The sequence below is a fragment of the Euprymna scolopes genome, chromosome 24, assembly GCF_053919585.1.
Source record: "Euprymna scolopes isolate OS-2025 chromosome 24, ASM5391958v1, whole genome shotgun sequence".
Lineage (NCBI taxonomy): Eukaryota > Metazoa > Mollusca > Cephalopoda > Sepiida > Sepiolidae > Euprymna > Euprymna scolopes.
Window position 1 is genome coordinate 9631099 of NC_136505.1, and position 144179 is coordinate 9775277.

General features: G+C 35.5%; 2 protein-coding genes across 3 annotated transcripts in view; both read left to right on the forward strand.

Annotated features, from left to right (window-relative positions):
- Positions 1-21688: 21688 nt before the first annotated feature.
- On the forward strand, positions 21689-102182 carry LOC145246582 (peroxisomal multifunctional enzyme type 2-like). Its single transcript, XM_080108196.1, has 23 exons — positions 21689-21803; positions 30081-30134; positions 34445-34552; positions 38614-38673; positions 41548-41616; positions 44723-44807; positions 49966-50030; positions 51685-51807; positions 53323-53439; positions 64651-64716; positions 68492-68554; positions 71220-71326; positions 72415-72493; positions 77113-77270; positions 80044-80167; positions 81170-81342; positions 83741-83810; positions 89115-89221; positions 92310-92396; positions 93312-93401; positions 94572-94713; positions 97617-97747; positions 102023-102182. The coding sequence occupies exons 1-23, from the start codon at positions 21743-21745 to the stop codon at positions 102110-102112; spliced, it is 2229 nt and encodes a 742-aa protein (XP_079964322.1). The 5' UTR covers positions 21689-21742; the 3' UTR covers positions 102113-102182.
- A 32053-nt stretch (positions 102183-134235) lies between these two features.
- The window catches only part of LOC145246583 (protein VAC14 homolog), a 470245-nt gene continuing 460301 nt past the window's right edge, over positions 134236-144179 (forward strand). For both annotated transcript variants that reach the window (XM_080108197.1, XM_080108198.1), the window contains exon 1: positions 134236-134481. In XM_080108197.1, coding sequence (XP_079964323.1) covers positions 134381-134481 — 101 coding nt within the window. In that variant the 5' untranslated portion in view covers positions 134236-134380. The remainder of the gene's footprint in view (positions 134482-144179) is intronic.

Consider the following 144179-nt stretch of genomic DNA (forward strand, 5'->3'; position numbering starts at 1 on the left):
CTCTTGAAAATGGGGGTTGCCCCCCATAATATTTGAGGAATATACCATCTACGGTCAGGTAAATAAATAATTATTGGGAACTATTGAACCCTTTGAATTATTTATCATTATTTATTTATTTATTACTAAGCCACATCTAACACAGTGCATGAGTTTACTGTTATTTCGATTCTTGTTAAAAAAAAAAATGATGTGTTACTTCAAAATTAATGTTGAAAATAAATATCACCACAACAGAGTTAACTCCCTTTGACTACTAGAACATTTGGATTCTTCTTTAAAAATTGAAACATTGAAATTCAAATAAAACTAACAGTATCTACTCAATTGTTATGTCACAGTAATGAACATATCCAAAAATAGCAAAAAAAAAATCGATAAAATAGAAAATTAATTATTAATAAAAAGTTTTCAACGATAATTAGCGAAAATTAAGTTTTGCAAAAAAAGAAACCGACGAGTTCTAATTGTAAGAAAAGGGAGGTAAATATTTTCTGAAAACTGAAAATCTTTGACCTGTTTGTTAGCCAGACTTAATTTTTGCTAATTGTCATTGAAAACTGTTTTCATTGATAATTAATTTTTTATCTTATTGTTTTTCATAATTTTTTGATATGTTCATTACTGTGACCTGACAATTCAGTAGATACTATTGATTTTACTTGAAATTCAATATTTCATTTTTTTTTTAAATTTCACTACAATAACGAAGAACCGTTATTTCCACATATAGAATGATTATGTGCATTGTTTTATCGATGTATAGATAAACACTATTCCTGTGATATAGTTACATGATCACAGGTAAAATAAACTTGGGTCTGATGATGTCACACATTAAGAAAGTCATGACAGAATAACAACACTAAGCAAATATAAAAGTTGTGAGGCTCAGAAGAAAGATTTGAGCATTGTTTACTTTCGGTTAAATTATAAACAAAACGTCTAGAATTTTTTCTTTTACAAAATGCTTTGTTTTATAAACTTAGTAATTTATAAAAAGAATGAATTTTTAATTCAAAAAAATATAGTTACAAACTTTTTGGTCTTCCTACAAAGGTGGGATTGGACCTAGTAATTCACTTCCATTTGTTTCTTTGCACTTTTCTCAATAACCATGCCTTGGTTATTCGTATTATTTGGATTCATCGGACTACTGTTCTCATCTTGAGTTTGAGTTTTACAACGTTCGGTGTCTTTAAAAATCACACTGAAGATGAAAACAGTAATTGATAAATCCAAGTAATACTAATAACCAATTCTCATCTCAGAAATTCAGAAACGTCATGTCTTGGATTTTTTTTTTTTTTAATTTTGCACAAACATTAGTCATGGTGAAAGTAAATTTTTGCCAGAACGGATTTTCCAAGATATCTCTGGTTGTCTTACTTGGAGGCATTATAGAGGTAAAATTGCCCCCAAAATAGTATACCCGTTCATTTGTTCACTCTTTTCTCAATAACCATGCCTTTAATTTTTAAAAAATTTTGAACAAACATTAGTCATGATGAAAGTAAATTTCTCTCTCTTAGATGCTTGGTTTGTTTTCTTTTAATTGAACAAAATGTATAAATGAAACAAATCTAAACAAAAATCAACATTTAAATAAGTTTTTTTTTTGTTCGTTTTTTTTTGACAAATCTTTTTTGTTTTGTAAACTTTTTTTGATAATTATTAAAAAAGGGGATTATATTAAATATCTATTTTAAAAGCATAATAAAATTTCAAAGATAATTTGTTTTCAAAATCTTTAAACAAATATTGTAACAGAACATTACATCTGTTCCTAATTGTCTCCTCGTAAGAGTCGAGTTCGACACAAGGTCAGTTTTTTTTGATGATGGGGAAAAATCCAGCAATCCAAAAAGAGTTACTCTTGATTGAAATGAAAAGTAAAAGTCGAAACATTTCGCCTTCGCTAAGCGAGGACAGGAAAGAAAAAGTGTAATATCTCCTAACCCAATGGACATTTTGAAAAAGATATTTTCTGTGTGCCTTTTTAATACGATCCAATATTTAAATATTTCTTTAAAACATTAAATTTAACAATGATAGATTAATATTTTATATGAAAATGACCTTGTATGTATTGCAGAATGTCTCTACCAAATTACTCAGTCAATTTTTTTTTTTTACAGACTTGAAACTTGATGTACAGGGGATTCGAATCTAGAACAAATTTGATTTGTTTTTTAGCTGGTAAAAGAGACCAAAATTGAAAATGCACAAATATACATTTATACATTAAACTGCATTAATTTTCAAAATTTTCATGTCCATCCGTCCGTAGATCCTATGGTAACAAGTACAGCTAGAGAGCTAAATATTTTGGTTTTGATTCTAGGCGATGCAACTCGAGTTATATTTTAACTTTTGAAATCATAACTATATATATTGGGTACAAGATAATAATCAATAGAAAATTGGGTCTATAATAATAAATACGAAATCTGCATCAATTAAAATATCATATTTAACATATTTTATAACCAGTTAAGAAATAAATCCACGCAACATTTCAAGTTTGTTTAAATTCATTTTATTTATTGATACATTTTGTTTAATAAGTTTTTTAGCTTTTTTTTTTTTTTTTTTTTTTTTTCAAGTTATTTTTTTATGAATCATTAAAGTTTATAAAACAAAACATGTATTTATAATTCACCCCAGAAGAAAAAGAAACCAGCATCCTTTTGATTGCTTATGATTTGGAGGTACTTCAAGTATAATTGATCTAAAGATTCTCAGTCAAATATGTGTGTGTGTGTGTATATATATATATATATATATATATATATATATATATATAAAACTGTGTGTGTACGTATATATATATATATATATATATATATATATATATATATATATATAATTGATGTAATCATGTGGTTTTCCTGCAATTAGAAAAAATTTTAGGATAAAATATCTCCGTCATCAAATTTCTTTAAATTTTAGGATAACTAGAAGGATGAAACTTTGATATTTTCAGCAAACACTGTAATATATATATATATATATATATATATATATATATATATATATATATATATATAAAATAAAATACGTATTATATACATTTGAAGCCAAAACAACGCATTATTACAAAATAAACAGACATTTATTTTGTTTGAAAATTATGTTGAAATATAAATTTCAAAGCAAAATAAATGTCTGTTTATTTTGTAATAATGCGTTGCTTTGGCTCCAAATGTATATATGTATTTTATTTTATTCAAACTCAACCAGCGCTTCTAAGGAACAAAAATCTTAATATATGTTTATATATATATATATATATAGAGAGAGAGAGAGAGATAACTCAGATTATGTCTGTCTGGTCGTTCTAGAATTAGAGAAAATTTGATGACTATGGTATCATATCCTGAAAATTTGTTTCTAATTCCAGGATGATCAGATTTATGAAACGTGGGTATCTGCAACAGACACAGTAATATATAAGCAGAGATCAGTTTCTGTATATGTGAAAAGACTTCCATTCAGTCTGAAAAGAATATCTATTATCATTATTATTGTGAAACACAAGTTAAGCAATCACTAGCCACATATCTATTCAATTGGCTTTGTTTAAAATCAGTAGCAAGAAAAAATCTAGGCGATTGTAAAGAATGCCAGAATGAGCATAGGAAAGCTGAAATTTTCCTTTTGTTGAATTGTACAACCAACCTAATCCACTCAAGTTGGAACGAGGATTAATACAGTAGTTCAGACACTTGCATATGAGGAGAAGATTTGATATAAAAAAAAACAAGACATCAAAGGAGATGCCAATTTCGAAAAGAATCAACAATTTTTAGCATAAATTTTTTGTTACAATGCTTCATTTTTTTGTGTCTTTTTTTCAACAAAGCAATAACTAAAACCACAAAAATAAACAAAACGAAATGATAAATGTTTAATTTTATTAACGTTTGTGTCTGCTGCTTTTCTAAATGAGAACAACGATGTTTTTTTTTCATTTTGTTTTGCTTTCACATGAATGAATTTTTCAAAGAAAATTGTTTTTATTGAATAAACAAAGAAAATCAGAGCCAGAAAATCTTAAATCACTTTTGTTTTAGGCATTTTTATTTTTTTTTTAGCAGAAATAATTTGAACAATATTGGAAAACATTATTTTTATCTTATATTTTTGTTTTTCTTTTTTGTTGTTCTTTCTTTTCTTTTTCATTCCTTTCATTTTTCTTTTTTCTTTGTTTTTTTTTCTTTCAATAATGAGATCTTAATTGTCAGATTTAATGGCATTATTTGTGTAATACCAAATTGTCAGATTTAATGCCATTATTTGTGTAATACCAAATTGTCACATTTAATGGCATTATTTGTGTAATACCAAAGGAAACAATGGAAAATGGTTTTTAATCTATTATCTTTTTTTGTTTTCAGAATCTAAAAAAATTGAAAACAAAAAAAAACGTTTGACTTTTTTTTTAATATTAAATAAACTAACAAAAATATATTTGCAGTAAAAAAGCAAAAATACAGACTTTTTTTTTTTTTCACTTGTGCATATTTGGAAATGGTAATTTTTTTTTAATCAAATCTTAGCCATTTATTAAAACAAATTTTTGTTTAAAAAAAAATGTGAACCAAAATTCTATTTTATGTCAATGTTTGGCTGCGTGGAATGTTTACTAACGTAATCCTCTTGTTGACTTTTTATAATTTTTAACCTTTGGTTGAAGAGGGGGATGATAGATCTCCCTATAGATATTATTCTATTAACAAAAAAATTTTTTTTTTTTTTGGTGGGGGGTACTCATTCACCCCAAACAAAAGATAGTGTTATTATTTGGGGATCATATCTATAGGGACACTATGTACAGAATTAAGCAGTCTGTCCACATTCTACTGGAACTTCTGCATGTCAGTACAGCCACAGAAGCACGAGAGCAGGAGGGGATTCTAAAATCTAGCAGTTCAAGGAAAAAACTATTAGAGTTGTTGCGGTATGCGTTGCATGCATTCACCGACATAAATTAATAAAAATAGAGACCGAGGTAATTTATTTACAATCATAGACTATATTTAAAACAAGGAATATTTATGCATTTTTTTATACAAACAATAGCTTTTGGTGAAAATGCATAAGACCATGTGCATACGTGCGCACTATTGATCTTTGCAGTCATGTGTGAACTGAGAATAACATTTTTTGCTTAATATATCGTTACGAGTTAATTCAGTGATTGCACAGTTCGTTGTTCATGATTTTTGCATGGTTTAGCTTATCTCTGTAAGGCTGTTCAATATGCAGAGATCGTTCCAATACTGAGTCGGTTTGTGTGTGTAACCAAACTCTGAGTGCATGAGTGCCCTCTGTTCTTGTCTGTGCCATGGGAAAAAGAGAAGAGAGAGAGAGAGAGAGACGGATGGAAGAGGAAGTTGATATTGCCACCTATTGGCTGAAACATGCAACTGCTGGAAATAAAGGGCAATAACCATATATGTCTCAATTGAAAGTGTTGTGCATTGTGTCTGTGTGTTCGCTATGCACAAAACTACTGTCTATTCATAGTAGAATGCTTTCCGGTATTTGGTGATCTCTACAGTAAAGTAATTTTGCTGCTTGTCGGGTTAGTTTTGGATATTTACATCAAAGAGGCACAAGTATTATGAGTCAAGCAGAACATTAAAGTATTTGTAAAACAGGCACAGAAATGCAACATTGTGGTGATGGGACAGAGGTTAAAGCTTGGCCAATAGTGTGAGACATTAGATTCGAGACACTTTTTTCAACCATATCTAAGAGGGAGAGGCAAGTGGTTGGACCACCAGCCCAGATGTGGCAACAGTATTCCATGCATGGAAGAATGGTGGCTTTATAGAGATATGAGGTGCCTTCAATAAGTTTCCATACTTTTTTCATACGGGCACTTTTATTAATAGTACATGAAAATCTAGTGCCTTTGTGACCCTCATCACAGTTTCTTTTATCTCCTCGGTTGTCTCATAACGAAAGCCTCTAAGGTTTTCCTTGAGCTTTGAGAATAACCAAAAGTCACAGTGAGCAAGGTTTGAATTTGGGGAGTGTGAGGAACTGTCTTGATGCCCATCTTTGTCAAATAGTTTGTGATCTTCTCTGAGCACCATTGTGACAGACTTTGTGCAAATCTTCCACATCTTCAGTTCCTTGTGAATAATTGTGTACAGTTCCCACACTGACATCAGACTGTGCACTTATGGACTCACAATGGTCTTTATCTATGAAATTCTTTATTTGGCCAGTCAAGTCTGGTGTTCTGACTTCTTTACTCTTTTCACATATCTCATCATCTCTCACGGGCTCTCTGCCTTCCTTGAATCTCTTATGCCACTCAAAAACTGATGCTCGATGGCCCAAAAGCAGTCTGAAGCACTCCATACGTTTCTGTGGCATTTTTCCCAAGTTTAAAACATAATTTTATTGCATATCGTTCTTCTAAAATGTCCTCACGTCCAGATTGCATTTTTGAAATTCATCAGTTTTGACAATCAGGCTTTAGTTGGGTGTATTCCAATTCCTGCTGTAGCTGTTCATTTGAACATGAAATCATAAAATTTTGTCAGTTATCTCATTAGATGTATAGCAATAACGTACTGAATTTTCAAGTGTTTACACCAATTTTAAATGCTTGTACAAAAAAAGTCTGGAAAAGTATTGAAGGCACCTCATATAAGATGCTGCCTCATGTGAGTAATTCTCTAACACAATAGAGAGAGCTTGCCTTCTTCACAGCAACCTTGGCAATGTCTTCCATGTATTTATTCCAATTCCTATGGCTCCTGAATGTGAAACTGAGGAATTTGAACAAAGAGTTCTTAATATTATTAGTCATATCAATCAGTGGCTGAGAAGATTTCTTGTAATTGTTAAAGGAAAGAAGTTTAGTCTTTGTAGCATTAAATGTTACCATCCATTCGTGTCTCCATTCCACTACAGATGAGACGTCATTCTCTAAAGTGTCAGTCATTGCCTTAGATATGTGTACATTCGTTTTTCCCTTATGACTATTATAGAGCGTGGTGTCATCAACAAATATACCCATCCAGTTATACCATATGATTTAATTTTCACAAGACCTTTGTACCAAACTATAAGAAAGACTTTAGTTATATCAATCACTACTATGCTAGCCTCCTCTGTCTTCTCCAGTGCATGGTATATATGTTCAGAGATTACTGTTAAGTTATCCACAGTAGAATGAGCTTGCTTAAATCCGTACTTCTGGTCAGAAAGAAGTTTATTATCTTTGGGGTAGTGGACTAGCGCTTGATTAATGACTCTGAGATTTTGTTGAAGAGAGGGAGAATGTTATTGGGCCGATAATTAAGCAGGTTCTTTCATTTCAGAATTCTTGCATACTGGTACCACAGAAGCAATTTTCCAAAAGTCAGGGAAGGAAGATTCAGTAAGGCATGTGAGTTTGGAGAGAACTGGGTCAATCTTAGTGGAGCATTTTTTTTAATTGTATAGCAGGGATGAAATCAGACCCACACACTTTTGAAATGTCTAGGTTTTATACATCACGAACATGAGATGGGTTGATTTTCAGATCGAGTGTAGCTTCCATTCACAAAGGAAAATTTGTGAGAAAGTGATGTGCTGGGTGTAAGTAGAAGACAAACCGCCAAGCAAGTAGGTCAGCCTTTTCAGTTGCTGTGCAGACAATCTCATGGTTGCAGGAATTGCTGACCATTATACACCATACTGCTTTAAACTTTTCAGAAATTTGGAGTTCCTAATTTCTACATTTTCTGGTGATTTCGGTACGCCTTCTCTTGACTGTGTCAATTTCACTCTTACAATTATTTTTAGCATCCATAAATCTTTGCCTGTTCGTGCTTGATTTATAGCAAAGGAATCTGCAGAATGCTTCCTGCTTTTGCCCAATGGCTGCTACACAAGTTGAAGTGAACCACTGAGGAGAGTGAAGCTTGCTGTAGAACTTCCGTGTGGGAACGTGCGCTCAATTGCTGCTTTGAACAATTCAGTAACCTCATTTGGACACTGTTCAGCAGGAAGAGAAAAGATAATCCGTCGTGGGGCATCTTTAATGTGAACTCTGATGGTTTCTTGACATACCTTGTCATTTTGAGTAACAGCTCTTCAACTTGGGATCAAGAGTTTAGGGTAATGTTTATCAGCATCACAAGGTGATCAGCATTCCCGAATGGTCTATGAACATTTGTCACACAATCCTTGGGAATTGTGATCAGGAATTGGTCAGGACATGAGGCTTGCTGATCCTAACAATCTGAGAGACAGGTCAGGGACGTGACAGTCTGTTTAAAGAAATGAGATAAAGAAAAACTGTGTTGCTCTCAGCTGCATGTGTGTAGCTTGAGAAACCGAGCCAGTTACTGTGGTGAACATAGAAATGACCAAATGCACGTAATTGGGTACAAGTATCTATTTAATAAAAAAACAAAACATAACATGTGGCTGCAGCCGAGATTGAACTCACTACACAAGTTTGTAATTTAAATATTGTGCATAGCTGAATACTTGATGCTTCGTTAGGGCTATCAAGGGTATTTTTTTATTGTGACACTATCACTAGATAGGTTGCTTACCACGGCTTAAGAGAGAAGGATAGACCATGCCAGTTTCTCCAACCTGGTATTTTACCTCGCCTTCTCAAATAGTCACCCATTTGGTACTTTCTTTTTTTTTTTTTTTCTTATTACATTTTCACCCCAAACAAGGCACATTGCCACTTTAATGTAGGGAGCTACTATCAGGGGAAACATCTACTGGGGTACTATGTAGGGATTAGGGCAGCGAGATGTTGGTTCACGTTGCACTTGAACTTATGCATGTCAGTACAGTTGGGGAAGCAGTGACCTGGAATGGAATTCCAAAGTCTAGCAGTTCTGGGGAAGAAACTACTGGAGTAGAAAGATCTTTTACATCTAGGGATCTCTACAGTGTGGGGGTGGGATTTTGTAGCTTGTCGGGTCTGTCGAGGGTGTTCACGTCGTGGGGGCACAAGTGCTTGCAGTTCTTCAGAGCATTCACCATTATAATACTTGTAGAACAGGCAGAGGGATGCAACGTTTCGACGATGGGACAGAGGCTGAAGTTTTGATGCCAGTTTAGGGCCTATCAGATTTGTGACTCTCTTTTGAACCCTGTCAAGGAGCGAGAGACTAGTAGCCGGTGCACCGGCCCAAATGTGACAGCAATACTCCATACATGGGCGAATAGTGGCCTTATAGAGGTACAGGATACTTTCGGGTGTTAGAAGTTTTCTAGCACGGTAGAGAGAGCCCACCTTCCTCGCAGCGGCCCTGGCAATGCCCTCGATGTAATTGTTCCAGCTCATGTTTCCTGTGAACGTTAGGCCAAGGAGCTTGAAAGACGTACTCTCAGCTAAAGAGTTGTTGGCCATTGCTATAGGTGGTAGAGAAGGTTTCTTGTAATTATTGAATGAAACCAGTTTTGTCTTGGTGGCATTGAACGTTACCATCCATTTTTGTCCCCATTCCACTACTGATTTGAGGTCATCCTCTAGTGTTTCTGCCATTACTTTAGATATATGTTCATTTGTTTTCCTGTCGTGCCTGCTATAGAGTGTGGTGTCATCAGCATATATACCCATCTCAGAGGCAATTTTGTCGGAGAGGTCATTTATGAATATCAGGAACAGCAGAGGACCAAGGATAGATCCCTGGGGCACTCCCGCATTTATATTATATTGTTTAGACATACGACCGTCGAGGACAACCTGGATTTTTCTCTTATCTAAGAAGGATTTAATTATGTTAAGTATTCTACCAGTGATACCGTAAGATCTAATCTTCCTGAGGAGACCCTCATGCCATACCCTGTCAAAAGCCTTAGATATATCTAGAGCTACCGCTCTGCCCTCTCCCGCTTTGTCCAGTGAATGGTATATGCGTTCAAAGATTACAGTGAGGATGTCTGCCGTGGAACGGGCTTGTCTAAATCCATATTGGTGGTCGGTCAGAAGTTTAGCATCTGTAAGGTGCTGGACTAGAGCATGGTTAATTAAGGTCTCAAATATTTTGGCAAAAAGTGGGAGGAGGCTAATAGGGCGATAATTTAATGGGTCAGTTCTTTCGCCAGAATTCTTGAATACTGGTACCACAGAAGCAGTTTTCCAACAGCTCGGAAAGCAAGATTCATTAAGGCATTTGTTGTAGAATTTGGAGAGAACTGGAGCTACTTCGGCTGAGCACTTTTTTAATAGCACAGCTGGGATGAGGTCGGGTCCACATGCTTTGGAAGTGTCAAGGTTTTTTATGATAGCATGCACCTGAGCAGGGGTGATTTCCAGATCGTCTAGCGATCGTCTAGGTACTGGCCAGGCTCAACATTGCTTAACTTCGGTGATCTGGTGTGCCAACATGTGCTGTATATAATATCTAAAGAGAGTGCTGCATCTCTGGTTGATCAGGGTATAATTCTGGGTTGAGGAAGAACAGCATAGAAAATATAAGTAACAAATGCTATAATGCAACGTGACTAAAACATATGAAGGCTTGGTCATCTGATTTTTTCTCTTACAAACACAGAATCTCCATTATAACATGTTTGTGAGCAAAACTCTTATTCTTTTTAAGGGATTTCATGTTAAATAACAGCATTTTTCTTGTCTCGTGTTGAGATTAAACTTCCAATTTTTTTTGTTGCTATTTCACTTGCCTGTCACGTGCAAATGAGTCTGCATTAGTTGATTGCATCATTCATGGTGCAGAGTTAATTGTCAAGACCGGTGGTGCATTATGGTCGAAGTCAGTTGCACAAGGTTTGCAAGTGAGTCTTTAATGATGTTATAGTGTGTTGTTTGAATTGATGGGTCCCGTGTCTTAAGTGAATCATTGAACGAACACTTGTCAAGTTTTTCATTGTGTGCGTGTTGCAGCTAAACTTGAATGGGTGCAACTTCTTCCATAACTGGAATCTGGATCATAGACAGCATGGATAGGTGTAACACTGGGATTGATGTGGACGTCCTTGAATTGTAATGAGATGCTGCTGGTACGTCCGGTTAGTGTGGACGTGGCCAAGGGCTGGATTGACAGGAACAGAGGTTGCATGAGAGGGTATATCCTGGAACCAAGCATTGACGGTCATTGGAACAGAAGGTCAGACATTGACAGTCACTGATGCAGGGAGCCGAGTCTCAATGGGTACTGGAACAGGGAGTTAAAGGCTATAGGCAAAAACCGCTAGATGGAGCTCGAGCAGGTGTTCCTGGAAGGAGTTGCTGAAACTTGTTGGAGCATGAGGAGCTGAAGAAGTAGGAGATAGCTGGAGAAGTGAGCTGGAACTGTAGAGGAGAGCTTGAGTCCGGTGGATGAAACAGGCAGCAAGAGAAATGGTATTTTTGTCATTTGTGAGCTGCCCTGAAAAGGTCAATTTGATTTGCTGCTGCTAGTGTCTTCTTTTACTCCCTGGGCTTGACAACTGGCTAAGCGACACATGCATGATGAGAATTCAAGTCTGATTTAAGAACTAAGTGGAGAGGTGAAACAGATGGACTTTCAGCAAGAAACAGACGTTAGGTGATCCCGTGCTTCTTATAGTGTGTGTCTTATTGTATCGTTCATATCAAACTAGCCTGGGTGACCAGCGTTGCCCGGGTGTTTGGAGGTGTGTGTTGAGTTAAAAAAAAAAAAAGTGGTAGAAGGTAGGCAGGCTCAAACCCGTACCGTGAAGGAGGAAAAGTATGTGAAAAAAAAACTTTACGTCTTTGCCGTTGCATCCATCGCCAAACCGGAAGTGGCAAAGGTTTAAATTAAGGTTAGTCAATCAAAAAGAGGGGATGATTTTAAAAATTATCGGCGAAAAAAGCAACCCGTCCTTGTAGAAAAGTGCCTAGTTGGGGGTGAAGGAATTAATGTTTTTAGCCAATTTTTCGATATTTGTCGTCCAAAGGGTCGAGCTTCAAAACGATACCGATCACTTGAAAATCCATCGCCTCTATCGAAAGTTTTAGGCAGACATACATACATACATACATTTAAACAGACAGGTGAGATTTATATTATAGACTAGCGAGGGGTACCCGGCGTTGCCCGGGTGTTTGGAGGTGTGTGTGGAAACTCCGGGGATCGGGGGTTTAAAAAAAAAAAAAAAGTAAGTATGAGGATCGAACCCGAACCGTTGAGGCAAAGTTGAAAATAAAAGTATGAAAAAAAACATGCGACGTTAACCATTGCCCCACCACGAGATGCTAATGGAAACACGTTTGAATTTATTTAATTACTTGGATTTGGCAGGTGCCCGTTTTAATAAGTTAATGAGGTCAAGTTTGACTGCGGGATAGTATTTACTGCTGAACGCTTTTTTTCCCCCAAGATGTTATAGGAAAAAGACTAACCCACATGCGGCGAGTGACAAATGTTGAATATTTATCTTCCCGAAATCGAGCAAATTAAATAGACAGGCGAGCTTCGTTGTTAACTGTGAGATATTACGATTTATATGTGATATAAAAAGTTTTAAAAAGTTGTGAACCGACCGACCACTTCTCTGAAAAAAGCCTTTTGTAGACATACAGAAAAAGCGAACACACATACATACATACATACATTTTCGCTTTCATATTTATAGATGGTTTGGTGATGTCTAGATATTGGTTCAGGATGTTGACATATTGTTTTTCATGGTGAGTTGCTGTATAAATGTGTTCTGTATGCATTCAATATACAAGCCATGCTAGTCCGCTGCTCCCAAGTTGTTGCAACGGAAGAGTTCTCCAGTCAAATAAAATCGCAATTCCCGTCTAAAATAACAAAGTTTTTTCCTTTTTGGAGGTTACAAGGATGCTCGTTTTCTTCTCTTGAATAACATACACAGGAGAAATTTTAGCCTGATCAAATCAAGACACAAGTCCAAGGCCTATTTTGCTTGGAAGAGACCATGAACCCAACTACCTGTCAGACCCCAGAAAACAAACTGATAGTGTAATACTCAAAGAAACAACTTATATCTCCCTTCTATCTTCATCTCCTGGAATACATGTAGAAATGTTGGGACCACCAGAAAGAACACTTGAGATATTGACCAACACACAAAAATTTACTGCCCATGGGTTCCGTATCTGGATGTCCTTGAAAGAGTCATAACTACAACAGGGAAATTTTTATCTCTGCAAACATTATTTTTTTCAGAGGCTTTATTTCTTAGCATAAATCACCAATCAAGAAGACACTTGTTTTCAAAAAGAAAGATAATTCTTATTATTTGGATTCATCAAACTACTGTTCTCATCTGGAATGTGATTTTCACAAAGTTTCAGTCGATTTAACCTCCGACTTTCTTTATGTGTACCTTGTTGAACTCGGAAATATTTCCATTGAACTCGGGAAGTTGGACAGAATTTTGAACAGAACACTTTATTTACTTCACAAGAAGGTCGAAGGTCACATCGACTGAAACGTTGTGAAAATAACACTCAAGATGAGAACAGTAGTCTGATGAATTTAAATAATATGAATAACAAGTCCTTATCTCAAAAAAAAAAATTCAAGAGAATTTGTGGTGACTGAATCACAGAGCGATTCCAACGAAAGATAAAAACAAATGGCTCCAGTTGCTACACTCTTTCGTTCTCTGCATTGTTTGGATTCGCTCTTTTTGTCTCTTCAAGTAACTTTTCACAGGAACGTATTAACTGCAAGCATTTCCAACCAATGAAAATCGTTTCAAGCCACAAAAGTAACAAGTCGATGTGAACTCAGAAACTTCTATAAAACGAGGAAACAAACAAAAAGAAACAGACTTCTTCCACCAGCTGCACCTTGACCAGGACTCCAAGAACGTTTGTTCAGCAACCTCTCGTGTCTTTGATCACGGGGGGGGGGGGGGGGGAGAAGTTGCAAAGGACTCAATGACTCACATATCGACGATTTTCACTTGCACATTCTTAGACACTAATAAGAGGCGAACAGAAATGAACTACTATTGCACACACACACACACACACACACACACACACACAAACTTACACACACACACACACAAATACACACACACACAAACTTACACACACACACAAACTTACACACACACACACACACACAAACTTACACACACACACACACACACAAACTTACACACACACACACACACAAACTTACACACACACACACACAAACTTACACACACACACACACAAACTTACACATGCACTCATATACATACAAACTTACACACACACACACAAACTTACACACACACACACACACACAAACTTACACACACACACACACACAAACTTACACACACACACGCACACACAAACACACACACACACACAAACTTACACACACGCACACACACACAAACTTACACAGGCACTCATATACATACATACAATGGAACTTTGAAACAAACTTTTTGATGCTTTTGTCTACTTCTTATTTAAGAACTTTAAAACTTTTCAACAAACTTTGGTCTTTCCAAGTATATTTACATTTCTGTAAAATTGTTGATATATAAATATGTTTTGTTCAATAGTTTAATATATTATTTGTTATTGGAATCCTTTGAGTTGAGTAATTTGTATATTTATTTGCCACTTGTTATCCTCATCTTTATAGTTGTCATGGTTTCATTTCGGCCAACTGTTCCTCTGAAACATCTGAAGAAGGCCAGAGGAATAGTTGGCCGAAACATAAAGATGAGTCCACAAAAAAAATAAATAATTCATATATTCTTGAATTCGATTCCAAAATGATTGTTGTTGATCCATTCATAAAATTCATATTTTTATTCATCTTTTTAATTTCTAAATTTAGAAGTGTAAGCCATGTTTAGTTTCAGAACAGTTTCTGATGGTTGGTTGTTCTACACAAGTCCTGGGAGACGACTGGTTTGCAGTAGACAGAACAGTTCTCGAGTTAGAATCCACAGAGCAAAAGATTCTTTCCATGTTGACACGAAGAAGTAAACATATGCAAAATTGCTACAGAAAAGTTTAATATTTATGGAGCAATTCTGGTTTCTGATTGGTTGGTAGCAGAACGTGAATTAATTCGATTTATCAGTTCCTAGCAGCATCGTTTATAAATAGAATCTCCTGACTGTGCAAGATCATACACCATTATAATAAAAAATATTGTAACAGTCAATTTAACTACATCTATATTAATTGTTAGCGTTGTCCTTGGCACTTTTTCAAAGACGTTACTACCGCTACTTGTTGGCAAGAATATCCCGAACCAGGCAGGAATGAACTGACTTCCTTCGAGTGGACACACTTGTATGTTTATTCTTGTCAGGAGAGATAAAGCCGTGTGGCTTTTGCAGGGAGATGTCGACATCCTCCTACATACAGCACCTGGAATTCCCAAAAGGTCACCCATCTAGTACTGACCAGGTTCAATGTTGCTTAACTTTGGTGATCTAATGAGAAGCGGTGTGTCAATGTGATTGTGGCATATGAGTGGCACTAGAAATTAAAATTATATTCACATAAATTCATGCAAATCAAGTTTGTCGACAAAGGAAATTATTTACATATGTGGCGACAGAAATAATCAACTCGAATGTTATAGCATAAATTGACAAAATGTCGAGACTTGGACGAAAGTTGAGTGTACGATAAATCTGGGCCACACAAATCGAGTGATTCGTCACTGGCTTACTTTCCATGTCAATCAGATTGATTGCTGGTTGAGGTAAGTAATATTTACCCAGACGTTGCTGGGTGACCTTGCCTCGATATATATATGGAGTAAGAGTACAGAGTAAGTCGGGAGGACTACCTTATTTATATTCCCTTCTGCAAACAAATGACTTTTCAAAAGCCCAGAAAAGAAAAGTCTTTCAAACTTTCTGCAAAGTTGAAGTCGAAAATCGCTAAGCAACAATCATAACCAAAGACAATTTTTTTTTAAGGGAAATAGCTTCAGACAAAGCACAAAACTACCTGATGTACTTTTAAAAAAACAAGAAGAAAAGTAAAAAACTAGTCAATGATAAATGTTAGTTGGATAGATTCCGAATACAGAAAACAGCAATTCTTCTCCGTTGTCAGAAAGATCACTTATGGAATGTGAGGACTAAAGGACAAAAACAAGGGAAGTGAAATTAAAAAAAGCTGCTAAAAGTAAACCCAAGTTTCAATTTCTACTCTACCCCTCTCTATCTACAAGAAACATTGAGTTCCTGTACATATCAGTTTTCAGGAAAAATACATATTCTTATCTTTAAACTAGCAGGGTGACCCGACGTTGCCTGGGATTGAATGATGATCAACGAATGTTTCAAACTTCCATCGAAATTGATGAAATACCCATTTTTCAATCAAATCGATTGATTGCCTGCTCTAATTGGAAGCTTCACATGCCTTTTGCAGTGACTAAATTCACAATATATTGTCTACATTGCACTGTAGAGAACCTACTGTTGATTTTATAAAATTATTTTTATATATAATGGCTTGAATTAAAGTTAAAAATGCAAACGTATCACGCTTCAATTGTGTTCTAAACAGAAACAGTCATTTCGAATGCGCCCCTGTCATATCAAAGAACCAATTGTTGATTTCATATGCCTGGTTGTGCGCGCTAATAATAATGGCTTTAATTGAAGTTTAAAATAAAAAAGTCAAGTATCATTATGAAATTGTGCTTTAAACAGAAACAGGGTTTGTATTACTGTACACATAGATTCGAAAAAGTTGTCAAAAAAACAAGTATATATATAACAAATAAATGTTATCAAAAGCAAGTTAAGTTACTTTTCTACCAAACTGGATATATTTTTCGTGTTTTTATTCAATGTAATATGTTTATTCAGCTCGAAAAACATACATTGTTTACCGATGTATTGGAAAATTCAAAATGGCGCCCGACTCTCTCTTCAACACTGTAAGTTCGGGAAAAGGTGTTATAAATAATAAACTAGACAAAATACTATTAAAAACCGATCGAATATATGTCAACCTATGTCACGGTAATATATATTGAGCGAGTTTCTAACAGTATTTTGTCTAGTTTTATATTTATAGCAACTTTTTCCAAACTTACCATGTTAAAGAGAGAGTCGGGCGCTATTTTGAATTTTCCAATACATCGGTAAACACAGTGTTTTTCGAGCTGAATAAACATGTTACATTAAATAAAAAACACTGAAAACATATCCAGTTAGGTAGAAAAGTAACTTATCTAGCTTTTGATAACATTTATTTGTTATATATTTGTTTTTTGACAACTTTTTCGAATGTATGTGTACAGTAATACAAACCCCAGAAACATTTATTTCAAACACGCCCCAGTCATATCAAAGAACCTATTGTTGATTTTATGTGTTACGCCTTTCGGCTTGTGTGGTATTAAAACTTATCAAATGCACTTGAGATGTTAGGCTGTGTAAGGTGTTAACTTTGGTCAAAATCGCATGTTTCTTCTTTCATCAGATTATTTCGATTATCGATTATTCCTACTTATCGAAGACATTTTGACACAAAATATATCTAAGAACACTGCCAGGCACATGAAGTACCTTTGTGTGAACTTTCATAAAAATCGACCCAACCGTTTTCGAATCCATAGGGAACGAACACATAGACAAAATTCCTTTTATATAATAGTAGAGAAGAAATTAAACTCAAGAATATTGTCCTGTTTTGAATATCCAGGCTGTTTGATTTACCGTTTATTTTGTTTTTGATGGTGCTGCCTAGTCGACGAAGATGTTTCAACGCCACTGGAATTTTTCAAGAAGACAGACTTCATCGACACTAGTGATCTGTAAGTACAGCAAAAAAAAAAAAAAAAGCAAAAAAAAAAAAAAAAAAAAAAATGGCAATGCTACGTAAACCTATGTCAGAAATATCAACCTGGGATACTGTTGTGGTTTAATGTTGAAAGAAAAACAAGACGGCTTGGAAACAGTGAAATGAAAAATATATTAACAGAAAATACAGAAACGTATATTGGTTGAGTGTGACTCTAGTCAAATGGAAGGACAAAGTAAGGTTACGACATATTCTCTCTGAGTCTCAGCTTTAGACTACTCAATAGCAGAAACTGGTTACCGGAAGTGACATCAGGAATTTTTTTTTTTTTTTTTTTTTTTACACAGTGATCACCACTTATCAAGGCCCGGACGCCACTCAGGTATAAGGGTTATTGCAAGTACATTACGTTAGTGTGGAGACTTGATGAAGTGTTTACTTAAGGGGGCGGTTCATTAGGAATTTGTTAACATTGGACTTGAAGACATCCAAGTTGTAGTCCGGTGGGAAGCAGGCAGACAGAACAGAGTTCCACAGGTGTGCAGTTCTAAGAAAGAAGCTTTGTTCATGGAATCTGCGTTTTGATTTAGGCACAGATATAGAGTGGGAGAAATTTTTCACAGTGGATTCAGCTAGACGGGTGTTTTTCGTGAAAGATTGGCGAGGGGGTACCAGAGATTGGAGTTCAGACGAGCACCTGCCATGGAAATAACGATAAAACAAGTATAGGCTCGCAACGTCTCTTCTGTAGGAGAGAGGTTGCAGGGTAGAGAAAAGGGCATCCCCCACTAAGCCACGAAGTCTATTTTGTACTCTGTCAAGGCAGGATAGGCTGTTTTTAGCAGCTCCTGCCCAGATATGGCAACAGTATTCCATCCTTGGACGTACTTGGCTTTTACATAGATAGAGAATTGCATCAGTAGTGAGATATCTTCTGGAGCGGTAGAAGGATCCCACCATCTTTCCAGCGACCTTGGCAACAGACTTGATGTACATGTTCCATTTCAGATCAGGAGTAAAGGTCAAACCCAGAAGTTGTCAAAACACGGGGCCTCACCCAGACGAGAGCCATCCATCACAATTGATGCCAGATGGGGATCAGAGCGTTAATGATGTAAGGATAGGAGTTTGGTTTTGGATGCATTAAAGGTAACCAGCCACATCTTCCCCCACTGAACCACGCGCTCGAGATCAGAGGAGAGAGAATCCGAGAGAACTTTGTCATTTACAGCCTTTGGTGTGTTTCCGTAGATGGTCGTGTCATCAGCATAGATGTCAACGAATGATTTAAGTATGTGTTTAGGGAGGTCATTGATGTAGATCAGGAAGAGAGTTGAGCCCAGGATTGAGGGACTCCAGCATTTATATTGCAGGCCTCCGATTTTTGTCCATCTACCACTACTCTTATGAGCCTATCGGAGAGAAATGATTTAATGGGATATAACCGTCAGCACATCTGCTGTAGATCTTGCAGAGCGGAAACCATATTGTGTGTCACTAAGAAGGTTATATTATTTTTTTTACATAGGCATCACCACATTATCAAGGCCAAGAGGCCACTCAAGGATAAGGGTTAAAGAGTGTACAGTAGAAATTGGACAATATAGTAATCATTAGTAATGAAAATTTGGTAAATTTGATAACTTATATGGAACGGCTCATCAAGAACTTATTTACGTTAGACTTGAAGACAACCATATTGTAGTCAGCCGGAAAGCAGGAAAACGGAAGACAATTCCACAGGCGTGCAGTTCTAAGAAAGAAGCTTTGTTCATGGAATCTACGTTTAGGTTTAGGCACAGATAAAGAGTGGGGGGAATTATTGATAGTGTTTACAGCTAGACGAGTGTTTCTTGTGAAAGTTTGGCGAGGGGGGACCATAGATTGAAGCTCAGTCGAATACTTTCCATGAAAATAACGATACATCAGAGACAAACTCGCAACATCTCTTCTGTGAGATAGAGGTTGCAAGGAAAAGAAAAGGACATCTCCTACGAGGCTACGAATCTATTTTGAACTCTATCAAGGCAGGACAAGTCCTTTCTAGCAGCTCCTGCCTAGATGTGGCAACAGTATTCCATCCTTGGACGTACCTGGCTCTTATATAGATAGAGAATAGCATCAGCAGTGAGATATCTACTGGATCGATAGAAAGAGCCCACCATTTTTCCAGCGGCCTTGGCAACAGATTTGATGTACGTGTTCCATTTAAGATCAGGAGTAATGGTCAAGCCAAGAAGCTTGTCAAAACTTGAGGCCTCCTGAAGACGAGAGCCATTCATTTCAATTGATGCCAGATGTGGATCAGAATGTTGATGATGTAAAGAGAGAAGCTTGGTTTTAGATGCATTAAAAGTAACCAGCCACTCCTTACCCCATTGTACTACGTGCTCAAGATCAGAGGAGAGAGAATTGGAGAGAACTTGGTCGTTTACTGTCTTAGATGTGCTACCATAAATGGTAGTGTCGTCAGCATAGATGTCTACAAATGATGTAAGGATGTGATTTGGAAGATCATTAATATAGATCAGGAAAAGAGTTGGGCCCAGGATGGATCCCTGAGGGACACCGGCATTAATACTGAGAGCTTCTGATTTTTGCCCATCAACTACTACTCTTATGAACCTATCAGAAAGAAATGATTTAATAATTTAGAAGACATTTCCAGCAATACCATAGCTAGAGATCCTATGAAGTAAACCTTTATGCCATACCCTATCAAAGGCCTTAGATATGTCAAGAGCAATTGCCCTAGAAAGGTTGCCTCCGTCGAGAGATTTGCTAATCCTATGAGATATAACTGTAAGCACATCTGCTGTAGATCTAGCAGAACGGAAACCATATTGAGTGTCACTAAGAAGGTTATTTTTGTTGAGATGGTTGATTACTTCTGTATTTAACACAGATTCCAGCAACTTACTCATGACGCACAGGAGACTTATTGGCCTGTACTGAGAGGGGGATGAGCGATCACCTGAATTCTTAAATACAGGGCATACTGATGAAATTTTCCAGGGAGATGGGAAACTATTCTCCTTAAGACAACGTTTAAACAGTTTTGTAAGTATGGGCGCTAGTTCAGGTTGAAGTTTTTTGAGTACTATAATTGGAATACCGTCAGGGCCAGTTGCTTTACTGGAATCAAGGTTTTTGATTAGCTTGGCAACATCACGTACAGATATACGTATATCACATAGCGTGTTTTCTGATACAGGAAGAAATATTGGGGGTTGGCAGCCTTGATCGCAAAGGGTAGAATTAGCTGCAAAGTTCTTGACAAAGAGTTTGGCTTTGTCTGATGCTGACGAGATTACTTCAGGTCCATTGATAATAGTTGGGATGGAGCACACGCTTCTGTTCAGGATTCTGTTTGCTATTTGCCATTTCGACGTGTGTGATTGAGATGATGGTCCAAAGATTAGTTCACTAGACAAAACACGCTAGAAGCAGGTGGTGATGATATTAGAAAGGAATCGAAAATCATATAGTGTTTATCGGTATATTTGAAAAAGCAAAATGGCGGTGTGCTCGCTGTTGAATACGGCAAGTTTGGGAAAATGAGTTCAAACTAAATAATTATACAAAATACTGTTAGAAACTCACTCAATATATGTTACCGTGACATACACGGACATATATTCGGTGGGCTTCTAACAGTATTTTGTGTAATTGTTTAGTTTGAACTCATTTTCCCAAACTTACGGTATTTAACAGTGAGCACACCGCCATTTTGCTTTTTCAAATATACCGATAAAACACTATGATTTTCGAACCGATTACACGTTTTAAAGCGAGTAAAACCACTAAAAACTTTTGCATATAGGTAGAAGAGTAACTTATGTTGCCTTTGATAACATTTATTTGTTATATATTTGATTTTTGGCCACTTTTTCGAATCTATGTGTATAGTAACACAAAGACGGTTTCTTTATTTCAACAGTCAGAACACAGTTAAGTTTCACGGGAAATTAAGCCATGAGAGTGATGTCCCCTTGATTTCTAAAGCCAAAGTTCAATTTCATAACAAACATGGCTTCTACTGCAATGCGTTTTGACGGTCGTGTGGTTTTAATAACAGGAGCTGGAGGAGGTAACGTCTTATAATGTATATCCATTCTTCAAAATTGTATTATTGGATAGAAAGTCATTCATGACATTATGTAGTTATGATATTCAATGCATGTATTATTGTATTCAAGTCGATTGTTATTGTTGACGCGAACCCTCCCCCAAACAACTGTCCTATTTCTTCCTTTTCTAATATTTTGTAAATTTAACGAATTCCAATTTATCAACATCCATCTTCCATTTTCTTTAAAAAAAAAAAAAATTAAAAAACATGATTTTCTTTTGATCAATAGAAATGTCCAAATTTTTGTGCAAATTTTACGGACTTATCATTGCGTGTCTAATTGTGTGTACTTTTTACGGAAGCCGCTGATCACTTTAATTAAATCAGGGAAGCAGCGATTTTTTTTTTTTCTCCCATTTTTTGAAAACAGGTGCTAAAATCAAGTTGACCCCCTTAGAAACAAGCATCTTTTAACAATTGAAATAATTTCAAGTTGTAGATTAATTGGCTATTTTATAATTGCCAGTAGTCATGTTTTTAATATTATATGAAATTTTTTTTTTTAATTGAAAAACCGGGTTTGTATTACTGTACACATAGATTCGAAAAAGTGGTAAAAAGAAAAACAAATATATAACAAATAAATGTTATCAAAGGCAAGATAAGTTACTTTTCTACCTAACTGGATATATTTTTTGTGTTTTTATTCAGTGTAACATGTTTATTCAGTTCGAAAAGCATACAGTGTTTACCGATGTATTGGAAAATTCAAAATAGCGCCCGAGTCTCTCTTTAATACGGTAAGTTCAGGAAAAGATGTTATAAATAATAAACTAGACAAAATACTGTTAGAAATTCGCTCAATATATGTTACCGTGACATAAGTTGACATATATTCGGTGTTTTTTAAATAGTATTTTGTCTAGTTTATTATTTATAACACCTTTTCCCAAACTTACCATGTTAAAGAGAGTGTCGGGCGCCATTTTGTAATTTTCCAATACATCGGTAAACACTGTATGTTTTTCGAGCTGAATATTCATGTTACATTGAATAAAAACACAAAAAATGTATCCAGTTTGGTAGAAAAGTAACTTATCTTGCCTTTGATAACATTTATTTGTTATATATTTGTTTTTTGACAACTTTTTCGAATCTATGTGTACAGTAATACAAACCCATTTTAGGTACTAGTGCACTTATTGATCCGTGCTGAAATAATAACGTTATTATTTAAAAAGCCATTCTTAACATGGGAGGGTGTTTTGTACATATTTTGTACTTTAACCTTACAATTGAATAAAAAAACATATCATAAAACTTTAATTAAACTTGGAAATACGATTTAAAAAATAGCGTTGTGTATCACTCTCTGCATTTGCACCTTATTTTATATCCATTTTTTATTTACAATTTCAAGGTAAGTGAAAAATATATATATATATATATATATATATATATAGTCATCCACATACAGTACTGTTTCGCTGTTTCACAGCTCATCAGTGCGGCTAGACAGGCAACTACCTCAAGCCAGGATTGAAACCCGACCGTTTGTACGGCAGTCAAGGCTCCTAACCATTACGCTATTGGTGGCTGCTTGAACGAGTAGTGAGTTTAACGATGTTTTGATATCGTCCGAAATACCTCCGCTCAATTTGTTTACACAAAGAGCGTCGCTTATATGCTAATGGTAATTCGTTTTTCACTTCTCAATATGCTCAACTCAATGTGAGGAGCACTATAGTCATCCACATACAGTACTGTTTCGCTGTTTCACAGCTCATCAGTGCGGCTAGACAGGCAACTACCTCAAGCCAGGATTGAAACCCGACCGTTTGTACGGCAGTCAAGGCTCCTAACCATTACGCTATTGGTGGCTGCTTGAACGAGTAGTGAGTTTAACGATGTTTTGATATCGTCCGAAATACCTCCGCTCGATTTGTTTACACAAAGAGCGTCGCTTATATGCTAATGGTAATTCGTTTTTCACTTCTCAATATGCTCAACTCAATGTGAGGAGCACTATAGTCATCCACATACAGTACTGTTTCGCTGTTTCACAGCTCATCAGTGCGGCTAGACAGGCAACTACCTCAAGCCAGGATTGAAACCCGACCGTTTGTACGGCAGTCAAGGCTCCTAACCATTACGCTATTGGTGGCTGCTTGAACGAGTAGTGAGTTTAACGATGTTTTGATATCGTCCGAAATACCTCCGCTCAATTTGTTTACACAAAGAGCGTCGCTTATATGCTAATGGTAATTCGTTTTTCACTTCTCAATATGCTCAACTCAATGTGAGGAGCACTATAGTCATCCACATACAGTACTGTTTCGCTGTTTCACAGCTCATCAGTGCGGCTAGACAGGCAACTACCTCAAGCCAGGATTGAAACCCGACCGTTTGTACGGCAGTCAAGGCTCCTAACCATTACGCTATTGGTGGCTGCTTGAACGAGTAGTGAGTTTAACGATGTTTTGATATCGTCCGAAATACCTCCGCTCTATAACTATTTTATAATGATTTAAACTTTTTGGCTTTATAAAATGTTACAATTTTTATGGACATAAATTTATCTTTAGTTTTCCTGACATGAAATATGGGAGGGGGGAAACACCTAAAAAAATATAAAAATATTTCCCCTCACATATTTAACAAAAATTACTCTTAAAATTGAATACGTATCAAAGATTTCATGAAAATCTGACCATTAGTTGATTTTTGCTAGATTTTTGAAACACGGGTGTTTACGGCTTCAAAAGGAACGATGTTTTAAGGCGTCGATCATGTAAACACGATTTCGGTTTCGCATTTTCCTTATTTTTGGATGCTGTAAAAAATTGGTGCAAATGCAGAGAGTGATCCGTGCTATTTTTTAAATCGTATTTCCAAGTTTAATTAAAGTTTTATGTTTTTTTATTCAATTGTAAGGTTGAGCTTCAGTCTATGGTCCCCCCCTCGCCAAACTTTCACAAGAAACACTCGTCTAGCTGAAAACACTATCAATAATTCCCAACACTCTTTATCTGTGCCTAAACCTAAACGTAAATTCCATGAACAAAGCTTCTTTCTTAGAACTGCACGCCTGTTGAATTGTCTTCCGTTTTCCTGCTTTCCGGCTGACTACAATATGGTTGTCTTCAAGTCTAACGTAAACAAGTTCTTGATGAGCCGTTCCACATAAGTTAACAAATTTACCGAATTTCCATTACTAATGATTACTATATTGTCCAATTTCTACTGTACACTCTTTAACCCTTATCCTCGAGTGGCCTCTTGGCCTTGATAATGTGGTGATGCCTGTGTAAAAAAAAAGGGGTACAAAACACTCTCCCCTCTCCATGTTAAGAATAGCTTTTTAAATAATAACGTTATTATTTACGTCCGGATCACTCTCTGCACTAGTACCAAAAATATTACTAGTTTATTTGAAACTTCTTTTTTTGAATGGTATAAAAGTTATGATGATAATATTAAATGGTACTAGTGCACTTATTGATCCGTGCTAAAATAATAACGTTATTATTTAAAAAGCCATTCTTAACATGGGGAGGGTGTTTTGTACCTATTCTATACTTTAACCTTACAATTGAATAAAAAAACATATAAAACTTTAATTAAACTTGGAAATACGATTTAAAAAATAGTGCAGATCAGTAAGTGCACTAGCACCTATTAAATTACAATTACATCGTGTTACATATGGGGGTGCTAAATCTGTGTCTCACGTTGGAGGTATATAATATTTATCACTATTGATAAACAAAGAAAAAAATGGGCACTTGTGCATTAGTCACAGAACAACTTTTTTTGTTTTCAATTTGAAATTTGCGGAACAGCAGGTAGTTTGAGAATCGGGAGAAACAACCGGAAAGCTGCAACTATTTTTTATTTTCAAACAAAAAAATAATGACTTATCATATTTATTTATTTTTTTTTACATAGGAATCATCACTTATCAGGGCCCGGAGGCCACTCGAGGATAAAGGTTAATGAGTGTACGGTAGTCAATGGGATAATATCATAGTAATTGTTAGTAGTGAAAATTTGGTAAATTGGATTACTTAAGGGGAACGGCTCATCAAGAACTTGTTTATGTTAGACTTGAAGACGACCAAATTGTAGTCAGCTGGAAAGCAGGAAAACGGAACAGAGTTCCACAGGTGTGCAGTTCTAAGAAAGAAGCTTTGTTCATGGAATCTATGTTTAGGTTTAGGCACAGATAAAGAGTGGGAGAAATTATTGATAGTGGTTTAAGTTAGATGAGTGTTTTTCGTGAAAGTTTGGCGAGAGGGGGGCATAGATTGGAGCTCAGCCGAGCACTTGCCATGAAAATAACGATTTATAAAATGGCCTAAATTTTGTTGACTTGATGCTGAGGAAAGAACGATTAAAATTAGCGTTTCTGTTTAGGGACACAACTCAACATCAAATTTAAATCCAAACCAGAAACAATCATCTTCTAATGGACAGTTTAAAGTTTTCAAAGTCACTTTCTAATTTTGCACGATCTCAAAAGTAAAAACTGCACTGGCCTTTTTGATACATAAGTAACTATTAGACAATTGTCCAGAATAGGATCCTAAACTTGTATTTCATAAACTTTCGCAGACATTTTGCAATATAGATAACAAAACGAAAAAAGTGGTATCTCTCTCTCTCTCTCTCTCTCTATATATATATATATATATATATATATATATATATAAACTACTTCATTTGCTCCCATAAAATTAATATACGAAAGTATAAATTTATGCGTAAACGTTAAGTATTTACTTCAAAAGTGCTCAATACGTAGGTAGAGCTAGTTAGTAAGTTATAAAATATATATGGCGATGAAGCTACACTGAACATTCCGCATTTCATCCACTAGGACTCTTCAGGCTTATGCACATAAGTAGTGTAGCTTAATCACCATATATATTTTATAACTTATATATATATATATATATATATATATATATATATATAAACCAATTATATGTTACCAAAAGCAAGATGACCGTTTCATATCAGTCATTTATTTTCTTGTTTTAACGTAAAACTCAGCACTAGTGATAAAGTAAATAATCGAATCAAAATAAGTTAAAACGCACAAAAAAATTTATCCAAATGAGTAACGGGTTTGTTTTACAATCCACAGAGGTACGAAAAAGTTGTCACAAATAAAAAATATAACAAATAAATGTTATCAAAGGCAAGATAAGTTACTCTTAAACCTAATTGGATAAGTTTTTAGTGTTTTTATTTAATGTAAAATGTTTATTTGGTTTGAAAAATACGTTGTGTTAAGAGCTATCAACGAACAAGAAAAAATGGCCACAACAGCTTTGAAATTTTGACAAAGACTTAAAAATAAAACAGATTGGTGGTAGAAACGCAATAAATGTAATGGTAACATTTAGTGTGTGCTTTCTACCATCAATTTGTTTTATTTTTTTATTTTTAAATTTTGTCAAAACTTCAACACAATGTATTTTTCGAACCAAATAAAAATTTTACATTAAATAGAAGCACTAAAAACTTAACCAGTTAGGTAGAAAAGTAACTTTGATAACATTTGTTTTCTGACAATTTTTTTGTACTATACAGGGTGGAACGATAAAATTGTCGCCCTAGCAAAGGCGACATGATTCCATTTCCGTTTGATGAAAACCTGTTTTCTTTGTTTGTTGCAGACCATCTACTAGTTGGCCAGTTGTGTACAAATCCCAAGAGTGATAGGAGCCTTATATCATGTCTGAAAGTGACACAATGTTCAACGAGCAAAATCAGAGATACGTCACTGTACAACTCATGCTCTCTACCTATCCAAGTTATGACGGCAGGACCGTTGCCAGCACCCTCAAAATCGATTGCTGAATTGCCATGAATAACAGGGATGTGTTCCCAGAGTGATGAAAACAAAGTTTCCCGCCAAGGTTATGGTCTTTGATATGGTTTCAAGTGAAGGCAACATTATGCTACATCACGTCTTTGAAGTCGGTTTGAAAGTCAACACCTAAGTGTACCTGGATGTGCTGAAGAGTGTGGTAATCCCCTGATGCAATCAGGTGGCCACTTGCAGACCACGGGTGTGGCAGCAAGACTCTGTGCCAGCTCACAAGTCCAAAGAGACCCAGGCTTGGCTTCAGAAGGAGTGCTATGACTTTGTATCCTTATTTCACTGCCCCCCCCTCCTTCCTCGACTTGATCCTGCTGGACTACTTTGTTTGGTCATACATCAAGAACATTATCAATATGATTTTCCACAACACCAAAGCCAGCCTGATCACTGCCATCTGCCGAGTATTCACCGAGCTCCCACTGATGCTTGTGGAAAAGGCATGCTCCCAGTTCCGGACTTGTATTGAGGCAGAGATAGAGGCTGAAGGCAGCTTCATTGAATAGATGTTAGCTCTATTACATAGTCAAGTTACCTGAATTGATTTTTTCAATAAAAGTTATAAAATAAATCTTTAATGTTGTTTTCTTTAGGGCGGCAAATTTATTGTTCCACTCTGCATTATACTAATCTGTGTATATTTACAGCTCAAAGAAGTTGTGTGTATCAGTTTAGGAAGACCCCCCCACACACACACATATACACACTGTATCATCTGACATTCAACATTTCATACAATGATAATAATGATAAATGAACAATTAGATAAAAATTGTTTTGTAAACTTTTTTTTTTTTGTGATAAAAATGCAATTATGAACTTTTTCTCTTATCAGAAGTGAGAGCACCCCAGTTTAATTTCAGGTTAAAAACTCGTCTCCGTCGTTAAGGAAATTTAGATAAAAAAGATTTTACATATGTAAAAGACAATAAAATATAAACAAAGCAAAAAAAAACACTATAGTATTAAAAACCAAACATGTAAAAACAATAAAACAAAAGTAAAATGTAAAAAAAACAATAAAAAGTAAAAACAAAATAAAAATTAAACAATAAGACTTAAAAACAATTAGATTTAATAATAAAACATAAAAAAGCAATGTAAAAAAACAAACAAGGCATAAAAACAATGAAATATAAAAAAGCAATAACACAAGTATAAAAAAAACGTAAAACAATCATTAAAAGATAAAAATAAAACATGCAAAAAAAACAATAAAATATACAAAAGCAACAAAACATGAAACAAAGTTTAGAATTTGTTTCATATTTAGGTTTCATAAATGAATATGGATTTTATTAGTGCATCAGAAATGATTTTTTTAAAACTCATTATTAAAAAATATTTACTCTGATATTTACTGCATGAACAAAATGAGAAAGATAGGATATATAATTTTTTTTATAAGGGGTTCCATGAGACGTCATTTATTTCAAGTTCTGTAAGGGTACAATCGCTGAGAAACATTCCTCTGGACAGCCATCATCATCACTACTATTATAATTAGTCTCTCTAAAAGAAGAGTTACACCAGTTAAACCTGGTTGAGCTATTCTGAATAAGGCACAATCACGTTGGTACACCGGTTCTCGCCAGATCACCAATGTTAAGCAATGTTGAGCCTGGCTAGTACCAGATGGGTGACCATTTGGGAAGGCTAGGTGCTGTATGTACCTTCTGGGAGTGTTGGACGTGGGGCCAGCACCCTGATCCTGAAAAAAGAACTCCTTGCTACAAAAGCATTTACAAAGTTGTAGATAGCTTATGCACTTCCAGGGGCATAGGCTATGGATGGATGAAGCTACTCTGGCTTCTTCTCAAGGAGGAAGTTTACAGGGAATATCAATCCCTAGCTGCATGTATAAGCCAATTATGCGAAGATAGTGTACAGCACCTAGCATTCCTAAAATGGTTACTCATCTGGTACTAACCAGTCTCAACGTTGCTTAACTTTGGTGTTCTAATAAGAACTGTCGGGTTAATACAAAAAATTCTGCAGGCCTATCTGATAAAATGGTATAAACTCCACTTCATAAACATTTTTATTATAAAAGTTTAAATAAAAACTTTTTTTATTTTTATTTTCTTTAATTTCAAGGAATCGTTTCTTAGTCTGACAGACCCGCAGCAAAAGTCGGGGGATTTTTTTAAAAAATTTAATTATTTTTAGTGCGCAATCATTTATATTAGTGAGAAACAGTCCACCAATGACGTTCTTCACACACAAATTCGGAATAGTGGCGTCGGCAACTGTCGGGGGATTTTTCTTGAAGAAAGCTCTTCTAACATGACACTATGCTATTATTTGCTTATGTGTAATGCACTGATATACTTTACTTTTCTGCTCAACTAAATATTTTCTTGTGTATTTAGTTAATATTTTACCGTACTCTCTGTTTCTTTTAGGTTTGGGCAAGCAATATGCATTGGCTTTTGCTGAGCGAGGAGCCAGTGTGGTGGGTGAGTTTTTTATGAACTAATTTTTATTATTATTTAAATTCTGAGAGCAATCAAATAACCTTCTTCGTCCCCTCTTAAATGTATTTAATATTAATGTATGTACATTTGTATGTGTAACAGAGCATGAATGTGTGTATGACAGCAGCAGTAGCAGCTGTATGCAAATGACTGAGCCATGTGCGAGGTGACGTCACAGCAAGGAAGAAGTAAAAGAAAAAGATTATAAAAAAAGAGAAACATGGCCCAAGAAAGACAGAAATAGAGAGCCACAAGGAAAAACATGACAAAGATTAGAGTACTACGTGTTTGACACAGCAAAGTCTTGTTAAGCACATTAGAGTACGAGAAGACTTTTGAACAAGTGACAAGGTGTTATTCTGGAAGTACCCGTAAATAAATGTCTGTTGTTTTAACTGAAAAAAATGAGAAAAATTCTTTCCTTGTCTTTGTTTCCTTGCGACTAGGTCCTGGATATGACCTTAAACTATATCCAATGGTGCAGGCTTTGGGGAGTGTGGAGCCACCCCTTAATTGGTATTGCTCCCAGGTCCACTCTGACCCAGAGTGGTAGTACCTGTTAGGGTTCCAACTATGGGTTAAATAGAAACCGACACTTGAAAACAACATATATTCTATTAAAAATTTTTTCTTCAAAATCTTTGGATTCACCATTAAATAACCCGAAATAATGCCGTAAAACCCGAACTAATGCCGTAAAACAACTAACCAACCAACGAACCTTGCGACTATCTGCACACAGTGTGGGTCCCAAGTGTTGACATGTAACAACTATGTTCCATGTGTATGCGTGGGTATTTTTGTATATTATTTTATTTTTCTATTGGAATTCTTTGAGACGAGTAATTTATTTATTTATTTGTTTATTTGTTTATTTATTTATTTATTTGTTTATTTATTTATTTGTTTATTTATTTATTTGTTTATTTATTTATTTGTTTGTTTGTTTGTTTGTTTGTTTGTGGACTATTATTCTCATCTTCATAGTTGTTGTTTCACCATGTTTCGGCCAACTATTTATCTGGTCTTCCTCAGGTGGTTAACTGTGATAAGATAGGAATGCTGAGTCTCTTAACTGTATTGTCATTAATTACTGCTTTCCATGGTCATTGTTGCCTCACCACGTTTTGGCCAAATAATCCTCTGGCCTGCTTTGGGTAGGACTGAAACCGCTATCTTCAGACAATGCTCACCCGGAACTGTAGGGATTCAACTCCTCTATCCAGCGGCCCCGAAGTTGATTGGCCAAAAATATAGTGAAACGACAACAACTATGGAAGGCAGTAATTACTGAAGATACAGTTAAGACTCAGCTTTCCTATCCTATTGCAGTTAACCACCTGACAAAGAATTATGAAGATGAGGATAACAGTCTGCAAATAAATGTATTTTTGTACTCGATGAGGAGTACACAATTTCCGCATGTTGTAATGTTTATTATTGTTTTTTTTTTCTTTTTCTTCTTTGCTTCTTATTGTTATCTATATATAAATTCGTATTCTTCTCTGTTTGTTTATTTGCTTGTTTGTTCACAATTTGATTAATATATATAAAAGGTCCATTACTTTAATGTTGCATTCATTCCTATATATAATATGATTCTTGCAAAATATACGATTAAGAGGTGATGTCATTTGCATATTACATTAAGGAAAATGGATTTTATTAAATAGCGGTGTATTAGTTATTGTTTATAGTGAGAGAGTTGTTTTAAGTGATCTATTTAAGTTTATTATTTAAATTTGATTTATATTGATAACATATTTAATTTAATTTATTTTTATCAACATCGATTTTTTTTTTTATAAATCGGTTGAAGTTATTTCCCCTGTGCGCGAACTTTGTTCTTTTTGTTTTTGTTTTCTTTTTCGGCAAATATTAAAACTAAAAACTTTCAAGCATTATTTTTGGAATTAGCAATGGCCAACGACTCTTTATCTGAGAGTACATCTTTCAAACTCCTTGGCCTAACGTTCACAGGAAACATGAGTTGGAACAATTACATTGAAGGCATTGCCAGGGCTGCTGCAAGAAAGGTGGGCTCTCTCTACCGTGCTAGAAAACTACTAACACCCGAAAGTATCCTGTACCTCTATAAGGCCACCATTCGCCCATGTATGGAGTATTGCTGCCACATCTAGGCTGATGCCTCTGCTACTAGTCTCTCGCTCCTTGACAAGGTTCAAAAGAGAGTCGCAAACCTGATAGGCTCTGAACTGGCATCTAAGCTTCAGCCTCTGTCCCATCGACGAAATCTTGCATCCCTCTGCCTTTTCTACAAGTATTTTAGTGGTGAATGCTCTGACGAACTGCAATCACTTGTGCCCCCACGACAATGTAGAGATCCCTAGATGTAAAAGATCTTTTTACTCCAATAGTTTCTCCCCCAGAACCGCTAGACTCTGGAATTCCATTCCAGATCCCTGCTTCCCCAACAGTACTGCCGTTCAGAAGTTCAAGTTTAACGTGAACCGACATCTCGCTGCCCAAATCCCTACATAGTACCCCAGTAGTTGTTGCCCCTGTTAGTAGCCCCCTACACCAAAGTGGCAATTTGCCTTGTTTGGGGTGAAAATGTAATAAAAAAATAAAAAAATTAGTTTAAATAAAATAATTTCCGTGATTTCGCAATTAACGTTGTGGTCCAGTGGATTTTTTATTTTGAAATAAACAAACAATCCAATTCAACTACGATTCTTTATTTAAAACAAAAACAAAAAAAGCTTTCATTTACGTTTTTTTTTTCCTCACATTTTTTTGAGATCGTAACTATTTTTTTTTTTCTTTTAATAACGCAATAAGTCATAACTCATCATTTTTATAACATAAAAACGTGTATTTTGGTAACACAAATTCTACATAAACATTCGGTTAACACAAATTCTACTTTGGTATTTTTGAAACTGAATTATTTACAGTTTGTTTTTGTTGCAACAAACCATAATAAAAAATCTTTCTAGACTGAGGTAGCCTAAAAGAAATTCACATAAACTGGAATATAGTCATAAAAAGGTGCTCAATATCTGGAGAATAGCTTCTCTTTATATCCTTTCTGCTGAAATATCTGGTAGAGAGTTTGTCACATACTTCTTTTTTCGGGGGAAGTGGGGGGGGTTACATTTTCATATTTTTATTCATTCTTTCATTTTTGGAAATTTTTGTTGGGGTAACGATGGAGTTGACATATATTAATGGAAAACTGCTCAATATTCTTAGTATAGCAGGTGTGGCTAAATCGAACTTCTTGTTGACCCTGGCAACACTGGGTATCCATGCTAGTGAAGAATAAATAAGTTGAGCAGAAGAGTGTTGAGAGATCGTGGACAGCATCGGTGTAATGCTTCAGCAGCACCACTACTCCCAGTCACAGGTTAGGGGGAAGGGTAATCAGTCTTCCAGCAAAGAAAGTAGACTCGACCAAAAAGAATAGAGGACAACCTCAGATGAAGAATTATAAAATAATTGTATTTAAATAGAAGAGGAAATCATGAAGCAGATTCGATTGAGCGGAACAGCAGGAAATGATGTACCTAGTCAGCAGTAGATTATTTTGGATGGACAAGAATAAGGGAACTAGAACCTGTACACAGCAGGAAGAACGTTTTCCGCACCTGTACAGCGGAAAAAGGGTTGAATTGAGAGGAACAGAGGTAAACTGGACCCTGGATAGCATAGGACGACGTTACATGGAGATTGCAGTGGATGCCTTGGGTAGGTTTGGTCTGTGTGACTGTAGACAAGAGTTGAATCAACAGAAACAAGAATTGCTGGAATAAGGAACACGAGTTAGAGCAATGATTGCAGATAAGGAGCTGGAGTTGGAGCTACCAGAAAGAACTAGGAGTTGAGGCAGTGGTTGCAGGAAGGGGCAGGAGCTACTGGAAAGAACTGATGCGGTAAGGAGCTGGAGCAATGATTGCAGGAAGGAGCTAGAACTGCAGGAAGAAGAGATATGTCTCGGCAAACAGCAGAAGTTAGATCGCATTAAGTAGTTTGAGAAGTTTTCCCTGAAAAGTGTGATTGTTGTTGTTAATGCTGAATTCTTCTGCTTCTGGGTTTCATCATTAGATCAGAATGAGTTTTGTTTTGGAGTCTCCTCACTTCCATGGCTGAGATAAATTCTTGGTCAAAAACCTGTTGAATATATTTCTGAGCCAGCATATTATATTTAGTGATTCATGTTCTTAACACTAAAAATGTGTAATTTGCTTGAATTTATTTATACAAATAATTATTCCAACAAAGAGGATTTTTCATTTTCTCTGTTTTTCTTTCATGTGTTTATCCTTTAGTGAATGACTTGGGAGGCAGTTCTGATGGGAAAGGACAAAGCCTTCTCGCCGCTGACACAGTTGTTAATGAAATTCAGGCCAAAGGAGGAAAAGCAGTTGCCGATTATCGTAAGTTTGGTTTTGAAATTTACTCCATCTAAATTATTTCTAAATGTTTTCTTCTGTTTGTTCATCTTATATAGAGATAGAGTAGAGCCAGCCAAAGTGTAAATCCTATGTTAATGCTTAATAAGTTTTCTTATACATTTTATGTATTTAATTCTGTTTTGCCAGTTATTTATGGCAAATGTCCATCCATGTTGTTAAAAATAAAAAAAATTGTATTTTCTAATCCTATGCACGTTCTCATTTTGATTAGTGATATTTCTGTAGAGGGATAAGAACCTCCCACAATCATTCATTAATAATTGTATTTTATCAAAGTTCGCACAGACTTGAAAAGCCTTGAGTTTTGTTTTGAAAAAGCCTTATTTCTATTATTATTCTGAAAATATGGAAAATGTCTTGAAAAGGGCTTGAAAATTGTATTCTCCATTTCCAATAAAAACTTGTCAGAAAATTAAAAATAAAATTTAAATATTAAAATATTTTTTAAATATTGATTAAAATATTGATTAAAATATTTTTTATATATTAAAAATAAAATCAAAATAAACACATTCTTCTGAAGTTGCATCATCTTACGTCTGGTATTGTCAATACAAGAGTTATTTCCCTTTATCACAAAACTACCTGATGTTATCCATATACTTTACAGATGTAGCAAAACTGAAATTTAAAATTCAAAAGTAAAACAAACGCAGTGTATACCAATTCACAATATGGAAAACAGCAATATTTAATCGTGCTTGGTTGACCATATGTAAGTAGATCATGGAATTTAAATATGAACTGCAAACGATTCAAAATCACTGAATGACGAATACCGAAGAGTTTTATTGCATTTCTCTCTTTTGATTTATTTTACTTCAAAGTTCTCATAAATCAAGGGCGACAACTTGGGACTAACACTTGAACTCAATATAAAATACATAGATATTCGAATGTTCCATGAAAGTTCTTTATCTTTCAAACACTGAGTTAGTAAAGAAATTGAGAACATAATTTTCCTCTCCCCTGTTAACCATTTTCACATGTTGTAGTATACTTTTCGTTTTGGTTTCTTGGTTTTACTGGATTCCAGGACAAGAATTCATCTAGTCTGGTGGAGTATTCAGCTTTGTGCTATTACTTGAGATAACATCACTTGGAGAAGGCGCACCATTCCTCGGAAAAGCTAATGTATGTTAGCCATAGTGAGGAGATCTTATTTGGGCAGCGAATACAAGATGTGAGTTTGAATATTTGGTCAGGGTTTACTTCTAAGGAGAAGTATCCTCATGCCAGGTTGTTTTGACAAACCCCTGTACAGAGAGACTTTAGAGACTCGAGGATAGTGTCTAGTAGACATTTGTGTAAATAACTGACCTTAAAAACAGATAAATGAAAGTGATTTTTCCTGTTGTCAATTACTAGGTTTTTTGGTTTATTATATCATTGTTTATATATCAAATTTTGTTTTTCAACTGGAATTTTGTCTGAAGAAAACTTTGAAAATCTGTTTGAATCCTGCTTATTTAATAAGAGACATATTTTTCCTATGCACCGATACTCTCTTGGGTTTTCTGTCAGATGTATTTTGATGTAAGTATGATGTAAGATGTATTTTGATTGGTTAATCTAAATAATCTGTTATAGTTTTGTCCAATTGCTGTGTTTGTTCCAAATGAATGGACGTCTTAAAACTGAAAATGCATTTAAATTATTGCAGATAATTCAGCTTCATTTACTAAAATTAAAGAATTTTTTAAAATTGACTTCAAATTTTTTTGTTTATTTATACATCCATTCGAAATATACATTTTTGTTTATTTATACGTCCATTCGAAATATACATTTTTGTTTATTTATACGTCCATTCGAAATATACATTTTTGTTTATTTATACGTCTCTTCGAAATATACATTTTGTTTATTTATACGTCCATTCGAAATATACATTTTTGTTTATTTATACGTCCATTCGAAATATACATTTTTGTTTATTTATACGTCCATTCGAAATATACATAATCTTTGAGTTTTAAAAGACTGAAATGAATTAAATTTCTTATTGCTTTTTATGAAAGGTAAGGTTCAAGTCAGCTAACGTACTTCCTAATTTCTGGCATAGTGCTACCGGAAGCAATGACAAGGCAAATCAGTTCCTTCACTTTTATTGGTCTTCAGTATTTTTATTGTGAAGCGATTTATTGAAATAAAATATAAGAAGAGGACATTATTGGACATAAAAATAAAATTATTGAAAAATATGCAATAAAAATTAACAAAATTTAAAAAAATAACACAATTGGTCTTTATTTGTACTTTTAATAAAAAAATTTAAAAAATTAGTTTATATTTTATTTTAAATTTTATAAGAAATATATGTTTATGAAATTTAAAATATAAAAGTTATTTGAATTTATATAATAATATATGTTTATGAAATGTAAAATATAAAAGTTATTTGAATTTATATAATAATATATGTTTGTGAAAGTATAAAAATAAATTGAAATCAAAATAACAAATAATTTATAAAGCAAAGGAACTTGCCTTGTGACCACTTGGAAACTTTTGTGGTTGGGTCGTCCACAATTATAGCAGATAATTTTATTCTTTTTCTTGGGAAGATTACTTTTGGGGAAAACACTGTAGTGAGATATGTAATTTGGTTTTGTCTGTTTTTCAGAAGCATTTTTGAACTTCATGATATTGCTGGAATTATTATTGTCCATGAGCATCTGATTCATCTCTTCATAACTGTGCAATGCCACTTTAAATTCACTGAAATTTCTGGGTGTGTCTTTTTGCATTATAACAGTTGTAAATGGTTTAAAATCGGCTGGAAGTCCCTTGAGGGTCATTGATATCAACAGGCTATTGCTTATTATTTCACCTGAGAGTTTTAAGGCATTGGCGGTTGTTTCTGCCCTTATAATGTAGTCGGTAATAGTTTCATCCTCATTACATTTTAGAGACGTTAGTTCTGTATATAGGGATATTATTTTCGGTTTCCCTTTTGATAAATAATATTCTCTTAATATGTTCAATGCTTTCCGTCCATCATCCAAGGCATCTCTTATAATCAGAGACGGACTTTATCATTTAAGCATTGAATTAATTCTGCAAAAACAGTTGCATTCTTTTTGAGAAATTCGGGGTTGTTTGGATTCTCTGTTAGAGATTGTATAACTTTGTGTAGTTTCCGAATCGTTAGATACCCCAGAAATTTTACCTGCCACAATTTGAATTTAGATTCCAAACCATCAAAGAAAAGACGATGGCTGGCGTATAACCTGTTAAGTGTTAAGACATTATGTTGAACAAAGATGGTGGTGAAGAATCAGTGCAGTTCCGATCTTGAGTGTTAAGAAATTCCTAGTAACAAAGATGGCGGCGAACTGATTGAATCCAAAATTCGACAATTTTTATAGTAACTTTGGAAGCTTCTAATTGGTTGATTATAAAAGTGATCGTCAAAATCATCGATGTCATACCCTAATTAGGAGTCAAAAACATTTTAACAGCTTCATACCTAGATGAACTGGGAATGTTTTACCTAAATAACATTAAAAATAAAAACGTGAAAGACTTAAAAATATTGAAAAAGAGTTAGGCGTGTGTCTCTCACATTCGCCCACATATTGCAGCAGAAGTTCAAAAAACACCAGGCACAACTGTCTCATTGACATTCACCATTATTATTCTATACCAGATATTGAATACAGGATTTATGTGAAAAAAAAAAATCTCATTATCTTTTGTTTTATTTTTGATTTTATTGCAAAAAGGTTTTCTGAGTAGAAAATACCAATTTTTATGAAAAGTGCGCTGTGAAAATTTAAATGAACTCAATAGTGTGCCACCATGTACAAAAGGTTGGGGACCACTGATCAAATTTCTTTCTTTTCTTTTCATCATAAAAAAATGCGGACATATTTTGTTTAATGTATACAACAATGATTATTTAAAACTTTTGTTTCACGTATTTTAAGCAGCAAACTTTGCAAATGATAACAAACTGGAAAAGTCACAATTCAAGTAAATGCATCAAGTTTTTAATAATTTCATCGTTTTGATTTTAGATTCTGTTGAAGAGGGTGAAAAACTAGTGGCGACTGCTATAAACGCTTTTGGAAGAATTGGTAAGTATTCTTTGGAAGAATTGGTAAGTATTCTTTGGCGCCTGTCAAACACAAAAAAATAAAGAATAAACCTGTGTGGTGTATATACTCATGACAAAAAGAAAACATTGTATTTCAAAAATCAAGTAAATTGATTAAGTAGTTTTATTTTTATAAAGAAAATAATTTTCAACCGAATTTGAGTTTTTCCAATGCTTCCTTCCACATGTTAAGAATGGCTTTCTAAAATCTTGCAAAAGTTTTCATTATTTTAATTATTTGCAATTATCTCTCTTGTCCTGCAAAAATTTGTATGGAGAGATCGACGCTCGGCATTTAGTCATAAAATTTTATTTTTGTATTTTTACTTTTGTTTTACAAAGGGGTTACCACATATTTGACTTTTAATTGAAATATCCTAGTGTTCTGGTCAATTTAAAAAATGAGCTTCAAATCGAGAAGGCAAAAAGAAACTCCGCAGCAACAAATGAGCTTAAAACCAGCTTAAAATATCCACCTTTTAGCATTTCTAATCATAATTAATGTTGTTCCTAGGTTATACAATGTAACATTTAGTCCATATACCTTGTTCCTAGGTTATACAATGTAACATTTAGTCCATATACCTTGTTCCTAAGTTATACAATCTAACATTTAGTCCATATACCTTGTTCCTAGGTTATACAATGTAACATTTCGTCCATATACCTTGTTTCAAGTGTCATTAATCTCCACCTTTCCTGTTTATCCAATTGAGAAATCGGTTGCAGATCGCAATGTGAAAAAAACGATACAAATTACTGTTTAAAAGCATTAAAACACCAGCAGTGTTCATGATGCCTCTAAATCTGGTCGTTCTAGAGTTACTTCTTACAAGGAAGACAATGCTATCAAGATCCGCAGCCTCAGAAACAGATTTGAAATGGCTCTCCAAATCCAACAACAGTGTAATCTTTTTAAAAAGTGCTCTCTTTCTACATTAAAGAACAGATTGAAGGAATTTAATTTGCGAGGCTGTGTTCCAAGATGTAAGCCGATGATTTCTGTAAAGAACAGAAACCTCCGTCAGAACTTTGTTAGATACAATGAAGATCATGACTCTATATTGGTTGAAAGAGATTTTTAGCGACAAAAGCAAGTTTAATAGGCTAGGCAGTGATGGTATGCAGTACGTCCAGAATGCAATGTAGTTTTATACATATACGTACATATTTTCGATTTGCCCTTAAAAGTGAGGGCGAAACTGGTCAGCTTTTATTTCTTTCTCCTCTTCTTTGCCCCTTTTTCTTTATTCTAAAATGCGTTTTATTTTTAATCATGAATTATAAAAGTCTTCCCTCTATGATAGCAATATATATATATATATATATATATATATATATATATATACATCAATAGAAAAATAGAAATTGAGATTTATATATTTATTTTTTTTAGATTTTTTGCATGACCACTTCTCAATATCATAGAAATATAGAACCCCGGACAGAAATATAAATTTTTGAGCCGTAAATTGATCTAAGGTTTTCCTTGAGCTTAGGGAATAACCAAAAGTCATAGCAGTAGATCCAACTTTCATCGCAGGTCACCAGAGCATCAAGAACTGTGGTATCTGAATTGATCAGCTCAGCCATCTGTTTGCTATCATGACTACATCTTTCTTTCTGATCTTCTCTGATCTTCTCTGAACACCTTGGAACAAACTTTGTACAAATCTTTTGTATATTCAGTTCCTCATGAATAATTGTTCACACAGTTCCCACACTGACATCAAACTGTGCACTTCTTTATTTGGCCAATCAACTCTGGTGTTCTGACTTCTTTACTCCTTCCACACCTCTCATCATCCCTCACAGACTCCCTGCCTTCATTGAATCTCTTATACCACTCAAAAACTGATACTCGGTTCATGCAAGATGGTCCAAAAGCAATCTGAAACATTCCATACGTTTCTGTGGAATTTTTTCCAAGTTTGAAACAGAATTTTATTGCATATCGTTCTTCTAACGTGTCCTCACATCCAGATTGCATTTTTGAAATTCCAATTTCTGCTGTAGCTGTTCTTTTGAACCTGAAATCATAAAAATTGGTCCGTCATTTCATAAGATGTATAGCAATAACATACTGAATTTTCAAGAGTTTGCAACAATTTTAAACTTATTTAAGGCACCTCAGATATTTTTAATAAGTTTTTTGCGGTTATGTATTTCAAACCTTGTACATCATACAGATGTTGTTTTGTTTTTTTTTCAAAGGTTGGATTGCCAAATGTAAACAACATCGAAAGTCTGATCACTATCCTCCGCCTATAAAGTCTCACAAAAAAAAAATTTGCAAACAAATTAGTGATAGAATTAGTGGAGTCGAGTAAACTTTTAATTTTATCACCTCTCTATTGATACTTTTATGATAGGTGTTCGAGGCTGAGCTCCAATCTATGGTCCCTCACTGGAAAACATTCACAACAAATACTCACCTAGCTGAAAACAATTGCCAACAACTTTCCTCATTTGTGCCCAAAACTAAACAAAAATTTCATGAACCAAGCTTCTTCCCTAGAACCGTCTATCTGTGAAACACAATACCATTAGTCTGCTTCCTGGCTGACTATAACCTGATCGTTTTCAAGTCTAATGTGAATAAATTCCTACTGCGTCGCCCACCCAGATAATCTTTCTCTACCAAAGTTTCCATCATGACTGATATTGTCTCACCATCAACCTAACACTTAACCCTTATCCTTGAGTGACCTCTGGGCATTGATAAGTCATGACCACCTAAGTAAAAAAAAAAGAAAAATTTTTTTTAATCCCATTTTTTTTATTTCCGTTTCATGAAAATGTGATTTATAAAATTCTATTTGTCCTAATAAACTTCAAATTTTTCTCCTTGCAGATATCGTTGTCAACAATGCAGGCATTTTACGTGATCGGTCATTTTCTCGGATCACTGATGAAGATTGGGGTAAGGAATTTTCGTTTCCTAATTCGTAGACAGATTTTCTTTTACTTTGAAAAGTCAAAAAACGTTTTGGTGTTTATTAAGATACAGTCGACAAATCGGTTTAAAAAAAAAAATGTTGTTTCAATCAAAAACAATATCACATACTTAATTGTCATGTCGAAAATAGTAATATATCCAAAACTTACAAAAAATCATCAAGTAGAAATTTATTTATATTTAAGTCATTTTTATGGAAAATTAGATAAAATCACATTTTTCTTAGACATTATAAAGTAGGCCATCCATCCATCCAGCGCGGCTGCAGCCGAGATTTAACTTATCACACGAGTTTGTAGTATAATTCAAACCTTGTCAGTAGCTGATACTTAATGCTTCGCCAGGGCTATCAAGGGTATTTTTTATTGTAACACCATCACTACCACGGCTTAAGAGAGTCCCATCTACCCTCGAGAGGAGGACAGACTGCGCCAGTTTCTCAACCTGCTATTTTGCCTCGCAGTACATACAGTGCCTCGCCTTCCCAAATGGTCATCCATCTGGTACTGGCCAGGCTCAACGTTACTTAACTTTAGTGATCTGGTGAGAACCGGCGTGTCAACGTGATTGTGCCGGTTAAAGTAGACAGTAGGAGGCAATACACAGGGGACATAACTCTGAAAGGAATATTTGTCACATGGCTGCAATATTTGTACATTTTTTTTTACTAAAAACAATCGCAGTTGTTCAACTCAATAAATTTTCGTCATTTTTTGATATATTACTATTTTCGACATGACACTTAAAAACGTAATTATATTTTTTGCTTAGAACTATATATTTAAAACATCGATTTTTCGATTATAGTTTAACAAGTACTGACATATATCAAATTCTGAATGGAACTTGGGAATTGTTTTTTCCATTTCTGTAGATCTGTTCCGGTCTTCTGAGATGATAGCAATTGCAAATTTTCTATTGGATGAGAAGTGAGCTGTGGATGATTCTTTTTGGTGGCCTTTGTTGCATAGCGTCATTTCATCAAATTCTGCTCCATTTTATTTCATGCTAGCAAGACACGTGTCCCGGCGCTGCCTGGGAGAAATCAAAAAGAATTATTTACCTCTAATAAGTAAATATTAGGCTATCAAACAACCAATCTGATTCAATTTTATGTTTTTCAATGCTCAGTTGGTTCAAATCAAAGTGTACTTGTTCTCTGCTTAAGTATGGTGCACGCGGTTCTCGATTTTTTTTTCGGTTTCTAGTCCTTCAAGTAAGTTTGGCATCATTACTTTTGAAGTAGATGAGTAAAACCCGCCTCTCTGATGATAGTAATCCTCCCCACTTGTTTCTTCTCAACCTCATCCAAATTTCAGTTATCTTGAAAAGACACCACCCATTCTCCAAACTCCATCATCTGTTTCATTTTTTCCTTCTATTTTGATCCCACTCCCATTTAGAGATTGATATGCTTGTTTTAGAATCGGAACAGACTGGAAAACAGTGGACAGTTTATTATTTTTTTTAAATTGTGAAGCTCTTACTAACCACTTTTTTTTTTTTTGGTTTATTTTCCCCAGTGTTATCCCAATGAATTTTTATGAAATCCTTTTTCCCCACACTTTCATGGCCTTGTGCCTGATTTGTTTTAAATGTAAATTCATTTATATTTTTTTGCAAATAGATATTTCAAAGTGTAGCATCTGTGCTCTACATAACAGTGACATCAGACATTTTGCTGTAAGTTTAAATCTGATAGGAAGAAGAAAGACAAAGAGATAAGGAGAGAGAAAGAGAGAGGTGGAATATGGCAATCATAGCATAGTGTATATCATAAAAATATGGCAAGTCAGCTACACAGAAATCCGTGTATGTGCAGGTGGGGAATGTATTCGCTTAACAAAAATAAACTTTTACTGAAATTCTAAAATGTCATTAAGGAAAATAAAGTTTTCGTGCAATAATTTAATTCTTCAACATTTATCGTCATACTGCAGCAGTCTTACGAAATTTTTCAAATTTGCTTTTGAATGTGGAATTAAATTTATTTTGGAGTTCCAGATTAATTAATCAACTTGGAATTCCCAAATAAATTTTATTCTACAGTTTTTCTCTTTGATTAATTAATGAGATACTTAATTTCTGTAAATGTTCTGTACAAGGTGGAACGATAAAATTGTCACCCTAGAAAAGATGACATGATTTCATTTCCATTGATATTTTTATTGCAGGTCATCTACTAGTCATCTACTAGTTGGCCAGTTGTGTACAAATCCCAAGAGTAATAGGAGCCTTCTATCATGTCTGAAAGTGACACAATGTTCAACGAGCAAGATTGGAGATGCACCCCTGTACAACTCATGCTCTCTGCCAATCCAATTTATGACAACAGAACCATTGCCAGCACCTTCAAAATCCATTGCTGGATTGCCATGAATAACAGGGGCATGCCCAGGGTGATGAAAACAAAGTTTCCGGTCACGGTTATGGTCTTTGGTGTGGTTTCAAGTAAGGACTACATCATGCCACTTCACATCTTCGAAGTCGGCTTGAAATTCAACACCAAAGTGTACCTGGATGTGCTGAAGAGTGTGGTGATCCCCTGGTGTAATCAGATGGCAGCTGGCAGACCCTGGGTGTGGCAGCAGGACTCTGTGCTGGCTTACAAGTCCAAAGAGACCCAGGCTTGGCTTCAGAAGAAGTGCTACAACTTTGTACCCTTCTCTCACTGCCCCACCTCCTTCCCTGACCTGAACCCACTGGACTACTTCATTTGGTCATATGGTGAGAACATCACCAACATGACCCCCCCCCAAAGCTAGCTTGATTGCTGCCATCTGCTGAGTATTTGCCAAGCTCTTGCTGGCACTTGTGGAAAAGGCATGCTCTCAGTTCTGGACCCGTATCAAGGCAGTGATTGAGGCTGAAAGCGGCTACATTGAACAGATATCAGATCTACTACATAATCAAGTTACCTGAATTGATTTTTTCCAATAAAGCTGTAGTGTTGTTTTCTTTAGGGCGACAAATTTATTGTTCCAACCTGTATTCTATTAAATTTTGTAAAGGCTTCTTCTTTTTAAAATGTGTTACAATAAAACGTTTAAAACTAATTCCTATTTTCCAGACCTTATTAACCGTGTTCATTTGCGAGGTTCTTTCCTTGTCACACGAGCAGCTTGGCCTTATATGAGGAAACAGAAATTTGGAAGGTTAGATTTATTTTTGCACTTGAAATGGGTTTGTGCTGTTGTAGTTTACCGCAGGGGCAAATTAAAGTGAAATTAGGTCAAATTAAAATTAAAAAAAAAATGCTTATTGTGACTCTTAAAAATTGACCCTTTTTTTCGTTTTGAGTTTCAGAGAAAATATCATTAAACACAACATACTGAAGAAACAATAATGACACAGAAGATTGTATAAAATATCTCTACTATTTTATAAAAGTCACTTTGTGTGTGTGAATTCCTTCCTCGTAGGTTCCAAAACGCCTGAGCCTATCTTTTGCAAATTTCACACAAATTTAATTTATATGTCTGACAGTGTTCTTAGATATGTCTTGTACAGAAATTCATCTGATAACTATCGAAAATCAAAAAAATCTGATCTTAAAAATAGTCTTTCTTCTCTTAAAGATAAAAAAGAATTTGTACAGGGGAATATTTTATGTTACACCGGTGTAACCTTGGCCGATGTAACGTAAAATACTCCTCTGTAAAAATTCTTTTATTTGTTTTTGTGAATTAGTCCACCAGGCAAATTATTCCTGGTAATATATAATATTCAATAGAGGATTGATTCTATAATAATACATACGCAATATGCATGAATTAAAATATCATGTTTAAGCGTATTGTATGACTGGGCAACGGCAGGCGGCCAGCTAGTGTAAAAGATATTAATAAAACATATGATAAGAACTGGAGAGAATAAACAAGATAATTGTCGAGTGAAAAGCTTTGAGAAAAAAGCTTTTTGGTACAAAACAAATTCCAAATGTTGAGACGTGAAAAGAGAGAATGAACAAAGTCTCTGTGAACGAAAAATGTAAAAAAATGTAAAAAAATTATCTTCCAGGAGAGGATAGGTTCCAGTTAAGACATTGGCATGAAAATGGGTAATATTGGTCCCTATGGCCGAGACTTTGGTTCCCGTGACTTTTGCTTATTCCCTCTGCTCAAGGAAAACTTTAGACGCTTTGTTATGAGACAATTGAGGACATGAAAGAGGGTGTGGTGAGGCTCATAGACATGCTCACACGAGAGGATTTCCATGGACCTTCGAGAAGTTGTTGGAATAGTACAACAAGTGCATTGCAGCCGGAGGAGATTACTTTGTAGGGGACTAGTGTTTCATGTGTGTACTGTCAATGAAAGTGCTCATACGAAAAAGTAGGGAAACTTATTGAAGGCAACTTGCGTATTTTAGGAATTTAAAAAATACTCCATACTCGTAGCTGATACGCATAAGATTTCCAACATGAAATGGTCCCTCTGCAAAATGTTGAATGAAAGATTTCTCTGGGTTCTCACATCTTTGATGTCTTTTACAAAGGCTAATTTCAATTCTGAGCTTAGACGACCTTCAGCACATCTGGATTAATGGTAGTGAGAATAGATGGAAAATTTTAGGCATTTATTACTATTTACTATGACAACAATTCAAAAATGTATTAAAGAAACAAATACATAACAAATAAATGTTACCAAGATTCAAGATTAGTTACTCTTCTACCTACCTGGATAAGTTTTTTGTGTTTTAACTTATTTTAAAGTGTGATTTTAAATTTGAAACACAAATAGTATCAAGTTGCTAAATTAAAATGAGAAGAAGATGACTGATATGAGACAGCTATCTAGGAATACTCAATAATCGCTCAAAACTTGAAAATGAAACAAAATCCGAAAAGTATTTTAGTATAACCTTGCAATGAACTCTCACATCTGATGACAGGATGAAAACTGAAAATGTTTCGACCAAGACTTGTATATATGAGAAAAGTGTCCGATGTATTTCTGATAGGCTGTTGACGTTGGAGTTAATGATGTAACAAGATAGTTTGAGAGACACGTAGAAATGGGTCAAGAGTTGGCAATCAGTTGAGAGTGGACAGCCAGTAGTCAGATAGAAGAGAGAGAAGGCCAACACACTTCTGCCATCGCAGCCAACCCCCATACTGACTGAAACTCTTTCGCTTGTCATATAATCACTGTAATGTAAATAAAACTTTGTTGATTCAACAAATTGTTATTTGATTACAAAAACCATGGTTGTCAGAGTGAATAGACTTTGGCATACATTTCGTAAAAGTGCGAACCATAAATTATAGACGACAATATAACAATGTGATATTTAACATTCCTCATTTTGGGTTTTCTAAACTAGAATTTGATTCCAGTATGCAATTAGGAAGGATGTATTTTGGAAAAGGATTGCATTTTCCTTTGAAGCTTAGCTATGACAAAATATTTTTGGCCTTTCCCTCCCATATAGTTGTTGACAATGGAACTGATATCAGTTTTGAGTCCTGGGTAACACAGGACTTAGCATGTCTGTAATAAGGCACAAGTGACATTAACTTTTGCTTTGAAAAAAAAAAAAAATGGATATATTTTTTTTGTTTAATGAGATAGGAAAATGATTTTATCTTTTGATAAAAATAGATATTTGTCTGGAATGGAGAAAGTTTAATAAAAACTAACAAAAAGGAATCTTATTTTTATAAAATTTACCCCACATTAAGAAAGAGTCTCTTAACCCTCTGGGGGCACTGTATTATTCTGTTCAGCATGTCTTGGGCAAGAATAGCCTCATGGCGCCCACCCTTCTCCAGGCTTCAGAGCACATACAACACCTAGTCTTACTAAGTAATGATCACCCAATTTTAGCACTAGTCAGGCTCAACGTCACTTATTTTTGGTGATCTAACGGAATGTCAATGTGATTATAACCCACATTACAATCATCATCGCCAGCGCCCCTGCTGTTTTAACAGCATCAACAACCACGGCTCTCCGAATTGTAGAGCCATGGTAATCTTGGGAAGACAAGTAAAGACGGTAGATTCCCGTTGCTTTCCATCTTGATTCAAAGATGCATCTCCTCCACTGAGTCAAACACGGCCACAGATACCAACATGGAAATCTTTACAACTTGGCACAGTACATACAACACCTAACCTTCCCAAATGGTCACCCATCTGGTACTGGTCAGGGTCATCATTGCTTAACTTTGGTGGTCTAGCAAGAACCAGTGTGTCAACATGATTGTGCCATTTTAATATACATATTGTATAAATGCAATATGTATATTAAAAAAATATGTATATTAAAAAATGTATATTAAAAAATATATATATATTAAAAAAAATGTATATTAAAAAATATATATATATTAAAAAAAATGTATATTAAAAATATATATATATATTAATAAAAATGTATATTAAAAATATATATATATTAAAAAATATGTATATTAAAAAATATGTATATTAAAAATATATATATATTAAAAAATATGTATATTAAAAATATATATATATTAAAAAATATGTATATTAAAAATATATATATATTAAAAAATATGTATATTAAAAATATATATATATTAAAAAATATGTATATTAAAAATATATATATATTAAAAAATATGTATATTAAAAAATATGTATATTAAATATATATATATATTAAAAAAATGTACATTAAAAAAATGTATTAAATATTTAGATTGTAATTCTTATTTCTATTTCCTATTTTCATACGGCAATAGATCACATGACTGATAACTTTTAATAGCTAGAAATCCGTTAACATTCGCTGTTGGTTCAGGTTGTGTAGTACATCCTGCTCATATCAGATCAGCATGATGGTAACTTCAGAGTACAAATTAAAACCAAGTTTTGTACAAATATTCTTTGTAAAGTTTATGAGTTTCCAAATTGTTAACTGATTTAGATTTTGTCAAAGAAAATCTTACATCTTTTTGCTGCTTACCATTCCTTTCCCCTTGGAATTTACCATTTTGTGTCCATTCATGTTTCTTTGAAAAACGTTTATTTTTTACTTTTAACCCCCAAAAAGGCACTTTGCTATTGAGATATAAGGGGTTACTGTGGTTAGAGGTCAGATTTATAAGAGGCATCCTAAATGAGGATTTGTGCATCAAGGTATTTCTTTATATTACATTGTAATTTCTGCATGTGGGTATAGTCAGGAAAGCAGGGGAGAAATTCCTAAAGCAAGCGGTCTTAGGAAAGAAGCTATGAAGATAGAAAATTTTTTCAGCATCTGAAGATCTCCACAGTGACTGTATGGGATTGGTTTAAGGTATTTACATCAGGAGCGGAGGTATGAGTGGAGTAAGTTCATTGGAGCACATTCCATTGAAATACTTGCAAAACAAGCACAAAAATGCAACATTGCAGTGATGGGACAGAGGTTGGAGCTTTGTTAATAGTGTGAGCCCTATTAGGTTAGAGACTTCTTTTTTCATTTGATCCTATCAAAGACAAAAAGACTAATGACTGGTGTATCAGCCCAGATGTGGCAATAATATTCCATGCAATAGTTGTTGCATAGTCTTTCTTTCTGTAACCGTTTATCTATTTATTGTTCTCACGTATGCATAATCATGTTTGTTGCACTTTTATGAAGATGCGTGATGTTAAATGAATGCAGTAGAACCCCAGGATACGGCATTAAAAATTAGTAATAAACTACAGTACAGTATATAATATACATGTATATAATCAAATAACATTATAACACTGTAAGGTGGAGCAAATACCGTGAACAGGGGCCATAAAAATATTGTATTCCACATCTTCAAAAAATCGTATCCTAGGGCCACCATATCCTAGAGTTCTACTGTATATACACTCTAGCTTGTTCCAGCCGTTTGACAATCAAACACAGACGGTTTGATAAGAAAACTGTTTTTTATTTGATTATTATTTTGCCTGTCAATGGTAGTCGGACGTATCAAGTAAGCATGAAAGGTGAGTTAATGATGTAACAATCGTGTGTCTCTCTCCGTCTCTCACTCTTTGTGTCTTTGTTTTTATTGACAAATTCTTTTTTTTTTCATCAGAGGTCAATATATGTGTCAAAGTCCAACATGGTATTTTTTTTTGTTTTTTTGCTAACCTGGAATTTGTGTGTCTGCATAATCTCCAAATACTTTAATCCAACATAGTGGCTTCATAGAGATATAAGATGTGGGAGTTTTTCTAGGTCAGTAAAGGAAACCCACCTTCTTTGCAGCAATATATAATTGAATAATTAGAACAATTCCCCCAAACTAAATTTTGGATATTTTGTTGGAGCAATGTAATCATGACATTTATTTTTTATTTATTTTTATTAGGATAATAATGACTTCTTCTGCGGCTGGCTTGTATGGTAACTTTGGGCAATCAAATTACAGTGCAGGTAAATTGTTTATGTCTTTCTACATATTTTTCATTTGTTATTCATGAATCTACTTTCCACCTAACTACTACACGGTCGTCTGCAAGTCCAATGTAAACAAATGCTTGTTGGGCCATCCTCTTAATCAAATTCTATCCAATTTCCACCACAAGTGATCATTATGCTGTTGTCTCACTGACCACTTTACACTCATTAACCCTTGTCCTCGAGTGGTTTTTGGGCCTTGATAAGTGATGACTCCCTTGTAAAAGAAAAAAAAATGTACTAGAACACCTGTTCCACCAAAAATGACAAAAATGATTAAAACAGATCATTAAAAAAATTGGCAGATATTTTTTCTGTGTTACAATGAAATATGATATTACAAAATTAGAAAGTGATTTTGAAGCCTTTTAAACTTTCTAACAACAATAATTATGAGCCATGAATGAGAAGAGTAAAAAAAGGAAGGGACTTGCTCGCTCTTGCACTCTCTTTCACCGACATTTTGTTTTTTTATGATTTTTAAATTCAATGATTGTGTTAAAACATTTCATGTTAGTGTTTAAACATTTTGTGGCAGCCTTTTAGAGGCCAGACTTGATTTTTCAACAAGTGGCCAAGTGTTCCTAAATTGTAAGCTAACAAAAAAAAATAGTCTCCGCCCCTCTCCCTATAAAGACACATCATTGCACAGGCAAAGTGATTTCTTTTTTTCTTTTGATTTCATTATGCTGTTAGTTAAACTGATAAATTAATTTTTATCAAAATTGTTAATGCCAGTCTATTTAATACAAAAAACTTGTGAATGTTTTTTTATTTAAAATTTTGGTTTATAGTATTTCATGTGTTGAATTTTGAAGAAGCGATGGCAAACTCGTAAAGTAATATATTGCGGTTGCAACAAATGATGTAATAAAATATAATAAAAAATGAGTACATTTGTATTATTTGAATTGTTTGCACATTTCGGTTGATGTAACCTCCAACCTTCTTCAGGTGTATTTTGTTAAACTTGGAAATTTTTCTATCAAATTCAGGAATTTTTATGTCAAACTTGAGAATCTGCACAGAATTTCGAATGGAACTTTTAGTTAATCCACAGGATAGCATGCTCTCGTTCCATTAGTCATGACAGGGTAGATGTCATAAGTAATTTGCAATTGTATTTTGAGTGTCACCCACAATAAGGATTGAACCTTCAACCCCCAGAAGAGTGTAACTTTACAACTAAATTTTACTGAGCTGAAATGCTTTAGTCACTATGCCACAGGTCCTTGTGGATGAGATGAAAGATTCCCGAGTTTGATAGAAATATTTCTGAGTTCAACGAGATATACTTGAAGAAAGTCAGAGCTTACATCAACCAAAACATTGTGAAAATAGCCCTAAGATGAGAACAGTAATCCGAAGAATCCAAATAATCGAAAAAAATTTGAAGGAAATTTTGAAGCATTTTAAGCTTTCAGATAGAATGTACATTCTGTCTTGAATAAAAAGTTTATACGTGAAAATGTCAAGTATTATGGCTTATTTGTGCTCCTAAACTGACAAAAAGTATTGATTTTCTCATCTGTCTCTATGGTTTAAAAAACGTTTTCAGTTTCTATTATTAGTTTTTGTTTGTTGTTTTTATTCATTAAAGTTTTTTGTTTTTCATGGAATGTTTGATCAGCTAAACTTGGTTTGTTGGGATTGAGCAACACTTTAGCCATCGAAGGTGAAAAATACAACATCACAAGCAACACGATTGCTCCACTCGCTGGTTCCAGACTCACCCAAACAGTGATGCCACCAGGTAAATAAATGACCTACTTTCTATTTTCACACGTTCAATAATATTTAATGAATCTATTATATAAAAAGCAATTGTCCGTGTGTATGTATGTGTGCTTGTCCAACTAAATATCATAAACTACAAAACAGACAGCAACAAAGTTGGTATTTTCTTGAGTGGTGTTGCCTTGAATGAATGATATTTTAAAAAAATTTTTATTCTTTTATGATCAACAGGGTCAGGTTTCCTCAGGTGGGTCGGTTTTTCAGAAAGAAAATGTTAACTCATTCTTTAAGGAACCTGTGTTTATGTGTCTAGGTATGACTGAGTTGACAGGGAGATTGAGGAGAAAGAGGGTGAAAACGGGAGACTGGGAAAGAGAGAAAGATAGATATAAAAGTTTGAATATACTTTTGCTCTGCTAGTCTTCTTCTATTATATAAAGGAGAGATGTCTGTTCGTGTGAATGTATGTATGTATGTGTGTTTGTCTCGGTAGAACTTTTGAAATCCAAATCGAATAAGAATGATTCTGGTACTGTCTAAATGATTTTAGCATCTGCGCATGCATGAACCACTTCACCTCTTGGATATGTAAAGTACATAAATTTGCAAACTGATATAAATTATTGCACAGTAAAAATAATTAAAACAAAAATTATTAAAGAGCAAATGTCTGGGTGTTTGTGTGTGTTTGTATGTCTGCTAAAAACTTTTGTAATCCACATCATATAGGCACCAACACAGCATCGTTAGAAAAAGCAATTTTTCGGACAAAAGATATTGAAACATTGGAAAAAGTTGTCAATTATTTTGTGTATAAATGTTGTTTTCTTTGAAAGCGGTGGTCAGATAATAATCTTGCTTTCGATGTAGTTTGCAAACCATGCATGTGCTGTCATTCTGTTCTTTCATATTAAATAGCTAAATTTGCAATGTTATAACATCTGAGCCATTCTGGGCCCATCAACGTAAATACCCCGACAAACCCAACAAACAGCAAAGTCCCACCCCTACACAGTAGAAATTCCGTGATGTAAAAAAGCCTTCTACTCTAATAGCTTCTTCCCCAGAACTGCTAGACTTCGGAATTCCCTTCCGGTTTCCTGTTTCCCCAACTGTAATGACATGCAGAAGTTCAAGCGTAATGTGAGCAGACATCTTGCTGCTCAACTCCCTACATAGTATCCTTGCAACTTATGTCCCCGATAGTAGTACCCTACATCAAAGTGGCACTGCGCCTTGTTTGGGGTGAAAATGTAATAAAAAAAATTTTTTTTAATTATTTATAAAAAAATAGATGATTTGAGTGCCATCTGTTATAATCGAAACCAAAACCAAAACTTATGAAGAATTTTTGGAAAAATTATTTATTCCAAGAAATGGAAGGTCATAACAATTAAACGACAGTCACTCGGAAGAAAAAAGATGTAAGCGTGACACAAAATAACACACGCGCTATCGTGTTAATATATAGATTTTTTTCAGCTAGATAATGGTTGAGATATGAATGTTCCATTTTTTTTACATTTTTTAGATTTGGTGGAAAACTTGAAGCCTGAGTATGTTGCTCCACTTGTACTTTATCTCTGCCACGAGTCGTGTTCAGAGACAAGTGGCATTTTTGAAGTTGGAGCCGGATGGATTTCAAAATGTAAGTGAAATTTTCTTTTGCTTTAAAAAAACAAACTGATATAGTTTATTCAAATTTGAACAAGATTTTGATATGTTTTCATTAAATATTTTGGGTTATTTGGACTACTCAGGTTTTGGACGATATAACCTTTGGCTTTCGTATGTATCTTATATACTTGGTAATCTCTATGTAAGTCGGTGTGTAGGTCAGTTGGGTTATATCAACCAAAACGTTGTGAAAGTAACATTTATTGGGTTGACAGGAAAGTTCTTGCAGAATTTTTAATTGATTTCAAATTATGTTTTTTCAAATAAGTTTTCGTTAGACTACCTTTACTTTATATATTATTTAAAGAGCGTTTTTGTTCTATCTAATTGTTTAAATTACAGTCGTTTTAAAAAAAATTGTCTTCTTTTTAGAATATGAGATGGAAAAAAAGCAAACTGGCGCAATTTTCTTATTTCAATTCAAGCTAGGCCAAAAAAGCTGCTGAAACAGGTCACGATATTAACGAAGTGTTTGACCCAAGAAGTGCTACTGAACGCACAGCACAATTGTGGTTTAAAGAAATTTTGTGGCGGCAATGAGTCTTGAAAATGATGAGTGTAGTGGTTGGTCATCAAATGTTGAGATAGATCAATTAGTCAAAGCCAATCCACACAAACCTGTTCGAGGACTTGCTTCTGAATAAAACGTAATGTGTACAACACTTGAGAGAGATTGGAAAGACAAAGATCTTGATAAATGGATGCCTCGCGAATTGAACGACAACCAAAAGAAATGCTGTTATGAAGTGTCATCTTCCCTTCTTTTACGAAACAAGAATGACCCGTTTCTCGACTGGGTTATGACTTGCAATGAAAAGTGGATTCTTTATGATAACCGGTGATGCTCAGCTCAGTGGTTAGACACTGAAGAAGCTCCACAAAACTTCCCGAAGCCAGAAGGACGTTATGGTGACTGTTTGGTGATCTGCAACCGGTCTCATCCATTAGTTTTTTGAATGTAAGCGAAACCATTATGATGCAGAAGCACTGTCAACAAATGAATGAAATGCATCAGAAACTTCGACAACAACACCCAGCATTAGTTAACAGAAAAGGCCACATTCTCCACCACGACAATGCCTGACCACATTTTGCTAAACTGACTCTGCAGAAGTTGAACAAATTAGGCTATGAAAGTCTGCCTCATCCGCCATACTCTCCATATCTCTCACCTACCGACTACCACTTTTTCAAGCATCTCGACAACTTTCTGCATGAGAAATGCTTCAAAAACGCAACATTTTTACATTACTGGCATAAATACACTTGTTTTGCATTCGTAAAAGTGTGTTGATTCTGATGGTGCTTGTTTCGATCAATAAATTTTTGTTGGAGCCGAAATATGTTCATCTGAATTTAAAAGTTAAAAACCGCAGGAACTTTCTTATCAACCCGATAAATGAATTTGGCATAAATTGACAAAAGTTCCAAAATTTCAAATAATACATCTAAACATTTTTTAAACGTTTTCATCATAATGAATGTTAAACTTTCATTATGTTATGTTACACGATGACGACATGGAGAGACATATATAGTCTTTCACACGATCAACAAATGCATACTTGCACATTTTTGTGATTGATAAAACTCTTCTACATCCTTTCCATCATCGCTTTCCCCTGTGTGTGGCCGTTGCTTTGTCTTGTTGGCTTTGATCTTCTGTTATTCAAGTCAAATAAATTTCATGCATAAAAACACAATACAGTATGCGGTGAGAAGAAACACAGGCCTGTACATCCGGGTCTCTCGATACACATTGTTGTTTTGAACTATGATTGGATTTATGATTTTGGTGATGATTTCTTTGGTTTGAAACATCTGTAGCAGTCTGACTCTACTTAATATCACAAGGACTGCCTATGAGATAAGCTGGTATGAAAAGGGCAAAAAGACTGATTTAAAGGGTTTTATAGGGAAAGAAGTTGCTCAGAGAGACCAGCAAAATTAATCCTTTTAAAAATACAATACAATATACAGTGAAAAGGAAGACAGGCCTATACACCCGAGATTATAGTCTCTCAATACACATCATCTCTAGATTTGTAGTCCTGCAAAGTGTGTGATTCCTCCAATGTTTGTCTAGTCTGGCTTTGAAGGTATCAAGTGACGCTACAGATTCCACTTCTTTCGGCAGCTGGTTCTGAATGTTTGCCACACATTGGGAGAAGAAGTGTGCTCGACCTAGCTGTCCCCCTCAGATGTCGCTACTCATTCAAACACAAGGGCCTACAATCTTGTTTCAAAGGAAGCATCTTGAGACAGTCCATGTTGTATTCCCCATGCAGATAGTTGAAGACTTGGATGGCATCCCCGATGGCAAAACCTACAACCGTCATCAAACGGTTGATATGTCGCAAAACATGAGAAAAGATTTTATTGTGTTTCAACATTACAATTGAACTATCTCTGGCCATGTCTTTATTTATCCCTCTTTCCTTCTGATCCATTTTTATTCTTTCATATACATAATTCAAGAAAGGAGGAGTGTGCTTGAACTGCCTCGAAAACTCTGTTTCAGTCAATTTATTTATTGCGGACTATTATTCTCATCTTTATTAGTTATTGTTTCACAACGCTTCGGCCAACTATTCCTCAGGCCTTCGTCAGTTGGTTGAAACGTGAAACAGCAACTAATAAAGATGAGAATAATAGTTCGCAATAAATAAATATAAATAATACTCATCTCAATAATGAATCCTAATTAAAATATATATCCGTTTCAGTCCTCTAACGACATGATCTAATTTTTTGCTGCGCTTTGTTGAGGGAGTTAAACCTCAACCTTTATCACCTGACCTCGCTAGGGAACTACGTATATCTCCATTTGTCACCAGGCCATGCTGAAATTGCACTTCATGACATGCTCTCAAAATTCACACTAGTTGAACTAATCTCTACCTATGGCATAGGGCTCCAATTTATAACACATGTTAAAGACAGCAGATTATTTTGGTAGTTAAAAAAAAATTAAATTATCATACAATCACTTTAATAGATATGTGTTGCATATATCTATCTATAAAAGTAAGAATGTGTGTGTATGAGGACAACTCTCAACCTATATACTCCATGAATTTTTGATCTACAGACTTGAAATTTCGTGTATAGGATATTCAGGCATGTATAAAACTTTTTAATCGGTTTTCATCTAGAAAAAAGGGCTGCTAAGTGGTCAAAATTAACAAATTGGCATGTGGGGGTTGTCGGATATTTATCTGTTTGTCAACTGTTTCATGACTGAGTATGCGTGGTCGAGAAACATGACAGCTTCTTTATGTTAAAATAAGATTTTTTTGAAAACGCTTTGTAAATGTTGTGTCAAGCTGGTGTAATGGTTATCATCCTTAACTCAATGTCTTTAGGTTTTGGTTTTGATCTCAGCTCGAGTATTTTTTACTTACAAGGAGTGAACTGTTTAGAAAAAAATATAATACTTGCATGCACATTTCAGTTTCTGTGTTAATTAAAATATAATATATATGGGTATTTATACAGCTGGGCAATGCCAGGCGGCCTGCTAGTGTGTGTATATATATATATATATATATATATATATATATATATATATATATATATATTCAAAGAATACTCATACCAGAACATGTAAAATTATTTCCTGAAACGGTTTTGCACCACTTTTATGTCCCCTTACGAATAATAAAATCAAAATTGTAATCCTACCAAACCTTATGTCTTTTTTTTTATTTTACATGGAGGTCACCATTATCAAGGCCCAGAAGCCACCCGGGGATAAGGGTTAGCTGGAAATCTTGTGAAGTAGGCCTTTATGCCATACCTTATCGAAGGCCTTTGATATGTCAAGAGCAATTGCCCTAGAAATGAAGCCTTTGTCAAGAGATTCGCCAATCCTATGAGATATAACCGTTAGCACATCTGCTGTAGATCTAGCAGAACAGAAACCATATTGCGTGTCACTAAGAAGGTTATTTCTGCTGAGGTGGTTGACTACTTCTTTATTTAATATGGATTCCAACAACTTACTCATGACACACAGGAGACTTATTGGTCTGTACTGAGAGGAAAATGACTTATCACCTGAATTCTTAAATACAGGGCATACTGATGAGGTTTTCAGGTTGTTGGAAAGCACTTCTCCTTAAGGCAACGCTTAAACTGTTTTGTAAGTATGGGGGCAAGTTCTGGTTGAAGCTTTTTCAACACTATAATTGGAATACCATCAGGGCCAGTTGCTTTACTGGAATCAAGGTTCTTGATTAGCTTGGTGACCTCACGCACAGATATTTGTATGTTATAGGAGGAAATAAGGGGAGTTGATGTCTAGAATCCTTATTCCAATTTTTATCAAAATCACAAAATGATTTTGATTGTAGAAAATGTCTCAAATTTAAGGCTTGAGTCTAAATGGTCTTAAGATGAAATTTAAATTCAGGGAATCTTGCTTAATCAGTGTCTGAAGACTATGCAAATCTGAAATATTTGCATTTTCAAATGGGAGGTTTACCCCCCTCTAAAACCCCTTTAAAATACTCCAAAGAAGCTGCCGTTTTGGGAAATATTTATTAATTGCAGTCTAATAAAATTTCACAAAATAAATTGTTCACAAGGTCTTTCACTTCCTCTTTTCCCCTTTTGCATAAAACTTCATTAACTACCTTCACTCCTACCAGCTATGCCTCACATTCATAAGATGTATATAAGATATATGTATACCGTTAATGTTTATATGCTATTCTTAGATTTTTTAGAGTATTAAATATATTAAATTGCACATAAATATATATATATATATATATATATATATATATATATATGTCATCCACAAACAATACTGTTTCGCTGTATCATAGCTCATCAGTGCGGCTAGACAGACAACTACCTCAAGCCAGGATCGAAAACCAATCACCCAAACGACAGTCAAGGCTTCTTACTGTTACGCTATTTGGCTGCTACTGTGCGGGTAGTGAATTAACAATGTTTTGACATTGTCCAAATGCCTAAGCTCAATTTGTTTATACACAAAGCATCGCTTAATACGCTAATGGCAGTTTGTATATCACTTCCCAATATGCTCAACCCAAATTAGGGAGCATTATAGTCATCCACATACAGTATATAAAACAAACAAAATCCTTCCCAAGGCTGAAGCTGGCGTGTGAGAACACTATCTATATAATACTAAAACTCTGTCATTCTTGATTGTTTGCTTGTGCACTATCCTCCTCCTACTACTACTACTATGCCTTCTCTTCTTGCTACTACTATTACTTCTCCTCTTTATAACTACTACTACGCCTCCTCTTCCTCCTCTTACTACTACTACTACGCCTCCTCTTCCTTATCCTACTATTACTACTACTGGTTGACATGTATTTTGCCTACTACTGCATTATTTTTTACATCGTTCATTTGCGTATTACGTTTAAGTTATTTTAACGCAATTTTCTTACAAATCTCGTCAGCATCAGACAAAGCCAAACTCTTTACCAAGAACTTTGCAGCCAATTCTACCCTTTGCAACCAAGGCCGCCAACCCCCAATATTTCCTCCTGTATCAGAAAACACGCTATGTGATATACAAATATCTGTATGTGATGTTGTCAAGCTAATCAAAAACCTTGATTCCAGTAAAGCAACCGGCCTTGACGGTATTCCAATTATATTACTCAAAAAACTTCAACCAGAACTAGCACCCATACTTACAAAACTGTTTAAACGTTGTCTTAAGGAAAATTGCTTCCCATCACCCTGGAAAATCTCATCAGTATGCCCTGTATTTAAGAATTCAGGTGATCGTTCATCTCCCTCTAATACAGGCCAATAAGTCTCCTGTGCGTCATGAGTAAGTTGCTGGAATCTGTGTTAAATAGAGAAGTAATCAACCATCTCAGCAAAAATAACCTTCTTAGTGACACACAATATGGTTTCCGTTCTGCTAGATCTACAGCAGATGTACTTACAGTTATAGGATTAGTGAATCTCTGGACAGAGGCAACCTTTCTAGGGCAATTGCTCTTGACATATCAAAGGCCTTTGATAGGGTATGGCATAAAGGTTTACTTCACAAGATCTCCAGCTATGGTATAGCTGGAAATGTCTTCTCAATTATTAAATCATTTCTCTCTGATAGGTTCATAAGAGTAGTAGTTGATGGGCAAAAATCAGAGGCTCACAGTATAAATGCTGGAGTCCCTCAGGGGTCCATCCTGGGCCCAACTCTTTTCCTGATCTACATTAATGATCTTCCAAATCACATCCTTACATCATTCGTAGATATTTTTGCTGACGACACTACCATCTATGGTAGCACATCTAAGACAGTAAACGACCAAGTTCTCTCCGATTCTCTCTCCTCTGATCTTGATCACGTTGTACAATGAGGAAAGGAGTGGCTGGTTACTTTTAATGCATCTAAAACCAAGCTTCTATCTTTACATCATCAACGTTCTGATCCCCATTTGGCATCAATTAAAATGAATGGCTCTCGTCTTGGGGAGGCCTTAAGTTTTGACAGGCTTCTTGGCTTGACCTTTACTCCTGATCTTAAATGGAATACGTACATCAAATCTGTTGCCAAGGCCGCTGGAAAAATTGTCAGATCCTTCTATCGATCCAGTAGATATCTCACTGCTGATGCTATTCTCTATCTATATAAGAGCCAGATACGTCCAAGGATGGAATACTGTTGCCACATATGGGCAGGAGCTGCTAGAAAAGACTTGTCCTGCGTTGATAGGGTTCAAAATAGACTTCGTGGCCTGGTGGGAGATGTCCTTTTCTCTTCGCTGCAACCTCTTTCTCACAGAAGAGATGTTGCGAGTTTGTCTCTGCTTTATCATTATTTTCATGGAAAGTGTTCGACTGAGCTTCAATCTATGGTCCCCCCTCGCCAAACTTTCACAAGAAACACTAGACTAGCTGAAAACATTATCAATAATTTTCCCCACTCTTTATCTGTGCCTAAACCTAAACATAGATTCCATGATCAAAGCTTCTTTCTTAGAACTGTACGCCTGTGGAATTGTCTTCCGTTTTCCTGCTTTCCAGCTGTCAATAATATGGTTGTCTTCAAGTCCAACGTGAACAAGTTTCTGATGAGCCGTTCCACTTAAGTTAACAAATTTACCGAACTTCCATTACTATTGATTACTATATTGTCCGTTTGACTACTCTACACTCTTTAATCCTTATCCTTGAGTGGCCGATCGGCCTTGATAAGTGGTGACGCCTATGTAAAGAAAAAAAAAACTCATAGAAATCTATCTATATTCTTTTTTCATTTTAATATACTTTCATAGAAATGTTTCTGTTATGTCACAAAAAACTATTTTCTTTACGTCAAAAGTGCCATGCTCATACATTAATTCCATAGTTAATATATACTGACCCAACGGGTTATGGGTAGTCTAGTATATATATATATATATCTCTAATTCAAAGTTAACAACGAACAATGTTCTCGGCATTGCGCCGGGAAATGTCCAGAAGCAATCATCTTTGATCAATGTTGTACATCAGACAATTGTTATTCAATCTGGACAATTGGGAGCTGGTTCCCCTCCCCCCAACATCTGTGGGGGGAAAAAAACAAAAACAGTCAAACTTGGGTAAACAACTGCGTGACTTCTATTTGACCTTCTTAATTAGGTCAAATGGAAGCAGCAGAGTTAACTTTTATTGCGCACGCCTGTTTTTATAGTTCAATAAATAAATTCAAATGTATGTCGCGGTGGCCTAATGGGTAACACCGCCTGGTTTTTTTTTTTTTTCACACATTAATTTCCAACTCAAGGGTACGGGTTCGATTCTCATACTTACCTACCGAAACATTTTTTTTATTTAACCCCCCCCCCCCCTGGAGTTTTGATTTACCTCAAGACACCCGGGCATCGCCGGGTACCTCCCCGCTAATATATATATAAAAGTGAAAATGTGTGTTTGTATGTCTCGCAAAAACTTTCGACACGGGTCACGGATTTTCACGAGATCGGTATCATTTTAAACTTCCAACCTTCGCCCGACAAATATCAAAAAATTGGCCAAAAACATTAATTTCTTCACTCTAAAATCATCAGTTTTCTACAGGGTGGGGTCAGCAAAAACCGTCCTCTCATGACAAGTTCGCTTCTACGCATGCATCATACGACGTCGGAACATGATTTAGTTTAAATATTTGAAAAACCGACACAATTTTGTTGACGTCGTCTTAGCTCAGGTGCTTAGAGTGCAGCCTCATTATCTAAAGGTTTTGGGTGCGAATCGTGGTATGATATGTATTTTTTTTTTTTTTTCGATTTTTTAAATTTTAATATTGAAACGGGGTTATTTAAGCCATTTTTCACATGTTTTTTTTTTTTGGGGAGGGGTTATTTTTCAGATTTTTTTAACAAAGTTTTAACGTTCATTTTTCTACTTCGCATTTAACATTGTTCATTTGCCTTACATTAGTATTTTTTGTATTTTTTTTTTCGATATATTTACTTCGCTTATTCTTATGTTTTGATTAACGCCCCCCACTCCTGCCCGAGCACACACATCTCGAAACACCCGGGCAAAAGCGGCGTGCACATTTTTGTATGTCCGGGAAAGGCTTTTTTCGCTGGGCTTCTCGGGAGGTGAGAGAGGGGTTTACTATTTTTTAGAACTTTTTATATACACCCTATATTGCAATATCTACGATTTGTGAACACACGTCACGTTTAGATTTATTTACATCAACTTTTACAAAATTCTTGCTATTTCATCTCTTCTCGTGTTTGTTTGGCTTTTTTGTATAAAAGCGAAACTAATCTGAAGCGAAGGCATGGTTCCCGGCTTTCGTGCTGGAAACGTCCAAAAAGCAATGAGCTTTGATCAATGTGGGGGAAACCCCTTATATCAGACAATTGCTATTCATTTGGACACTCCCCTTTTTATGGGGAGCTGGTTTTCCCCCTAACATCTTGGGGAAACAAAACAAAAAAAAACGACCGCACAGCCAAAGTTGGGGAAACAAAACCAAAAAACTGCCACACGGCCAAAGTTAAGTGCGGGATTTCATTCCCCTATCGTGCGATGTTTGACCTCATTAAATTCACGCACTTGTCACTTATGTTTTTAATCATTAAATTCAAACACTTTTCGGTTACTCTCCCGTCCTGGCCAAGCAGTAAGATGTCAGGTTGTTTTCACACTTTCTTTTCCACCTTCGCCTCAAGGCTTTGAGTCCGAGCCTACCTACCTACCAAAACTTTTTTTTCCCTTCTTTTACACACCTCCAAACACCCCTGCTAGTCTATTATATAAAAGGCAAAACAGCCACGCGCATTTTTGTACGTCCATGAAAGGCTTTTTTCGCCGGGGTTCTCAACAAGGTTACATTTATTTAGAAGTTTCCTTATACTTCCTAAATTATAATATCTACGATTTGCGAACGGACATCGTCTGTACATTTATTTTGATTGACTTTTAAAAACTTCTGTTCTTTCATTTCTGCACCTGCGTGAACTCATTCACTTAACAAGTTAACTTTTTGATTAACATCGATAACTTTGAACGCTATTCACTTCCTCTAACGTCATAGCAAAGGGGGTAAGATGTCACGTTTTCTTTTTGCCTTCGCGTCCCAGGTTCGAGCCTACCTGCTTACTACCACTTTTTTTTCTTTTTCACACGCCTACAAACACCCAGGCAACGCCGGGAGCCCTCGCTAGTAATATTATAATCTTCAAAAAGCCTGTTTTGCTGCTTTGGTTGTCTCCCCTGTGGTCTATAAAGTTTTTTTCAAAATTTGAATAAATTTTCAATAGCAAGATTTTTATTTTAATTATATATATATATATACTAGCAGTTCAGCCCACCTTTGCTCGGGCCCTATGTACTGTTCATAACTTGCCCTGCGTGTGAATACACTTCATGTAAGATTTCAAATGTTTAGACCAAAAATTGTCTGAGTAATTTCATAGAGATTGCAGAGGTAAAATTTTTTTGACTTTGACCCCAATTTTGACCCCTTAACATTTATTATTTTGGTCTCAAATCAAAATAAAAGTTTTACCTATGTCCAAGTTACCTACATCTAAAATTTCAAGTGTTTAGACCCAAAATTACCGAGAAATTTGGTAAAATCTGCAAAGGCCAACTCTTTGAACTTTGACCTTTTGGCAATCAAATTCTCATCCCAAAACTGACTAAAATGCTTGCTGCATGTCTGAATATCTGTTATGTATAAATTTCAAATGTTTAGGCCCAAAATTCGTTGAGTAGTTTGCTAGACACCGCAAAAATCAAATCTTTCGAACTTTGACTCCTTGGCAGCTCAAATTTTCAACTCAAACCAATTAAAAAGCTTGCCCTATCTCTGAATACCCTTTATTTAAAATTTCAAATGTTCAGAAATTGTCTGAGTAATTTGGTAGAGACCGCAGAGTTCAAATTTATTTTAACTTTGACCCCAATTTTGACCTCTTAACATTTTATTATTTTGGTCTCAAATCAAATTAAAATGTTTGATTTATGTTCAAGTAACCTACATTTAAAATTTCAAGTGTTTCGACCCAAAATTGGCAGAGAAGTTTGATAGAGATTTCAAAGATCAAATCGTTAAACTTTGACCCCTTGACAGCCAAATTTCTGGCCGATTAAAAAGATTTTCCCAAATCTCAGTACTCCTTATGTCAAATGTCGAGTCTCTAGACCGAAAATTGACACCGTTATTTGAAAGAGAAATATACTCACACACACACACACACACACTTTCACTTACATATATATATGTGTGTATATGTGTATATTACTAGCATCATCATCATACTATTTGGTTTAACATCCATTTTAAATGCTGGCATGTGTTGGATGAATTTAAGAAAATTGACTTTTAAATTGAACTATCTCTGCCATGTCTTTATTTATCCCTCTTTCCTTCTGATCCATTTTTATTCTTTCATATTTTTCTTTACTTTCCTCTGTAAACTGGGTCCACTACCTTAACTGGTATGAGGTACAAGCCAAAATTGGAAGCATTACTACCTATAAGATACTGGCCAGGATGACATGTATTGTCAGGTACCAAACAAAATTAAATATGCTGTTAGCGGAAACAAAATATCGATTTTATTCCTTGCTTTTTACTTTTTAATTTTATCAAGTTTCGATGGAAAATAAAAGAAAAGCGATGATAAAAAATCTTAAAAAATGTTTTTTTTTTTTTTTTCCTTACCAGTAAGATGGGAACGGACTGCTGGGGCGATTCTCAAAGATAAAAACAAAACCATATCTGTCGAGGATGGTAAGTTTCTGTTTTTAGTTTCTTTATTTTATGACAGCAACATTTTTTTTTCTTTTTTAGATTTAATGTCAAGAAATTTATTGTAAGTATAATCGAACAGAGTTCCCAATTCTTTTTACTCCTAACTTTAATGTTATGGCCAGGGATTCATACTTTGCCAATGATATTACTTTATAAATGGTCATAATAAAGCTGACTGAATTCAAATTTGCTGCATTAATACTGTTGGAAGTAGCAACACCTGCTAATGCAATCCTCTACCTATACAAGAGCCAGGTACATCCAAGGATGGAGTATTGCTGTTACATCTGGGCAGGAGCTGCTAGGAAGAACTTATCCTGCCTTGACAGAGTTCAAAATAGACTTCGTAGCCTGGTGGGGGATGCCCTTTTCTCTTCCCTGCAACCTCTTTCTCACAGAAGTGACTTTGCGAGCCTGTCTCTGTTTTATTGTAATTTTCATGGCAAGTGCTCGTCTGAGCTCCGATCTATGGTTCCCCCCTTGCCAAACATTCATGAGAAACACTCATTTGGCTGAAAACACTATCAATAATTTCCCCCACTCTTTATCTGTGCCTAAACCTAAACATAGATTCCATGAATAAAGCTTCTTTCTAAGAACTGCACACCTATGGAACTGTCTTCTGTTTTCCTGCTTTTCAGCTGACTACAATATGGCCGTCTTCAAGTCCAATGTAAACAAGTTCTTGATGAGCCGTTCCGCTTAAGTCAATTTTACCAAATTTACACTTCTAACGATTACTATATTGTCCTTTTGACCACTGTACACTCTTTAACCCTTATCCTCAAGTGGCCTCTGGGCCTTGATAAGTGGTGATTCCCTTATAACAAAAAAAAAATATTTTTACACATTGACTCTTGATTGGACTAAAGCTCAAATCAACAGTATCTTTCAGCCAACCATAGAAGTAAGAATACTCACTGCTGAAAATTTCTGCATCTCTAAAAATCCAAACACTGCATTTTTCTTCCTCTCTTTACTGTTTTTCTTTTAGCACACATCACAATCCAGTTTGTGTCATCAAAAGACATAATGGTAACTAAATACATTGACTGTATTTACACACAACTTCACAAAACAGGCAAACTAATACACATGCATGTGACAATAAAATACAATTTACTCGCAAATTAACTCTTCATTTTTCATTAGAAGAATTTGTCTTTTACCTAGAATGTTCTAGAATGTTCTAAGGTTGACAAGAAAGTTTTGCAGAATTTTTAATTTTGATTTCAAATGATGTATTTTCAAATAAGTTTTCGTTATAATACCTTTACTTTATATATTATTTTAAGGAGCGTTTTTCGCTTTATCTAATCGTTTGAATTAAAATCGTTTTAAAACAATTATGTCTTCTTTTCAGGACATTAAATACAAAATGGAAAAAAAGCAAATTTGCATAATTTTCTTATTTCAATTAAATCTAGGCCAAAAAGCTGCTGTGGTTTAAGAAATTTTCTGGTGGTGACAAGAGTCTTGAAGATGATGAGCATAGTGGTTGGCCATCGGATGCTGACAACGATCAATTAAGAGCCTTAGTCGAAGCCAATCCATGCACAAATGTTTGAGAACTTGATTCTGAATTAGATGTAACAATTTCCAACCACTTAAGAGTGATTAGAAAGACAAAAAAACTTGATAAATGGGTTCTTCTTAAATTGAACCACAACCAAAAGAACCGCCATTATGAAGTGTCATCTTCCCTTCTTTTACACTACAAGAACAACCCGTTTCTCAACTGGGTCATGACTTTAGAAGAAAATTTAGACGCTGACAAATAATAAAACGATTTTTACAAAATTTTATTTTGACACATAGATTACGTAAATATATTATTAAAAACAAACAAAAAATCGATTTGATTTGGGAATTTTAAAGATGGAGAAATCTTTCTAGATTGAGGCAATTTTTTTTTCCCCCCAATAGAAAGTGCCCCTTTTTGAGGTGCTGTCATTTTCACAATATTAAAAAAAAATGACATTGTGTCTGAATCTGCCCTCGTGGGGAGGCGAATAAATAGCAAATGTGTCATTCTTTCTTTTGATATTGACTTTGACTCTGCAATACCTTGCAAGTTCGTAATCACTGATCCATTTTCACTTCCCTTTGAAGGATTAAAGGCAACAGTGACTACAACAGGCATCATCCTTATAAAATCATTTGCTTACAGCAGCCAAAACGAACAATAATATTTTATTATTCTAGACAAGACTCAATCATCACTTCATCATAGCCACAGGGAAACAACAGATAAGCCTCAACCGTATCCAAAAGTGCTATGGCATCGTACCGATTGAGAGCAAGATGACGGAATGGTGATTCAGATAGTTTGGACATGTGCTGATGACCAACAACATTGAAAAGTTTTGAGGAGTAAGTCAATGAGAAAATGGGCAGATGCTGTGGACAAAATCTCTGTGAAACCAGCCATCAACCAGACCAAGTCTGTGATCATGTCAATTTTTTTTTTTTTTTTACACAGGAATCACCACTGATCAAGGCCCAGAGGCCGCTCGAGGATAAGGGAAAATGGGTATGCATTAGTCAATGTGATTATAGCGTAGTAAACATAAGTAGTGATTGGACTACTTAGGGGGACGGTTCATCAAGAATTTGTTTATGTTGGACTTGAAGACAATCAGATTGTAGTCAGCTGGAAAGCAGGCAATTGGAAGAGAGTTCGACAGGCGTGCAGTTCTAAGAAAGAAGCTTTGTTCATGGAATCTACATTTAGGTTTAGGCACAGATAAAGAGTGTGGGAAATTATTGATAGTGGTTTTGGCTAGACGAGTGTTTCTCGTGAAAGTTTGATGAGGGGGAACCATAGATTGAAGCTCAGATGAGCACTTGCCATGAAAATAATAAAGCAGAAACAGGCTCACAACGTCTCTTCTGTGAGAAAGAGGATGCAGAGAAGAGAAAAGGGCATCCCCCACTAAGCTACAAAGTCTATTTTGAACTTTGTCAAGACAGGATAAGCTGCTTTTAGCAGCTCCTGTCCAGATGTGGCAACAGTACTCCATTGTTGGCTGTACCTAGCTTTTATATAGGTAGAGATTTGCATCAAGAGTGAGATATTTACTGGAGTGGTAGAAGGATCCCACCACTTTTCCAGCGACCTTGGCAATGGATTTGATTGATATGCGTGTTCCATTTCAGATCGGGAGTAAAAGTCAAGCCCAAAAGCTTGTCAAAACATGAAGCCTTCCCAAGACGAGAGCTGTTCATTTCAATTGATGCCAGATGGGCATCAGAGGGTTGATGATGTAAAGAAAGAAACTTGGAGACAAAAGTCCATTATTACTAAAATCTATTACTGCGGATAATCATAGACATTTTTGCCAGCAAACATTTCCATTTAGATAAAGCAAACAAATGATATATATATATATATATATATATATATATATATATACTCACATGTACACTGCTTTGATTATTGAACTTACAAACAGTGTCTCACGTAAACTCTCATGCATGCCACTACACACACACTTCTGAAAACGCAAGGCTTTCTAACACTTTATTTCTCTAAATAAAATATTATTTTTACAACTGCTGTTTATCCTATTTGATTTGTTTATTTGATCATCATAACTTTTCTTTCCTTGTTAGCAGAAGATGTGGTACATTGATGACTGGCTATTGTCATCTTGTGACAGGTTAAATTCTTTTATTTTTTTAGTTAGAAATCAACGATTATTTTAAACTGAGTTTAATTTGCCTAAATCATTTATCAAATTGTATTTTACAGTGCGAAACAATTGGGAGAAGATATGTAATTTTGAGAATTCTACTCGCCCGACATCTCTTCAAGGTATAACTTATGTCTTTATTATTATCCTTTTTTACTTCCGTATTTTCTTTTATCTTTTTTTGCTTCCATGTTTTTTTTTATCATTTTTGCTCCCACCTTTTTTTATCATTTTTGCTCCCACCTTTTTTTATCATTTTTGCTCCTACCTTTTTTATCATTTTTGCTCCCACCTTTTTTTATCCTTTTTGCTCCCACCTTTTTTATCCTTTTTGCTCCCACCTTTTTTTTTATCCTTTTTGCTCCCACCTTTTTTTTTATCCTTTTTGCCCCCACCTTTTTTATCCTTTTTGCTCGCACCTTTTTTTATCCTTTTTGCTCCCGCCTTTTTTATCCTTTTTGCTCCCACCTTTTTTTATCCTTTTTGCTCCCACCTTTTTTTATCCTTTTTGCTCCCACCTTTTTTTTATCCTTTTTGCTCCCACCTTTTTTTTATCCTTTTTGTTCTCACCTTTTTTATCCTTTTTGTTCCCACCTTTTTTATCCTTTTTGCTCCCACCTTTTTTTATCCTTTTTGCTCCCACCTTTTTTTATCCTTTTTGCTCCCACCTTTTTTTTTATCATTTTTGCTCCCACCTTTTTTTTTTATCATTTTTGCTCCCACCTTTTTTATCCTTTTTGCTCCCACCTTTTTTTTTATCATTTTTGCCCCCACCTTTTTTTATCCTTTTTGCTCCCACCTTTTTTTATCCTTTTTGCTCCCACCTTTTTTTATCCTTTTTGCTCCCACCTTTTTTTATTCTTTTTGCCCCCACCTTTTTTTATCCTTTTTGCCCCATGTTTTTTTATCCTTTTTTGCTTCCATGTTTTTTTTTATCCTTTTTTGCTTCCATGTTTTTTTATGCTTTTTTCCTCCATGTTTTTTTATCCTTTTTGCCCCGTGTTTTTTTATCTTTTTTTGCTCCCATGTTTTTTATCCTTTTTTGCTTCCATATTTTTTTTATCCTTTTTTTGCTTCCATATTTTTTTTATCCTTTTTTTGCTTCCATATTTTTTTATCCTTTTTTGCTTCCATGTTTTTTTATCCTTTTTTGCTTCCATGTTTTTTATCCTTTTTTGCTCCCATGTTTTTTTTTTAATCCTTTTTTGCTCCCATGTTTTTTATCCTTTTTTGCTCCCATGTTTTTTATCATCCTTTTTTGCTCCCATGTTTTTTATTATCCATTTTGCACCCATGTTTTTTATTATCCATTTTGCACCCATGTTTTTTATCATCCTTTTTTGTTCCCATGTTTTTTTATTATCTTTTTTGCTCCTATGTTTTATTATTATAATTTTTTACCCCCATGTTTTTTTAAATTATCCCTTTTTACCACCATGCTTTTTACTATCTTTTTTGCTCATCCTGTTTTGCTCCCATGATTTTTGTTATTAATGTCCCTCCCTATGTTTTTTTTTTTTTTTTTTTTTTTCTGGAATTTCCTAAAATAAGTTTTTGACCAGATTATTATGAGATGATTTCTTTTTTCAAAAAAACTGTTATTGTAGAACCACGTGCACTCCCTGACCCCAACACTGTGTTTCGTGATCTTCTCTTTCGTCTTGTCGTCGTCACTCACATTAGCAGAGGAGTTGCATGGGTTCACATGTATAAAAAAAATATAACAAAAAACACGAATGGTATTTTTATATAATATTGTTTTTTAAATTGGAATCCTTTGCAATGAGTAATTTGTATATTTATTTCACTACGTTTCGGCCAACTCATCCTCTGACCTTCTTCAAGTGGTTAACCGTGATGGTATAGGAATTCTGAGTTTGAATTGTATCCTCAGTAATTACTGCCTTCCATAGTTGCTGTTGTCTCACCACATTTTGGACCACTAATCCTCTGGCCTGCTTTCGGGGCCCATGGTGCAGTGGATAGAGGTGTTGAAGCTCTACAGTTCCAGGTGAGCATTGTCTGAAGATGGCGGTTTCAATCCTACCCAAACTAGAGCAGGCAATCAATCGATTTGAATAAAAAAATGAGTGATTTCACTGATTTCGATGACAATAAAAATGTGAGTGTGAAAGATTCATAATCGTTCACTCACGGACAACGTTGGGTCTCTCTGCTAGTACGAAGGTATCCTATTTATCAAGGATAAAAAGTATATAAAACTAACGAGCACAAAAGACTCAACTTTCTATGGCAACTATTCATTCTTACGTGATCATATTACGTTTGCATAAATTTGATATGATCATAATTTTAACTTTGATTTTCAAAAGAAAATGTGAAACATTCAGAACAAAAACTCGTCTAGCTACAACCACTATCTCTTTCTCGTTCTGTGTACATAGAATTAAGTCTCCTGTTCTGCGCATATTCATATATTCTATGAGTAAAGTTTCTTTCCTAGAATTGCTCGTCTGTGGAACACAGTGCAACAGGGCTGCTTCTAAGCTAACTATAACATTGCCGATTTCAAATTCAATGTCCACAAATTCTTGTTGAGCTGTCCTTTTGAATAATCAATATCTGATCACTTACAACGATCGTTACAAATTCCTTTTATTTTTCAATGTCTACCTATCCAACCCCATAACCTTTATCCTTGAATGACCTTTGATAACTGTGGAATTGTTTGTAAAAAAAAACAAACAATTTTCATTTTGATAAATATATTCCCTTTTATGCTTTATGTGATTCCAAATTTTTTTTTTTTTTTTTATCGTTTTATAGACAATATTTATTTCATGATGGACCTTTTACAACGGACAGATTGTTCGGATGCTTCTGTCATGATGAAGGAGGCTGAAAGCAATCCACCACAAAATGGACCTGATATAGTAAGTTGACCTATTTCTTTCTCTTTTTTTTTTTTTAAATAGTGTATTTAATGTTTTACTTAAAGAGAACAGAGTTAAACCAATATTCATGACATTCGACTCATGATTGAAAATCTAGTGTGATTTGTCAGTGTCCTAACGTATTTATTCCGAAACTTTCTGGACTAAAGTTTTATGAAATAAAAAATTTTGCTTGCAACACACCCAATTTTTTGGTTGATAAGAAATATTTTCCTTGACTTGCCCTTCCAATTTACCTTGTTATCTCAACTGTTCTACATTTACTAATCTAAGTCCTATTATCCATTCTTTCGATGTTGTAGAGGATGGATCACGTTAGCCTTCCTCATATAGTCGGACAACAGCTACCTGCTGTTGTTAAATATGAGATTAAAGCAAAGTCGCGTGGTCTCCTTGCCATGGAATGAAGACACGAAATATGCCGATATTATAAACACCACCAAATAAATTTATTTACAGCAGATACAAAATAAATGATAGTAAAAGTTCAGAGAGAGATTATAAGTAACGTTATTTGTGTTTATATTCTTTGATGAGAGGTTGATAGCGAGATCAGGCACAGACTGGTGTTCACCAGACTGGAGAGCGTTTATCGTCACATCTGCACTCTTTGATGTCCAACGAAGAAAGAGAATGAATGATACAATCCAAAAGTGAAGATGGCTGTATCGCCCTCTGGTGACATGGCATGGTGTTACCAGAGTTGAAGGGAGATAATCGTGTTCACCTGAAGGTTATCTATGTGAGTTTGCTTGTGTGAAGAACTTGATTTTCACAATGTCCTTTAGTTCTTTCACTCCATGAGTGATGTTGCTGACAAAGTGGGAAGAATTGCTGTTTACTGAGTCGAAATCTATCCAGTTAACACTTGTTCTTGGTTACTTTTTGATCTTAGAGTAGTATTTTATTCCATTATTTTATTTTCTAGTTCCTTACATCAAGTGACTTCATGCCTTGTCTGAAGCAATTTCCATTAAAAAAACAAGTACATTTTTCTGATAAAGTTTTTGCATCTATTTGAAAAGTTTTCATTTTTATAAAACTAACCAACTATATTTATTTTGCAGGAATTGGCTAAATCTTATACTTCAGACCCATCAGTTGTCACATACGACCATTCGAGCGTAATTCTTTATGCCTTGGCAGGTAATCAATTACTTTGGATAAATGATGAATAATGAATGAGAATACAGGATTAAACGATAAATTTGTTGCTGTAAAAAAAAACTACAGATTTATTTTAAAACTTTTCTTGAAAAAAATCAATTCAGGTAACTTGATTATGTAGTAGAACTGACATCTATTCAATGTAACCGCCTTCAGCCTCAATCACCGCCTCGATACGGATTTGGAACTGGAAGCATGCCTTTTCCACAAGCGCCAGCAAGAGCTCGGCAGATGGCGGCGATCAGGCTGGCTTTGGTGTTGTGGGAGGTCATGTTGGTGATGTTCTCGACATATGACTAAACAAAGTAGTTCAGTGGATTCAGGTCGGGGAGGAGGGGGGGCAGTGAAAGAAGGGTACAAACTCCTTCTGAAGCCAAGGCTGGGTCTCTTTGGACTTGTGAGCCAGCGCAGTGTTCTGTTGCCACACCCAAGTTCTGCCAGTGGGCACCTGATTTCACTAGGGGATCACCACACTCTTCAGCACATCCAGGTACACTTTGTTGACTTACAAGCCGACTTCAAAAATGTGAGGTGGCATAATGTGACCCTTACTTGAAACCACACCAAAGACCATAACCATGGCTGGAAACTTTGTTTTCATCAACCTGAGCATGTTCTTGTTATTCATGGCAATCTAGTGATGCATTTTGAGGATGCTGGAAATGGTCCGGTTGTCATACTTGGATCGGTAGAGGGGATGAGTTGTATAGTGGTGTATACTGCTCGCTGAACATTGTGTCACTTTCAAACATGATAGAAGCCTCCTTTTGCTCTGCGGATTTGTACAGAGGTAGCCAACAAGTAGATAATCAGCAACAAAAAAAGAATACCGGTTTTCATCAAACGGAAATCGAATTGTGTTGTCTTTTCTGGGCAGCAATTTTATCATTTCACTGTGTAGGAAGTGAATCTTGAGGTTACTTTCAGCAACCTTATAATCTTCACTTCGTTTCTTTTATTCTTTAGTTCTCATATGATATAAATGATGATTCTTACAAAGGGGTAAGGATTGCTGTTTTTTTGTGAGGAGGTGGAATCTATCTGTCTAACATTTATCGTTTTTTTGTGAGGAGGTGGAATCTATCTATCTAACATTTATTGTTCGCAAGTTTTTGATCTGTTTTTTTTTTTGCTCTTTACATGCCTTGTCTGGAATGATTTTCATTAGAAAAAAATTTTTTTAATTCAATTTTTTTTTTTTTTGCGATGTTTGTATATATCGAGTAATCATACATAGTGGTTGTAGCTGGTTGGGTGTATTTTGTGAAAGTTTGGCAAGGAGGGGTGGGTATAGATTGGAGTTCAGTTGAGCACTTGCCATGAAAATAGTGATAGAAACAGAGACAGGCTCACGATGTCTCTTCAGTGGCAAAGGAAGTGAAAAAGGGCATCATATGGATGAGAACTCAGATGTGGAGAAAACATATTTGGATGACGAAGCTGTTGATGTTGTCCAGAAGTTTTGTTATACTACTAGAGCACAAGTAAGAGTTATGGATGGAGTAAGTTTGAGAAATTACTAACCAGCAGAGCGTTATCATTGTCATCTGTATAATAATGATGATGTACGAAAATGAAAGCTGGCCAATGAGGATTGAAGACATATGTTGCTTGGGGAGAAATTATATATGGATGATACAATGGATGTGTTATGTGGGTTTAAATGCAGGCTTAGATCTGATGACTTTAGAGAATTATTAAATCTGGCCAGTATAGAAAAATATGTACAGAACAAGAGACTTTGATACTATGGTCACATTGAAAAAAATGGATGAGAGTTATTGAGTTAATATTTTTGTTTTCTTAAGAGTCATCACTTATCAAGCCTGAAAACCACTCGAGGATAAGGGTTAATGAATGTAAGAAGGTAGTGTAGTAATCGTTAATGGTATAAATTGGGTAGAATTTGATTATTTATGGGGACGGCTCTACAAGAACTGGTTTACATTGGATTTAAAGGCTACTATGTTGTATTCAACTGGGAAGCAGGACAGCAGAACAGTGTTCTACAGGTGAGCAGTTCTAGTAAAGAAGCTTTGTTCATGGAATCTGCATTTATTTTGTTTTAATTTATTGAATAATTGAAGTAGCAGAGTCACGTCTCAGGGAAGGTTCAGGAATAGACCTGACCAGTGATATGTAAGTTTGGAAGTCAGTTTCTGAAAGCTGTTCAACACATGCCAGCTTGTAAAACAGATTTTAAACTTCTGTTTTTTTTTTAGGTTGGTGAGTTGGTGAGTGTTACTAATTTTTAAGTTTGTGAGTGTTACTAATTTTTAAGTTTGTGAGTGTTACTAATTTTTAAGTTGGTGAGTGTTACTAATTTTTAAGTTGGTGAGTGTTACTAATTTAAACCTGTAATTCAAATCCTTAAAACTGTGCATTTAATTTCTTTATTGCTTTTCATAGGTATAAAAGTATGATGATGTTCGTCCATTGCTTGCAAAGATGACTGTGATCATACAATTGTTCTGTGAGCTCGAAGATGGCTTGTTAGACCGATTCAAGCTCTGAAGTATTCCTCACATGTTGGACATCTGTGGAATAATTCTGTATCAGAGACGTTAACTGCTCTGTCTTTTTTCCCATATCACATTTTTTCTTGCATTCTTCATAGCATGCGGATTCAGCGATTGTAACCCCTTTGTTTGCGGCATGCCAGGAACATCTGTCTTGGGTTAATTTTTCCCATGAGTTAAAATACAACCACAACTATTTGAGGGAGACCTTCAGATTGTCCTTTAACCATTTCTGCTGTCCTCCTGTGGACCCTTTGCCTTTGGACAGTTCACCATAAAGAAGCTGTTTTGGGAGCCTTGAATCAAGCATGCACATATATAACCTGCTCAACAAACCTAGCACTGATGTAACATGGTATATACTGATGAAAAGTGTGACCAGGTTAGAACCTCTGTGTCTGGTATCTTGTATTGCCACTTGATTTTTAACAATCTATGGAGGAAATGGTTTGTGATATCAAAGTATAATAATAATAATATGCATTGTATTTAATGCTATAGAACCTAATGTCTATTTATATAAAGTTAGGTATGCCTATATGTTTACATATTTCTAACTCCTAAACTAATTAACTGATCATTATGAATTTTGGAACACAGCTTCTGCTAAGCATAATGCTTTTTTTTAAAAATATTTTCCTATTCAATTTTCACCCCAAACAAGGCACAGTGCCACTTTGAAGTAGGGGGCTACTATCGAGGACATAAGTTGCAGGAGTATTATGTAGGGAGATGAGTAGCAAGATGTCTGTTCACATTACATTTGAACTTCTGCAGGTCAGTACAGTTGGGAAAGCAGAATCCCGCAAGGGAGTTCCAAAGTCTAGCAATCCTGCGGAAGAAACTACTGGAGTAGAAGGCTCTCTTACATCTAGGGATTTCTACAGTGAAGGGGTGGGATATGGCTGCTTGTCGGGTTTGTCAGGGGTATTCACGTTGAGGGGATACAAGTGCTTGTAATTCGTCAGAGCATTTACCATTAAAGTACTTGTAGAACAAGCAGAGGAATACAACATTTCGTCGATGGGACAGAGGTTGAAGCCTAGATGACAGTTCACGGCTTATCAGGTTGCCGACTCTCTTTTGAACCCTGTCCAGGAGTGAGAGACAAGTAGCAAATGCACCAGCACGAATGTGATAACAGTACTCCACACATGAGCGAATGGTGGCTTTATAGAGTACAGGATACTTTCAGGCATAAATAGCTTTCTAGCACGGTAGAGAGAGCCTACCTTCTTTGCAGCAGCCTTGGCAATACTCTCAATGTATCTATTCCAGTTCATATTCCCTGTAAACGTTAGGCCGAGGAGTTTAAAGGAAGTACTTTTGGGTAATGAGGGTGCACATATTTGCTAGTAAAAAAAAATGGTTGGATCACTCTATCGCTCCAGTAAGTATTTCACTGCCGATGCAATCCTCTATCTGTGTAAAAGCCAGGTGTGTCCTAAAATGTAGTACTGTTGCCATATTTGGGCAAGAGCTGCTCGACATACCCTATCCTGCCTTGACAGAATTCAAAACAGGCTTCAAAACCTAGTAGGTGATGCCTTTTTCTCTTCCCTGCAACCTCTTTCCCACAGAAGAGACATCATGATCCTGTCTCTGCTCTATCACTATTTTCATGGAAAGTGCTTGACTGAACTCCAATCTATGGTCGCTACTTGCTAAGCTCACAAAAAACACTTGACTAGCTTCAATCACTATGCATGATTTCCCCCACTCTCTATCTGTGCCTAAATGTTAATGCAGATTCCATGGACAAAGCTTCTTTCCCAGAACTACTCATCTGTGGAACACTTCTGCTGGCATGCTTCCCAGTTGAATACAACAAGGTAGTCTTCAAATCCAATGTAAACAAATTCCTGTTAAGCCATCCTCATAAATAATCAAATTCTACCCAATTTCAACCATTAACGATTACTAAACTGCTATCTTACATACATTAACCCGTATCCTCCAGTGGCCTTCGAGCCTTGATAAGCGATGACTCCCGAGTAAAAAAAAAAAATGGTGTAAATAATTAATTTTAACAGTTTTATATAATTATTGCTCTCCTTTTGCTTTCGTCTTTTTTTTTAGTTGGCCTCTCAACAAAAGAATCGGATCATTTGAAATTTCTGTTTGAAGGAAACGAAGAATTTTGTGCTTTACCAACATTCTGCATAATTCCAGCTCAGAAGGCTCTTTTCGAGTTCATGACTAGCAGGATTCCTGGCCTTGAAATAGACATTATTAAGGTAAACTCCATCTCTCATCACCAACAAATTAATGAATTTCTTTCTTTCTTACATTTAATATTAATCTATTACAAGGTTGAAAAGATTATCCCAATTGATATTTCTGCAAATCCAAAACAGAAATCTTTTTTGTTATCTATCTATCTATCTATCTATATATATATATATATATATATATATATATATATATATAAAATAAAAGTTACAATTAAATTTACCAAAATATCCAAGATTGTAAAATTAAAATATATTATAAATATTAAAGAATTAATATTTATAAAATTATCTCAGCCAGATGTAAAAGCTCGATAAAACCAAATAGGAAATAGAGCTTATAATATGAGCAAACAGTTAATAATAAAAAAATATATATATATATATATATATATATATATATATAAGAGAAAGAAAATTATTATGTGCGGTTTTATATTTTTTTTACATATCCAACATTTTTTCACTTGTTTTCCTTGGCAATTTATGACTGTAATAAATTGCGGTTTCACTTAATTTATCTTTATAATTTGCTCATTTCTTTATGTCCTCTAATGAGAAGAATAGCATTCTTTGAAACTCCATGGAATAAGGACTTTGTAAATTGTTTTTTGGAGTATTCAGTCGGGTTTTTACTTCATTTATTTTTAAAGGAATTCAATGTTATGTTTAATACCGAGCAATGCCGAGTACATGTTCTAGTACTGGAATAAAATATATAATAACTGATAGCAAAATTTTTTATTTTAAAATTTTTTTATTTTATTTATTTTTTGCTTTGTCTTTGCATTTTACATAAACTGCGTAGAAAATGATGATAGCATGGTCCTTATTCTGCATAAGTATCAAAATTTCTTATATATTATTTTTTTTGGCACCCGTGGTGCATGGATAGAGGCGTTAAATCTTTACAGTTTTGGATAAGAATTGTCTGAAGATAGCGGTTTTAATCCTACCCAAAGCTGGCCAGAGGATTAGTTGGCCAAAACATGGTGAGACAACAACAACTATGGAAGGCAGTAAATACTGAAGATACAGTTAAGAGACTCAGCATTCCTATTCCGTCGCGGTTAACAACCTGAAGAAGGCCAGAAGATGAGTTGGCCGAAATGTGGTGAAACAGCAACTATGAAGATGAGGATAACAATCTACAAATAAATAAATAAATATACCTAAATTTCTACCCCTTTTTCCTAAAAAAAAACAAAAAAAACTGAAGCTTGTTTTATTTTGGGCCAAATTTATTGATTCGAACACCTAAGTATTATGATTCCCTAAAATAAAGCAATACATTTTTGTTGTAACAAAAGACCAAAATCATTTTTACATTTTTGAATTTTTGAGATAAGGATTAATCATTTAGATTATTCGGTCTACTATTCTCATATGTCAAAGTTTGGAATCTTTCTGTCAAACTTAGGAATCTTTCTGTTGAACTCAGGAATCGGCACAGAATTTTCAAAAGGGAATCTTATTTAATCCACTAGAGTAGCATTCGCTCATTCTGTCATGATTAGGTGGAATTCCTAAGTAATTTGCAATTGTATTTTGAGTGTCGCCTGCACTGCGGATTAAATCGTCTTTTACAACTGAATTTTACCAAGTACTATATCCACTATGCTATGGATCTTTACAATATAAAAGTTAAACCAAATTAGACATTTTAAAAGTTATAACAGATTCAAAAATGGTTAGTATATGTTAACTTTGTAAGAAAAATTGGTCACTGATTTGTAAAACTTTAAATTGTCGATTTGAAACTGAATTCAAATTTTATGGCTAAAGTAAAGCATTATTTTGCATTGTGATATCCCCCCCCTCATAAAGTGTTAGAAAGTAAAAGAAAAGACAATGTTCACAAAGGCACACAAAAGCATCTGAAATAGGATGGTTAATCCAAGCGTGGTATTAACCCTTTATGACCTGGTTGAACTAATTCGTTCAGTCATAAATAAATGAATATAATGGCATAAATAAAGTGGGAATTGATTCCAACATGCTTTGTACGTATTAGTTTTGTATCTAGGTAAATATCAGATATTTCCAGATTGCAACTGTCCATTGCTTACATTCTGTACACCGCCATCTGTCTCAGAGATTGGAGGATTCCATTGGTTGTCATAAACACACTTTTTCCAAGCACTATGGATAATAATCTAAGTTAAGTTTATGAAATGCAAAAATTTTCAGTCGTAGTTCAACTATTGGACTTCATAATTTTTCCAGTTTGAAGACAATCATAGTATCATAACCATTTAAACTAACTAAAATTAACAAATATTTTTTAATCATCTACATATCATAATTCATGTTAAGGGTTGAGATGATTATGAAAAAAAAATGTAAATATTAATGCCTACAAAATTTGAAAATAGCTAATAAAATAAATTTGTATGAATCGGCACCATACCACTTTTTTGGATTGGCGATAACTCTCCCACACCTCCATTCTTTTTCTAGAATCAGTTTCTCTCAGGAGGAACCACATGAAGGTTGCCAAGATCCATACTAAAAGTGCTGCTTTGGGAAAAACCCAACTCGGCATTGCACATAACCATTGCCACCTCGTTAACATATTTACTTTGGGAACATCATTTAAATTAAGTTTATCGCTACTTTCTGTAGTGAAGGGAGTGACAAAAGAGCATTTTTTTTTTGCATCTTGTGGTAAGAATAAGAAATAATGTGATTTTTGAAACATATAGGAAATTTCTATGATGTCACGTGATCCACTCTTTGAATTATTCAAAAACAAAGATATTATTCTGTTCTTTTGCAGATTCTTCACGGTGAACAGTATATGGAAATCTTACAACCGATTCCGACAAGTGGCACGCTAACATCAGTTGGAAAAGTTGCTGATGTCTTGGACAAAGGATTTGGTGCCGTTATTTTGATTAATGGTATGTTTAGTTTTTTTGTTGCCACTTTATAAGCAAGAACATTATTAAAGCTCTTTATACCTTGGTATAAAGAGCTTTTAATAAGTCCTCCTCTGATCAGTGTATTTTCCTTATTGAATTGATAGATAAATTTATATGTACCAGTATATAATATATATGAGGGGCTTTCAATAATTTTCCAGACTTTTTTGTTCAGGCATTTAAAATTGTCGTAGACTTGAAAATTCATTATGTTATTGCTATACATCTTATGAGATGACTGACTAATTTTTACGACTTCAGGTTCAAATGAACAGCTACAGCAGGAATTGGAATACACCCTACTAAAGCCTGATTGTCACAGCTGGTGAATTATAAAAATGCAATCTGGACGTGAGAACACCTTAGAAGAACGATATGCAATAAAATTCTGTTTTAAAATTGAAAAAATGTCACAGAAACGTATGAAATGCTTCAGACTGTTTTTGGATCATCTTGTATAGAGTTGATTGGCCAAATAAAGAATTTCATAAATTCCTTGTGCCTATAGAGATATTTGCAGAGGACTGAAGATGCAGAAGATTTGTGCAAATGCACCAGTTAACAGCTCCATCTTTGTCACAGACTATTTGACCAAGATAGGCATTAAGACAATTCCTCACCTTCCTTATAGTCCAGACCTTGCTCCCTATTACTTTGGTTATTCCCTGAGCTCAAGGAAAACCTTAGAGGTTGTCGTTATGAGACAATTGAGGAGATAAAAGGAAATGTGACTAGGATCATTGACATGCTCACACAAGAGGACTTTCATGGGACATTCCAGAAGTTGTTGGAATCGTACAACAAATGCGTTATGGCCGGAGGAGATTATTTTGAAGGAAACTAGAGTTTTATGTGTAAGTGTCCATACGAAAAAGTCTGGAAACTTATTGAAGGCATCTCGTACATGGTGTGAAGAGCACAACTGATATATAAGAAAGTCTTTCAATAGTTTTCTGTTTCGTTTATCTTTTGCTTTTTTAGTGGAAACATTCAACGAGAAAAAGGAAAAAGTTGCTTTCAACCAATTTAGTATTTTGTTGATGGGTTCTGGTAACTTTGGTGGGTCAAGGTCTTCTCTGCACGACAAACCCGTCATCAAAATTCCACTTCGAGAACCTGACCTGTCAGTTGAACAGACGACTACTGTGGATCAGGTACATCAGCTTTATTTAATAAAATGGATGGGGAGGATATAAATTAAAAAAAAAAACATAGCTTGCCGCACAAGTTTTCAAACAAAGTGTAGATTAAACATTCCAATGAACAGCTGAAAAAAAAAATGAGTTTAGCATGACATCATATTTGATATCATGCAAACACAAATTAAAACAAAACTCACATTTTGAAATTAATTTGATCTTAGTGTTAAATATCTAGGCTGTATGTGCCAAGAAATCATTTTTACAAAAGCGTAAATCTGGCCAGATGTAAGAAACAACATAAAATAATTATCAAATTTACCAAAAGGTCATTTGATTAAAAATTATTAACCTGATATCTTGTTTAATACCTTGGCCATGTGTACCAAGGAATTATTTTGACAAACACGTACATTTGGTAACAAATGCAGTAACAGAATAAAATAATTATCAAATGTGTCTAAAGGTTATTTGAATAAAAATTATGAACCTGGCACCAGAGACTTATTTGGCAAGAAACAACAAATTTGATCAATTGTTAAAAAGAAAATAAGTTAAGAGTATGATATTTGAAAGGTCATTTTCGGCAAAAGGTTACACAGGTGTAATCAAGTTCCATCAAAGTCAGGTCAGTCCAGTGAAATGAGAGTAACCGAATAAAATGCTCTTGAAATGTGGCTACAGTGACAATGTCATCCCAAGGGAATATTTCGCAAACAGTTATATAATAACAATTGAAAAGGATATCATTGTCAGTTGACGATTTGTGGCCAAGAAAAATTAATCCGTAGAATTCCCACGCATGCATCTCCCTCCTGACAACCAACCATCCATAACCGTCACTGACAAAGATATATTATTATACTTGGAGCGGTTAAATATGATATTTTAATTTGTCCAGATTTCATATATATCATTATAGTCGTGATTTCAAAAGTAATAAAAAGCATTTCGGTACCATAAGCTATAATCGAAAGCAAAACTAACATTCAAAGCTTGTGACATTTCCTCTGTCCCAACATGACATGCATATAAACTGATTAAAAATTAGAAATTAAAAATAAACTAAGATGAATGTACAAAATGTTTAACGAATTTTTAATTTTGACCCATTTTTGACCCCTTAAAAACTATTTTAACCAACTAAATAGCCATTAAAGAACAGTCCATAAAAAATCCAATAACTTAAAGCCCCTGGCGCCACTCTGCGACTTTTAGTTTTGGAAGAGATGGAGTTTGAAAATATGGAGACAGACAGACAGGCAGACATATAACCTTTTATATATTAGATTTTCATATATTTGTGTGTCGTCATTAAAGACAGCAGAAATACGTTAGAACAACATTTTTCGTCCATTAAAAAATTTTCCAAACAATTTATTTCTTATAGTTTGTGCAGTTTCATGTTCACAGAAAAAATTTCATTAAAGCACAATTTTTTTTACACAAAATTATGTAAAAGTTAAAAATTCAGAGAAATATGGCCCTGCCTTAAATGTGATATTGTGGTGGCTGTAATGATTCTAGCTAAGAGTAGGATAGACAGCTATGTCATAGTAGACAACAGATGACAATATCATCCTCACCATTTTAATGACCTTGTGCACAGAGTTCACACAGACTTGAAAAGTCCTTGAATTTTTACTTTTGCCTTGAAAAAAAACCTTGAAAATATGCAAAAAGTTTTGAAAATTTCTTGAAAATTGTATTCTTTATGTCAAGTAAAAATTTGTGTTGAAATATCAAAATAGAATTAGAATAAATCTTCCTCTATTTTTGCTTTCATTTATAATTTAATTTTTATGGAGCAGGGAGGGGTAGTGCGGCTAGCATAAAAAAAAAATAACTGCTGCTCCTCCTCCTCCTCTAAAAAAGTTCCCTCTCCAGACAGGACTCTCCAATAGTGACCCCCCCCCCTCCCCCCAAAAAATTGTGATAACCTAGAAGGAGACTGGACTGGTCAAAAAAAATGGACAAGACAGTAGCAATCTTGGTTGGAAAATTAAAAGCCATAAAGAGTTTATATTTGAAATAAAATAAAAACATTTAAAACTACTTAAAAACACTAAAAACTGATGCATGTAGATTGCAAAGTAACATTTATTTGTTGTATATTTGAGTTTTGACCACGTTTTCAAGTTGCTGTGGATTATAAATAAATCCCAAACTTTGTTTTAAAAAACTTGAATTTTGTCTGGAGCAGGCCTTGAAAATCCGTATGAACCCTGGTGCATAATTTGTTCAAAATATAACTTGTATATATTTTTTATAAATAAATAATTCAGAGTGTAGTGTCTGTTTTTATACTACAGTTTATCTTGTGTCCAACTTTGTCCTCATGTAAATAAAGTGCTTTTCATAATCTACGTTTAATATCAATCTAATCTTATCTTTGTTGTAATTTTCCTTTTAGGCAGCCATGTACAGATTGTGTGGGGATTATAACCCATTGCATATTGATCCGAATTTTGCAGCCATGGCAGGTATGTAATCATGGGAGAGGATATGATTGTTAGCATTGTACTAATCATGTTCATTATTTGTTTTGTAATGGATATGAGTACATTCAGGTTCATCCTTAAGCCATGAATACTGACTGGTAGATAAGCCCGAGAGACATCAAAAAGTACAACAAAAGCCTCACGCTCCGACCACAAAAACTTGTTCAGTAAAGCAAATCATGAGATTATTATTTGGAAAAGTAGCAAAGACCACTCAGCTACTTCATATGAATATATTCCTTTTGCGACACATAATAGTCTTTATAATAATTTTATACTAACTAGATGAACCTGTATTAATTCATTAGAAACTAGCATGGCTATCTGGCATTGCCTGGTAATAGGGGCAACATTAGAAGAGTGACTGCTGAAAAACTGCTTCCCTGGTACTAGTTTACAAGAATTCTGGCCAAAGAAGTGACCCATTAAATTATCGCCCCATTAACCTCCTCCATCTTTACACCAAAATATTTGAGTCTATAATTAATCAAGCTCCAGTCCACCACCTTACAGATGCTAAACTTCTGTCGACCATCATTATGGATTTAGACAAGCCCGTTCTACTGCAGATATTCTAACTGTAATCTCTGAACATATATACCATGCACTGGATAAAGCAAGGGAGAGGAGGACAGTAACCCTAGATATATCTAAGGCTTTTGACAGGGTTTGGCACGATGGTCTTCTCATGAAAATCAGATCCTATGGTATTACTGGATGAATACTTAACATAATTAAATCCTTCTTAAATAAGAGAAGAATTCAGGTTGTCCTCAATGGTCGTATGTCTAAACAATATGATATAAATGCGGGTGTATCTCAGGGGTTGATCCTTGGACCTTTATTATTCTTGATATTCATAAATGACCTCCCTGATAAAATAGTGTCTGAGATGGGAATATTTGCTGACGTATGCTGTATTACAGGCATGAGGGAAAACGAACAAACACATATCCAAGGCAATAGCAGAAACCCTAGAGGAAGACCTGTCATTTGTAGTGAAATGGGGTCTAAAATGGATGGTAATGTTCAGTGCTGCTAAGACTAAGCTCGTTTCCTTTAATAATTACAAGAAACCTTCTAAACCACTAATAGCTATGACTAAAGATACATTACCTGAAAATACTTTGTTCAAACTCTTCGGCTTAATGTTTACCAGGAACATGAATTGGAACAGATACATTGAGAGCATTGCCAAGACTGCTGCAAAGAAGCTGGGCTCTCTCTACCATGCTAGAAAGTTGCTTACGCCTGAAAGTATCCTGTACCTCTACAAGGCCACCATTCGCCCATGTATGGAATACTGTTGTCACATTTGGGTTGGTGCATCTTTTACTAGTCTCTCGCTCCTAGCCAGTGTTCAAAAGAGAGTCGCCAACCTGATAGGTCCTGAACTGTCATTTAAGCTTCAACCTCTGTCCCATTGACGAAATGTTGCATCCCTCTGCATGTTTTACAAGTATTTTAATGATGGATGCTCTGATGAGCTACAAGCCCTTGTACCCCCTCGATATAAATACCTCCATCAAACCCGACAAGCAGCCCTACACAGTCGAGATCCCTAGATATAAGAAAGCTTTCTACTCTAATAATTTCTTCCCCAGAACTGCTAGACTTTGGAATTCCCTTCCGGGCTCCTGCTTCCCCAACTGTACTGACATGCAGAAGTTCAAGTGTATTGTAAACAGACATCTTGCTGCTCAACTCCCTATATATTATCCCTGCCACATGTCCCTGATAGTAGCCCCCTACATCAAAGTGGCACTGTACCTTGTTTGGGGTGAAAATGTAATTGAAATCTATATATATATATATATATATAATCCCTTTCTTTAAAAACTAGTTCAGTAAGGCAACTTGCCAAATTGTTACTTGAAACTGTAGCAAAGACTACTAAGCTATTTCAAATGAATATATCATTTTTGCATATTAATTTGTAAAATTTATATAAATGGAAAAGGGAACATATTAATTTTTTAAATTCATATAAAGGAAAGGGGGGGCATATTAATTTGTTAAATTTATACAGTTCCACCTAAGAAAAATTATGAAAGTTAAATAGAATGATCTTATACCAAATGTTGAAACGCTCAACAGAGCCAACATTGCCAGCTTAGATGCCATATTCGCCACCACAAAACTGTGATGGACTGGACATGTGACCAGAATGGGAAACAATCGCATCCCAAAAATCCTATTGTATGGAGAATTGGAAAAAGGGTACAAAAAGATTGGTGGGCAGAAACTCCGCTATAAGGATATGTCACATACTAAAATAGTCTTGTGGCAGCAGGATTGTCAAGTTCCTTCTTATGAATTTGTCCGAATAAATGAAGATGTCAGATTATTAATTGCTGAACAATCGGTGTAATTGAAATTAAGTAATGGTTGGTGTTTGGCGTTATCATGCAATTTTTATTTTCATCGTTTAATGTTATCTTTTGTACATTAGGTGCTTATTCAAATTAGCACTTATGGCAGCAATTAAAAGTAAATAAAATACAGAAAAGTCTGTATAATGTATGTACCAGTCACAGAATGAAGATGTCATATTCCAAAAATCATATAATTTGACAAAGTAGTTTTTTTATTCAAGCAAATCAAATTTTATGACTAGACAAGTTGTAGTGTTTTTGTCTGCCATGATTAAATCTGATGAAATAAAAAAGAGGGGACAACTCGAATTGATTTTTTTTTTTTTTTTATTATTACATTTTCACCCCAAACAAGGCACATTGTCACTCTAGTGTAGGGGGCTACTATCAGGGGCAGCAACTACTGGGGCATTATATTGGAATTTGGGCAGCAAGATGTCGGTTCACGTTACACTTGAACTTCTGCATGTCAGTACAGTTGGGGAAGCAGGGACCTGGAATGGAATTCCAGAGTCTCGTGGTTCTGGGGAAGAAATTATTAGAGTAGAAGGCTTTCTTATATCTAGGGATCTCGACTGGGGAAGAAATTACTGGAGTAGAAAGATCTTCTACATCTAGGGATCTCTACTGTGTGGGAGTGGGATTTAGCTGCCTGTCGAGTTTGTTGAGGGTGTCTACGTCGTGGGGGCACAAGTGTCTGCAGTTCGTCAGAGCATTCACCATTAAAATACTTGTAGAAAAGGCAGAGGGATGCAACGTTTCATTGATGGGACAGAGGCTGAAGCTTAGATGCCAGTTCAGGGCCTATCAGATTGGCGACTCTCTTTTGAACCTTGTCTAGGAGCGAGAGACTAGTAGCAGATGCACCAGCCCAAATGTGACAGCAATACTCCATACATGGGCAAATGGTGGCCTTATAGAGGTACAGAATACTTTCAGGTGTCAGTAGTTTTCTAGCACGGTAGAGAGAGCCTACCTTTTTCGCAGCCGCCCTGGCAATGTTTTCAATATAATTGTTCCAACTCATGTTTCCTGTGAACATTACGCCAAGCAGTTTGAAAGATGTACTCTCAGACAGGGAGTCACTGGCCATTGCTATTGGTGGCAGAGAAGGTTTCTTGTAATTAACCAGTTTAGTCTTGGCAGCATTAAATGTGACCATCCATTTTTGTCCTCATTCCACTACAGATTGGAGGTCATCCTCTAGTGTTTTTGCCATTTCTTTAGTTATGTGTTCATTTGTTTTCCTGTCATGCCTGTTATAGGGAGTGGTGTCATTAGCATATATACCCATCTCAGAGGCAATTTTGTCGGAAGTCATTAATAAATATTAGGAATAATAGCGGTCCAAGGATAGACCCCTGAGGCACTCCTGCATTTATATCACACTGTTTAGAGGTACGACCGTCGAGGACAACCTGAATTTTTCTCTTATCTAAGAAGGATTTAATTATGTTAAGTATTCTACCAGTGATACCGTATGATTTAATTTTCCTGAGGAGACCCTCATGCCATACCCTGTCAAAAGCCTTAGATATATCTAGAGTTACCGCTCTACCCTCCCCTGTTTGTCCATTGAACGGTATATACATTCAGAGATTACAGTGAGGATGTCTGCTGTGGAATGGGCTTGTCTAAATCCATATTGTTGGTCAGTCAGAAGTTTAGCATCTGTAAGGTTATGGACTAGAGCTTGGTTAATTATGGGCTCAAATATTTTGGCAAAAAGAGGAGGCTAATGGGGTGATAATTTGATGGGTCAGTTCTTTCGCCAGAATTTTTGAATATTGGTACCACAGAAGCAGTTTTCCAACAGCCCGGAAAGCTTGATTCATTAAGGCATCTGTTGTAGAGTTTGGAGAGAACTGGAGCTACATCGGCTGAGCACTTTTTTAATAGCACAGCTAGGATGAGATCAGGTCCACATGCTTTTGAAGTGTCAAGGTTTTTTATGATAGCATGTACCTGAGTAGGGGTGATTTTTAGATCGTCTTGCATGGCGTCTGTCCGCAAAGGAAAGTCAGGCAGTGGGTGGTTGGAAGGTTCCAGTGTGGAGTTTGAGGCAAACCGATTGGCAAGCATGTTAGCCTTGTCGGTTGCCGAGCAAACAACCTCGTGATTGTTGTTTAGTGGGGGAATTGTTGATTGCCCATTATTTACTACACTGTTGTAGATTTTCCAGAAGTCACGAGTTCCTAATTTTTGTGCTTCGATACGTTTTTTAGTGGTTTCAGTAAATTCTCTCTTAGCTGTCGCTATTTCTTTCTTAACGTTACTTCTAACTTCTATATACTTATATCTGTTTGAATTGGACTTATGTCAGTTAAATCTGCGGTATGCATGCTGCCTTTGAGCGATGGCAGTTGCGCAAGTAGAAGTAAACTATTGGGGAGAGTGAGGCTTACTATAAAATTTCCGCATGGGAACATGTGCTTCAATTGCTGTTTTGAACCATTCAGTGGTCTCATTTGCGCACTATTTAACAGGAAGAGAAAAAATATTTCCCCATGGGGCATCTCTGATAAGATCTCTAATGGCTTCCCAGTCAGCCTTTTTATAATATCTCGTTGTTTTGAGCACTGGCTCTTCAGTTTTGGGTCTAGAGTTTAGGGCGATTTCGGCCATTATCACTGCATGATCAGTGTTGAGGCAAAAAATAAGCCTTATGTTCAATGCAGTTTATTAATAAAATCACTAAAAATCGGATATTTTCATTTTCTTAGTTTTAAATAAAACTACTTCATTGATTTATGCGATTTTTGGAATATGACCTCTTCATTTGGTAATGAGTACATACGTCATACAGACTTTTTTGTATTCTTTTTACTTTTAATTGCTGCCATAAGTGCCAATCTGAATAAGCACCGTATATTTCACTCATTATTTAGTGGCATTTGATTTTGTTATCAAGGTTACCATCAGCCGATCTTGCATGGATTGTGTTCCCTTGGTTTTGCTGTTCGACACGTTATGAAAAGTTATACAGACAACAATCCGACATTAATAAACAGTGTTAAGGTAAGCAACATGAGAAGAATATCCAAAACACATATATATGTGTGTGTGTGTGTGTGTGTGTGTATATATATATATATATATATATACACATATATAAGGGGGTTAGAGCAATTTTCTATAGAGCAGAGTGTATTTTAATGTTATAGTAAAAATACTAATTAAATTAAAATACAGGAAAAGAATAATGCTCGTTGTAAAGCCGTAAAATATATATATATATTCAAGCAGATATTATTAAATACAAAGGAGATACTTTGGTTTATGATTCTTTCTTTTATTTTTTTCAATTTTCCATATAATCTTTTATATATCAAAATTGAAAACATTTATGAAAGTTCTATAGTTATCACGAGCACTTTTGACTTGACAACCTGAAGCATGAGTTCATGTCACAGCAGAGGAACAGGAAGGGGAAAAAAAAGAAGAGTCAAAAAAAACATGTGACGGAGAAAGAAACTTTTAAACACGTGTTGACACGGCAGGTTTTTTTTTTGTTGTTTTTTTTTTATGACATAGCGGACAACGGGAACTTTTAAACAAGATGCAGGACTCATTTTACCATCCAAACTTTTAAGAAGAATTTAATCCGTACATGTCTATTATAGATTTTCTGAAAGAGACATTTACATTTATAATTCATCCCTTCTCTCTTTTGTTCCATTTTACTTCAGTCAAAGTTTTCATAAATCAAGGGACCCTCTTCTTGAGGCTAACACTTGAATTCTATTTGAGACACATAGACATTCAAATATTCTTTTTTGCCTCTCAAACGTTGAGTTAGTAAAGAATTAAGAACATTAATAAATGAGACCAATAAATTAATAAAATGTTTTGGTTTCATTGTTTTTAATCTATTATATAAAACAGCAGTTTATATGTTATTTAATCGGAATTCATTATTGAGATGAGTATTATTAATTTATTTTACTGCGGACTATTATCCTCATCTTACTTAGATGTTGTTTCACAACGCTTCGCCCAACATTTCCTCTGGCCTTCATCTGGTGGTAACTACGACGGGATAGGAACTCCGAATCTCTTAACTGCTTTCTCAGCAATTACTGCCATCCATAGTTGTTGTCACCTCACCACGTTTTGGCCAAGTCAGCCTCTGGCCAGCTTTGGATAGGATTGAAACCGCTACCTTTAGACAATTCTCACCCGGAACCGTAGAGATTCACCGTCTCTATCCACGGTGAATCTCTATAGTTTCTTGTACAGAGAGACCTTACACACCCAAGTAGTAGGCATTCAAATGTGTGTGCATAGTTATGTATATATGTTTGTGTGTGTATATATATAAGTATATTTATGTGTGTGTATATATATATATATATATATATATATATATATTCAAGCAAATACTATTAAATGCAACGGAGATACTTTGCTTTATGATTCTTTCTTTAATTTTTCAATTTTCCGTATAATCTTTTTTATATCAAAATCAAAAATATCAATAAAAGTTCCATAGATGTTGTTGTCATGAGCACTTTCGATTCGTCCATGAATCATCTTCAGGTGTAGAAGTAAAGGTGCGAAGGAACGAAAATAAGAATTAAAAGTGAAAACTAAAATATACAATAAACGGCATTAAGTGATGATAAGTTAAAATATATAAATTCGATGAAATGTTGATTAAAAATATAGGTCGATTAATAGTTTTGATTTTGATATAAAAAAGATTATATGGAAAATCGAAAAATTATATTTCTTTATTTAAATTATTTTTTTAATACGGACTAGTCAACTAAGTCTTCAGCTATATTGTTTCAATTCAATGTTAGTTTCGTATCTGGAATCTGCTTTGTTTATTTACAAAATAAATAAATTTAATTTAAGAAATTAGTGAATAGTATTAGTAAAACATATTAAGTGAACATAGGTAATTAGTGGTATCGTTGTATGATAATTCGATTGAAAATCCTTTTTTAAATAGAGATACGAAAATAGGTAAATATATAAATCTTTAAAAAAATTTTGGAAGGATGAGATGTAGGTAAAATATTTTCCCATGTTTTTCCACATATATACTGTTCATTGTTAAAGTGTATTTTATTCAATACGTCTGACGATAAGCTGTTCTTGTGAAAATTTTTCAACGACATAATGTCTGAATTTGTCCGAATAGTCTTGAAACAAGTGTAACTAATGATGAAATATACTATTCGTTGCTATCAATGTATTCCTTGGTGTCTTGATTTTGTTAAAACTATATATATATATATATATATATATATATATATACCAATTAATTGAATACAAGTTGCTAATGTCTTAATTTTTATAGTTACTAATGTCTTAATTTTATCTATGTGGACCTCAGAGAAAGTAATTGGTTTTAGTGCATCCCCTTCCCACTCAGTCCCAGAAAGAAAGAAAAAAAAAAGCTGAACAAATGGAGAAAGAAAAAGAGCAGCTTGTACAAAGTAATATATATTGTTTTTGTTTTTTTTTTTCTGTGGAAAACAAACTTTTTCAAAGTCACCTGACGAGGACTTGTGGCTTTAACCAATCATCCAAAACATTAGCATGTTGCGATCTTGTAGATTTGTTTATATTAATAATATATCTATATAATTGTGTGTAGACCTTAGACACTCGAGGATAGTGTCCAGTAGGTATTCAAGTTCTTTCTTTTTCTCATTAAAAGTTGGAATATGATTATTAATCTAAACAAGTGATGCAATGTAACGTTGCAGGAACAAACAAAGGAAAAAAATTAAAATCCGACTCAGAACCTTTTTTAAGTGCAAATGAAATGCATTTATTCATGGTTCTTCCAAAACAATGTATTTCATTATCTTTCAAAAATCTTTTCACGCACACATACACACACACACACACACACACACATGCTTTTTAAAAGTCTCTGTCCTCGCCACCTGATGCCCTCGTATTCACACGTCCATCTTCCTATGCTCGCAACTTGCTTCTCCTCTTGACTATGTGCTGTATTTTTCTCTCCTTTTCTGCTGCTGTTGCTAACCTTTTCATTAGACAGCTATCCTTTGGCTGCTGCTAATATTTTCATATGTACAGTTACAACAAAAAATAAATAAGAATCTCTTATGTCTTTTAATTACAGGTGCGGTTTAGTAAGCCAGTTTTACCTGGGCAAACCCTGAAGACGGATATGTGGAAAGGTAATGAAGGAATACATTTTCAGTGTCAGGTGAGTAATATTGTCTTTCTTGAACCAAAACTTATGCACGCTACACTCCTTATTTTTTTTAAAGTATTTATGTCCTCAATCCTTTTAGGATTATGCAATGCTGAACATATATGCATGTTGATTCATTTTATGCAATTAATTGCATACAAGTTGTTAATATCTTAATTTTATCTGTGTGGACCTCAGAGAAAGCAATTGGTTTTTAGTGCATCCCATTCCCACTCAGTCCCAGAAGAGAGAAAAGAAAACAAGAAAAAGCTGAATGAAGAAAGAGAGTAGCTAATATCTTTTTCTTACGTTTACTTTTTGATCTATCAGAATGGGATCATCTATTATATGAGAGGCAAATGTCAGTGTGTGGTTGTATGTCCGCTAAAACCTTTTGTCATCAACATCATACGGGTGTAAACATAATATAGTTAGAAAGAGTGATCTCTCAGACACATAATATTGAAAAATTGGAAAAATCGTCAATTATTTTGTGCAGAAATGTTTTGTTTTGAGGGTGGGATCAGATAAAAACCTTGTGTTTTTATGCAGTTTGTAAATCGTGCATGCATGAATGGTTGATTCGTTCTTTTGTATTAAGAAGCTAAATTTATTACATGATAACATCTATGTCGTCATGGTCTAATTGATAACGTATTTGCTTACAAATTCAAGTTATGCAAATTCGCACCAAAATTTTGCTTTCAGTTTTGCTTCTGGCTGATGGCACCGAAGTCCTGGTTTTTTTTTTTTATTTAACCATGTTTTACGACCAGCCAACACCAGCCCCCACCCCACTTGCTAGTCTCATATAGTTATGAAATACAATGTCTGCATGTAATACTTGAAATACTGTAGTAGTAGGAGGAGGAGGAATAATAGTAATGTTATACCCTTGTATTAATCGATTCCTTATTTTTGTTTCAGGTTGTAGAAACTGGAAAAGTTTGTTTGACTGGCGGATTTGTTAGACTCACTGCATCTGCTTCTCCATTGCTTTCATCCATGACCCAGCAGGTAAAACGATATCTTCAAAGAAGTTGAAACTTTTAAACTTTGGTATTTCGGTTGACCTATAACAATTAATTTCAGCCTACTGCATTTCATTAAATAGGATCAGATTTTGCTTCTACCTAATTTGACGAACTGGATAAATATATAAGTTGATTTTTTTTTTTTTTTTTGTATATGCGTGTGAGCCATTTTAAAATACTAAATTTTAGTTAGAATGTATGATTTTGTAACTAGTACCTGCATCACAAGTGTTGTCTGTTCTCACTCCTTTATTATATAAAGTAAAATTGTCTGTGTGTCCAGCTAAAATAAAAAATGACACAAAACACACCTACAAAGGTGTTTTTATATTTTTTTTCGCTATTTCACAAAAAAGTGCTTATATTTTGTTCTAACGAAATATAAGCACTTTTTTTTTTTTTTTTTTTTTTTTTTGCTAATGTTCATTCTTTTGGTTCTGGTGCTACTAAATCAGGCTGTCTGAAGATACTGTCTTCCTGACCTAAAATGCATCAAACTTTTATGTTATTATTTTTTTTCCTTTACCTTTGCAAAGCACAATCATTTTCTACAAAGCCTTCTCTACAAAATAACCATACCCAAATTTTCTCTACAAAATTACCAAACCAAAACCATGAATAAATATTTGAAAATATAAAAAACTTGAAGCATAAAAGCTTTTTTCTCAAATTAATGACTTCAGCATTAAATAACCCGTAAAGTGTTGATATGCCATAAAACAAAACAACCAAACCAAACGCCATGAATAAATATTTGAAGATATATAAAGAACTTGAAGTATAAAAACTTTTACCAAAATTATGGGATTCTCCGTTAAATAATGTGAAAAGGGTTGATATGCTGTAAAGCAAAATGACGATTCAGTGGTCAATTGGAACAGAAGCGACATTTAGAGTAATCTTTCAAAAAGCGCTATGTAGAAAATTGTCAACATTTTTTTTCCAGTTGCTAAAAGAAGAGATAGAGAGGGGGAGAGAAGACAAGGGGGAAAAAGAGAGAGAGAGAGCATGGACTTAATTTTATTCACTCTCAGTGGGACATATTGTCAATATGCTTGAACTCTATTTTATTTTCTATTCTGCTAACTCTTGTAAAGCTTTGGTGTATGATTGCATATATCATTAAAAAAAACTTTTTTTTATTTTGTTTTAGTTAACTTCGAAGAATCCATTGAGTGACCAAGTGTTTGAACATTTAGCTCTGAAAATGCAAGGACAACTGGACGTTAAAGAAAAAATAAATGCTGTCTTTCTTTGGAATGTAACACAAAATGGAGAACAAGTCTCTCAGTGGAGTAAGTTTATAGATATTTACATATTATTTTACTTTCTTCTGGTAATTATGAAACCATAAAATTCCATTAAAAAAAGGATAAAAATATTAAATATTCTGCCATTATTAACCAGCAGGGAAGAGTATTACAGTATAACTCCTATAATTTGAACATCTACTTCATTCAAATTAGAGGATGCTGTTCAAGTTTCGTGATAAAAAAGTGTGCTGCAGTTAACTTTAATTTTCTAAGAATTAAGAAATAGTAAATGAAATTCATTGCTATATGATACTTCAAGTATATATTAAGTTGAGTTTATGATATATTGCAAGTAAGAATTGTTAAATATTATTACCAGGAACAAAAACATTGAAAATAAATTAAATCTACTCTTACTTGTTAGGTATTTATTACCTAAGTTATCATCTACAGAAATCATACATTCATGTAAAATACAGTTTTTTTATTTATTCATTGAATGAGTCTCATTGCAGTTTCTATTTTCATCGCTTGAGCTCTAGGGCGCTGCCATTGTATTCCGTAAGCGATCATGAAAATCTACAATTTCTTGGTTCTGTAGCTTTTTTATGATTATATCTCTTCGAAGGGACATTGCTTGCAAAACATAGTTGTCACTAAAGTAAGGATTTTTTTCTAGAAATTTTTATAACTGTCTTCATAGACTTTTCTACATCATCCCATAATATTGCTTCATCAGAGTGTTCTTGGTTATTTACATTAGGGTCAAGATAATGGGAGTTGTTGCTATTTTCATCACCATTACTGCCTTTAGGATATTGATCAGTAGTTTCCTCATCTTGTTGCACCCACATTTCAACATCATTTGCATTAAGTGATTTAAGAACAGCATAGTTGATCGGTAACCGTTTGGTTTCAAAAATTTTTTCTAGATCAGACGTATTCTCTGATTTTAGAGTTGCAAGCCATTGTGATGGGTTGTTTTACACTATTTTAAATATAGCAATCTGAAAACCAAATTTACAGTTAGTGTAAATTAATTATCAATAGCTAATCTACATTAATTACATAGTACCAATATTAACATTTCTGCGCAATATCTGACTAAACCATGTAAACAGTTTTACTGCAACTCCGCATCAAATATGCTAATACAAGTTCAATGATGAGACAATTCAAGTTTTGAGAAAGTCCAGGTTTAGAAAAAGTCCAAATGAGAAGAAGTCCAACTTTAGAGGAAGTTCAAATTAAAGGAGTTTTACTGTATTTGGATTCTTTGGACTACTGCTCTCATTTTGAGGGTCATTTTCACAACGTTTCAATCGATGTAACCTTTGACCTTCTTCAGGTGTATCTTGTCGAACTTGGTAATGTTTCTTTCAAACGCAGGAATTTGTACAAAATTTTGAACAGAACCCTTTATTTACTTCATGGAGGTAGCATACTCTTGTTCCGTCAGCCATGACTGGATAGAGGTCCTAAGTATTTTGCAATTGTATTTTTCGGTCGCCCACACTGAGGATTGAACCTTCAACCTTCAGGAGAATATCACTTTCACAATTGATTTTTTCCAAGTACTCTAACCGCTGCATCACGGGTCCATGAAGTAAATAAAGGGTTCTGTTCGAAATTCCGTACAAATTCCTGAGTTCGACAGAAACATTCCTGAGTTTGACAAGATATACCTGCAGAAAGTCGGAGGTTACATTGACTGAAACGTTGTGAAAAATGACACTCAAGATGAGAACAGTAGTCCAAAGATTCCAAATAATATAAAGAGAAGAGTTTGTCAGACATGTCTACGCAATATAAGGAGATTGAGTGTATGCTATGAAGAGAAATGATTTCTTCTCGAGTTTTTGATTTCTGTAAGGTGCTGATGATTGGAACGGACTATTACTAGACTGTTTGTACCCCAGATATTATTTGTACCCCAGATATTATTTGTACCCCAGATATTATTTGTCTGTAACACTGAGACCCTACAGTTTCTAAATAAAATACTTTATATTAGTTTTTGTAAAACTTACGATCGAATACTTTTTGGTTTCTTTCAACAAAATTATGATGTACTAATTATGCCTACCTAGCATTGCTTGAGATTCATTTTAGTGAACACTCTTATCATTTTGTTTAATAGTTCTCAACATCTCTACTCCTATATAAAGGTCACTTTGTGTGTGTGACTTCCTTCCTTGCCCAATATTTAAAATCCTAGCGGACATGCTTACCATTTTGTTTAACTCTTTATGAGCTGGTTAAACTTATTCATTTTTTTGTAAATAAATGAATATAACGGCATATTTATGCCTTTATATTCATTTATATGAAAGTGGGAATTGATTCAAACACGCCTTGTACGTATTAGTTCAGTATATGAGTAGATGCCAAATACCTCCAGATTGCAACTATCCATTGCTTACATTCAGTATGTCACCATCAGTCTCAGAGAGTGAAAGATTTCGTATGTTGTCATAAGCACACTTTTTTCAAGCACTATGGATAATAATAAAGGTAAGTTTATGAAATGCAAAAATTATCAGTGGTAGTTTAACTATTTACATAATAAAAGATCGTTATAGTGAAAAAGTTTTAAAATCATAGTATCATTAACCTTTAAACTAATTAAAATTAACAATAAATATTTTTTAATCATCCACATCATAATTCAGGTTATAAAGAGTTAAAAACTATTCCTTTTGAAATATAAATCTGAGGGCTAATACTATTAAGAAGAAATGAAATAATTATTGAACTTCATAATTTTTCCTGTTTGAAAACAATCATTACTCTTTAAACTAATATTAACAAACATTTTTTTTTAATCATCTACATCATAATTCATGTCATTAATAGTTCTAAACATTATGATATTTTTGTATTGGTTTAGTTTTTTACTTGTTTTAAAAATATTAAAGAATAAATTTACAATCCTATTATCCCAGCTTTGGACTTGACTCCTGAAGGTGAGGGCATCTACCCTGGTGAGCCAAATGTTAAACCAGCTGAGTGTATCTTGTCGATGGAGGATAGAGATATCATCGACATGAAAAATGGCAAGCTAAATCCAGAAAGGGTGAGAGAAAAATTTTCTTTTTTTTGTTGTTTGTTTTTAATCAAATGGAAAATATTTATAATTAAATAACTGGTAAAATATTTACAATTAAATAACCGTTAAAATATTTACAATTAAATAACCGTTAAAATATTTCAAAATCACTATTCTTTCAGGCAGACAACTTTGCTAGAGGAGGGAACAATTTCATTAGAGAGAGGAGATTGTGACACTGAAGCTATATGCATGTATATATCATCACCAATTTAACATCTGTTGAACCGCTTTTAGAAACTGATTTACTGTAGTTATTTTTCTCTTCATTAGTGAGAAACAAGAAAAAGTAATCAACTGATCTAGCCAAAAGAAAATTCAATCCGAAATAATAATTTCGGATTGAATTTTCTTTTTCATCTTCCTGTTTCTATCAAATTAGGTATGCTTATATGTTTATATATTTATAGGTACAGGATTCACTCCTAGACTAATTAACTTATTATCAATTTAATAAATAACATAATAGTTAGTGTTTGCTTATTGGGCAGGAAACCAGGGTTAAATCCTTGATTAAGTCATATTAAAGACTAAAAAAAATTGTATTTGATGCCTCCTTGTTAAAGACTATAATGTGAAGATTAGGAATAAGTGGAAAGGAATAAGTTTCTTTTACATCTCGGTGTGATGATGGCAGCCTTCTGTCTCTTGAAACAATGGCGTTCTGCGCCTAGTCTGGTGCACTACAGTGTCTACTGTGGCTATACAGTTGAATTTGCTTTGCTTGCAGTGTGATCAAATGCCCCTGCCTTGAGATCTGCTGGCTAGATGACGCAAGTCTTCAGGTGTTTTTTCTCTTCATTAGTGAGAAACAAGAAAAAGTAATCAACTGATCTAGCCATATTATTTCGGATTGAATTTTCTTTTTCATCTTCCTGTTTCTATCAAATTAGGTATGCTTATATGTTTATATATTTATAGGTACAGGATTCACTCCTAGACTAATTAACTTATTATTATCAATTTAATAAATAACATAATAGTTAGTGTTTGCTTATTGGGCAGGAAACCAGGGTTAAATCCTTGATTAAGTCATATTAAAGACTAAAAAAAATTGTATTTGATGCCTCCTTGTTAAAGACTATAATGTGAAGATTAGGAATAAGTGGAAAGGAATAAGTTTCTTTTACATCTCGGTGTGATGATGGCAGCCTTCTGTCTCTTGAAACAATGGCGTTCTGCGCCTAGTCTGGTGCACTACAGTGTCTGCTGTGGCTATACAGTTGAATTTGCTTTGCTTGCAGTGTGATCAAATGCCTCTGCCTTGAGATCTGCTGGCTAGATGACGCAAGTCTTCAGGTGTTTTTTGCAGGTATCTTTTTAGCGCAGAATGGGTCTTCCGGTTGGTCTTATACCAGAAGGATAGGATGTCCTTTGGGATACGACCATCTTCCATCCTACACACATGACTGAGCCAGCTCAGACGTCTCTAAGTAAGAATGGTAAACATGCTTAACATGCCTGCCTGGGGCAAGACACATTTGTGACCTGATCCTGCCAGATGATGCCTACGAGATGTACAAAGTCCAGACTGCCATATCAATGTAAATGGAGCCTTTGGGTTACACCTGTCTACAGTCATAATCATATTCAGTTTAACGTCCGTTTTACATGTTGACATGTATTCGACGGCTTTGAAAAATTAATTTTGAAAGTAACTTATCTCTGGCCAGCTCTTTATTTATCCCTCTTTCCGTCTAGCCTATTTTCTATTACCTCAATATTTTCCTCTGTGACTGTTCTACATCTGCTAACTAGTGATGGGACGATTCCAATATTTTCCCCAATTCCAATACAACTACTGATTCCGATTCTTTTTAAATCTCTAAATATTTAACTACAAAGTTGCTATTTTTGCTGATTACCATGAAAATATATATGTTAAATGTGCACATATTTTCTCAAACATAAAAATACACTTGCGGGGGATGAGCTATCGATTTTAATTTTACTGGTATTTTAAAATCAATAAACATTTATTATTTTATCATTACTAACAGCAGTGTAAGATTTTGTTTTAAACAAAATCAAATAAAAAAGACAATTAAAAGAATCGTATTTGGAATTGGAAAATAGACACAAAATTTTCCTATACTGATTCCAATACCCCGAAAAGTTCTGATTTTTCCAATTCCAGATTTTGATTCCAATTAATTGTCCAACACTTTTCATGCCATCAAAGTCTCCTATTCTACGCACATCTCATATGGTCTTTAGAACTAAGCCTGTCATTTGAACGCACATGACACGTTCATTGTATCATTTTATTCCATGCAATGCATGTCCTCAACCCTCACTGGCCAGGTTTCACTTCCATACAATATAATATTGCATAGAGATGCATGATAGATTTTTCCTTTGTGTCAGCGATTCTCTCCCTCTGATCAGATTCCGCTTTTTATAATCCAGAAAAAAGTAGATTTCCACTTAAATCTCTAGAATCTTCTGTGGATGTGAGTTCTGCTTTCTTTTTTTTAATACAAAGTTGCCAGAGCCTTACGGTCTAATTTTTTTTCATCGTTATTTGGCTGGATTTTATTTCTCTATTTCTTCTGTTCCTTTCTTCCCCTGAAATTTCTTATATCTTCCAGACATAATATTTTTCTTCTTAAGATCCATTTTTTTAGTTGAGATCCATTTGTGTTTGCTCAAACGTATTTTAGGAATCGAGGAAGATTCCTTTTATGGATTGAGGAAAGTTTAGGTACGTCGAACATGTTATACATTATATCCATGGTTTTTAACCTCTTTCATTCATTTTTGGTGTAAATCTTTCACTCTTCTTAAATATACATGAACCATAGTCACGTGTTTTAAACCATGTCACATCAATATATCGTTTTATCTTTTTACAGTTTTTCTCTCTTCCTTTTCTTTCTCTCCATCTTGTCTTGCTTTCCTTTTCCCTCTAATGACAGTTCCTGGTGAAAACTGACAATATAAACTTTATCATGAAAGCTAAGATTTCAAACGATTCATGAAGGTGGTAGAAGAGGTAGATGATTTTTATTTGATCAAAGATTGACTTCCTGTCTCTTTCCCTCTCCACAAACACACTCACTCAGTGTCTTTCTCTTAAGGTTGTCTTTCTTAGCTAAAATTGATTACAGTTGTTTTCTGTGCTACCCTCTCCGCACTTACACGCATGTGCTTCTTCTCAGGTTTGAAAATTAGTTTCGATTTCAACATTTTTGTTCTTGATAACTTACATACAGGGTGGAACAATAAAATTGTTGCCCTAGAAAAGACGACATGATTCCCTTTCCATTTGAACCGTTTTTCTTTCTTTTGTTGCAGACCATCTACTAGTTGGCCAGTTGTGTACAAATCCCAAGAGCGATAGGAGTTTTCTATCATGTCTGAAAGTGACACAATGTTCAACGAGCAAGATCGGAGATGCACCGCTATACAACTCCTGCTCTTTACTGATCCAAGTTTTGACAACAGGACCATTGCCAGCACCCTCAAAATACAAATTGGGACAGTTCAACACTTGAGGGCACAGCTCAACAAAGTTTCTAGGCACGGTTATGGTTTTTGGTGTGGTTTCAAGTGAGGGTCACATCACATCTTCAAAGTTGGCTTGAAAGTAAACACCAAAGAGTACCTGGATATGCTGAAGAGCGTGGTGAGTAGGTGGCTGCTGGCAGACCCTTGGTGTGGCAACAGGAGTCGGCGCCAGAGAGACCCAGGCTTGGCTTCAGAAGGAGTGCTACGACTTTGTACCCTTCTCTCATTGATCCCACTTCTTCCCCAACCTGAACCTGCTGGACTACTTTGGTCATACGTTGAGAACATCACTAATATGACCTCTCACAACACTAAATCCAGCCTGATCGCCGCCATCCGCTGAGTATTCGCCGAGCTCCTGCCAATGCTTGTGGAAAAGGCATGCTCCCAGTTCCAGACCCGTATCAAGGTGGTGATTGAGACTAAAGGTGGCTACATTGAATAGACGTCAGCTCTACTACATAATCAAGTTAACTGAATTGATTTTTTAAATAAAAATTTAAAAATAAAGTTGTAATGTTGTTTTCTTTAGGGCGACAATTTTATCGTTCCACCCTGTATTTGCTTGGTTAACGGTGGTAATATTCTGCTGGATAGTAATGGCGAACTTTCCCTAGTCGATCCATTTATAAATAAAAATTCTGTTGTACTGAAATGTGTTTTTTTTTTTATTTTGTTGATTTTATTTATCATTGTGTCTTATTTATTTTTTATTTTTTTCTTTCATTGCAGGCTTTTTTCTCTGGTCAGTTGAAAGTTACCGGTAATATTAGTCTTTGCAAAAAGTTATCCAATCTTTTCATTGACTCTGCTCGACTCTAGGGCATTCACATAAAAACCATTTAATTTGTTTAACATTTCCAAATAAAAGATTTTATTATTTTACTAGCAATCCGGCATTGCTTGGGAGTTTTTTTTTTTTTTACTTTTGTTTGACTTTTTTTTTTTTTTTTTAAACTCTGCTGTTATTTTTTTTATTTTTATTATTTTTGTTTTCACCAATAATTTTTTAAAATAGGTTTTGAAAGTTAAGTTTAATTATTACAATATCGTTTGATTATTTCTTTATTTTATTTTACTCGTGTTTATTGTTAGGAGATGAGTAGCGAGATGTCTGTTCATGACATTACATGTAAACTTACGTATGCCAATACAGTCAGAAAGTCTGAGTGAAGAAGCTATTAGAGTAGAAGAAGAATTTTGGTATCTAGGAACCTCTTCAGCACATTTCATTAAAATACACAGGGATGCAACATTGTGACGATGAGGCAGGGGTTAGAGCTTGGTTGATAGTGTGAGATCTGCTAGATTCAAGACTCTTTTTTTTGGGCCCTGTCTAATATTGAGAGACTAGTGGTAGATGCAACAACCCAGACATGGCAAAAATACTCCATGCATGAAAATACTTTATGTATGAACTCCATGCATGAGCGGATTGTGGCTTCGTAGAGGTATAGGATACTCTCAACTGAGAGAGGAAACCCACCTTCTTTGCAGCAACCTTGGCAATGTCTTTAATCTATTTGTTCCAATTTATGTTACTTGTGAATATTAAGCAGTAACGTTTGAAAAATGAGCTCTCTGGTAGGGTGTTATTAGTCATGGCTATCAGGGGTTGAGAAGGTTTCTTGTTCTTATTAAAGGAAAGAAGCTTGATCTTAATGACATTAAATGTTACCATCCATTTGCAGGCCTCATTCCACCACAGACTGAAGTTTATTTTCTAAGGCTTAAATATGTGTACATTCGTTTTTCCTTCATGACTATTATAGAACCTTGTGTTATCAGCAAATATACCCATCAGCCAACAAGAGATGAATTAGAGCCTTTTTTATCTTAATGGCAGATCCCGGAGGACTGCCAGGTGACCTTGCCAGTTGGAAAGAGAGATGGCTTGGTCGCTGATGTAAAATACATTTTCTTTATAACGGAAAAAACAACGTCGAAAACATTAAACAATATTGCTGTAAAAATGATTCTTATATATCTAACCATTGTTTAGGCTAGAGGGGTGACCTGACAGCTGAAAACCAACCGGTCCATGGGAATCGTCATTGGGAAACTTGTTCTGCAGAAAATTACCTAATTGGTGTGTATGGAGAGGGTGACTAATTATCCAATCAGGGTGAACCAGATTACGATGTGCTGGACAGAGATTGGCCAGATGAGAACCCCAGGTCTGCTCAGATGCCACCCATTCCTCCATACGTAAGGAGCTGCAGAGCAAAGAAAAGCAGTTTTAAGTTGAGTTTTTGGAGAGTTTGGAGTTTTGAGAAGACTGTCCACATCCAATCAATAAGCAAGGAATTGATGATTGAAAATAAAGAAAAAGGCTCCGTTTGAATACTATCAAAGACTACAAAAAAAAAAATATATATATATATATATATAATTGATATTTTTATTTTATTTCTCCTGTGAAAAGCTGTACAAAATTATTTTTATTTTTCTCTTTTTTGTAATAACTAATCTTTATATGAAAACTGAAACCAGAGTCAGCATCGAATTATTTATTGTTATTAGTTGTAAGTTAACTTCAAGAAAACAACCCAATTGAATGATCTTTTCAGCGGAAGAAAACGAGAGAGAGAATCACTTGCCATCCATCCTTTGGCTGCTGCTGCTATTTTCATATGCACTCTGTTGCAAAACAAGACTCCATTCTGTTTCTGTGCATGAGTACATTTGTCTTGCGTTAAACAGAAGATCAACAACAAGGATGTATGTATGACAAAGCAATGATCAGAGAAGTAAGACCAGCAACTGCGCAACGTATATTAATGTATTTTTGTTTTGTTGATTCGTCTCTTGATCGCCCACAGGCGAAAACGCATGTATGTATCCTACATGTTTGTTGGAAACGACCGATGTGTGCAAACTTTATGTAGCGTTTAAAATGTTACACGGAGGCATTTCAACTCCAAAAAAAAAAAAAAAAAAAAAATGTAATGAGAACTTTTTTTTTTTTTAAATTAATACAAATTTGATGGGAAATTTGTAAAATGCAAACTTCTTTTGTATGACAAACAATAACACAATGGAAAGAACGAATTCATCAAATTAAGCTTCTTGGGAACATTTAATGCTGCTAAGACTAAACTTCTTTCTTTTAATAATTACATAATAATCACAAGATACCTTCTTAACCACTGACTGCCAAGACTAATAATGCGCTACTTGAAATCTCTTCATTAAAACTCCTCAGCTTAATATTCACATTATTTTTTTTACTTGGGAATCACCACTTATCAAGGCCCAAAGGCCACTCGAGGATAAGGGTTAATGTATGGTGGTAGTTTAGTAATGGTTGAAATTGGGTAGAATTATAGGGATGGCTCAACAAGTTTACATTGGATTTGAAGGCTACCATGTTGTATTCAACTGGGAAGCAGGTCAGCAGAACAGTGTTCCACATGTGGGCAGTTCTAGTAAAGAAACTTTGTTCATGGAATGCATTTACATTTAGACACAGGTAGTCAGTGGGAAAAATCGTATATAGTAGTTATAGCTGGTCAGGTGGTTTTTTTTTTTTTTGTAACAGTTTCACAAGGGGAGACCATAGATTGGAGCTCAGTCGAGCACCTACTAGGAAAATAGCTAGAGAGCAGAGACAGGCTCGCAACATCTCTTCTGTGGGAAAGAGGTTGCAGGGAAGAGAAAAGGGCATCATCTACTAGGTTTTAAAGCCGGTTTTGAATGCTATGAAGGCTGGATATGGTACACCGTGCAGCTCCTGCCCAGATGTAGCACGAGTACTCCATTTTAGGGTATACCTGGCTCTTATACAGATAGAGAATTAGATCGGCAGTAAGATACTTTTTGGAGCAGTAGAGTGGTCCAGACATTTTTTTCACCATACCAGTTTTGGCAAATAGCAAACAGGATCCTGAACAGATGCGTGCGTTCTATCCCAACCATCATCAATGGACCTAAGGTCATCTCGTCAGCATCAGACAAGGCCAAACTATTTGCCAAGAACTTTGCAACTAATTCTACCCTATGCGACGAAGGCCATCAACTACCTGTATTTCCTCCTATAACAGACAACACGCTATGCAACATACAAATATCTGTGAGTGAGGTCGCCAAGCTAATCAAGAACCTTGATTCCAATAAAGCAACTGGCCCTGACGGCATTCCAATTATAGTGTTGAAAAAGCTTCAACCAAAACTTACAAAACTGTTTAAGCGTTGCCTTCAGGAGAATTGCTTTCCAACATCCTGGAAAACCTCATCAGTATGCTCTGTATTTAAGAATTCAGGTGATAAGTCATCTCCCACTCAGTACAGACCAATATGTCTCCTGTATGTCATGAGTAAGCTGCTGGAATCCATATTAAATAGAGAAGTAGTCAACCACCTCAGCAGAAATAACCTTCTTAGTGACACGCAATATGGTTTCTGTTCTGCTAGATCTACAGCAGATGTGCTAACGGCTATATCACATAGGATTAGTGAATCTCTTGACAAAGGCTTCCTTTCTAGGGCAATTTGCTCTTGACATATCAAAGGCCTTCGATAAGGTATGGCATAAGGGCCTACTTCACAAGATTTCCAGCTACAGTATAACTGGAAATGTTTTCTTAATCATTAAATCCCTATGATTCTCTCTCCTCTGATCTTGAGCGCGTGGTACAGTGGGGGAAGAGGTGGTCGGTCACTTTTAATGCATCTAAAGCCAACCTCCTATCATTACATGATCAACGCTCTGATCCCCATGTAGCATCAATTGAAATGGATGGCTCTCGTCTGGGGGAGGCTCCATTTTTTGACAAGCTTCTGGGTTTGTCCTTTACTCCTGATCTGAAATGCAACATGTACATCAAGTCTGTTGCCAAGGTCGCTGGAAAAATGGTGGGATCCTTCTACCGCTCCAGAAGATATCTCACTACTGATGCAATTCTCTATCTATATAAAAGCCAAGTATGTCCAATGATGGAGTACTGCTGCCACATCTGGGCAGGAGCTGTTAAAAACAGCCTATCCTGCCTTGACAGAGTACAAAAAAGAATTTGTGGTTTAATGGGGGATGCCCTTTTCTCTTCCCCACAACCTCTCTCCCACAGAAGAGACGTTGCGAGTCTATCTTTGTTTTATCTTTATTTCCATGACAGGTGCTCGTCTGAGCTCCAATCTCTGGTCTCCCCTTTCACGATAAACACCCATCTAGCTGAAACCACTGTCAATAATTTTCCCCACTCTTTATCTGTGCCAAAATCACAACGTAGATTCCATGAATAAAGCTTCTTTCTTAGAAGTGCACGCCTGTGGAACTCTCTACCGCTTGCCTGTTTCCCTTCTGACTTCAACATAGATGTCTTCAAGTCAACATAAACAAATTCCTGATAAACCGCCACCTTAAGTAATGACACTTTATCAAATCTCCAATACTAATGAATACTGCAACACTATTCCATTGATTACTGTACACAAAATAACATTTATCTCCGAGTAGCTTCTGGGCCTTGATAAGTGGTGACCTACATGTAAAAAAAAATGTGTTCCATTTCAGATCAAGAGTGAAGGTCAGTCCTAGAAGCTTTTCAAGACAAGAGCCATTCATTTCAATTGGGGCAACAATAGATGCAAACATGAATTGAAACAAAGGTTGCTGCAAAGAATGTGGATTCCCTTTACCATGCTAGAAACTTACTCACACCTGAGAGTATCCTACATTTCTACAAAGCCACCATTCACCCATGCATCAAATATTGTTGCCAGATCTACGCTGGTGCAAAAGAGTGTCCAACCTAATAGGTTTTTTTTTTTTTTTTTTACATGGAGGTCACCACTTATCAAGGCCCAGAATCTCATTCTAATATTTAAAAACAGCTTTATTGGTTATCTTCATTAATAATAATAAGGAAACGGAAAATGGAAGGGATTTTTGTGTGGAGACGTTGATGATTATACAGGACTGTTGGAAGAGAGAAGAGTTCATGTATGCTTATATCTACAGTGGTGGTGGAAACGTGTGTCACAAATGATTAGAAACAGTTCTGTAACATGAGAAAGAAAATTAGTTTGTGTATTTTTTTTAAATTTTCTTCCTTTGAAGATTGTAACGCTTGGTATGAGGCAGCCACACCAGCTGCCAACATTTAAAAAAGAGGTTACATTTCCAGAATTTTAGATCAATGTTGGTTATTTCTATTATTCGGATTCTTCTAACTATTGTTCTCATATTGAGTTTTATTTCTACCAAACCGAAACATTGTGAAAATAACACTCAAAATGAGAACAGTAGTTCAATCAGTAATATGTAAAAAAAAGTGTTTGTCCTTATAATTAAGTTAATGGTAACCCCTGTTTTGTTCTCCTTATTTAATAACGCCTACATAATACATAATACATATTGGACATCAGCTCATTATTATCATTATGTTTTTGATGCAACTGTCGCGGTTTCAAAATCACTGTCTCCATTTTTTTCTTTGTTCGTCACTCCTACTGTTCCTCTTCACTTTCCCTTCTCTTAAACAAAGGACGCCAGCTATACATATGAACATATCCGGGTTCAGTGAATCCATTCACCTTCCCTTTCTTTCTTCATCATCGATTTCGCTATGCATGTCGGAATTCAAACACATCAACAAAACGCCATTAAAAATGTCAGTTGACATTTTTGCTTTTAGACGAAATTAATTTAAATGGAATCAACAAACTCACAATCTAATTTTGATTGCATAAATTTCGTTTTAGAATTAATTAGAGTCGTTTGTTTGTCTTATTGGGAGCGACATCTCTAACATCACACTGGCCAAATGAATACAGCTCGTTTTAGCCAAGTCAAACCAACTCAGCTGGGGAGTAGGAGGAGGCTTCCAAAGCAACGACTGACACTACCAGTCACATCGACCGAATCCACCATCGCCGAAGGACTCCAGCAGCAGCAGCGACAGCAGCCGTCTCAGCAGCAGTTCAAACAGCCCTTATCAGAGCTAATAAGTTTTTTAACTAATGCGATTCACTACTGCTTGCTTCCTGAGACCCACCAGCAGCAAACTTCACTCCCAGTCTCCAGCGCTCCAGTCTACTCCAGCGACTTCCTGCTCATTCCTGCAGCCTTCCAGCCCTTGGTGCCTCAGCAGCAGTTCAAACAGCCCTTATCAGAGCTAATAAGTTTTTTCACTAATGCAATTCACTACTGCTTGCTTCCTGAGACCCACCAGCAGCAAACTTCACTCCCAGTCTCCAGCGCTCCAGTCCACTCCAGCGACTTCCTGCTCATTCCTGCAGCCTTCCAGCCCTTGGTGCCTCCAGCGCCTCCAGCTTCCTGCAGCTTCCTGCAACCTTGCTCCTCCGGCCTGCAACCTCGCTCCTCCGGCCTACAACCTCTCTTGCACCTCGCACCTCTGGTCTGCTACCTCACTCGCACCTTGTTCCTCCATCTGCAACCTCGCTCCCTACAGACCGTCCGTTCCTTAACACTGATCCCCCGTTCTCAGTGTCGTCCGTTCCTTAACACTGACCACCTCATTCTCAGTGTCCACCATCCATTTCCGGATCGCCCTGACGTCCAGCCAATTGTTCCAGACCCAACGAGCAACCCTGAACCATGCTATGTCTAGAATACCTGTTCCAGACCTCCAAACTTTAGCCTCCACTGACGTGCGACCTTCCAGGCAACCAGCATCCAGATCATACGATTTTTCATTTCCTGTGCAAATAAAAGGTGAACGCTCGTCTTTAACTAAATAACCTGTGTTTGTCATTCTTCTTTGCCTTTTTGCAGTTTATTTTTTGGCCATGTCTACCTTGTTAGTTGTTGGGTCGATTGTCAGTAACGCAGTTAACATGGTACTGATTTGAACCTAACTTACTTGTGTTGAACACAGAGACTTCCATTGACAAAATGTGCACCTGCGTTGCTAGAAAGTGGGTCAGTGCAGGCCGGTTAACGAATGGTTAGAACCCCTGCACATACACCCTGATATAAATAGAAATGCACATGGGATATTTGGGTAGACAGTTGAACCGGAGTCGAAGCTTGGTATTCAGTTGGACTTGATCAGAGATAGAGTTAGTTTTGAGACCAGGAGGGTCAGACAAAGATGCGTCGACAAAAACGCAAGAAAGTTTAGATCAGCACTGCAAGGGGTCCATGGTTCATTCGTAGACAAAATAAAGAGATCCTTGCCAGAAAATCAACGTTGTGTTTTTGTCTTGAATGTTTCTTTACAGATCATTGACCAATGAAGAAACGCATCGCAGAAGACAAAGGATAATTAAAAAGGTTTGGTGAACTCTTAACACACACACACACACACACACACACACACACACACACACACAAATGTACAGTCAAGAACTATTAAGAATAACACAGCAAGTAAATACACAACTTAAGAATCCTTAAAGGAATTGGACCGTGTGTATACACATAAGACTGTATAAATGTATATAAACTGCATATATAAGACTTGTATATAATTGAATAGGAACAAATGCATGCGGGCAAGCCTGAAGAAATGATATATACATGAGACAATCACATAGAGGCTGTTAGAACACCCCCCACACCCACACACACACGATAAAGCAAGACGTACATAGACATGATTACATAAGAAGGTGCAACATCACACGAGGAAAAATATCTACACTGTATGCCTCTCATTTTTTTGTTTACAAACCTTTATGTCAAGTCATGATCTTTTAATTCCTTGTGTATGTGTTCTGGTGTTAGGGTTTCAGGCTCATTCTTTTTAAACTAATAAGACATGATGTTTTTGTCATTGCACTGTGTTGATTACAAGATGAGATGGGGATCGCATAAAGTAGAATCATAAAATGTCGGTAACATGCCAAAGTGGCGCCGTTTTTTTGTTTGTTTTTTTTTTTGTTGTTTATTTTGTAAATCAATTCTTCAATAATCCTTCGATTATCTTTTGAAATTATTAGTTTTGATTCATTAGTTTTTTTTCAATAATCACCCAGCTATATTATTTTTGGAACAATTTGTCATATGAAATTGTATTAAAAATACTTTATCAGACTTATATCAGCAGGCATTATTGGATTCATCGATCAGGATGGCTGCGATAATAAATGGATAAGACAAGAGCTAGATAAACACGTTTTTAGATATACAAATTTTTTATTCACGTTAAAATATGAAAATACAAAAAAAAAAACATGAACAAAAAATTTAGGCACCAGGCAAACTCAAAAAAAAAAGGAGAGACAGTGATGTTGGTTGGTCATTCTCGTCTTTTTAGAACTCAAACAAATTTTTTTTTTTTCTCTTAGCTAGCATCTTCTTTTACCATAATACCGCATTCAGCCTTTTGTACATTTTTTTTTTTTTTTGCATGTAAAATTAAAAAAGATGATGATAATAATAATAATATTTCATTTTCATTTGTGTCAAAGGTGTTTGGGAAGAAAAAGCTACTGGTACAGTGGATAAAGTACTTGGTAAAGTTCAGTTGTAAATGACATTCTTCTGGAGGTTGAAGATTTAATCTTTAGTGCAAACAACAAAAAACACAGATGAATAACCCCCCCCCCTTCCCAATCATGACTGATGGAACAAGAGCATGCTACCCCTGTGGATTAAATAAAAGGTTCCATTCGAAATTCCGTGCAGATTCCTGAGTTTTGCAGAAAAATTCTTGAATTTGACAAGATACACCTGAAGAAGGTTAAAATTTAAATCAACTAAAATGTTGTGAAAATAAGGTTCATGGTGAGGATAGTAGTCCAAAAAAAAAAAGTCCAAATAATGCAAATAAATGAATCAACAGCTGGCGCTAAATTTCATACCAAAAATACTCTTCCCTCACTGTCACACATGAACAACCCACAGCTCAACCACATTGCAATAAGCACACAGTTCAGTTTCGGTAACAGATGTTGTTTTTATGTTAATTTTTATTCTTATGAGAAAGAATTTGCCTGTCTCTCTTTTTTTTTTTTTTTGTCACTTATAATTCTAATGCAAAATTTTGTCACTTATAATTCTAATGCCCAAATTTTGTCACTTATAATTCTAATGCCCAAATTGCTAACAAAGATACACTGACAGACAACCAACCAGTCAAATAGGATTTACTTTTTGGTCCCCTGACAAAAGCAGGGTGGATCTGTAAATTCACCCTTGTCCGTTTGTCCGTTCGTCTGTCCACACTTTTCTCAATAACTACGCCTTGGAATTTTTGGAAATTTTGCACAAACATTAAACATGATATGAGTAAAAAATAACAACGGATTTTCCAGGAAAACTCTGGTTGCCCACTAGGGGTGCCTTTCGGGTTAAAATAGCTAAAATTGACACTTTTATGCTTATTAAAAAAAATTGATGCCTTGAATTTTTATAAAACTTTCTGAAAAGTTGTAATTAACTGATTTCTATATAATTTTGTTTGTCTATACTTCAAGATAACTCTTGGGTGTGCCCCAGGGGCTCTTTTAGGGCTAATAAAAACGCTCCATTTTGGAGACTATTTTACCATATTTGTCCAAAATTTTCTGTGTATGTCTATTTAGCAGTTTTGCATGGTGCTGAACTTAAATTTAAATATGTTAAAGCCTTGGAGACTTTTGGGGCTAAATGGGGGTGCGGGGCAAATGATGGACTTAGTCATTTCTTTTTTTGCATGGTGCAGAACTCAAATTTACATATGTTAAGGCCTAAAACTGCATTGTTTGTTCATTTTCACCAGGATGTGACATCCCCTGGGGACTTTTGGGGATTTTTATGCCTCATTCACTGTGCACTCACGGGGACCATGCATGCTTCACTTGTTTTTCATACTAAACAAAGCCTACTGCCACTTGAACGCAAGGGGCTATTATTTGGGATCATATCTACAAGCTATTATGTAGGTGAGCAGCAAAATGTTTGTTCACACTACATTTAAATTTCTGTATGCTGATAGAGTCAGGGAAGCAGGAAACAGGGAGAGAATTCCAAAGTTGAGCAGTTGGAGGGAATAAACTATTCGAGTAGAAGGCTTTCCGGCATAAAGAGATATCTATGCTTGTTGAGTTAGAGAGAGGACACAAGTGTTACGAGTTTATCAGAGCACATTCCATTAAATTACTTGTAAAACAGACATAGTGATACAATATTGTGGCGATGGGACACAGGTGAGAGCTTGAGTGATAGTGCGGGACTTATCAAGTTTGAGACCCTTTTTTTTGGGACCCGATCTAAAAGAGAGAGACTACAATACACTATGCATGAGTGAATAGTGACTGTGTAGAGATACTCAATAATGTTAGGTGTGAATAGTTTTCTAGCATGGTAGAGGGATCCCACCTTCTTTGCAGCAACTTTGGCAATATCCCAGTAAGATAGAATTCCACGAATGAAATCTACAAACAATAAATGACAAGTAAATTTATTTTGAACCTGAATATCTTGATGAAGTAAAGCATCAGGTATGTGTATTTTCTATATATAAAGTTATGTATTTGTACATGTTTATATATTTGCATATATTTCTAAAGGTGGACAAAGCCTCTCCAACCTCTCTTACACTAATGACATCGCTCTTGTTAATGAATGCACACATAAACTTCAAGTTTTTGTTAAGGTATTAGCAAAGAATGCAAAGGAGATAAGATTAGAAATAAGCCTAGAGAAAACAGAATGTATGTCTACAGCTAAATCACAGTTTGACCTAAACATTCACAGTAAACCTATCAAACAGATCATCCAATTCATTTATTTAGGGCATAAATTGTGATCATGAGATGACATACATTGAAAACACAGAATCGGGCTGAGTTTAGTGGCTTTCCAATAACACAACAAGGATGCAGATAACTGTTAAAGTAAAAGTTTATTTAATATATGTTCTTTCATTTCTTATGTAGTTTCATGTGTCACATGGACTAAACAACTAGCCAATCAATATCATCGAGGTGTTTCAAAATCACATAATATCGTTTCAATACAGGACATCACCTGATTGAAAAAAACATCCTCTGTCAAACTACTTCCCTACCCCCTCTATTTGATAAAATCAAAAGTAAAACCCTTAAACCTTTTGGCCATATAAAACGATCAACCACTGACTTGTCAAAATTATGCTTTGAGGGCATGTTAGAAGGCAAAAAAGTCAGAGGAAAGCCAAGGAAAAAGTGGAGAGAAAATATTTTTGATTGGACATCTCTCAACAGTTAGGACGGTCCTGGATATGACCTAAGACTATATCCGATGGTGAGGCCCCACCTTGTGGGCCTTGGGGAGTGTGGAGCCACCCTTTAATTACCATTGCTCCCAGGTCCACTCTGACCCGGAGTGGTAGTACCTGTTAGGGTCCCAACTATGGGTTAAATAGAATATGACTTAAAAAAAAATATACTCCATTAAAAATCGTTCCTCAAAATAACTAGATTCGCCATTAAATAACCTGAAAAAGGTTGATATGCCATAAAACAAAAACAACCAACCATCAACAGTTAGGCACCCATCAACCAACTTGCCCTGGATTGGAAGGAATGGCAAAAAATAAGTCATGTGTGTTCGTAATCCGCACCAAATGAAAGATGCGACTCATGATGATAGATTTGCATATACAGGATTCACTCCTAAACAAATTAACGTGACAAAATGTAAAGGTGGGTAAAAGAGGTTGTAGTTAGTTTATATTTGATTTAGTTTAATTAATTTTTATTAATGTGACAAAATGTAAAGGTGGGTAAAAGAGGTTGTAGTTAGTTTATATTTGATTTAGTTTAATTAATTTTTTATTAACGTGACAAAATGTAAAGGTGGGTAAAAGAGGTTGTAGTTAGTTTATATTTGACTTAGTTTAATGCAGAAATGAACAAAAAGGGGGTGGAAGGCCTTCATGGTGATTCAGAAATCTCTGACTTTTGAGAAATTTTTACAATAGGTATTAGATATCAATTAATAGATATTTCTCAAATTCTAATTTTTTGGAGAATTTTAACTGGATTTTAGGGAACATATTGAGCACAATTTACCATTTGAAAATTCAAATATTTCAGATTTGCATTTAATTTGATCCACAGATATTGACACCAATTAAGCGAGATTCTTTTAATTTCAATTTCTTTTTAAGACCCTGTCTTAATTGTAAGAATTGTGCCTTAATTGTAATAATTGTGCCTTAATTGTTATAATTGTGTCTTAATTGAAATGAGTTCAAAAATGACTTGCCTTACACAAGTTGTTACTGGGTCAATTTTATATAATTCTAATACTGCTGTTTAAACTTAGCTAAAAAATATGCCTAGAAGATTAGAATACTCAAGTATGAAAATCTATAATATAAATTTCACCTGTATGTTTAAATGTATGTATGTATGTATGTATGTATGTATGTGTGCAGTATGGTGTGGATGTGTCTTAAAAGCACACAGATGTCTTAGCGTCTTTCTGTGCTTCTCCCAGACAAATCAACCCCACATGCACGTCGTGACCACTGCCACGCAGACGGGGCTCTGATGAACGGCAAGTGTCCTGCGCCGTATAACTGGACCTCCGCTGCCTTGTGGGCCAAGGTTATTTAACTAAAGGCTATTCGTGATACCCTTCCCTTGACTAGAGAAACAAACCTAGAAACAGATGATCAAGCCTTTATGTGCTTTAGACTAAACATGCAACACAATATTAGCTACTATTATTTTCTCTACCGCTCTCCCTCGACTCAGGACTGCTCCATAATAAACAAAGTATCTGACAGCATAGACACGGCACTGTCCCTCGACACTAGCGCACAAATACATGTATTTGGTGACTTTAATGTCCACCACAAAAACTGGCTTGGATTCTCTACTCACACAGATGCAGCGGGCAGCACAACCCATAGCTTCGCTATATCTCACTCCCTATCACAAATTGTTACGTTTCCAACCCGTTTCCCTGACCAGGAAGAACAACACGCATCACTTCTAGATCTGTTTTTGACCACAGTTCCCGATGACTGCATAACGAAGGCCCACAGCCCACTTGGGAACGCTGATCATGCAGTGATAATGGTTGAAATCGCCCTAAACTCTAGACCCAAAACTGAAGAGCCAGTGCTCAAAACAACGAGATATTATAATAAGGCTGACTGGGAAGCCATCAGGGAACTAATTAGAGATGCTCCATGGAAAAATATTTTCTCTCTCCCTGCTGAACAATGTGCAAACGAGACCACTGACTGGTTCAAAACTGCAATCGAAGCGCATGTTCCATGCGGAAATTTTATAGTAAGCCCCACTCTCCCCAATGGTTTACGTCGACTTGTGCAACTGCCATTGCTCAAAAGCAGCATGCATACCGTAGGTTTAACCGACATCAGTCTAGTTCAAACAGACTGAAGTATATAGAAGCTAGAAATAACGTTAAGAAAGAAATAGCGACAGCTAAGAGAGAATTTACGGAAACCACTAAAAAGCGCATCGAAGCATAAAAACTAGGAACTCGAGACTTCTGGAAAATCCACAACAGTGTAGTAAATAATGGGCAATCAACAATTCCCCCACTAACCAACCATCACAAGGTTGTCTCCTCAGCAACCGACAAGGCTAACATGTGCTTGCCAGTCGGTTTGCCTCAAACTCCACACTGGACCCTTCCAACCACCCCCTACCTGACTTTCCTATGCGGACAGACGCCACACTAGACGATCTGAAAACCACCCCTGCTCAGGTGCATGCTATCATAAAAAACCTTGACACCTCAAAAGCATGTGGACCCGATCTTATCCCAGCTGTGCTATTAAAAAAGTGCTCAGCCGAAGTAGCTCCAGTTCTCTCCAAACTCTACAACAAATGCCTTAATGAAGCTTGCTTTCCGGGCTGTTGGAAAACTGCTTCTGTTGTACCAGTATTCAAGAATTCTGGCGAAAGGACAGACCCATCAAATTATCGCCCCATTAGCCTCCTCCCACTTTTTGCCAAAATATTTGAGACCATAATTAACCATGCTCTAGTCCATCATCTTACAGATGCTAAACTACTGACTGACAAACAATATGGATTTAGACAAGCCCGTTCCACAGCAGACATCCTAACTGTGATCTCTGAACGTATATACCATTCACTGGACAAAGCGGGGGAGGGTAGAGCGGTAGCTCTAGATATATCTAAGGCTTTTGACAGGGTATGGCATGAGGGTCTCCTCAGTAAAATCAGATGATACGGTATCACTGGTAGAATACTTAACATAATTAAATCCTTCTTAGATAAGAGAAAAATCCAGGTTGTCCTCGACGGTCGTACATCTAAACAATATGATATAAATGCGGGGGTGCCTCAGGGGTCTATCCTTGGACCTCTATTGTTCCTGATATTCATAAATGACCTCCCCGACAACATTGCCTCTGAGATGAGTATATATGCTGATGACACTACACTCTATGGCAGGCACGACAGGAAGACGAATGAACACATTTCTAAAGAAATGGCAGAAACACTAGAGGAAGACCTCCAATCTGTAGTGGAATGGGGACAAAAGTGGTTGGTCGCGTTCAATGCTGCCAAGACTAAACTAGTTTCATTCAATAATTACAAGAAACCCTCTCTACCACCCATAGCAATGGCCAACGACTCTTTATCTGAGAGTCCATCTTTCAAACTCCTTGGCCTAAGGTTCACAGGAAACATGAGTTGGAACAATTACATTGAAGGCATTGCCAGGGCCGCTGCAAGAAAGGTGGGCTCTCTCTACCGTGCTAGAAAACTACTAACACCCGAAAGTATCCTGTACCTCTATAAGGCCACCATTCGCCCATGTATGGAGTATTGCTGCCACATCTGGGCTGGTGCATCTGCTACTAGTCTCTCGCTCCTTGACAAGGTTCAAAAGAGAGTCGCAAACCTGATAGGCCCTGAACTGGCATCTAAGCTTCAGCCTCTGTCCCATCGACGAAATGTTTCATCCCTCTGCCTTTTCTACAAGTATTTTAGTGGTGAATGCTCTGACGAACTGCAATCACTTGTGCCCCCACGACGTGAGCACCCTCGACAAACCCGACAGGCTGCTAAATCCCACCCCCACACTGTAGAGATCCCTAGATGTAAAAGATCTTTTTACTCCAATAGTTTCTTCCCCAGAACCGCTAGACTCTGGAATTCCATTCCAGGTCCCTGCTTCCCCAACAGTACTGACGTGCAGAAGTTCAAGTGTAACGTGAACCGACACCTTGCTGCCCAAATCCCTACATAGTACTCCAGTAGTGTTGCCCCTGATAGTAGCCCCCTACACCAAAGTGGCAATTTGGCTTGTTTGGGGTGAAAATGTAATAAAAAAAAAAATAAAATAATAAATAAACCCTGACAGAAACCTCCAGAGGAGCTTATGCCCTGTAAGCTGCGGCATATATGACCCACCGGTGTGTGGAACATGCTCTGGTGCCCAGCAGTCTAAGTTCCAGTCATGGATCAAATGGCATGGTGGGTGGAGAGGGCTCTGTAAGCCGTAGTGAAGGCAAGCTCCCTAGGAGAAGGAAGACTCTGATATAAAACCTGCGATGACTGCTACATCCAATGATGTTGACTTGCTCTTCTTTTTGGATCAATGTGGCAGTTGTTTAGTGAGTGGGATTTTCTCGGTGCAAAGTCTTTCCTCACTATAAAAAGCCTCATGCACAGGCATTGCTCGATATAAATTAGATACACTTTTATCATCTCGTGTATCTCGATAGCAGGAGGAAGGAAAGGAAAAAGGCTGGCTGTAGCCTAAAACGGCAAAACATTCAATGAAGTTGGAAAATATGATTATGAACGTAAATGGCAATAAGGGAACTGGAATTTCCAGGGCCTGGCCCAGCTGGTTTTTCAGGGCTCCATACCCTGACCCCGGTCGTCATCATACTACTGCGATGAAATATATGACAATGACCATCGGCTGTTGGAATGTATGGATGCTGCTTCACTTGCCATCAGCAATAACATGTCCAGAGTGTAGATCTGCTCTTGTATCTAAGGAACTTCAACGTTATGACATGGACATAGTTTCTCTGTCTGAAATCAGGTTGGCTGATGAGGGACAGTTTTCTGAGTTGGCTGGGATCTACACCATTTTCTGGAGTGGTAAAGCAGATGGATGTAAGAGGGAATCAGGCGTGGCTTTTGCTATAAAGGCATCAATTCTTTCTAGCCTGGAAGAACTTCCCTGTGGTGAATGAGTGATCGGATTATGACTATGAGGTTATCTCTGGTAAGTGGTCGTTATACAACTTTTTTGAGTGTCTATGCACCCACTATGGATGCAACAGAAGATGAAAAGGTTGCTTTCTACCTTGCTTTGTGCAGTGTAGTTAGACGCATTCCCTCTGCTGATAAGATCTTCATTCTTGGAGATTTTAATGCTAGGGTGGAAAGAAATTTTGAAACCTGAGATGTGCTGGGTAAACACGGAGTGGGCAAGTGTAATAGCAATGGTCTGATATTGTTGCAGTTTTGTTCAGAGATGGGTTTTAAAATCGGTAACACCGTGTTTCAGCAGAAGGACCCATACAAGATGATCTGGATGCATCCTGGTTCCAAACAATGGCACTTGATAAACTATGTGTTAGTCAGAAAACGTGAGATGAGGGATATCTGCAGTGTTTGTGTCATGCAGGGTGCAGATTGCTGGACCGACCATCGGTTGGTCCGTGCAAAGATTAAGTGTGTTGTGAGGCCCAAGATGAGGGGACCTGGTGTGGCTATCCCAAAGCGACTTAATGTTGCCCGTCTAAGGCACAATATTGTGAGGGAGAGACTAGTTAAGGAGATGGAAGAGATTGATTGTGAAAATACTTGGCCTGCTTTTAAGGAGTCTGTCTAGGAGGTATGTGAGAGAGTATTAGGTTATTGTGAACGTAAACATCAGGATTAGTTCAATAAGAATGATACTGAAATTCAGGCTCTGCTTGATTCAAAGGCCAGAGAATTGCATGCTTATCTCGGGGGTGGTTTGACGGATGGTGAGCAAGATCGATTGATGAGTGTGTTCTGCAGGATTGGCGAGATGCATTGATGGTGGTGCTATACAAGGGAAGAGTAGCAGAGATGAATGTGGAAATTATCGGGGCATCTCTTTGCTGTCAGTAGTCGGTAAGGTGCTCTGTAGGATCATGCTAGACAGAATGCTGGAGCACATTGCTGACAATGTTTTGCCGGAGTCACAGTGTGGTTTCAGAAGATGTCGAGGGACAGTGGATATGATTTATACAGCCAGGCAACTACAGGAGAAATGTATAGAACAGCAAAAGGGACTGTATCAGGTGTTCATCGATTTAACCAAGGCCTTTGATACATTCAATCGGGATGCTTTGTGGGAGATTTTGAAAGCTTTTTTTTTTTTTAAAGTTCTGCTATGATGATATGAAGGCTGTACTCAATGTTGGGGGAAAGCTGGCTGATCCTATCTCAGTAAAAAATGGTGTTAAGCAGGGAGACATTCCAGCGCCCACACTCTTTGCATTATATTTCACCATGGTCTTTTGGATGGCATTTGGGGGTTGCTCTGATGGTGTCTATGTTTGTTACCGAACTACTGGGGGGTTGTTCAACATTAGGCACTTCAATGCAAGTACAAAGATACTTACCAACATGATCCGTGACTTGCTCTACACAGATGACTGTGATCTGGTGGCTCATATGTGGCTGATATGCATCATCTTGTGGATGCCTTTGCAGTTGTCTGCAGCGCATTGAACCTGACTATCAATCTGAAAAAACTGTCTTAATGTATCAGTCTGCTCCAGGTATGCCATAATATGAGCTATCAGTTTATATCTGTGGGTCAAGGATAGCGGTTGTCACTAAGTTTGTATACTTGGGTAGCACACTGAGTATGTCCGGTGTCTGGATGATGAGGTACTGTTACAGATCAGCAGGGCAAGTGATGCCTTCGGAAAGTTGGACAAGCGTTTGTGGAGACGTCATGGGATCTTGCTGCCAACTAAGATTAAGGTTTATGCCGCATGCATTCTCTCTGCTCTTCTTTATGCCTGTTAAACTTGGACAACATACAGGAAGCATTTGAGACGTCTCAAGTGGTTTCACCAGATGTGCCTACGGTGAATCTTAGGTGTGAGCTGGCAAATGTATGTCAGTGATGTGGATGTGCTTGAACGGACCCAATGTCTAAGCATTGAAGCTCACATTATCAAACATAGACCGAGATGGAGTGGACATATTGTGAGGATGTTAGACAGTCGACTTCCCAAACAACTCCTTTATGGCGAGCTCGCCGAGGGAAGACGTCTGGCTCAAAAGCCTAAAATGAGATTCAAAGATTGTTTGAAGTCCACCTTAAAAAATGTGAGATGGACGAGAGAATTTGTGAGAGTCTTGCGTGAAGGTGTGAGCAAGTTTGAGGCTGATCGAACCCAATATGAGTGACTGAAACATGATATCCGGAAAGGGAATGTGCAAGAAACAGTTGATGAGCTGGGGCGCCAAATTGGTCTGGAGTGTGAGGTGTGCGGGAGATTATGTCTGAACAGAGCTGGGCTGATAAGCCACCAAACTGCTCATCAGCGCAATGGGCCACAAAACAGTCTTGTGTTGCCAGATCTAACTTGTGAAAACTGCGGGCGGACATGCAAAACAGCAGGTGGTTTGAAGCGACATTTGAATATTCATAGAAGTGACTATCAAGAACGTGCTGCTAGTGGTACACATGTCTGCACAATGTGTGCCAAGGAATGCCAGAGTTTTGCAGGGCTGGAAAGCCACCTTCGTGCGGCCCATTACTGATTTGTTTTCATGTTTCTGTATATATATTTTTTATATGTATTATATCAAGTAATGGCAATGCTCGAAAACGAATTTTCTGCCATCATGTATGCATGTACGTATGTGCGTAAGTATGTATGTATGTATGTATGTATGTATGTCTCCCTGAAGGATTAAAAACAAGACCTTCCAAAGGGCGAATGAACTCTTTTTCTGGGTCAACGGCCAATTAGCACCGTGTATATTTGTGTGTGTGTATATGTGTATTGGGGTGGAGAGGGCTCCCATAAGCCGTGGTGAAGGCAACCTTTCTAGGAGAAGCAAATCTCTGATTTAAAAAACCATAAAGCGGAAGACCATTACCCGCATTAAGCTGGTCTGCAGTTTAATTTGTTGCTGGCTATCTTGCTGTTGCTTGTTGCTGGATCTCAACATTTTGAACCGAGAGAGAGACTTAGCTGTCGTACAAAGCTAAGATTCTGTAACATCATCTTTGTATAGATACTCCCTAGGCATTTGGGCTTATGGACTTTAAGTGTCTGAGGGAGTGGCACTCGTCTGACAAGACGTTGCAATCATCATGTCTGCCTAAAACTTTCGACAAAGGCGACGGATATTCACGAGATCAGTATCGTTTTGAAACTCAACCATTGGCTAAAAATGTTAATTCCTTCACCCTCAACCTTTTCTACAGGGAGGGATCGCTTTTTTTGCTGATATTTTCGAAAGTCATCCCTCTTTTTGAATGTAATAGCCTTAATTGAAACCTTTGCCACTTCTGGTTTTGTAATGGACGCAATGGCAAAGACGTCACATTTCTTTTTTTTACATTCTTTTCCTCCTTTGTGGTATGGGTTTGAGCCTGCCTTCCTCCTATTACGTTGTTTTGGGTTTTTTTGCTCACCTCCAAACACCTGGGCAACGCCGGGCACCCAAGCTAGTCTATATACATAAAAGGCAAAATGTGTGTTAGTGTGTGTGTGCATTTTTTTGTATGTCTGCCAAAGGCTTTTTTTCGCCGGGCTTCTCAGTCGGCTCACTCCTTCTTAAAACTTTTTATATGCTATCTAAATCATAATATCTACGACTTAAGGATGGGGGTAGCGCCTATCTTTAATTTGCCTGACTTTATGCGATATTCTAGATGTTTTTTCATTACGCTTTTCTGTATAAAAGAAAAGCGAATGATGGGGCGGGGAAACAGAAACTGGCTTGCAGCACCAAACTAGGTCAAACATCACACGACATAACTTTCTCGCACTTGTCAATTTCACTTTATAAACGTTAACTTAAGACATTTATCACTTCCTCTCAGGGTTTTTTCCCATTTCGTTTCCATCTTCGCGTCAAGCCTACCTTCCTACTAAAACTTTTTTTTTTCTTTTACACCTCCAAACACCCGGGCAACGCCGGGTACCTCTCGCTAGTATTAAATACAAGAGATAAATTAATGGCCAACTGTAAGCATAAACAAATATAAAAAATTACAAATTGCTGAAGGCAAAATCTATCTATTCATCATAATCAAACTTCGTTAGGGTTAGAAGGGGTTATGTAGTATTTTCGCTTATAGGAGGCTTAAAGAATGTCCTCAAATTATTTTTGTCTCCATTACAGGAGGGAGAGTAGTTTTAAGTTAGTTGGTTAGTTATTTTTGTTTTACGGCATATCAACCCTTTTCAGGTTATTTAATGCCGAAGCCAGTGATTTTGAAGAACAATTTTTTCATAAACTATTTGTTTTTTTCAAGTCGGTTTCTATTTAACCCATATATTTAACCCTAACAGGTACTACCACTCTGGGTTAGAGTGGACCTGGGAGCAATGGCAATTAAAGGGTGGCTCCACACTCCCCAAAGCCCACAAGCTGGGGCCTCACCATCGGATATAGTTTAAGGTCATATCCAGGACCGAGAGTAGTTTTAAGGAAGATATACTTAGGTTATATATATATATATATATATATATATATATATATATATATATATATATATATATATATATATATATATTGAGTAAGACGCTTCATAATTGTGAATTAAAAATCAGTTTCCAAAGGAAAAAACAAACAAAATCAACTCGATTGTACGATCGTTTCCAAAACGATTTTCATTTTATTGAAATTGACAATAAGTATCGACAATAATTTGATAAAAGTCTCCTCATCAGCAAAAGTGTATGTTGGTGGGAATAAGGCACCAAAATAAAACTAGTCGTGAGGCAGATATTCCTTATTTAGCTCAATTATAAAATTTGTTTTAAGTTCAGTCAGTCTATCCTTTGGCATGCTGTTATATCTTGTCTCCAAATAGTTGAAATAATTAGTTAATTAATTAGTTAATCGAGTTAATTTTGTTTGTTTTTTCCTTTTGAACCTGATTTTTAATTCACAGTTATGAATCATTTTACTCAATATTAATATAGCTCTAGGATACCTATACCTATTGAGCTTATTATATATCTACAGTAATATGGGCACTATTTTCTTTTACTAGTGTTAATACATTTACTTATACATTAAAATAAACTCTGCTCTTTAGACTCCAGGTTTAATTCCCTCTAATATATATATATATATATGTATATATATATATATATATATAATATAAAGCTGAATGTGTGTGTGTGTGTGTGTGTGTGTGTGTGTGTGTGTGTGTGTGTGTGCGGTCACGAATAGGCTCCTATATGGTTGACTATTTTAAAAAACTGATTACATATATCGAGACACAGGAATGGGTTTGTTTGATCTGGCAGAACGGTGGTTCATTAAAATTGTGGGGTCTGCGTTCACGCCTGGTTCACAAAGTATGGAAATAAAAAATTAAAAAATTAAAAATAACCGTTTACAAGTGTTTTTGATATAGATGTACATAAGAATACTTTGATAAGTATGTTTTAACTTAAATAGGGATGGTATAATAAAATTGTGGGGTCTGCATTCGCACCTTGCCTCCATAGAATGAAAATAAGCACAAACTTTAATAAAGACTTTTCATATCTATCTGCGTAAGTATACTTTGATAATTATGTTTCAGTTTGAAGAAATATGGTATAATAAAATTATGGTGTGTTCGTTCACGACTGATCTCCATAGAATGGAAATATGTCACAAAGTTTAACAAGTTTTTTTAATATAGATCCATAGAATATTGTGATAAGTGCTTCAGTGTGAACAGGTATGGTATAATAAATTATGGGGTTTATCTATTTTTTTTTACTTTCATCATATTTTGGTTTGGTTTTGATACCCCCAAATTCGAAGCTATCTCTTTACAACCCTTCTTTTTCATAACCTATCATACTTTCATAAATCAGAGTCCATTTTCTGTAGGCTGTTTTTGAACCCAGTTAACGACGGGTACTTTTGCTAGTATATATATATATATATATATATATATATATATATATATATAACTATAAAACTCAGTGGACCTTGCTTGCTTGCTTGCATCTTATTTCCTTCACCTCCGTCGAAAGTTTTAGGCATACATACATACATTTGAACAGATGAAATTTATATCATGGATTATTTTTGTTAGTTTTAGTATGTTGCTTAGTTTGTTGTTTTGGTTTAGTAAGCCCAGCTTTCTTGTGATCTCTGTGAATAGTTCTGGATTGTTGTTGTGTGTAGAGACATATGCTAATATTTGTTACTTGTTCTGTTTTGTGGGATATTGTAGTTCTTGTAATGTAATGTTTCATTTTAATTGTGATTCCTGTGACTAATACTTGATCTCTATATGAGACACATAGATATTCGAATATTCCATTACAAATGTAAGTTAATAAAGAAGTTAGAAATATCTTTTAGTCTCTTGGTCTTATTGAATTCCAGGACAAGAATTCATTTACTTTGGAGGAGTAATATTGTTACTATAGGCAACATCACTTAGAGAAGGTGAACCAATCTTGAGTGGAATTTGAGTTCTTAATCTAATATATAAACTACTATATGTCGGTCTGACTGTCAGTATCCATATTTTCAAACACTATCTCTTCTGAAACTAAAAGCCGATTTTTTACGGGCTATTCTTTTATGGTTCTTTAGCCAATTAAAATTGTTTTTAAAGGGTCAAAAATTGGATCAAAATTGAAAAAGTCGTTATACATTTTATACATTCATCTTAATTTATTTTTAATTTTTAATCGATTTATATGTATGTCACGTTGGTACAGTGGTAACGTCACCAGCTTTGAATGTTACAGTTTCGGTTTCGATTCTAGCTGACTATTTTTTTTTTTACTTTTGAAATCACAACTCTATAATAATATATACGGGGGGGTTAAGGGAAGAGAATAAGAACAATTCTTTAAGAGGAGACTTATAATTTCAGATACCCCTTCTAAAATACACTGGCATAGCATAAACCCCTTATTTCATGGATATCCCTTCCATAGCTATAACCCATAAATACATACGATTAAATAAGCACCTTCTCTTAATTAACTTACCCCATATCCTCCCTGAGAGTTTAAGCACACATATTGTCCACATATATTAAACCCGCCATAATGGATATGCTATACACCTACCTGCATTATATAATAAAAGCTATACTGATCCTATATCACAGAGATCAATTTAGTTCCCCCCAAACAGTATCACTATTTTGTTTCACTTCTAATGTAACTATCGCTAGATGGTGCATCCCTAATGTATTACCTAGCATTTTCTCTCCTCTTCTGATGAGAAGCATTAGGCTTCGAAATACCATGGTATAAAGAGCCCCTACTTATCCTACACCTCTAATCGATGTATATCCTTGTTGAATATTAATATATAGTTTCATATTGGCATTTTCTTTCTTTAGTGATTTCTTTCTGTCTCTGTCTGTCTCTGTCTCTCTCTCTCTGTATATATATATATATATATATATATATATATATATATATATATATATATATATATATATATATATACTAGCAGGCCACCTGACATTGTCCGGTCGTAAAATACGCTTAAATATGATATTTTGATTAATGCAGATTTCGTATTTATTATTATATTATATTGGACCTAATATATAATAATGATTTAAAAAGTGTTAAAAAAAAAAATGACTCGTGCGCCACCACCAAGAACTGAAACCAAAACGTTTAGCTTACAATTTACTTTTTCCTTTGACATTAATGCCTAAGCTATGAAGCCATGTTTGCTGCAAGGCTAAAAATTAAAACATGAACCAATAGCTATTATGTTATGCATGCATATTCGTAATACCGTCATTCGACCTTCACCTGGTAAATTCCATTTTTTTAATTTTCACACTTTTGCACCGATTTTTCTCGATTATATAAAATATATATAAATATAAAGTTCTGCATGGGTTTGAATACCCTATATATTAAGTTTCATGTTTGTAGACCAAAAACTGACAGAGGAGTTCGGTAGGCAAAATTCTTTAAACAAATATATATATGCATACATAAATATATATAGGAAGAGGATTGTGTTTACTATAACCTTTTTACACAAATATTACACAAGTATAAATCATGTGGAATATCTGCATGAATATAATTACATGTATAGTTAACTATAAAGATATAGTTAACTAAAGATGATCATCCCTTAAGAAAACCGAAAAATTATTAAATTATTAAAATGAGTGCTTAAAGGACAATGGAACACATACATCAAATCCATTGCGAAGGTTGCTGGAAAAATGGCAGGATCCTTCTACTGTTCCAGTAGATATATCACTCCTGATGCAATTCTCTACCTATATAAAAGCCAGGTATGTCAAATGATGGAGTACTGTCGCCACATCTGGACAGGAGCTGCTAGAAGCAGCTTACCCTGCCTTGACAGAGTTCAAAATAGACTTCATAGCCTAGTGGGGATGCCCTTTTCTCCTCTGCAACCTCTTTCTCACAGAAGAGACCTTGTGAGCCTGTCTCTGGTTTATTGTTATTTTCATGGCAGGTGCTTGTCTGAACTTCAATCTATAATTCCCCCCCCCCGCCAAATTTTCACGAAACACACTCGTCTAGCCAAAACTACTATCAATAATTTCCCTCACTCTTTATCTGTGCCTAAACCTAAACATAGATTCCATGAACAAAGCTTCTTTCTTAGAACTGCACGCCTGTGGAACTCCTTTCCGTTTGCCTGCTTTCCAGCTACAATTTGATTGCCTTTAAGGAGTAGATAGGCACTGTCTATCGCCCGACTTCCATACTCCTTCTTTGCCTATTAGCTATGCATAGAGGTCGAATCACAGGGAGTCGACAGACCTTCAGTGGTTGATCTTGTTTCCTGAGTAGGGCAATGAACACCGTTTTCCCCACTCCCGACACATCCCATCCCCTAGACTGGACACTTGGGAGTGCTTGAATGCCATAATGCCAGTACAAGTAGATGGGGTGGACCATCATCTGATGGGTTGAGGGTACCGGATAGACAGTTCCTGGCTGCTGTTCCCGACTGGTAGTACAGGAGCCTTAACTCTTTGATATCGCTTAGAGCGGCTGCTCCATCAACAGTTGTATAATATTGGGTTGTTTGTAGTGCCATGTCGCGCATGGAAAGGGACCCTGCACTCATCCCCGGTGGGCTATCCCGAGGCCACAATCCTAGTAGATGGCAGGACAACTGATGGTCTGCTTGTGTTGCATGTCTGGTATTCTGCATAACCACTTGCTCAGCATCCCTTACCTGGACTGAAACTCTTTAAAAAAAAAATGACAGTACAATCAAATATTACGCTAAAACCAGGCCTAAAGTCAAACAAAACCAACCTGCCTTCTCCCTTGAGGCTTGCAAACTAACTTAAATGATGTCGAAACATTTCTCCTAACAAACACCCTGGATATCTTAGCACTAAGACTAACCTATATTCCTCCATCTCCTCTAACTACTTTAGCATGCGTGGATATCTCCCACTCTGCCGTAAGGACTCTGACAGACATATGCACGGGCTTGGAGTATATATTCGGAACACCCTCCCCTTGACTAGAGAAACTAAACTAGAATCGGACGATCAAGCCTTTATGTGTTTTAGACTTAACATGCAACATAACATTAGCTACTTTTATTTTCTCTACCGCTCTCCCTCGACCAGGACTGTACCCTAATGAACAAAGTCTCTAACAGCATAGATACAGGACTTTCCCTCGACACTAGCGCACAAGTGCATGTGTTTTGGTGACTTCAATGTCCACCACAGCAACTGGCTTGGATCTTTTACTCACACAGACGCAGCTGGTATAACTACATATAACTTCTCTATATCTCATTCCTTATCACAGATGGTTACGTTTCCAACCCGTTTCCCAGACCAGCTAGAACAACACACATCACTTCTAGATCTGTTTCTGACCATGGTTCCCGATGACTGTGTAACTATAGCCCACAGTCCACTTGGGAACGCCGATCATGCAGTGGTAATAGTTGAAATAGCCTTAAACTTTAGAGCCCAAACTGAAGAGCCACTGCTCAAAACGACGAGATATTATAAAAAGGCTGACTGGGAAGCCATCAGGGATCTCATCAGGGACGCCCCATGGCAAAATATCTTTTCATTTCCTGCTGAACAGTGCGCAAATGAGACCACTGAATGGTTCAAAACAGCAATTGAAGCACATGTTCCCACACGGAAATTTTATAGCAAGCCCCACTCTCCCCAATGGTTTACTTTGACTTGTGCAGCCGCCATTGTGCAAAGGCAGCATGCGTACCACAGATTTAACTGACATAAGTCCAGTTCAAAGGCAGAAGTATATAGAAGCCAGAAGTAACGTTAAGAAAGAAATAGCGACAGCTAAGAGAGAATTTACTTAAACCACCAAAAAATGCATCAAAGCACAGAAATTAGGGACCCGCGACTTCTGGAAAATCTACAACAGTGTAGTAAATAATGGGCAATCAACAATCCCTCCACTATCCAACAAACATGAGGTTGCTTGCTCTGCAACTGAGAAGGCTAACATGCGTGGCAGTCGGTTTGCCTCCAACTTCACACTGGACCCTGCCAACCACCCCCTCCCTGACTTTCCTTTGCAGACAGATGCCACACTAGACGATCTGAAAATCACCCCTTCTCAGGTGCATGCTATCATAGAAATCTTGACACTGCAAAAGCATGTGGACCTGATCTCATCCCGGCTGTGCTATTAAAAAAGTGCTCAGCCGAAGTAGCTCCAGTTCTCTCCAAACTTTACAACAAATGCTTTAATGAATCTTGCTTTCCTGCCTGCTGGAAAACTGCTTCTGTAGTACCAGTTTTCAAGAATTCTGGTGAAAGAACTGACCCAGTAAATTATCGCCCCATTAGCCTCCTCTCACTTTTCACCAAAATATTTGAGACAATAATTAACCAAGCTCTAGTCCATAACCTAACAGATGCTAAACTTCTGACTGACCAACAATATGGATTTAGACAAGCGCATTCAACAGCAGACATCCTAACTGTAATCTCAGAACGTATATACCAGTCACTGGACAAAGCGAGGGAGGGTAGAGCGGTAGCTCTAGATATATCTAAAGCTTTTAACAGGGTATGGCATGAAGGTGTTCTCAGGAAAATCAGATCCTATGGTATCACTGAAAAAATACATAACATGATTAACTCCTTCTTAGAAAAGAGAAAAATCCAGGTTGTCCTCGACGGTCGTACCTCTAAACAATACGATATAAATGCGGGAGTGCCTCAGGGGTCTATCCTGGGACTGCTGTTATTCATAATATTCATAAATGACCTCCCTGACAAAATTGCCTGTGAGATGGGTATATATGCTGATGACACCACACTCTATAAAAGACACGACAGGAAAACAAATGAACACATATCTAAAGAAATGGCAGAAGCACTAGAGGATGACCTCCGATCTGTAGCGGAATGGGGACATAAATGGATGGTCACATTCAATGCTGCCAAGACAAAACTCGTTTCCATCAATAATTTCAAGAAACCTTCTCTCACCAATAGCAATGGCCAATGACTCTTTATCTGAAAGTACATCCTTTAAACTCCTCGGCCTAACACTCTCAGGAAACATGAGTTGGAACAATTACATTGAGAGTATCGCCAGGACCACTGCGAAGAAGGTAGGTTCTCTTACTGTGCTAGAGAGATACTAACACCCAAAAGTATTCTATACCTCTATAAGTCCACCATTCGCCCATGTATCAAGTATTGTTGTCATATTTGGGCTGGTGCATCTACCACTAGTCTCTCGATCCTAGACAAGGTTCAAAAGAGAGTCGCCAATCTGATAGGTCTTGAACTGTCATCTAAACTTCAGCATCTGTCCTATCGACGAAATGTAGCATCCCTCTTCCTTTTCTACAAGTACTTTAACGGTGAATGCTCTGACGAACTGCAAGCACTTGTGCCCCCTCGACATAAATACCCCCGACAAACCCGACAAGCAGCTAAATCTCACCCCTTCTCAGTAGAGATCGCTAGATGTAAGAGAGCCTTCTACTCCAATAGTTTCTTTCCCAGAACAGCTAAACTTTGGAATTCCCTGTCGGGTCCCTGCTTCCTCAACTGTACTGACATGCAGAAGTTCAAGTGCAATGTGAACCGACATCTTGCTGCCCAACTCCCTACACAGTACCCGTGATGCCAATGTCCCTGATAGTAGCCCCCTACAACAAAGTGGCAATATGCCTTGTTTCGGGTGAAAATGTAATTAAAAGTCCAACGTAAACAAGTTCTTGATGAACCGTTCCCCTAAGTAATCCAATTTACAAAATTTCCACCACCTATGATTACTATGTTATAATCCCATTGACTACTGTACACGCATTAAATCTTATCCTTGAGTGGCCTCCAGGCCTTGATAAGTGGTGACTCCCATGTAAAATATATATATATATATATATATATATATATGCAAATTAGCCAGATTTTTTGCAGATGAATGGGTTTTTAATATGAATATACAGGAGGAAATATTGGGGGTTGGTGGCCTCGGTCGCAAAGGGTAGAATTAGTTGCAAAGTTCTTGACAAAGAGTTTGGCTTTGACTGATGCTGACGAGATTACCTCAGGTCCATTGATAATAGTTGGGATGGAGCACACGCTTCTGTTCAGGATTCTGTTTGCTATTTGCCAAAACTGGTGGGAACCAAGCCGCTGCTCAGCTACTTTGGACTTAACAGATTGAGCATACAACACTCTTGCGTTCCTTATTACTTTCTTACAATGGTTGCTGGCAGTCCTGAAAACGGCTTTAGTTTCCATACATCTATTACGTTTGAAGCAGTGGAAAAAGTGATTTCTGTGCGCAATGGCAGCAGCACATTCTGGAGAGAACCATGGCTGGCTGTTAGGTTTTTGCTGAAACTTTTTAGAGGGTATGAAATGGTCAATACCTACAATTAACCATTCAGTCAGGTCTAATACTATAGAGGACACATCCTTTTTAAACATGGATTGCAGAGGTAGATCAGATATAAATGTACGGAAGCTATCCCAGTCAGCCTTAGTGTATCGATATACTGTACGATGGAGAGGTACGTCTGGGGACTTATTACATCATTTGTAGACATTTATGCTGACGACACTACCATTTATGGTAGCACATCTAAGACAGTAAATGACCAAGTTCTCTCCAATTCTCTCTCCTCTGATCTTGAGCACGTAGTACAATGGGGTAAGGAGTGGCTGGTTACTTTTAATGCATCTAAAACCAAGCTTCTCTCCTTACATCATCAACATTCTGATCCACATCTGGCATCAATTGAAATGAATGGCTCTCGTCTTCTGGAGGCCTCAAGTTTTGACAAGCTTCTGGGCTTGACCATTACTCCTGATCTTAAATGGAACACGTACATCAAATCTGTTGCCAAGGCCGCTGGGAAAATGGTGGGATCTTTCTATCGATCCGGTAAATATCTCACTGCTGATGCTATTCTCTATCTATATAAGAGCCAGGTACGTCCAAGGATGGAATACTGTTGCCACATCTGGGCAGGAGCTGCTAGAAAGGACTTGTCCTGCCTTGATAGAGTTCAAAATAGACTTCGTAGCCTCGTAGGAGATGTCCTTTTCTCCTCCTTGCAACCTCTATCTCACAGAAGAGATGTTGCGAGTTTGTCTCTGATGTATCGTTATTTTCATGGAAAGTGTTCGACTGAGCTTCAATCTATGGTCCCCCCTCGCCAAACTTTCACAAGAAACACTCGTCTAGCTGTAAACACTATCAATAATTCCCCCCACTCTTTATCTGTGCCTAAACCTAAACGTAGATTCCATGAACAAAGCTTCTTTCTTAGAACTGCACGCCTGTGGAATTGTCTTCCGTTTTCCTGCTTTCCGGCTGACTACAATATGGTTGTGTTCAAGTCTAAAGTAAATAAGTTCTTGATGAGCCGTTCCATATAAGTTATCAAATTTACCAAATTTTCATTACTAATGATTACTATATTGTCCAATTTCTACTGTACACTCTTTAACCCTTATCCTTGAGTGGCCTCTTGGCCTTGATAATGTGGTGATGCCTATGTAAAAAAAAAAAAAAAAAAAATTTATAGGAGTATAGATATATGTAGCATTTATCTCCCTTGTTTAAAAGTAGATTAGAATTAAGCCCCTTGATTGATAGTTTTTTTGTTGGTGTTTGTTTATTTTATCTTGGTGTCTATTAATTTAGTGTCTGATAGGTATCCGAGTTCATACATGAAAATCCGTGTGCTTTTCTGAGACCACATCACTCTGAAAAACACATTTAGTATCAGCAGAGGTAAAAATAACTTTTCAAACTCCCATTTTAAAGAAAAACATTTTACGAAAACATCTGAAGAGAGCACACACCCTAAGCTCGAAACGCGTTATAAAAATATTTTAACTAAAAATATGATGAAAACCTTTAAAAAACCCACAATTGTTGATGGCTACACTCTTTTAAATATATATATATATATATATATATATATATATATATATATATATATATATATATACACACATGTTTGTGTTGGGATGATTAATTAGAATCAGAATCTGGAATCGGAAGATTTGGGGGTATTGGAATTGGTATCGGAATTGGAAAAATTGATGCCTATTTTCCGATGCCAAAACAATTCTTTTAATTGTCTTTTTTATTTGATTTTTTTTTAAACCAAAATCTTCCATTGCTGGTAATAATGATAAAATAATAAATATTTATTGATTTTAAATTACCAGTAAAGCTAAAATCGATAGATCATCCTCAACAAGTATGTTTTTACATTTACAAAAATATCTGCATATTTAACATGTGTTTTTACGAAAATCGGGGAAAATAACAATTCTATAGTTAAATATTTAGAGATTTAAAAGAATCGGAATCGGTAATTGTATCGGAATCGAGAATTTAGCATGGAATCTGTAATTCTATCAGAACCGGGAAAATATTGGAATCGTCCCATTGTGTGTGTGTATTGAAATTTCTGAATTTTTTGGATGAGTGGATTATTCATAGTTTTTATATTCTTCAGACTACTGTTCACACCTTCGGTGGTATTTTCACATTAAGTTACGCACGTCTGGAGGCTGAAGGTTCAATCCGCAGAGTGGACGACACTCAAAATCCAGATGTGAATTACTTAGGACTTCTACCCAGTCATGACTGATAAAATGAGAGCACGCTACTCCCATAGATTAAATAAAGAGTTCTATTTGAAATTCCTTGCAGATTCCCGAGTTAGACAGAAAGATTCTCGAGTTTGATAGAAGATTCTCGTGTTTGACAGAAAGATTCTCGAGTTTGACAGAAAGATTCTGGAGTTTGACAAGGGTAAATGTGTAGTTTAGTGACGTAAATTATTTGACAAATAAAAAATTATAAAAACTATTTATTTTTTTTATATAAAACACATGATTAAACCCAAAGGCTGAAATAAAACCAGAAAAAAAATTAATTTTTAGTATTCGAGGCCGCCGTATTGCTTTTAAAATTTGCTTTTCTAAGGTTTGACAGATTGGCCTTTTTTAAGGCCAAATTTGACCTTTTTTACACTCTTTCATTACAAAAAAAAAAAAAAATATGCCAGCCAAAAACATGAGTCCATGAAAGATCGTAAACAAAAAAAGGCCAAATTTGGCCTTAAAAAAGTCAAACCTGTCAAACCTTAGTGACGATTGGGAATTCAAAGCAAACTTTAAGAAAAATCACATGATAATGAAACTACAACACTCGCTTACAACATTACTAATAAATGTTTCTCAACAAGAAAAAAAACAAACAAAATTAAAACTAAAATATAATATAATATTTTGTTTTTATTTATATTAATCATTTAAATTTTAATTTTAGGAGAAAAATATTAATAGAAAATATTGGAAATAAATCAGATTGTTTTGCGTATGTAACCTCGGCAATATCGTAAGCGGCCACGTGATTCAAACATGTTTATGTTTTTTCGACAGATGCCGCCTCCGAAATATTAGGATACGGAAAGAAAAATTCTTTGAAACGTATTTTATTTTTTTTCATTGACTTGTGATTTATTTATTCAATCATGGGTGAAAGACCCCATTCTCCACTCTCGGTGTCTTGTGTTCGCGCACTTAACGATAAATTATACGAAAAAAGGAAAGTAGCAGCTCAAGAAATAGACAAGTAAGTCCAATTCGCCCCTCTTCCGTAATAATAATAATAATAATAATAATATTTTACTTTATTGTGAGGATTTTTGAGATCCCCTCTCCTAAATTAAAGGCAACATTACTTTGTTTTAATTTATAAGGAAGATTTTTGGAGAAAAACACGAAGTAGCACTTGTGCCCCCTCGACGTACTCGTAAATACCTCGGCAAAATCGCACCCCTTCACTGTTGAAGTCCCTTAATGCTGGAACGCTGTCTACTCTAATAGTTTCTTCCCTCTGACGGTTAGATTTTGGAATTCCCTCCCTGCGCCCTGCTTCCCTAACTACTTACATGCAAAAGTTCAAATATAATGTGGACAGATATTTCGCTACTTAACTCCCTACAATTCCCTGTTAGATACGATCCCAAATAATATCCCGTTACGTTCCAAGTGACAACATGCTTTGTTTGGGGGTCAAAAAGAGTAAGAGTATTGGTATTACTCGTAAGAAATAGGTGCCAGGAGATTTCAGTGCATAGGAATGTCAGTTCCAGATATTTCGAGTCGGTCTCAGAAATTGACGAAGTAGTTTACGATTTGAAAACTGCAAAAAAAAAAAAAAAAAAAAAAAAAACGGTTCTTATTCAAATTGGCACTTATGGCAGCATTTAAAATTAAAGAAAATACAGTGTTATGGTGTACACGCACTCATTACAGAACGACTATATCATATTCCTAAAATTACGTAAATCGATCAAATATGTAAAACTAAGAAAATCAAAGTTTACGATTTTACCGATTTTACTACTAAACTGCATTGAACGTAAGGCTGATTTTTCACCTCGACACTTTTATTTAAATTACCCCCCCTTTTTTTTTTTTGGTTCTTAATCAGATTGGCACTTATGGCGGCAATCAAAAGTAAAGAAAATACAGAAAAGTCTGCTGTACGTACCAGTCACGAAACGAAGATAAAATATTTAAAAAAATAAAATTAATTTGATCAAGTATTTAAATTAAAAATTTTTTTTTTTTTTTTTTTTTATTATTCAAGAAAATCAAATTTTACTCCGTATCCATGAAGGGGAAAATAATAGCGGCGATGGTAAAATCAAGGACAGACAACCGATTTTCATTTCAATTTTTGGCGAACTTGAACGACTGAAAAAATTGCAAAACCGAAAGCCGTTCTTAACATGGGGAGGTTGGGGTGTTTATTCCAAAACCGTTCTTGGGGTGGGGGATTTATTCTCGTTCAGATCCGCTCAATTTTTTGGCGTACGTTTAGGAAATTGGCCCTCACCTCCAAATTCCACAGTTTACCCCCCCCGATGTAATTGTAATTTAATATTATCATCCTAACTTTTTTACCATTTAAAAGAAGCTTCAAATAAACTGCTAATATTTAAAAAAAATATTTTTTTACAGCATACAAAAATAATGAAAATGATAGACAAAAATCGTGTTTACATTATCGACGCTTTAAAACAGTGTTCCTATGTAGTGACGTTTTTGGAGCCGTAAACACACCCATGTTTTTAAATTCTATCAAAAATCAAATAGCAGTCATATCTTCTTGAAATTTTCGATATTTATTCATTATTAAATAAACTTACATAATAAAAGTAGGTTTCATTAAATATATTAGAGGAAATAATTTTTATTTTAGGTGTTCTACCCCCCCCCCCCATATTTCATGTTACGAAAACTAAACAAAATAAATGTAGGTCGATAAAAATTTCAGCATTTTTTAAAGCTGAAAAGATCAAATAAAAAATAGTTATTTTTATATAAATATAATTATTTATTTCACTTACCTTAAAGTTGTAAATAAAATTGGACATAAAATCAATATTATTATATTAAAAAAAAAAAAAAAAATTTCTTGATAATTTTTTTTCTCGGTAATATAATTATTTGAATTACAACAAAAAAAAAAAAAACAGAATTCTAAAAAATAATTATCTTTAAAAAGCCTTAAATTATATTAAATTCAAATATTTTGCGATATGAAGTTTAAACAGATTTTTTTATATAACAGGTTTCCAATAATAAAAAAATATATTCATATAATAAAATATGACTCTTGAGATAATAAAAATTGCAAATTCAAAATTGGCCTTAAAAAACTTCGTTTTGATTTTATTATTTAAATTGATAGAGGGTAACCTTTATTTATTTATTTTTTTATGCCTTTTTTCAAAAACGTATGGAGGCCTGTAAGCAATATTATCTTTAGATACATACTCTATGGCAGACTGGGATCGGTTCTGTACATTTATATTTGATCTACCTCTGCAGTCCATGTTTAAAAAGGATGTGTCCTCTATAGTATCAGACCTGACCGAATGGTTAATTGTAGGCATAGACCTATTCATACCATCCAAAAAATTCCAACAAAAACCTAATAGCAAGCCATAGGTCTACCCAGAATGTGCTGCTGCCATCGCGCACAGAAATCACTTTTTCCATAGTTACCAATGTAACTGAGACAAAAGCTGCTTCCAGGACTGCCAGCAACCACTAAAAGGGTAATAAAAAATGCAAGAGAGCTGTTAAATCCAAAGTAGCTGAGCAGCAGCTTGGTTCCCACCAGTTTTAGCAAATAGTAAACAGAAGCATGCGTTCTATCCCAACCATCACCAATGGATCTGAGGTCATCTCGTCAGCATCAGACAAGGCCAAACTGAAATGGAACACATACATCAAGTCTGTTGCCAAGGTCGCTGGAAAAATGGTAGGATCATTCTACCGCTCCAGAAGATATCTGACTGCTGATGCAATTCTCTATCTATATAAAAGTCAAGTACATCCAAGGATGGAGTACTGCTGCCACATCTGGGCAGGAGCTGCTAAAAACAGCCTATCCTGCCTTGACAGAGTACAAAATAAACTTTGTGGCTTAGTGGGGGATGCCCTTTTCTCTTCCCTGCAACCTCTCTCCCACAGAAGTGACGTTGCGAGCCTATCTTTGTTTTATCTTTATTTCCATGGCAAGTGCTTGTCTGAGCTCCAATCTCTGGTCTCACCAATCTTTCATGAAAAACATCCGTCTAGCTGAAACCACTGTCAATAATTTTCCCCATTCTTTATCTGTGCCTAAATCAAAACGTAGATTCCATGAAAAAGCTTCTTTCTTAGAAGTGCATGACTGTGGAACTCTATTCCGTTTGCCTGTTTCCCACCTGACTACATATTGGATGTCTTCAAGTCCAACATAAACAAATTCCTGATAAACTGCCCCCTTAAGTAATTCAATTTATCAAATCTCCATTACTAACGATTACTACGATATTATCCCGTTGATTACTTTACATGCAATAACCCTTATCCCCGCATGGCTTCCGAGCCTTGATAAGTGGTGTGACTACTTTGTAAAAAAACAAAAAAAAAAGCATAAGTGTCATTAAAAGACGTTAAAATTAATTTTATCTCTCATCTGTGTAGTTTGTTAATAAAAATTTATTTATTTTACAAAAGGTAAGTCGTAAGTCTTGTATTGTTTTTTATACATAGCAAAAATAAATCGTTACTTCCATTAACCATTATAACGCAAATGCCCATCCATAGAAATTGACACACACACGAAATGATGATGTTGCTGTTAATGCGTACAATGCTGACGTTTTGCACAAAGCCGTGGAGATACCTAGATTATAAACTTAACTTTCAGATGAAAAAAAAAAAATCTTATCGTCAGGGAAATCTGAAAGTATCCTATATACAAGGCCACCATTCGCCCATGTATGGAGTATTGTTGTCACATTTGGGCTGGTGCATCTGCTACTGGTCACTCGCTCCTAGACAGAGTTCAAAAAGAGTTGCCAATCTTATAGGTCCTGAACTGTCATCTAAGCTTTGGCCTCTGTTCCATCGATGAAATAAAGCGTCTCTCTACCTGTTCTACAAGTATTTTAATGGTGGATGTTCCGACGAACTACAAGCCCTCGACGGAAATACCCCTCCAACAAACTCAGCAAGCAGCAAAATCCCACCCCTACACAGTAGTGATCCCCAGATGTAAGAAAGTCTTCTACGGTAATAGTTTCTTCCCCAGAACTGTTAGACTTCGGAATTCTTTTTCGGATTCCTGCTTTCCCAACTGTACTGACATGCAGAAGTTCAAGTGTAATGTGAATAGACATCTTGCTGCTCAACTCCCTACAAAGTATCCCTGCAACTACTGTCCCCTACATCAAAGTGGCACTGTGCCTTGTTTGGGTGAAAATAGAATAAAAAATACATACATATATATATATATATATATATATACATATATATATATATATACTTATGCATACATAAATATATATAATAGAAAGAGGTTTGTGTTTACTATAATCTTTTTTCGCAAATATTACGCAAGTATAAATCATGTAGAATATCTGCATGAATATAATTACACGTAATAGTTAACTAAAGATGATCATCCCATAAGAAAACCAAAAAAACTAATAGGGAATTATAGGCACCTCCAAAATTCACCACAGAATTAACCCCCACCTCATATGTAACATGATGTAACTTTATTATAAGTTAATATTATCAATATAACTTTTGTACCATTTAAAAGAAGGGCAAAATAAACAATAAATAATTCAAAAAATAATGAAATTGCAAGACAAAAATCTTGTTTACATAATTGACGCTTTAAAATAACATTCCCATGTAGTAAGCATTCTGAAGATGAAAACATACCCGTGTTTAATAAATCTAGCAAAAATCAACTAATGATCAGATTTTCATGAAATTTTCGATACTTATCCATTTTAGAATGAAATCTATATATATAAAAGCGAAAATGTATGTATGTGTGTTCGCTTTTTCTGTATGTCAACAAAAGGCTTTTTTCAGAGAAGCGGTCGGTCGCTTCACAACATTTTAAAACTTTTTATATCACATATAAATCGTAATATCTCACAGTTAACAACGAAGCTCACCTGTCTATTTAATTTGCTTGATTTCGGGAAGATAAATATTCAACAGTTGTCGCTCGCCGCATGTGGGTTAGTCTTTTTCCTATAACATCTTGGGGGGAAAAAAAAGCGTTCAGCAGTAAATGAAAGTACTATCAATCAAACTTGACCTCATTAACTCATTACAACGGGCACCTGCTAAATCCAAGTAATTAAATAAATTCAAACGTGTTTCCGTTAGCATGTCGCGGTGGGGCAATGGTTAACGTCGCACGTTTTTTTTTTTTCACACTTTAATTTACAACTTTGCCTCAACGGTTTGAGTTCGATCCTCATACTTACTTTTTTTTTTTTAACCCCCCACCCCCGGAGTTTCCACACACACCTCCAAACACCTGGGCAACGCCGGGTACCCCTTGCTAGTCTATAATATAAATCTCACCTGTCTGTTTAAATGTATGTATGTTTGTATGTCTCGCAAAAACTTTTGACAGAGGCAACAGATTTTCATGACATCGGTATCATCTTGAAACTCGACCCTTTGGACAACAAATATCGGAAAATTGGCTAAACACATTAATTCCTTCACTCTCAACTGGGCACTTTTCTACCGGGATGGGTCGCTTTTTTTTCGCAGATATTTTCAATTATCTAACCTTAATTTAAACCTACGTCACTTCCGGTTTGGCGATGGGTGCAACAGCTAACGCGTTACGTTTTCTTTTTTTTTTTTTTTGCACTTTCTTCACTTTCTTTTCTGCCTTCCCGTCATGGGGTCGAGACTGCCTGTCTAATACAACTGTTTTTTTTTTTTGTTGGTCAACACACACCTACAAACACCCGGGCAATGCCGGGCACCCAGGCTAGTTACATATAAAATACAGTTTCCATAAAATATATGAGGGGAAATATTTTTTTTTCAGTGCATGTTCCCCTCCTCCCCATATTCATTTTCATCGAAATTTGAACAAAATATATTGATCAAAATTAATTAAAAAATTGATATAAATTGAATTTTTTTTTTTTAAATACCTTTTTTTCTAATCAATATATACTATTATCAATGAAATTGCTCAAAAAAAGAAACTTCCTAAAAATTAATTAATTTTTAAAAGATTAAAATGTTTAAAATTCAATTATTTCAAAATGTTCCGTTACAACATAGATTTTTAATTAATTGTTTAAATTTTTTAAAAATAATTTATAATAAGTTATAATATAAACATGACTTTTGCCAGCTATTTTATCACCAGATGAAAACCGATTGAAAAATATTATTGCACAAATAAGCATTTTGTAAACCACTACCATATCTAGTTTGTATGTTTTTACTAAATAAAAGTATGGAAACCTGTAATTAACCAAATTAACAGTTTAGTAAAACTGTATTTCATATTTAATATACAAATGTTTATAATATTAACCGTTAAACTGTGTAAATCTTAAAACCTAACAAAATTATAACAAAGATTAATTATTAATTGCAGTTTGAAAAAGATAACAAAGGTTTTAAAAAATCAGTAAGTCGCTTCCGCTTTTCCATACTTTGTATAGTTAACACAAGTCTGACGTAACGGGATCATGTGCTCCATTCTTGACAATTGTTTGGCAGACCCTAGGGAATTAATTAAAATAAATGTTTAAAAGAATATGCAAATTAGCTAGATCTTTTGCAGATGAATGCAATTCCACAACCCATTTATAACAAAGTTGTATTTTCTTTTTAAATAAATAGAAAAAAGGTTTGCCTTTTTTCTTCTTGGCCTTTGGGCCAAAATCTTTTTTCTGTTATCAAAGTGTAGTATCTGTTCTGGTAGATACTGCAATCAAAGTTATATGTGGGGGCAACCCCACATATAAGACATTACTCTTGAGCAATCAGTTTTGGTCAATGTAGGGGAAACCCTTCATACCAATTATCACTATCAAGTTCCCTCTCGGGGGAGCTGGTCGCCTTCCTCTTACTCTCCACTAAGAGAAGGGTATAAAGTTGTAGCACTCCTTCTGAAGCCAAGCCTGGGTCTCCTTGGACTTGTGGACTGGCACAGAGTCCTGCTGCCACACCCAGGGTCTGACAGTGACCACCTGATTGCAACAAGGAATCCCCACACTCTTCAGCACAGCAGGTACACTTTGGTGTTGACTTTCAAACCAATTTTGAAGATGTTAGCCCTCATTTGAAGCCACACCAAAAACCATAACCATAGCTGGAAACTTCATTGAGCTTTGCCCTCAAGCGTTGAACCCTCTGGATTTGCATTTTGAATGTGCTTGCAATGGTCCTGTTGTTATAACTTGAACCAGTAAAGAGTATGAGTTGTACAGTGGTGCATCTCCGATCTCGCTCATTGAACATTGTGTCACTTTCAGACATTATAGAAGGCTCCTATCGCTCTTGGGATTTGCACACAACTGGCCAACTAGTAGATGGTCTGCAGCAAAAAAAGAAAACCGGTTTTCATCAAACGGAAATGGAATCATGTCTTTTTAGGGCGACAATTTTATCGTTCCACTCTGTACTTAAAATCCCATTGTTAACATGGGGAGAGGATGGATGTTTTGTTATTGTTCTATACTTTCACCTAATAATTTAATAAACAACACCATATACAGCAGCAATAACTCATCTTATTATTTGGCTTTTGTACAGATAGAGGATTGCGTCAGGATTGAGATACATTCTGGAGCAGTAGAATGATCCAACCATTTGCTAATTAATAAATCTGAATAAATAAAACTTCTGGGAGATTTAAAAGAAAAGCTTTTATTCTGGTGTGAGCATTTACTGATATATATATATATATTGTGATACATTTATGAAAATGTATAATAAATTATTTTATTGATTTTTAGCCGAGAGCAGATATATTTTCACTATATTTTATTTACTGTATCATTTTTGCGGCAAAAAGATCCATTCTCGCCTGCTTGTTCACATTTTGTAAACAAAACAGAAAAAAGGGGAGGAGGAGGCCTGCGAGCAAGAGGAAAAGGAAGAGACAGAGATACTGTGGACGAAGGGTGGAAGAAGAAAGAGAAAAGAAAGCTCATAGACGAGAAAGAGAGGAGAGAGAAAAGATAGAGAAATAAACCGTATAGAGAGAGAGATAGGCCGTATATATAGAGAGATAAACTGTATAGAGAAAGAGAGATATAGATTGTATAGTGAGAGAAGGGGCCTGAAAAAAGTTGTCAACAGTCAGTGGAGCTTTGTGCTTCAAAGCGACAAGATGTAAGTCAGCGAAGGTCGGGGTGGCGAAGCCAGCGAAAGGCGACGACAGCGCGGCAGCAGCGTCAAATATCAACGACACCAGCCGACGTTGGCGGCAACGGTAAAAATCTGTTTTGATCAGCAGTCAAAGTTAGAATATTGACTGAAGAAAAGAATGAACCCAGCAAAGGAAGGGTCAAAGGAGCAGTGAAATATTTACTATAAATCAAGAGCTTCGATGAGCTTCAGAAACAAATACTTGCAGCAATTAACACACACGCGTGTAATGAAACGTAAACAATCCAAACTAACCTGCGCGCACGTAATCAAATGTAAACAATTTACAGGAAAAAAATATATATAAAAGAAAAGAGACGAAAGAAGGGACACATTTCAAAGGACATTTAGTGAGTTTTTAAACTAAAACGTCACTCTTCCATCTCTCTTATTCTAGAACCTGTATCTAATTGAGCAGACGATTTCTTGCTTTTATTGTGAACATTGACTGTTGATGATATATTTTTCTCTCGGTAGAATTTGAATCATTAAATCATTTCATTTAGTTAGACATATTTAATTTTCTTTTCTTGAATTAAATTTTATTTATTTTTTTTATATAAATAAAAATTTGTTAATTTTTTGACGATACTTGTCCTCGTTATTTCTCATGTGATTTCGTTGTCCAGTATATTTCACTTTATTATTGTCTTCGAGACGGTTATCCCATTCCCATAACAACGCATTATCAAGGAACCTGGGAAACTTTATTTTTTTTATATAGTTCGTTACGTCACCCATCTCTACTGTCCCCAGTATGGCTGGGATACGTAACAATATATATATATATATATATATATATATATATATATATTTTTTTTTTATCCTGAATAAAACCATAATTCTATTTCACTTTAGAGCACTTTATTTAAAAAAAGAAAAAATTTCTCTGACCGAAATATTTGTTTATATGTGACACAATCTGACAAAATTTAAAAAAGAAAAAAAACAAAACTCTGTTCAGAGTTCACATATTAATTACTATTTAAAAAATGTTTTTCAATTTTTTTTTTTGTTTTTTCAATTTCAGTTCTTCAGATCAGTGTTTTAGAAACACAAAAGAACCATAATACTTGAGTTTTGCCTTAAAAAAGTGTGTTTTTTTAAGCAAAACAGTGTTTGTGTAGATTGGTGAATGTTGAAATTAGTATGACTTTCAGAAATTACAAAAAAAATGATTGAATAGAAAAATAATTACAAGTAAAATGAAATTTATCGAATTATCCAATTATATAGTATGGAAGAGTTGTGCAACCAATTCAGTATGACAAACATTTCATCAGATTTTTGTTAAATTTTCAAAATGTGTTGCAGACATTAAAAAAAACAAAACAATTCCATGTTCTTAAAATTACGAACTTATATGCTCGTAGTTGCATTCTGAACTTCTATAAAAATAGTGACTATATTTTTTGGTCGAATTTTCATTTCAATGTTTCATGTGTGCAATGAAAATTGCTAAATAACTTAGTTCTATAGTGTTTTCTTTAACACGGTTAAAGTAAAAAGGGCGACACTTATCATTTCACCCTGTATTGACGGTAC

What these genes read in the sequence shown, in the direction of transcription:
- LOC145246582 (XM_080108196.1), top strand. Translation starts at nt 21,743, where the DNA reads ATGGCTTCTACTGCAATGCGTTTTGACGGTCGTGTGGTTTTAATAACA. An exon ending in GCGAGGAGCCAGTGTGGTGG is followed by an intron (nt 30,135 to 34,444) that starts GTGAGTTTTTTA and finishes TTTATCCTTTAG; the next exon opens with TGAATGACTTGGGAGGCAGT. An exon ending in AGACGACTACTGTGGATCAG is followed by an intron (nt 81,343 to 83,740) that starts GTACATCAGCTT and finishes TTTTCCTTTTAG; the next exon opens with GCAGCCATGTACAGATTGTG.